Here is a 136540-nt window from a genome sequence, read left to right on the forward strand (position 1 = left end):
CTGGATGTCTCAATCCATCCTCCTTACTACCATTGCTTTCAGTGGAAGTAAAATCCGGATGTCTCAATCCATCCTCCTTACTACCATTGCTTTCAATGGAAGTAAAACCCGGATGTCTAAATCCATCCTCCTTACTACCATTGCTTTCAGTGGAAGTAAAACCCGGATGTCTCAGTCCATCCTCCTTACTACCATTGTTTTCAGTGGAAGTAAAATCCGGATGTCTCAATCCATCCTCCTTACTACCATTGCTTTCAGTGGAAGTAAAACCCGGATGTCTCAGTCCATCCTCCTTACTACCATTGCTTTCAGTGGAAGTAAAACCCGGATGTCTCAATCCATCCTCCTTTTTCTGAAGTCATATGGTAACCCTAGACTTTCAGAGCTCTAGTGAACAAACCCTGCAAAAAAATAAATATATTACAGACCTATATAGAAAACCTGACACAGTAATAGAAACTGAAATGCAAAATATCAAGAGATTTTATTTAGAGGAGTGTGTGACTAACTCTGAGGCTGTGGGTTCAAATCCCTCGCTGCTCCTTGTGACTCTGGGCAAGTCACTTAATCCCCTCATTGCCTCAGGTAAACTAGATACAGTTTGAGCCCACTGAGGCAGATAGGGAAATATGATAAAGTACCTGAATGTAAACCACTTAGGATATAAGTGGTATATAAATAATAAATAAATAATAATAACAAATACATTTACCCACTTTCTAGTTAAAAAAAAAAGGGCATATGAGTCAACCAATGGATTGTGTAGAAGGTATCATCTACATTTTTCAGCTCCTCCTTATCTGCCATTGATCTTTACTCCCCAATTCATCCTTCTACACGCAAATTGAAGGTGTCATTTTTTCTCTGCCCTGTTCTCGGTGTGTGTGTGTGGGGGGGGGGGTTACCACTTTAGAGGCTTTCTGGTGCCTAGGAGCAGCTTAGGATTCCTGGAACAGCTCTACCTTGATGGAGACCCAGACATTATCGGTTATTATCTGTAGTTGGGAGGCGGAGGGCACCCTTTTTCAGGGACATACTTAGAGTTACCAGATTTTCCAAATGGCGGGTCACAATAGAGTTCATACACAAACAGAATCACATACAGTACAACAAATCGAACATGAATAAAACATAATAGTGATAACGTAAAGCCTCCTAAAATTACAAAGAGGCTACCAGCACCTTGCATCAAAAAAACTATAAATCAATTCCCATATTTCATCTTACAGAAGAGGTATTTCTTCAACATTTTCTTAAAACTATTCAAACTTGTTTGCTGTCGTAGCTATTCTGGAAGCTTATTCCACTCCCGAGGACCCACACATGAAAACAAGCTAGCTCTAGACCAGTGGTCTCAAACTCGCGGCCTCCCAGGTACTATTTTGAGGCACTCGGTATGTTTATCATAATCACAAAAGTAAAATAAGTTTCTTGATCATATGTCTCTTTAGCTATAAATTACAATATTATTATTAAGACTTAGCCAAAAGGAAAGATTTATAAACTATAAAAAGTTTTACCTCATGCAAAATTGTCATTTCTTTAATAAGACGTTAACTAGTTTGCTTTTCTGAGGCCCTCCAAGTACCTACAAATCCAAAATGTGGTCCTGCAAAAGGTTTGAGTTTGAGACCACTGATCTAGACACAGCTAGCCGCAGCTGTTTCACTGTTGGAATGTGTAGGTCATTGTGAGTCACTGAGCAGCCAGATAATACAAACAGTGGCATAGCAAGGGTAGGAGGCACCCCTCCGTGGCTTCTTCCCTGCACCCATACCTCTGTCTCTTCGCTGGCGCAAATAGTTTCTCCAAACTGCTGCCCACGCCTGCCTTGGCTCTCCCTCTGATGTCACTTCCTGGTCCCGTAGACCTGGAAGTGACTTCAGAGAGCCAAGGCTGGTGCGAGCAGTAGATTGGAGATGCTGCTCATGCTGGTGAAGAGACAAAGAGGTGTGGGGGTGGAGAGGAGAAGAGGTGCCGGCGTCCCCCCCCCCCCCTCCCCTTACTATGCCACTGGATACAAGCAGTTATTTTTTGAATATTTTTTATTCTTGTCTGAGGCAATAAGTCTTCACCACTTTCCAGCTTGCCTGAGGGAGCCATAGCACCAGCTGCACTGTGAATATTGAGCTTTTGTTCTCTACGGGGCACATCGGGAGAATCTCTAATTTCCGGTTTGGGGGGTTTATGGAGCATTTGGGTTTGGCCATTTTTCCCTTGCTGCCTTGTGCCATTTTTTGGCAGCCATCTTGGATTTTCAGTCCCGATTTTAAAAGCCTCTATTTGCCTTAAAAGCTCAATCTTGTTCCAAATCATTAACTATGGACTCCTAGAGCATTTGGCATCTGGATTGTGCCAGATTTGCACTGGCTGGTCTCCTGAGGAGCATCCATGTTCCACATGCAGGGGGGGGGGCACACAAGGGAGGTGGGCTTGGTGCAGCTAGCCCCCTCTGGCCATTCTAGGGCCTCTGACTTGCAAAATTACCCTTCTCTTGAGCCATTGGATAGTGACTCACCTTCTTTGGCAAAGTACAGGACCTTTAGGGGTCACATAGAGGCAGGGAGAGCTAGGGGAGGGGTTAATGCTACCTCTGCTATTGTTTGGCTAATGTATATGGGCTATCAGGGTCTATTTGGCTCCACTTCTGTATCTCAAGGGGTTTTAGTTCCTTCTCAGGAAGTTCATCCAGGAGCGGTGGTAGCAGCATCAGACCTTCCTCTCTGCTAGGTCCTGCCTTCGCAGAGTAGACAGGGTCAGCAGAGAGGAAGGCCTGATGCCGGGAGTACCATTCCTCCCCCCCCCCAGCACTTCCAATCCTTGAATACATTGGTGACTCTGTCATTCAGGCACCCCCTGCATGCCAGCTCTTCAAGTCTCTCTGCCTCATCCCATAGTCTCCCTGACTTTCACTCACCTACTGCGCGGGCTGCCAGCAGCTTTCCTCTCCCGCTTCCCTCGGTCCAATGGTGCTATTGAAAACAATGGTAGTAAGCATGACAGATTGAGACGTATGGGTTTTACTTCCCTTGAAAGTGATGGAAGTAAAACCCGGATGTCTCAATCCGTCCTCCCTTTCTGGAGCCATGTGGTAAACCTAATTGGTGACAAAACTCTCTTCAAGCTGGAAAGGGCAAGTTACTTCATTGGCATAAAAACCTCCTAAGCAGGCACAAAAATAACCTTTATTCTAGTTTTGCACAAGACTTTAAATTTGAAACTTTTAGACTTATCTTTCAGCGTGTGTGGCAGGGGTGTCAAAGCCCCTCCTCGAGGGCCGCAATCCAGTCGGGTTTTCAGGATTTCCTCCATTAATATGCATGAGATCTATTTGCATGTCCTGCTTTCATGGTATGCTAATAGATCTCATGCATATTCATGGGGGAAATCCTGAAAACCCGACTGCATTGAGGCCCTCGAGGAGGGACTTTGACACCCCTGGTGTATGGCTCATCAAGCTCTCGGTCCAGCTGTGGGAGATTTTGTTTTACCTAACTCTAAACCCAGAAGTGAAGAAAACCCTATTTTAAAGACCCCCCACCCCTAACCCACATTTGGTTTGCCAGGTTGTCAGCCTGTTTTATTGTGCTATGCTGTGTGCTGGGAGCTGCCAAGTGTGGAAGCTGCAGACAGATTACAGGGAGAACCTCTGCCTCAACAAGCCTGGAATCCGGACTGCTGGTGTCTTCTTACTGCCTCCTGGGCCCGACGTACCTGCCGAAGAGCTTAACCCCCACCAAAACCTGCACACGCAAAACGGAGGGGAGGAAAGCAGCTGGCCCCAATCCTAGATTTAAAAAATCACCACGCAGCCTGTGCTCAAGCCTACTGTGGATGAGCCTGGGGCGAGCAGTGCTCCCTCTTGATGTGATGGAAAGCAAGAGGTCTTGTGCTCATAAGCGAGCACTGTGTGGCAGAGGACAGAGAAGTCTCTAGCTTCAGTTCCTGGAGGGATTCCATGATTGTCCCTATAAGCACTGAAGGTTTAAACAGCCTACGCACAGTTGGGTCCTTGCCAAGATCAGGGGCCTCCACCAGAATCAGATCCAGCTTCCCTCCCACCCCCCTAGAGATAAAGTCACATGTAGGAAGACAACTGAGGAGTTGAAGGACAGCCCAGAGGTAAGGAAGGAGGAGCAATAAGAATGCAAATGAAGCTCCCTACAAGAGTGAGCGAACTGCTGGGCGTGATGGACCTATGGTCTGACCCAGCAGAGGCACTGCTTATGTTCTTATGTAGTTCTCGCAAGAAAAGGTTGACTAGAATTAATATTTCCAAATTAAATGAAGTGTCTTTGCTTATTTGTAAATGGGTCTCTACCACAGCCTCTAATTCAGTAGCATAATTAAATGAAATAACTACTTCTGAAGTTTATGGGAGTGGATTAGATTCCAGCAGAGATGCACGGAGATGGGTTTGATTTCTGTCCCTGTGCAACTCTCTACTCTGATTATATGTCAATATAGTTTAGCAATGGTCACACGGGGGCGTGCTCCTTTCAGGATGTGTTTTACCAAATCAATCTTCTGCACACTATTTGTGCCAAAATAAACATGATCACAAGCAACATCAGTGCAGGAGCTGGCAGGAACTAATATTACTTAGAATATCAGATAAAATTACACCTAATCAGCTCCCAAAATTGTCAGTGAAAAAGAGGCTTTCAGTTTTAATTCCATCCAAAGAAGGCCACCTTAACAAATCTGTGAAGGAAAATGTCATCCTAACATCTGAGCAGGTCTTCTCTAGTTGCAGTTTTTCCTGATGACATTCAACCAGTACAAGTCGAAAAAAACAATAGAATTACACTAGGTGGCTTACAGCAGCCAACAATACAAGCAGGTTGTGTAGATAGGGACAAAGAGTCATCAAACATTGTTAATAACATAACACCCCCTCCGTCCATTCTCCCCCCCTGTAACAAAGAAAGAGGGAGAATATTCCAATAAAGCCTTAAAAGGTCAAGCATTTTTTTAATCTTTATTGATTTTCCACATATTAACAGTGCAAAATACAAATATAACAACATAATATATCAAGAAAAGCACATTCATCTTACAAATATACATAAAACAACCAATTTCCTCCACCCTCTCAGTGATTCAAATATGTAATAATAATTTAATCCCACCCACCCTAGATATATATATATTCCCAAAGGATCCAACTAAGATAGAAGTATTCCCCTCCCCCCTGGATATGTGTGGAAACTAACAAAAAACAAAGATAACTACAGTGAAGTAACAAAAGACGTCAACGGACCCCAAACCAGTTTAAACAAACTACTATGCCCCAATATGTCAGCATTCATTTTTTCATATCTATAGCTGGAGCATAGATTGGCCCACAAAAAAGGAAATTTTAAACGCTCATGATTTTTCCAGTTTTCCTTTTTTTTTTTTTGTTTAAATCTTTTTTTATTGAGAAAATTAGAAGCATAACAAGAATAACAGAATAAATAAAGCAACAGAATAAGCGAGTCAGTGAAATCATTTGGCACAGGAATCCTAAGCCAGGGGTAGGGAACTCCGGTCCTCGAGAGCCGTATTCCAGTCGGGTTTTCAGGATTTCCCCAATGAATATGCATAAGATCTATTTGCATGCACTGCTTTCAATGCATATTCATTGAGGAAATCCTGAAAACCCGACTGGAATATGGCTCTCGAGGACCGGAGTTCCCTACCCCTGATCTAAGCCTTGCACATATGACCCCAGGTCTTTATTGTCAAAAATCCAGCCCATCCTCTCAGCGGCAACCACAGCTGATCACAAAAGTTCTATAAGTTTCAAAATCATTTGCAAAAAAACCCTAGAAATGATGATTGGTGCGACTCACGTACATCTCTGGCTTAAGTCTGAAAACTATTTTGGGTGAATCTCTTCATGAAAAACTGGTTAATAAATACTAATAAATAAATATCCCAAGAAAAATAAACATCCGGCTTTTCTGGTTAAGCCTTAAGGTGCATCTTCCAATTTAAGTTTCTGTTACACCGAGTCTTATTCCAGTGAGAACTTTCTAGTCTCTTATATGCCTTATCCTCAATGAAGACTATGGGGTCCTGTACGCAACCCTACCCTTATTCTTCTCTTCCTATATTTAAGTTCTTGTAAACCGTGCCGAGCTCCACAACCATGGAGATGATGCGGTATATAAACTTAAGGTTTAGATTAGATTAGATTAAGGCGTGCTAACCAATTTAGCGTGCGTTAAATGCTAAGTAGAGAATGACATGGGGGGGGGGGGAATTTATCACTGTTCCAGCCCCGTCCCCACGAGCTCAGTCCCCTTCTCCGCCCCGCAAACTGTCAGATCTCACCCGCAGAAATCACGAATAGTTATGATTTTATACTGAACTTATTTTATTAAAGTATAAAAAGAGACTATTCTGTACAACTGTCATTTTATAAACACAAATAATACAAAACCCCTGTCTCCCCTCCCTTTCACAAATATCCCCTCCACTATTGTGAAAACTGAACAAACCAAATTACGACAGAATGCTACATAGAAAAATCAAGCTAACAGAATTACTTCAGTCACACATGGCAGGAATAGTGTTAGGGGAGTGCAACTAGGGCAGGGGTAGGCAATTCCGGTCCTCGAGAGCCGGAGCCAGGTCAGGTTTTCAGGATATCCACCATGAATATATATGAGATGGATTTGCATGCACTGCCTCCTTGAGATACAAATCTATCTCATGCATATTTATTGTGGATATCCTGAAAACCTGACCTGGCTCCAGCTCTCGAGGACCGGAATTGCCTACCCCCGAACTAGGGCAACTGCCCCCTGGTCAAAGAGAGAGCCCTAAGCTACCTGGAAGCTAAAGAAGCACAGCCTGGGCTTTGCGGTCCCCAGTTATGTCTAATACCTGTTTTAGCAGGACACATATTTCACATCTGAAATATTGTAATCACAAAATATAAAATAAACTTTTTTTTCTACCTTTTGTTGTCTGGTAATTTTATTCTTCAAATCACATTGGTCTCAGGCTTTGGTTTTGGGTTCCTTCTATCTTCATCGTGGCATGGCTGGCTCCTGAAGGTAAAATAGGCCCAAGAGGAACTGGGGAGGAGATGCCAAGTCTGACACGGGCGCAATTTTTTTACCACATGAGCAAGACTTTTCACCGCTTCCAAAGTCTTGTCTCCATTCCCACGGGGCAGTGAAAGGTCTTGTCCCCCATTCCTATCGGGCGGTGAAAGGTCTTGTCCCCATTCCTGCGGTAAACCAGTTGCAAATGTCCCCATTACGGTTTACCGCGGTAAATGGTCCCCTTGTCATTCTCTACCGCTAAGACATCCATTATATTCTATGGATGCCTTAGCATTTAGCACACACTAAATCAGCACGCCTTATTAATAGGACCCCTACATCACACTTAATACATCAAATGCGCCCCGAAGGAATCTAGTGTTAGGGTAAGGTTTACATATGATTATGGGAACCTTTTACATAAGTGGATATCTGGAAGGCCCTGATTTGCTCAGGGACAAGGGACAAGAGTCTGAGTAAAGGGCTTTCTAGATATCCACTTATGGCAGATTCAGTCACAGGGCGCCATTGTCTTGCGTGCAATTGTCATTCCCCCCTCTCTTTAAAAATATTACCCCACCCTTTACCAAACCACAGCATGGTTTTAGTGCTGGCCGGGCAAAAGCAGCTCCAAAGTTCATAGAATTCCTATGAGTGTCGGAACTGTTACTGCTACAGCTGACGCTAAAAACCACGCTACGGTTTTGTAAAATGCGGGGGATGGGGGTGGGTAATATTTTTAAAGAGAATAAGGAGGGGGGAATGTGATGAGTTGTCTATTAATAAATCTATGGATTTAACATTTCTGGAGACAACACACGAAGACACACCAATGTGTTGCTTTCTCCTGTGAACATGACAAGCTCACTATTTTAGGAACAAATTTCAAGAAAAAACATAAGAACATAAGCGTCACCTCTGCTGAGTCAGACCATGGGTCCATCTCGCCCAGCAGTCCGCACCCGCAGACCTGTATCCTAAAACATTTTATTCCCTAATTATTTAATATCCTGTATAGAAACCATTTAACTATAAAAGATTATTTTATGGGAAATGGAGTTACAATATTTCCAGATTTGGCTAAAGCCACAAAACTACAAAGAAAATTATTTCTTCAATTAACCTAGGGCTTTTGCTAGGGGAGCTAATTTCCTTTTGAAATTCCCCTGCAAGTGCTTGATTACATTTCCAGTTATTAACTATGTTATTAAGTTTGTCCCGCACGCAAATGTCAGCGCGCCACTGTCCTCCATGCTTTTGACGGTGTACCGCTCATTATAGAGCATGGAGCATAGGGAACCTGCTGGGAGACGAAAATTAGCTCCCACAAAGAATCAGTAACAACATCTAATGGAGCTGAAGGTCTGAACAGTCAGTTGATCTTGGGGGCTGTCTGGTACACAGGCACCTGAGCTCGCTCTGTGACCGTAAAGCACAGTCAAAGACATTTCATCCTTTGAGTCTCCCTCAGAAAGGCAGACGCGCCCTGGGAGTCCCAACCCCCCCTCGCGTGCCTTCTGGTGTGCTGTCAGACTCTCCCTGTGGAAATCAGCTATCCTGAAAGGCTCTCTACACCAGATTAAAAATTCCAGAGAAAAATCTCATATTAGGCAGTTCGCTACATACCTAATTCAAGAAAACAAATAAAATCGAACAAACATTAACATATAATCATCAGAAAATCACATGAAGTGCCCATCAAAAGAACAACCGCAAAGATCAGTTCCTAGAAAAATGCGTTAACAAATAACTGTGTTTTTAATAGTTTTCTGAAATTACCCTTGTCATGATATTTTCGTAATTGACCGACAAGGGAATTCCACAATTTGACCCCCACACACAGCAAAAGGCTATTTTTACTGGTCTCAGCATATTTTAGATTAACATTTGTTTTTAATAACGCTGACTTCCCAGAACACAGTGACCTAGATGGTAAATAATTTGACATCTTACTTTTAAACAATTCAGGTATGGTGCAATTGTTGGAGATAGGGCAAGATGTGATCGGATTTAGATACTGTGGGAATGTGTGGCACAGTGGTGAAAGCTACAGCCTCAGCACCCTGAGGGTGTGGGTTCAAATCCCTCGCTGCTCCTTGTGACCCTGGGCAAGTCACTTAATCCCCTCATTGCCCCAGGTACACTAGATAGAGTTTGAGTCCGTCGGGACAGATGGGGAAATATGATAAAGTACCTGAATGTAAAACCACTTAGGATATAAGTGGTATATAAATAATAAAAATCTTGCTGCTGAGTTCTGTACAACTTGCAATGCCCTGTGTAGAGAGATAGAGAAGATTCTTAGGTACCAGCTGATGGAGATCCTGGTGACAGTGGCATAGTAAAGGGGGGGGGGGGGAGGGAGGGTGGTCCCAGGTGCCGTCTTAGTGGAAGCACTGGCACCTGTCCTTCTGTCTCCCTCCCCTTTCCCCATAACTCTATAACGTTCCCCGTGTGAGCAGCAACCCCAACCTGCTGCCCGCGCTAGCGTCGGCTCTTCCTCCGACTTCACTTCCTGGACCCACGCCTAGGAAGTGATGTCAGAGGAAGAGCCGACACTGGCGCGAACAGCAGGTTGGGGTTGCTGCTCGTGCCAGGAATGTTAACGAGGCATGGGGGAAGGGGGGCATGCATGCGGCAGGAGGGGGCGGGGAAGGAGCGGATGGGGGAGGGCCGCCACCAACACCCCGGCCACCTCTCACCCTTGCTACGCCACTGCCTGGGGATCTGGGTTCAATTCCTACTGCAGCCCCTGGTGACCCTGGGCAAGTCACTTAACCATCCACTGCCCTATGTACAAATAAAACATGGTGAGCCTACTAAACACAGAAACAGTACCTGCATATAATGTGTACAGCGCTACTAGGTCTACTAAGGCTATACAAAATGATTAACCCACGCCCTCTAGTGACTCGCCAATTTCATCTCAAGGGCTTGTATACATTTTGGGTACTGCCACGACTCCCTTCCACCACAGTGCAAGGAAGTGTCCCAGATGATGATCAGAAGGTCAAAAGGAAAAAAAAGTATATGAGAGCCGCTGCTGGATTAGTAAGTGCAAAATTAAAGAGCTGCAAAGCCCGCAAGCCACGCGCTCTCTAGTCTTCACTTCTCACAGGACTCTAAGCAGAACCCACGTCTAAAGCGCCGCCCACTGTGACGTTGAATTCATTAGGCTAACAAAGTCCGGCATCCTTTGCTGTTTTGTTCCCCCCGAACAGAATGATTTTGAGAATACATCGTTCTTTACCAAAAAGCCCTTTATTTTTAGAATGAGTGTAGTAGATCGATGTTTTTCAGTGGGAAAGGTCAGTAATTGGGTGGCGGATGAAAGCCAAGGAAACAGCTGACCCTAACTAAAAAAGATGTCTACTGGTAAGGGATGGCAGCGGCGAGGAACGATCGGTAGCTTTGCGCAGTGGCAGTATCGTAGCCAATGAGGTTAAACCGAGGCGCGATTATTGCTTATTGAAAACTTTTCCCAATACCCCGCCGTGACGACTTGAAATATAGTCGACACTGGCAATTTTTGACGGTCTCTACGGAGACTGACACATTTAAGTATAACAAAAGATAAAATAGTTATGCAAGAAGTTTGAGCTCTATCAAAGTGAGTTTTAAATTTTAATAGTAACTTTATTTTTTTATACCGCCATAGTCAAACACGTATTCCTGCTGTCAATTGAAGTGAGTTTTGAATTTTATACACGTATTCCTGCTGTCTACCTGGTTTTTCTGATTTACACTTTCAGTGATTAAGCTTGTGTCTGTAACATCATCAGTCTAGTTTTCCCTTTTGGCTGTCACCCCCACCCCTCCTGAGTACTTTAAGGAATCAGATGGGATGCAGCTGGATATAGAGCAGGGGTGTCAAACTCAACCACATAAGGGGCTGAAATCTAAAACATAAGCTAAGTCAGGAGCTAAATTTTTTATTAAGATATTTAGGGGTCTTTTTATTAAGGTACGTTAACCGATTTAGCATGCACTAAATGTGCTCCTTAATAAAAGGACCCCTTAGTCTTAGTAGAAGAATAGGGTTACCACCTCTCCAACCCCATGCCAGCTCTGTGATGTAAACAAAATAAATTAAAAAAATAAAAACAAACCAAAAAACTTTTCCTCTCTCTTTTAGGTCCTAGTTCGGGCTTGCTGACTAACACCAGGAGGGTTATAAATATATATTTTTTTCCTTTTGGTTTGTAGTGAGGATATATTCAAGCAAGTTTCCTAGCTATTAATAATAATAATTATTCAAATTCCACATGCTTTCCATTTCCTTCAAGTTTCACACTCTGCAAACTTCAGCAATCTGCTGCCTAGGTCCGAACACCGCCCACAGGAGCCTCTTTATAAGTGCCGTCAGAGCACAGGAACTGCATCCTGAGGTTTGCACACCCTGGTCTCCTGAAACGTACCTGCCAGCTGCATGCCAAGGTGTTCTCTGCTCCTCCTTTTCCAGTACCTTCCGATCAGAAAGGATTGCAAGCGAGCCCCTTCTTGGGGCACTTAACATTTTCCTGTATGGTGGGGCGCAGGGGGGTGGGGATCCCTCGGCGTGAGATGATCACAGCGCTGGGGGAGAGAATGCCCAGCAAAGGTTGTACAGTCGATTCCCACAACAGGTTCCCTCTGCCACGGTCCCGCTCCTCCTCTGACGTATGGGACCGTGGCAGATTGAACATGCTGCTGAGGCTACAGCAGCCTGCAAGGATCACTGTGGCTGACAAGCGATCCTTTGCAGGCTGCTGATGCAGCGCTTATACCGACGGGCCAGCTTAAGTTGGCATTTCTGATGCGGTGCTTGTGCCAGTGGACCAGCTTAAGTGGAAAGTTGAAAATGTCTGGTGGCCCAAATTTTACTACACCGCGGGCCAGATTTGGCCCATGGGCCAGAGTTTGACATGTCTGATACAGAGGGAGGGAGACAGGCTGGCTAAGGAGTCTCAGAGTTATTAAGAAATTAGAAGCACCCTCGTCATGATGTATTTGATCATTGTCATTAAAGATTCTCAGCCTAATGGCATTTCTAACAATCTACAGTACTTTCATCTCAGTTGTGTTGCTGCTAAACTATTGCAAAATCACTTTTCTTGGTTTTGTTTCTTATCTGATCAGTGACTTCCCTTCAGGCAAAAGCAAAATAAAATGCAGCAAGAGTGCGAGATCTTTAGAATTAGAAGCAGAACATGATGGCAGAAAAGACTTATAGACCCATGTAGTCTGCCTAATTTCAATCTATCCTATCCTGGGCTTTCTTGAACTCAATCGAGCCAGCATCCACCCACTCCACGAGCCTGTTCCATGCACTCAACTTTTTCTCTGCAGACTTTTCATTGCAGCTTCGTATTGTATTTTATGTATATACTAGCTGATGGCCCTGCGTTGCACGGGTATTTAATTATAGCAATAACATTGTAAATGGATTCAAATAAAGATACTTTATAGTGGTGAATGAAATTATACAGCTTTATAAAAAGTACAATATTCAAATTATAATGTGAAATATTTGACAAAATGAATACAATACAAATAACACAAAACTTGATTATAAACAACATTTTTAGTTTCACCTCCAGGAGCAAGAACATATAAATTCTTGGATGAAGAGACCCCCAGAACATATCACCCCAGTTAGTGAGGGATCTGCATACCAAGTTTCGTTCAAATCGGTCCCACAGCTTTTTATATTTTTCCCATTGACTTGAATGGGTGAAATCTGATTTTCTGTTTGTAGCTCCGCCCACGTGTGCAGGTGGGCCGCGAGACCCCTAGAACATATCACCCCAGGTAGTGAGGGATCTGCATACCAAGTTTCGTTCAAATCGGTCAAGCCGTTTGTGAATTACTGTGAGAATGGCAGCTTTTTACATTTTTTCCATTGACATGAATGGGTGAAATCTTATTTTCTGTTTGTAGCTCCGCCCACGTGTGCAGGGGGGTCGCGAGACCCCCAGAACATATCACCCCAGGTAGTGAGGGATCTGCATACCAAGTTTCGTTCAAATCGGTCAAGCCGTTTGTGAATTACTGTGAGAATGGCAGCTTTTTACATTTTTTCCATTGACATGAATGGGTGAAATGTGATTTTCTGTTTGTAGCTCCGCCCACGTGTGCAGGAGGGCCGCGAGACCCCCAGAACATATCACCCCAGGTAGTGAGGGATCTGTATACCAAGTTTCGTTCAAATGGGTCAAGCCGTTTGTGAATTACTGTGAGAATGGCAGCTTTTTACATTTTTTCCATTGACATGAATGGGTGAAATCTGATTTTCTGTTTGTAGCTCCGCCCATGTGTGCAGGTGGGCCGCGAGACCCCCAGAACATATCACCCCAGGTCGTAAGGGATCAGCATACCAAGTTTAGTTCAAATCGGTCCCACAGCTTTTTACATTTTTCCCATTGACTTGAATGGGTGAAATCTGAAGTTATGTTTGTAGCTCCGCCCACGTGTTCAGTTGGGCCGCGAGACCCCCAGAACATATCATCCCGGGTAGTGAGGGATCCGCATACCAAGTTTCGTTCAAATCGGGCAAGCCGGTTTTGCAGAGGCAGTTTTTACATTTTTTCCATTGACATGAATGGGTGAAATCTGATTTTATGTTTGTAGCTCCGCCCACATGTGCAGGTGGGCCGTGAGACCCCCATAACATATCACCCCAGGTAGTGAGGGATCTGTATACCAAGTTTCGTTCAAATCGGGCAAGCCGGTTTTGCGTTGGCAGCTCTTTACATTTTTTCCATTGACATGAATGGGTGAAATACGATTATCTGTTTGTAGCTCCGCCCACGTGTGCAGGTGGGCTGCGAGACCCCCAGAACATATCATCCCGGGTAGTGAGGGATCTGCATACCAAGTTTCGTTCAAATCGGTCAAGCCGTTTTTGCGTGATCGCGGCACATACATACATACATCCGATTTTATATATAGATTTTTGTAATCCGCTTAGGCTTTAGTTGGGATATGTTAGGTGCCACCGCCCCGTGTTCGAGTCCTAGCGACTTGATGAACATCATCAAATTTTTGTGGCAGAATACAGAAGTAGATATTTCTGCGCAATATAAATTTGATGTTGTCACATCGAATGCAATCCTTTGCCTCCAATACTGCCCATCTGCTGCTGCCCAGGTGGGTGGTACATCATTAGTCTACTCTAACATCTCCACTGAAGCCTATCCGCCTTGGGAGGCCCTGCTGGCAATGAAGGACTACAGAGGATATTGGGGAAGGGGGGAGATAGCAATGCTGGTCATAGGAAGGGGGTGGAGGATAACAGTACCGACATTGAGGGCAGGGAGGTAACAGCATTGGTCATCGGGTGGGGTGGGGAGGAGAGGAAAAAAGCACCATCATTGGAAGGTGACTCGAATATAAACCGAGATCCTGGACCTTTTTTTGCCTCAAAATCTGTTTATATTTGAATTTATACAGTAAGAGCTTTCCTCAGAGAAGGCAGAGAGATGAAGATTTTTTTGTGTGTGAGGGGAAGGGTGTACTCCCAGACGAGGGATTTTTTTTGTTGCAGTGCTTTTCTTGTAATTGTGAATATGTGGGAGGAGGGGCGGGCGAATTGGAGAAAGGAAGGAGAAGATTGGGGGGAGTCATCTTTTAAATTTGTATAGGAATAGATGCATTGAAGAATCCCTGTGTACCTATCTGTGATTTCAGTTTTGTATACTGAGAGATTGGATGGTTTTTATTGCATGTCACTCCATAATAAAATAATTATTAACCTTTTAACGACCTATAGACAAAGAAGCACAGTTAGACCAGCCACAAATTTATACTTCATGCGGTCAGAGAAGTATCAGATATACAAATGCATACATACAGTGACAGATAGCAATGGCTGCATTATTTATGTAGAGACGTATAAATGATGGAGGGGCATAGATCCCAATTCCAATTGTTTCCCTCTTTGGTTCTTTAGTGTTAGCTGCTTCTACACTAGAGACACCAAAGAGCAAACCTAGCCAGAGTTCGGAACAAAACTGTAGCGCCTTCTATTAAAAAAACCCCAAAAACCCTAAAATTCGGATTGGAATTTTATTGGCACAAATGTTTTATAAATCCTATTACTACCATAGTCTATCTAATACGCTAGTTACTGATCTTTTCACTTTAAAAGAACTTAATGTTTAAACCAAAATAAATCTAAGATCCTTTTAATTTATACTTAAAGCTTTTCTTAAACAAAAAAAAAAAATCAGTCTCCGTAGAGACTGTCAAAAATTGCCAGCGTCGACTATATTTCAAGTCGTCACGGCGGGGTATTGGGAAAAGTTTTCAATTAGCAATAATCGCGCCTCGGATTAACCTCATTGGCTACGATACTGCCACTGCGCAAAGCTACCGATTAATCCTCGCCGCTGCCATCCCTTACCAGTAGAAACCTTTTTTAGGTAGGGTCAGCTGTTTCCTTAGACTTTACCTACCACCGATTTACTGATCTCCCACACAAGAAAATACCAATCTAGCACGGTATCGCTTTAAAAATCAAGGATTTTCGTAGAGGATGCTGAATTTTCTCATCACTCTGCACAGAAAAGTCAGCAAAGGATGCTGGGCTTCATTATGCTAATATATTCGCCGTCCCCTAAACGAAACAATGCCGTGGGCGGAGCAGCGGACTTGCTGTGTAGGTGGAGATTCCCACGTAGAACATGAAACGCGCAGGCGTTCCAGAAGAAGCAGGGTCGCTCTATTATACAGTGTTTAGGTTTGCCAGTCTTGTAACTTTTCATAAGCGATCCATCACTGCAAGCAGCTGATTGCCACCGTTTTTTCTATTTCCTTTTCTTTATGCCCTTTGCCTTAGGTTTCATTTTTTTTTTTTTGTAGTGACAGAAGGAAGACGCACAGCACCTAAAATGTGCAGAAGCCCCTGAGATGAAATTGATCGAACCACCAGAGGGCGAGGGTTAGATTACCAGGTTAGGAATTTCACCATTCATTTAATAATAATAATAATAATAATTTTATTTCTTATATACCGCTATACCTTAAGTTCAAAGCGGTTTACAATGAGAGTCGTGCCGAGAGAGAGTGCAGTGTTTACAGCAGGATCATATGTTTACAACAAGATACATAGGAAGAAAAAATTAAAAATTTAAATTGAATCAGGTTGGGCAGACTGGATGGACCATTTGGGTCTTTATCTGCCGCCATCTACTATGTTACTATGTATATGTTTAGAACAAGATATAAGATACAAGCTTTGGAACCAGGAATCTGAGATACATAAGCTTTGGAACAAAATATCTAAGACAGTGTTTTTCAACCGCTGTTCCGCGGCACACTAGTGTGCTGCGAGATGTTGCCTGGTGTGCCGTACGGTCAGGGCCGCCATCAGGGCAGTACCACCAGTCCTGCATTCAGGGGCCCGGAACTGACAGGGGGCCCGGGCTCCCCCAGGGTCCTAGGCCACAGTCTAGGGAGAGGGGCGGTCCGCCCCACGTGGACAGGAGAGAGCTGGACGGGGGACCCGCGGAGTTCAATACATCTCGAGCCGCGAGGCTCGTCTTCTGTTCCTGCCTGCCCTGCAGCTAACATATAGCCGATCGCAAGCGTTCCCCGATGTCAGCGCTGACGTTGGAGGGAGGGCTTAAGCAAAGCCTGCCCTCCGACGTCAGCGCTGACGTCGGAGAATACTTCCGTTCGGCTATTTGTGCGCGGCAGGGCAGGCAGGAAGCAGAAGACAAGCCTCGCGGCTTGAGCTTCGTTTTGCTGAGAAAGTTGCAAAGATGGGCTGGGAGGCAAACACGGAACACAAAAGGGGGAGGGAGTGCGTTTTGGACACAAGGCATGAACTTGGGAGAGAGGAAGGGAGGGAAAGAGATGCTGAGGTGGGGGAGGGAATGGGTTTTTGGACACAGAAGGCATGGACTTGGGAGAGAGGAAGGGAGGGAAAGAGATGCTGAGGTGGGGGAGGGAATGCGTTTTTGGACACAGAAGAAATGGACTTGGGAGAGAGGAAGGGAGGGAAAGAGATGCTGAGGTGGGGGAGGGAATGAGTGTTTGGACACAGAAGGCATGGACTTTGGAGAGAGGAAGGGAGGGAAAGAGATGGTTGTGTACACGGGGAATAGAAGAAAGGAGAATTTTTGGTCATAGGGAGGGAGTGAGGTACAGATAGTGGCATACCAGGGTGGGAGGGGGTCTGCTCCACTCCGGGTTTACGTCCCAAGGGGGTGCACAGCTGGCCACCCTCCAGTGTTGTCCCTAGGCTGGCAAACTGCGGCTCTTTAGCCACTTGAGTGCCACCGCCGCCATCGGGAACAGGCCGGCGCCAAGTTCTCCCTGCTTTTCCCTGTGGGGCCGGCCAACTCTCGCCACTCGCGTCAATTCTGACGTCGGAGAGGACGTTCTGGGCCAGCCAATCGCTGCCTGGCTGGCCTAGAACGTCCTCTCCGACGTTAGAATTGACGACGGGTGGCGAGAGTTGGTCGGCCCCGCGGGGAAGAGAAGCAGGGAGAACTTGGCGCCGGCCTGTTCCCGATGGCGGCGGTGGCACTCAAGTGAATTACTTTATATATAGTCAATATAGGCACAGAGTTAAATTTTTTAACATTTTCTAATGGTGGTGTGCCTCGTGATTTTTTTCATGAAACAAGTGTGCCTTTGCCCAAAAAAGGTTGAAAAACACTGATCTAAGATACATTGGATTGGAACAGGGAACATCTGAATGGGGCAGCTTGCAAGAAGATACAGTCAATGAGAATACAGGAGTTAGCAATATGAGGCGAGATGTTTTGAGATCCAATGAACAGAATTTACTAACAATTCCGTCTCTCAAGGTTATTAATACAAGACGGCAATTTATTTTCTCTGTTACCGCACCTCAAACTTGGAACGCCCTTCCCATTTACTTAAGGGAAGAGCGCAATCTGGAGAAATTCAAAAGTAATTTAAAAACATTTCTCTTTAGAGATGCCTTTGATAATTAACTAAACAGTTCGTAGGTCAAATCATTTTTATTGTATCATATTATGGCTTTTATTTGCTTCCCTTTTGTACTTTTCCCTTATTGTTCTATTTTTCTATAATGATTTTGTATTTCAACTCCCTTCTTTCCTTGTGTTTATGAGTTTGTTTAATTACTCTATTAACCTCCTATGTCGTCATATTTAGTTTTGTATTGTATTGTTTCCCAAATATTGTAATTTTAAATTGTTCATCGCTTAGAAACACGATTAAGCGATTAATCAAAAAATTATTAAACTTGAAACTTGAAGTTACAGAACGAAGGGTTCAGAACAAGGTACAAGAGATCAAAGCTGTTTACAGGAAGATAATTACAATGTGAATAAGATACAGGATATTACAATGTGAGTACGATAATGGAAGATATTTACAATAAGATACAGGATATTACAATGTGAACAAGATACAAGAGATCAGCGCTGTTTACAGGAAGATATTTACAATGAGAATAAGAGAGGATTATAGCAATATACGTCAAAAGGGGAAGGGAAAATGTAGAGGATGGGCTTTCGGGGGGTTACAATTGGTAGAGGGGGAAAAACTTAGGTGGCGTTGAAGAGACGGGTCTTCAGTGCTGTGACGTGATGACATCATGTGCATGTGTGGCATCACCACTATCGCATCCGCACATGCATAGATACACTTGATTTGGCCCTGATTTCAACAGCTTTTCAAGACCCGGACAAAGGGCTAGATTCACTAAGCAAACCGATCGTGTACCGATTGGTTTGCGACCCCTTTTGTGACCCGATTTTACTCCGGCCTGATTCACTTAACTCTCCTCCGATTTCGATCCGTGCATGCAAATGAGAATGCTATGCAAAGTAGGCAGGGACACGATTCACTACAGAAATCTAGCAAATCGACTGAGCTAGCCGATCAACCCAAGAAGCGACTGCTGATGACCAGTCACTGAGGTCTGTTCCTACTGCCCTGCCTTCTGCCGCCCCGCTCTCTGCCCTGCTTCTCTGCTCCAATCTGCTGCTCTGTCCTAGCCCCGATCTCCTGCTGTCTCCTGCCTGCCCCGAACTCGTGCTCTGCCCCGAATCTCTCCTGCCTGCCGCCCCAATTCACTGCCCTGCTCTTGTCGCGAATCTCTCCTGCCGCCCCTGACTCTCCTGCCCTTCCCCGCACTGCGAGCCTGTGGTTTTAACCCGGGGGTTAAAATCATGGGCTATAAGTAAAATTTAAAAACATTAGGGAGGGAATAGTATAAGCCTGGAGGATAACTATTTTACAATTAAAGATTAAAAGCATCTTTAAAAAGAAAACTTTTTAAATTATCATTTTCATCTCTTAAATATTGAGGCACCTCTTATTTTTGGCCAATCAAGGACTTCCCTAGACTCCTCCCTAAGGAAGTCCCTGATTGGCTGAGGTGCCCCGGCCCCTCCAAAGGGAGGAGCCTGTGGCGCCTCAGCCAATCAGTGCCTTAGGCCTCTCCCCGTGCATCAGATGATGCGCCGGGGCAGGGCCTAAGGCCGCTATTGGGGCGGCAACTGGTCAGAGACCAGGAGGAGGAGGACTTTCCTCCCCCTAAAAATTTTAATCGGTGTAGGAGCAGGAGGAGGTTCCGGGTACCCCTCCTGCTCCAGAAGATGGGAGCCTGCCTCGAAGGAGCAGGAGGAACCAGGCACCCCTCCTGCTCCCAACAATTGTAAAGGTGCCGGTGTAGGTGGGCTGGGCCTGACCGCCTGGGCCAACCAGGGGTGGGCTGGGAGGGTGGGAGGCCTAAGAGCAGGAGGGACCGGGCACCCCTCCTGCTCCCCTTTGGTGTCGGGGGGTGGGCCATGCTGGATCCGGCCCGGCCAGGGGGGTTAGTCGGCCTGTGGAGCAGGAGGGACCGGGCACCCATCCTGCTCCCAACATTTTTAAAGGTACGGGGATAGAGGGGGGTGACTCTGGCCGGCCCGGCCCGACCATGGGTCAGGTGCGGTGGCCCATTCGTGCGGGCTGGCTCCCCTGCTCCCCCCTTCCAGGTAATCTTGCTCTCTGCTGCCTTCCCTGTAGTGCAGCCCCGCTTTAAACCTGCGGGCTCACACTGCAGGGAAGGCGGCAGAGATTAGGAGCTCAGGGCAGAAAGCAGGGCTGGAAGATTGGGGCAAGCAGGCAGGAGACACATGGCAGAGCAGGGCTTCTATGGAGCTGGAGAGTCAAAAAGACATTTTCAACTGGTCTCCAGCAGTCGCTTCTTGGGTTAAGCGGCCAGCCCAGTCGGATTCAAAATTTTGGGTAGTGAATTGGGTCGCTGTCCAATTTGCATGCATTTCACCTCATTTGCATGCACAGATTCGAAGTGGATCGCAGGAGAGGTAAGTGAATCAGGCCGAATGGAAATTTGATAGTAAAGGGGTCACAAACCGATTGGTACATGATCGGTTTGCTTTGTGAATCTAGCCCTCAATGCATCCAATAAGAGGTTTAACAAACAACATTTTCATTTTCTCCCCCTCCCAACCCACCCCCTCCCTTCCATATCCCTCCCTTTATTTCAAAAAGTTTTTATTGAGGACAACACACAAAAACAACAGTAAATAACAAAATACAAACAGTGCTTGTCATCCGTTTCAATTTTTGCGTCTCAAAACCCCTTCACCTCCCCCAACAGGAAACAATGACAGACCCCCCCAAAGAGGGGGGGGGGGGAAATGAGAAAAAGAGACCAGCAAGAAAACAAACCCCAATCAACCCCAGAACAGCAAAGTGCAGGTATAAACAGCTCCAGGCAGCCCCCCTCCCTATTCCCCCTTCTCCTGTTGTGTATCTACTTCTTAAATCTAAAAATCTACACACTTCTTATGCTTAATTTTTTTTTTTTTTTTTTTGGGGGGGGGGTTGTTTTTGCCTGAAGGAAACTTAGGATTCATATCCCTGATGACTCTTCTGATCATGGGCAAGTCACTTAACCCTCCGCTGCCTTGGGTACAAATTTAGGGCTCCTTTTACAAAGCAGCGGTAGAAGTTTCTACCGTGGGCTGGTGAGGTAAATACTCCGACACTCATACGATTCCTATGAGTGTCAGAGCATTTATCTCACTGGTCCGTGGTAAAATCCTTTATTGCGGCTTTGTAAAAGGCGGTGTTAGACTGTAAACCTTCCAGGGACAGGGAACAACTACTGGAAAATTTGGCATTTATGCATATATTTCTACATATAAGTGTGTATTTCTGAAATAATACTTGGTGTTTGTTCATTTTATTAGGTATATTTTTTGGCCTCTGTCTTTGACAAAAGCGGATTATAAAGAACTGGTGTTTAAGCCCTTTACATTAACATGCGCTAGTAAAATCTCCTTCCCTCACATGTCCCCTATTTTCAGCCCCAGCTCCAAACCCATTTTTCCCCAGCCCCCTTCTCCCATCTTCTCATCAGGGTTGGAGTAAAGGGCCATTACTCAGACTGGCATGGGGTCACGAGCGGAGTTCCGCAGGGGTCGGTGCTGGGACCGCTCCTGTTCAATATATTTATTAATGACCTGGAGGCGGGAACAAATTGCGAAGTTATTAAATTTGCGGATGACACCAAACTCTACCGCAGGGTTGAAAACATGGAAGACTGCGAAGATCTCCAAAGGGACCTAACGACGCTAGAAGAATGGGCCAAAAAATGGCAAATGAACTTTAACGTAGGGAAATGCAAGGTCATGCATGTAGGGAAAAAGAACCCGATGTTCAGCTACAAAATGGGAGGATCACTGCTAGGGGTAAGTAACCTTGAAAGAGACCTGGGAGTGATGGTAGACACAACCTTGAAGGCGTCGGCGCAGTGCGCCACAGCCTCAAGAAAAGCAAACAAAATGTTGGGTATCATTAAGAAGGGTATCACGACCAGGACGAAGGAAGTCATCCTGCCACTGTATTGTGCAATGGTGTGCCCGCATCTGGAATACTGTGTCCAGTCCTGGTCACCGTACCTCAAGAAGGACATGGCGGTACTTGAGGGAGTCCAGAGAAGAGCAACTAAGCTGATAAAGGGTATGGAAAACCTCTCATATACTGACAGACTGAAAAAGCTGGGGCTGTTCTCCCTGGAAAAGCGGAGACTTAGAGGAGACATGATAGAAACCTTCAAGATCCTGAAGGGTATAGAAAGGGTAGACAGGGACAGATTTTTCAGATTATGGGGAACCACAAGTACAAGGGGGCACTCGGAGAAATTAAAAGGGGACAGGTTTAAAACAAGTGCCAGAAAGTTCTTTTTCACCCAGAGGGTGGTGGACACATGGAATGCGCTTCCGGAGGCTGTGATAGGCCGGAGCACGTTACAAGGCTTCAAAGAAGGTTTGGATAGGTTCCTAGAGGACAAAGGAATTGAGGGGTACAGATAGGAGTAGCGGTAGGTTATAGGGATAGTCTGGGACCATTGCTCAGGCAATGGGCCGCCGTGGGAGCAGACCGCTGGGCGAGATGGACCTCTGGTCTGCCTCAGCGGAGGCAACTTCTTATGTTTTTATGTTCTTATATCTATAATCAGGAGCTATCATTGATCATAAAAACCTCCAAAGTCAGTACATAATTAACCATCCAACAAATAATTCTGAACAATTGTAGATAATTGTAAATAGTTTAAACTGGGCATCTCTCCTGCTGATCTTCAATTTGGTTTGGTGGGTTGCTTGTTTTTCATAATATGCGGGTGTATTTTGCGCATGTGCTGATTTCTACCACCAGCAACTCGTCTCAAGTAAATTTAGCAAGCCTATGTGAACATCTGCGAACCTCATTTGCATGCGGGGTCTTTTGAGACTGACTTGCCTTTTTAAAATTGTTACAATAACGACTTCGGTAGCAGCCCATCGTATTTTATGGTGAAGCTTTGAGAATCTTGCTCTTAGAATTGACAGAGTAATTTCTACTGCTGAATGAAGACCTATTTTGCATACTAACTTGCATATTTTTTTATGGAGAGAATTGCTATTTGAAAGGTGTTTTGGGCCTTTTTAGACTTTAGAGAGTTGGAGGACATACAAGTTTGACACTCGCCCTGGGAATGGGGTAAAGAGGGCTGAAAGACTGTACCCTAAGTTTTGGGAATTTTTTTCACTCTAATTGTAGAAGGAGCATTGAGGAGGGACCTTTGGCTGGTCTTTGAGTACTTTCTTAGATTTTTTTTTGTATTTGATTTTTAAATAGAGAAATAGGTGTTTCTGTTCTAATTTTTAATAAATCTAAAATAGTGATTGCAGAGTTGAAAACAGAATGGGTTCTAGTAATGTGGCTTAATAATAGGGCTATATTCACTAAGCTTTGTGAGCCTTCTCTGACTCAATTGGCAACCAATCCGATCTGCACATGCGAATGAGGGGAAATGGCATGCAAAGTAGGAAGGCGATTCACTATACCAGGGGTAGGGAACTCCGGTCCTCGAGAGCTGTATGCCAGTCTGGTTTTCAGGATTTCCCCAATGAATATGCATGAGATCTATTTGCTTGCACTGCTTTCAATGCTTATTCATTGGGGAAATCCTGAAAACCTGACTTGAATATGGTTCTCGAGGACCAGAGTTCCCTACCCCTGCACTATACCAACAAAGAACCACAGATTGAGCTGGCTGATCCAAAAAGAAGCGACTGCCGAGGACCAGTCACTCATGTCCTTGCCGACTGTCCTGCTCTCTGCCGCCCTGAAATTCCAGCCCTGCAGCCCTGAAACCATCAAAATAAAAAAAATCTCCCTTGTGCAAAAAGCGCCCTGCTCTCTGCCATCCTGTCTCTCTGCAAGCCTGTATTTTTAACCTGCGGGTTTAAAGCGTTGCTGCACTACGGCATGTTCTGCTCAGTTGTTCCAGTCTGGCTGCAAAGCATGTTCTGTTCCCTTGAAATGATTCTCAGGGGCCAGTGAGTGCAGCCACCCCACCTTCTGTTTTGACCTCAAGCTTGTACAGAGAGCAAGCGCATGCGCAGATCACATCTCCAGGCAGAAGGGATGGTCTGCGCATGCGTCTGAATCGCAATGCATTGATCCATGGGATCACTTGTGGGCATGTGTCCGATCAGATCATATGCATGGGGACTCTTTAGTGAATCGGTTGCCCAGCAAGACTCAACCACGGATCGGATTAGTGAGTTTAGTGAATCTATAAGGTAGAATTGTTGCCCTTGTAGGTATTTGTGTATTGTTCTATTTCTTCACCGTTAATTGTCACCCTATTGGGTAGTTTATTGACTCTTATTAACTATTGCAGAACAGATTGAACTTATTTGGATTGGGGAGTTCCTAAAGCCACCCCCTGTTTTATTTCCTCTCCTAGGTGTTTGATTTGCTTTGGTACGGACTGAGGAGGGCGCTGCCTGGAGAGAAAGAAAATGATTGATGTCTTCTGCAAACAACTCACGAGCTGGGGTGCTTAACCCATCTGTAAGGAATTGTATGTTGTTTTACAGGAAAGAGGATTATTGAGCTAAGAACCTAATCTTTCCTTATTCAGGATCTCTGTCCTGGAAAGATAAAAGGAGACACAAGAATACTCATGTTCCAAAACTGGCCAAGGTTAAAATGCTGCTTTGGAGCTACACTTCTCCCTCTGTATTCGCGGTGGATGTATTCCAGCTATAGCTGCAAATATGGAAAAACCGTGAATAACTATTGTATATGTTATTCGTGTTTCTTTTTTGTAAAAGATAGCGATTCAGAATGCTTTTTTGCAGGCAAGCAGCGATTCAGAAAGCTTTAAGCAGGCAAGCGATTGTCTCCATGCATGCTGGGAAGCAGCATTTCACTCTATGGATGCTGGGAAGCAGCGTTTTTCACTGTGCACGATGTGAACCAGCGATTTTCAGGGTGAAAGTTTTGAAACTTCGATTTTGTAGGAGAAAGCCTGGAAGCAGAGTGAATATTGGTAAAAGTTAAACTTTTTTTACATTACAGCAAAAGGAAAGGAACTTTAATCATGACGTGCATGCTGTGAACCAGTGATTTTCAGGGTGAAAGTTTTGAAACTTCGATTTTGTAGGAAAAAGCATGGAAGCAGAGTGAATGTTGGTAAACACTAAACTTTTTTTACAGTACAGCAAAAGTAAAGGAACTGTAATCCTGATGTAATTTTGGGGGGCGGAGTCACCTGACAAAAAATCGCGAATATGTGAAACCACAAGAGCCGAAACCGCAAATACGGAGGGAGAAGTGTAATTTAATGTTCAAACAAATATCATCAATATTACAATTCATATTGCAATCTGTTGCAATTCATAATCTTATGAGCCAATAAAAACAAGTGGGGAAAGTATATGGAGAATGGCTGCTGGATTATGTGCAAAACCTCTGTATGTGCATACATATGTACTTGTATTTACTATATATTACCCCTGTATGCACATACATTTCTTTCTGCATTGCTTGTGTGTATGTTGTCTCTGTAGGTGCCTCTAATATGGAGAAGAGAGAAAGGGGCAAATAGAATGGAGCAGTACCCAAATGTTCAGTTGGTCTGGAAATAATAATAAAATCAAACAAAGTGTAATGGCATATCAAACCATTAGTTATCACTATCAGCAGATTTCAAAGGGTGCATTTTACAGTTTAAACACAATTTAACCACAAGGTGTCACTGTCCCACTGGTTGGAACTTGAATAGCCACCAGTCCCACATTACTCAATTGTGTCACTACGATTTCACTGTACATTGCAACCATGAAGAAAGCTTTTTGAATATGTCATTAGGTTTTATGTTTAAACTCTTTATTATGCAAAGAACTTGTCAAAAATACAAAACTGTTATGCATATTTGACAATGCCCACACAAACGTTCTCAGCCCAACCAACAAAGCTGGGGCAGTTTCCATCGAGGGCTATACCCTTAGGGATGTAGTGGCCTCAGTGTTAGCGATTTTTATTTTAAGAGCAATCGCTAAGCACAGCTCCTCCCTACTGTCAAAGTGCTCTCCCTGCCCTGATCAACTGAGCCACAGGTCCCTCCAGTCCTACCAGCTCAGCTGATTGATTGGGAGAACAGCAGAGGGAAATATTCCCCTTCCCGCCGACACCCCCTCATCTGTCATTGCCTGCCTTCCCCCCCCCCCCAACACCCTGTACAAGATCAGCAGGAAGAATTTCCATTCCCCTCCTGCTGCTGGGGTCCCCTGACAACCTCGACAATCCCACACTCTCTCTGGCTACCGGGGTCCCCACGCACCCAACAACCTCCCATCTCCCTGCACCTTTATGACAAAGGCTAGCTGAAGGGTTGCCTACTCCCTCTGGCCAGCAGCCCCACCTCTTCAAAATGAAAGGCCTTTCCCTTCCCGGTGCATCCTGTGATGCATCAGGGAGGGGCCTACGGATATGATTAGCCCAGGTGCCTAAGGGCCCTCCTATGGCCAGTCTTTGTTGTAAAATCCAGAGTGGGGGGGATGAGGGGGTTGGCAGGGTGGCAAGTGACCCTGCCAGCGGCAGGAGGGAGTTGGCATCTCTCCTGCCATCCTTGAATTTAAAATGTGTGTGTGTGTTGGGGGTGGGAGACCCTGGCAGCAGGAGTGGGCATCCCTCCTGCCATCCTTGAATTTAAAATGTGTGTGTGGGGGGGGGGAGGTTGTTGGGGGTGGGAGACCCTGGCGGCAGGAGTGGGCGTCCCTCCTGCCATCCTTGAATTTAAAATGTGTGTGTGTGTTGGGGGTGGGAGACCCTGGCGGCAGGAGTGGGCATCTCTCCTGCCATCCTTGAATTTAAAATGTGTGTGTGGGGGGGGGAGGTTGTAGGGGGTGGGAGACCCTGGCAGCAGGAGTGGGCGTCCCTCCTGCCATCCTTGAATTTAAAATGTGTGTGTGGGGGGGGGGAGGTTGTTGGGGGTGGGAGACCCTGGCGGCAGGAGTGGGCGTCCCTCCTGCCATCCTTGAATTTAAAATGTGTGTGTGTGTTGGGGGTGGGAGACCCTGGCGGCAGGAGTGGGCGTCCCTCCTGCCATCCTTGAATTTAAAATGTGCGGGAGGGTGTCAGGGGTTTGTTGCATGGCAAAGTCGGCGACTGCTAGGACACTTGTAGAAGACCAGGGTGAGCCGTTGTGATAATCAGCTGGCAAAATACCGGCATGCTAAACTGGCTAGTGAGCATTGTTAGGGGCACAGTAAGTTTTCAGAATCTGGCCCTTAGTCCAGCGATTTTCCCGCCTTTTTTGTCCCATATTTTTCTGACGGAACACATAAAAGTGGGAGATCACTGGACCAAGTGTACAGCCCTCAATGGAGACTGCCCCACCTTTGCTGGTTGAGCTGAGAACTTTTCAGCGGCCTCTCGTTCCAAGACTTGCCAAGAGATCACAACTTACCAACACAGTTTTCATTTTTTCTCAACCCCCCCCCCCCCTCCCTCAGTCCCACTTCTTTCAGCGCAACAATTAGAACTCCATACGGCAACAACTAGTGAAGTACTAAGTGCGACACTACACAAGTACCGCATTTTTGGCTCCATAAGAAGCACTTTTTCCCCCCCAAAAAAGTGGGTGGAAATGTAGGTGCGTCGGTATCTTTTTTTAATTCTGTTGGTCCAGGGGCTTTCCGCACTCCTGCCCCTCCCTCGCTGGATGGCTGCCTTCATCTCTCGCGGCAAAGCGGCGCGCAAGGCAGGCGTGAGCTTTTCGTGCTCCTGCCTGGTCCCGCACTGCTCTGCCACAAGAGATGGAGGCAGCCGTCCAGCGAGGGAGGGGCAGGAGTGCGGAAAGCCCCTGGACCAACAGAATTAAAAGAAGGTACCGGAAAGGAGAGGCTGCCTACCACTAGACCTGCCCTTTGCCCTGTACCCTGTCCCGGCCTATCACTAGACCACCAGAGGGGGGACAGGGTATACTAGGGGTGCCCAAGGTTTTTTGGCTTGCGAGCTACTTTTAAAATGACCAAGTCAAAATGATCTACCAACAATAAAAATACTAAATATATACCCTCTCTTTTACCACGGTGCGCTAGCCGATTTAGCATGTGCTAACTGCTAATGCACCCATTATATTCGTTAGCATTTAGCGTCAGGGCAAGATTAACCAATAGGCCAAATAGGCACATGCCTAGGGCCCGAAATGGTCAGGGGGGCCCAATGAAGGAGGGCATCAACATTGTTTTTTCCAAACAGCGATGGGCCCCTCCAGCATCGATTGGCAACGTGGACCCCCCCCCCCCATCGGCAAAGCGGGCCCCTCCCCAATCGGCAAAGCTGCCCCCCCCCATCGACGGAAAGTAAGACAAGCAATGCGGGTAAGAAAGGTAACAGGAACTGTAATTTTGCAAGCGGTGCTGCTTGTCCAAAGCTTCCCTCTGATGCAGCTTCCTGTTTCCGCCTGGGTGCATAGTGGGGTGGGGCAGGGCAGGGGGCCTCGACGAATTAATCCTGCCCTGTTTAGCGTGCACTAAATCAGCTGGTGCGCCTTAGTAAAAGACCCCCCCATATACCGAGTGCATCTCTTCTGTCCTCCAGACCTCGTTCCATTCCCCAACCAACATCTCTCTCTGTACCTCCAGGAGTCCAGCTTTTCTTCCTCTCTCCTCCACCCCTATTGGCAACATGTCTCCCTCCTCTGTTCTGATCTCCTCTGTTCTTCCTCAGTGTCTCTCCCCCTCTAGTCTCTTCTGAAACAGCCATGTCTTTAGTCTTTTCAAGAAAGAAAGAAGATCCTTTTGGAAACACAAATCCCTTAGCAACTTAAGGAGGCTCATATAAATATTTTGTCCCTCCTCTCTGGCTCCTTGAAGTCTGAGACTAAACCATGGATGCTCTATGCAGATCTCCTTAGCCCTCTTGAAAGCCAGCAGATTGTACATGATTACAACATTGTTTGTACAATTTTTTTTTTCTTCTTTTCTGGTCAGAGGCCTTAAGGAGTATTCTTTTCTTTTGTCCTGCAAAATCTATTGGTTCTTTTTCTATAATCAGAATTTAGATGTATTGACAATGTACATGTATACAAGTGTTCCAGTATGGAATAAGTAATCATAAATTAAAAATAGAAATATGTAGACAAAAGTTAAACTGAACTGCCAAGAAGCCAGACTTTGTATACAATGCAACACCACAGAAAGTGACACATGTCCCCTAGTACTGTGCAAAATAGAAGATGTAAATTTGAAAGAAACCTGACAAATAACAATCACCACTTTACAAATAAAAAATTTGTTAAAATTAGTCCAATAAATCAATTACCTTATTTCCATTTTCTGTTTATAAACATTTATCAATATAGCCACTTTATTCCAAAGCAACAATTTTTTTTTTTTAATATCTTTTGTCCTTTCTTCTTTAATCTTCTTCTCTTCACTCTCTTCTTTCCATCCAGCTTCTCTCCTCTCTTTCCCTTCCATGCAGCATCTGCCCCTTAAATTCAGCTTCAGCCCTCTTTCTCTGCCTCTTCCATCCACCATCCGCTCTTTCTCTCTCTACCCCTTCCATCCACTGTCTGCTCTCTCCCTTCCATCCGATGTCTGCCCTCTTTCTTTTCCATGTAGCATCTTCCTTCTTTCTATGTCCCTTCCATAAACTGTCTAGCTTGTACCCCTTCTCTCCTTTGCACATGATTCATTTCAGCTTCACCCCCCTCTCCATTTTTCTCTCTGTTTCCACTCCCTTCCCTATGCTCTGGCATCTCTCTCTTCTCCTTTCTTTCCTTTCTTCCTCCCCCCAATGATCTGACATCTCAGTCTCCTTCCCTTACCTCCTCCACATTCCCTAGCATCTTTCTCCTCTCCTTCCCTTCCATCTCTCCTTATCCCTCCCCCTCCATATTCAGGCATCTCCTCTCCTTCCTTTCCCTCCCTCCCCCATGACCTGGCATCTCATCCTATCCCTCCTCCTTCATGGGCTGGCATATCCTTTCCTTCTCTACTTCCCTTCCTCATAGTATATCATCTCTCTTTCCTCTCCTCTCCCTGGTCTTTCTTGTCCCTCCATCTGGGTACAGAATTTCTCTGGCGTCAGGCCTTCCTCTCTGCTGGGTCTTGCTGGCATCAGGCCTTCCTCTCTGCTGGGTCTTGCCTTCCTGTTTATGCAAAGACAGAGACCTGGCCAAGAGGAAGGCCTGATGCCAACAGAGCAGCAAGTTCTGAAGCTGCCGCTGCTGGAAGGCTGCCGCTGCTGGAAGATGCCAGCCCTTGGAGCACCCCCTTATGGGCTGCACCCAGGGCTAACCGCCCCCCATTGGCATAAGAATAGACATACTCTGTGGCGTACCAAAGTATTATTTCATGTTTAGCCAATGAATGCTGGGTATAATCTTTGTATCTGAAATTTACAAATGTAATTTAATTTAAAATGAGCATTTACAATGCACTTTCAAGGCAGATATTATCAGTAATCTTACTGTATTATATTACAAAATCTATTCATCCATCTCTTTTAATCCCAATATAGAGACCAACTGAATTTTTGTTTTCGGCACTGGAAGCAGCAGAAACAAAAGCAAAAGCATTCTCCAATTGCTCCTGTTTATGCTGTTTCCAATCCCAAAATGTCTGCTGGGAACTCCTGTGGCATTTTCACAAGGCTCCTGCAGGAAGCTGTGGCAACCATTTTGGTGGAGGAACCTGTGGGAGCAAGATTATTGGCAATTGCTGTTGTCCAGAAGAAACCACTAGACCACCAGGCTGTCTAAAGCAAAGGTAGGCCAAGGGAGGGCCTTTGGGTGGGTGGGAAGGTGGAGGGGCTGGGATCAGGTGGCCAGCTGGCCTTCTGAAGCGGAGGGGTGTGGGTGGTGGACCCATAAAGGTTGTTTTTGTTTTCATCTTCAGCTGAAACAGTGGTGAATTTCGGCTGAGGATTTGGTTTTGGCCAGAACCAAAACCACTGGTTTCAGTCGGCCTCTATTCTAATACAAATATCTTTAGAATAACCAATTATTCAGACAGTGCTGAAAATCCCTGTAAAGAGAGAATAGACCTTAACATCTGTGGTAAGGCATTCCAGGCTTCTGGACACATCCCAAATGATGATTCTGTTGTATGTCATTGCTAAGATACATAATCTGGTGGTCAGGTCAAAAGCGTGCCGGGACAAAGGCACGCCCAGACAATTGAGCGCAGCGCGGAGGCACGCGCCGCTCAAAATTACTGTTTTTAGGGCTCTGACGGGGAGGCGTGGGGGGGAACCCCCCCACTTTACTTAATAGACATCGCGCCGCGTTGTGGGGGGTTGTAACCCCCCACATTTTACTGAAAACTTCACTTTTTCCCTGTTTTTAGGGAAAAAGTTAAGTTTATAGTAAAATGTGGAGGATTACTACCCACTCAAACCCCCCATAATGCCGGTGTGATGTCTATTAAGTAAAGTGGGGGGGTTCCCCAACAAAACACCCCATCGGAGCCCCTAAAAACTGTAATTTTCTTCGGCGTGCGCCTCCATCTTGCGCTCAGTTGTCAGCGCGCGCCTTTGTCTTTCGCGCCATTGTCTATGAACCCATAATCTAGTTCAGGGTCTCTTAAACTGTGCCACAGCACAGTGGTGTGCTCTGAAGAGATTCCAGGTGTGCCACGAGAGATTTCAGAATTTTCCTTTATTTAAAAAAATTCCTTTCGTAGGTATATATTAGATGGCATGTACGTCATGTACACAAGAATCTGTCAATGTTATGAGCGAAAAGATACAACCGCCCAGACAAGCATCATTCTTTAACATGATTGGTTCTTGAAAACTTAACGGCAAGTAATTTTAGTTTTATCCTTTATACAGTAGTTATCTTAACTTGAGCAACAAAGCAATCAAAGCTTGGCTACTGTTTGGATCTTCTTATCTTTGTGAACTTGGACTTTCAGCTCTGACAGAAGTTAAATAGAAAAAAAAGAGAACGACTGCAGATGGTGGATGATGAAATGCGTGTTTGCTTGTCAACTATCGAGCCGCATTTTGAGTTAATTTGCACTAAAAAACAGGCACACCCATCACTTTGATTAACAATTCTATTCTCTCCACTTTAGTTTCACTGTTGTTTCAATTACTCAAACATGGCTTCAAGACCTTTAAACAAATAACTCAAATGTATTTTGGTTGGTTTTGCAATTTTCTTGTGTACCATTTTCCCTTTTGCATTTGTATTTTGTAAAACTTTCAATAAATTTTCAAGGAAAAAAAACAAAAAACATTTGCTCCGTTTAGTGTGCCAGAGCTAAGAAAATTTGAGAGACACCGATCTAGTTGTTAGCAATTCAAGCTGGATCTCTTGACTCAAGCATTGTTCCAATGATGAGATATATACAGTATAGATAAGAAATGCTTGAGATATTCTGGGTCAAGATCATACAAAAAAAAAAATATAAAAACAAGTAATATAAGCTCAATCTTTCCTGTTCTCAGGGGCCAGTAGTGCTGAATCAGATACAGAATTGCATGATCAGTTGATCTTTCTCCCATGATCAATTCTACAGCTATGTCTGCTCTTTCTAATATCTGTATTGCCACCAAAGAGAGCTTTCTTCTAGAACCCAAAGATGATAATATATGTAGGGAACATATTAAGTGTGGACAACCTGGTGCTTTCTGAGGCTTTTCTTATGCCTGAAGCTCTTACCACACTTACTGCAGACAAATGGTTTTCCATGAGTATGTATTTTTTGGTGTTCAGTAAGAATTACCTTAATTCGGAAAGTTTTATCACAGTAAATGCATGAAAAGGGTCTCTCCCCCGTGTGGACTGTCTGATGGGCTACGAGATTTTTATTAAGCCTGAAGCTTTTACCACACTGAGTGCATGCAAATGGCTTCTCACTATTGTGAAGTACGTGGTGACGTCTGACGCTGGACTTAAACCTGAACGTTTTTCCACACTCTGTACATGAAAACGGTTTCTCCCCAGTGTGTATTTTCTGATGCTCGGTAAGGTTCATCTTAATTCTGAAGTTTTTACCACATTCAGCACATGAAAAAGGTCTCTCACCCGTATGGATTGTCTGGTGGTTTGTAAGATTTCTCTTAAACTTAAAGCTTTTACCACATTCATTGCATGAAAAGGGTCTTTCGTCATCAAAGCTTTCCTGGTGATATAAGAGAACTGACTGGCTGAAGCTTTCACCATACAACTTATGTGGAAAAGGCCTCACAGGCAGGATAGTATCTCCAAATGGGTTTGTTTTGTTCATACTAGTGTGTATTTGGTGGTGGTTTGTAAGACTTGTTATCTCATGGGTATTTTTGTTATACTGAGCATGCAGAAATGGTCTATCACCAATACTGAATTTTTTGTAATCTGTAATATGCATCATCTGATTGAATAAATATGACTGCTCTCCTGTGTGACTTTTGTGGAAGTTTGTGAGATTTACTTTATCAATAAAGCTTGTCTCATGTTTTGTACTTGTAAGCAATCCCCCTCCTATGTTTGTTTTCTGAAGCTGTGTTACATCACCCTTTTTACTGAAAACCCTTTCACATTCAGAACATGTCAAAAGTCTCACTTCTGTGCTTGTTTTGTGTTGACCCGAGGGCTTGTCCTTCTGAACGAAGGGTTTCCCACACTCTGTACATGTGGCTGGTCTCTCTTCAGTATGCAATCTCTGATGTGATCTCAGAGTTACGGAATCACGGAGGAATACGCCACAGATATCACATAAACAACTGAGATCGGTTATCTGGTTTCTCTCTTCTTTCCCTGTGCACGGGAGGTAATGGCCACTTTGCTCACACACGGTAGAGATTACTGCTGAATTTCCTGTTGCGTGTCCTTTCTCCTTTTCCAAGAGGCTATGATTTTCACAATTCCTTCCCCAGTTAGAAAATAAAATATCCTCTCTGTCCTTTTCTGATAATGGTTGGTTTTCTTCTGGTTGCTCACTTAGCTCTAAACTGTTTCTGGACGCATTGATTTCTAGGTTTAAAAAGAGTAAACGCTAAGCATTAAAAAAAAAAAAAAAAAGCTGTTCAAAAGGCATATGATAAAAGATAATAAGAACATAAGCGATGCCTCCGCTGGGTCAGACCTGAGGTCCATCGTGCCCAGCAGTCCGCTCTTGCGGCGGCCCAACAGGTCCAGGACCTGTGCAGTAATCCTCTATCTATACCCCTCTATACCCTTTTCCAGTAGGTAATTGTCCAATCCTTTCTTGAACCCCAGTACCGTACTCTGCCCTATTACGTCCTCTGGAAGCGCATTCCAGGTGTCCACCACACGTTGTTGTAACTGAGCAGGACATCTAGGAAGTCAGTTTTGAAAATAGAGATTTGGATGTCTTGGCGAGTAATGCGTCCAAATGCCTCATCTAGTTTTTTCTCATTGCTATCCTTTCAATAAACTAAATAGGGTTAAACAGATGACTTCTCTTCTGGGTTCAGTATCCACAAATGAAATTTATTCCAAAATCTCATAAAAGACCCAACATATTTTAGCGGCAGCCTGCACAATAACGGATTCGTCACCCAACTAACATATCTCTGATAAAACAGAATCATAGCATTGGTCAGAACGAGATGATAAACATTTCTTGCACATGAGTCGAGTCTCTCATTTGAAATGAAGCTCTGGAATGAGATAGCATAGCATGGTGATAGGCTCCGGAGTTATCTGAGGAAATACTTTTTTTACAGAAAGGGTGGTAGAAGCGTGAAACAGTCTCCTGGAGGAGGTGGTGGAGACGGAGACTGTGTCTGAATTCAAGAAGGTGTGGGATCTCTTAGAGAGAGGATGAGATGATGGTTACTGCAAATGAGCAGACTAGATGGGCCATTTGGCCTTTATTTGCCATCATATTTCTATACGGCGTCCTTGCTTTCTTTTTGAGGACGCCATATGAAGTGTTTATCATCTCTACTGGTTTGACCAATGCCATGATTCTATTAGAGATATATTGTTTGAATGAAGTATCCATTAGTGTGTTTTTGTAATCCCTGTAGAACAGTGGTCTCAAACCCTTTGCAGGGCCACATTTTGGATTTGTAGGTCCTTGGAGGGCCGCAGAAAAAATAGTTAATGTCTTATTAAAGAAATGACAATTTTGCATGAGGTAAAACTCCTTATAGTTTATAAATCTTCCCCCCCCTCCCCTGAAGGCCTTCATGTTCCCCACTTCTTTGCAGCGTCCTCCAGCTTCCCCCCCTGGTCTCCCAGTCTTAGTTTCAGCTAATTACTGCAACCTGCAGAGGATCGCCGGTGCCATCAACCTCCGCAACACGCTCCCTCCCGAGGACCACGGCAGCCTGCAAGGATCGCTGCAGCATCGGCAATCCTCTCTGCAGGCCGCGGTAATTATCTGAAGGTAAGAGTGGGAGGCCAGGGGGAAGCCAGAGGACACTGCAAAGACCGAGCAGCACTAGTAGAGGCCGCGAGCCGCAAAATAGTACCTGGCGGGCCGCATGTGGTCCCCGGGCCGCGAGTTTGAGACCACTGCTGTAGAAGGTAGGTTGCCGCTGAACCATGATACTATGTTGGGGTTTTTCATGAAATTTATTCCAAAATCTCATTTGTGGAGACTGAACCCGGTAGAGAAGTCATCTGTACAACCCTACTTTAGGGTCAGCTTTGTCTCATCGTGTAATATGAAGAAGATGCAGCTTTGAAATATAATCATTTCTCTTCCACATTGAAAAATTGGGCACCATGAGACAATTAGGGCTCCTTTTACGAAGAGGAGGCGGTAGCGGCTAGCGTGCACGGCATTTTAGCACGTGCTATTCCGCGCCTTCGTAAAAGGGCCTAACGCGCCTTCGTAAAAGGAGCCCTTAGTTGTAGACAAAATTAAGTGTGTGTGGTATAGTGCTAGAAACATTTGTCCTCTGTTATTTCTTTTTCTAAATGTTTACAGTGAATTTTCTAAGTTCTTTTTATATTTTATACTTTTTAAGTTTTTAGCATTAATGCTAATGCCTTGTTATGTATTTAAAAATTTTGATAAAAATATATATTTTTTTAAACCCAAAACTAAACACGAGGCAATAATGCTGGGTTTTACTAAACGGTGATAAAAGGGGTTTTTTTGTGCGAGCCGGCAAGGTAAATGCTCTGTCGCTCATAGGAATGAGCATGGGAGCATTTACCTCGCTGGCCTGTGGTAGAAACCTTTAGCGCCGTTTAGCAAAATGAGCCCTAAAAATGTTGTTCAAGAGGCAAAGGGCTCCTTTTACCAAGGTGTGCTGGCGTTTTTAGCTCACGCACAAGATTAGCGCGTGCTATAGCATGTGCTAGCCGAAAAAGTACCGCCTGCTTAAAAGGAGGCGGTAGTGGCTAGCGCGTGCGGCATTTTAGCGAGCGCTAAAACCGCTAGCACACCTTTTTGAAAAGGAGCCCAAAATGAAAGACTCTAGAAAATGATGTCACTAGCGGACTGACACACAAATATTCAAGTGATGATGGAGAGAATTCCTCACTGGGGGACTCCAGGCTCAAGCATGGAACAGGAGCTAGGACAGTAATCAAAAAAAATCCACTTCCTCTTCCCTTATGGCAGGGGTGTCAAAGTCCCTCCCCGAGGGCCACAATCCAGTCGGGTTTTCAGGATTTCCCCCACGAATGCGCATGAGATCTATTAGCATACAATGAAAGCAGTGCATGCAAATAGATCTCAGGATTTCCCCAATGAATATGCATGAGATCTATTAGCATACAATGAAAGCAGTGCATGCAAATAGATCTCAGGATTTCCCCAATGAATATGCATGAGATCTATTAGCATACAATGAAAGCAGTGCATGCAAATAGATCTCAGGATTTCCCCAATGAATATGCATGAGATCTATTAGCATACAATGAAAGCAGTGCATGCAAATAGATCTCAGGATTTCCCCAATGAATATGCATGAGATCTATTAGCATACAATGAAAGCAGTGCATGCAAATAGATCTCAGGATTTCCCCAATGAATATGCATGAGATCTATTAGCATACAATGAAAGCAGTGCATGCAAATAGATCTCAGGATTTCCCCAATGAATATGCATGAGATCTATTAGCATACAATGAAAGCAGTGCATGCAAATAGATCTCAGGATTTCCCCAATGAATATGCATGAGATCTATTAGCATACAATGAAAGCAGTGCATGCAAATAGATCTCAGGATTTCCCCAATGAATATGCATGAGATCTATTAGCATACAATGAAAGCAGTGCATGCAAATAGATCTCAGGATTTCCCCAATGAATATGCATGAGATCTATTAGCATACAATGAAAGCAGTGCATGCAAATAGATCTCAGGATTTCCCCAATGAATATGCATGAGATCTATTAGCATACAATGAAAGCAGTGCATGCAAATAGATCTCAGGATTTCCCCAATGAATATGCATGAGATCTATTAGCATACAATGAAAGCAGTGCATGCAAATAGATCTCAGGATTTCCCCAATGAATATGCATGAGATCTATTAGCATACAATGAAAGCAGTGCATGCAAATAGATCTCAGGATTTCCCCAATGAATATGCATGAGATCTATTAGCATACAATGAAAGCAGTGCACGCAAATAGATCTCAGGATTTCCCCAATGAATATGCATGAGATCTATTAGCATACAATGAAAGCAGTGCACGCAAATAGATCTCAGGATTTCCCCAATGAATATGCATGAGATCTATTAGCATACAATGAAAGCAGTGCATGCAAATAGATCTCAGGATTTCCCCAATGAATATGCATGAGATCTATTAGCATACAATGAAAGCAGTGCATGCAAATAGATCTCAGGATTTCCCCAATGAATATGCATGAGATCTTTTAGCATACAATGAAAGCAGTGCATGCAAATAGATCTCAGGATTTCCCCAATGAATATGCATGAGATCTATTAGCATACAATGAAAGCAGTGCATACAAATAGATCTCAGGATTTCCCCAATGAATATGCATGAGATCTTTTAGCATTCAATGAAAGCAGTGCATGCAAATAGATCTCAGGATTTCCCCAATGAATATGCATGAGATCTATTAGCATACAATGAAAGCAGTGCATACAAATAGATCTCAGGATTTCCCCAATGAATATGCATGAGATCTATTAGCATACAATGAAAGCAGTGCATGCAAATAGATCTCAGGATTTCCCCAATGAATATGCATGAGATCTATTAGCATACAATGAAAGCAGTGCATGCAAATAGATCTCAGGATTTCCCCAATGAATATGCATGAGATCTATTAGCATACAATGAAAGCAGTGCATGCAAATAGATCTCAGGATTTCCCCAATGAATATGCATGAGATCTATTAGCATACAATGAAAGCAGTGCATGCAAATAGATCTTAGGATTTCCCCAATGAATATGCATGAGATCTATTAGCATACAATGAAAGCAGTGCATGCAAATAGATCTCATGCACATTCATGGGGGAAATCTTGAAAACCTGACTGGATTTCGGCCCTCAAGGATGTCTTATGGTATCAATTAAGATATGGAACAGTCGGTCTAGGGTACGGCTGCCCATGTCCGGTCCTCCAGATCTACTGGCAGGCCAGGTTTTCTGGATATCCACAATTGCACTGCCTTTTTGGTATGCAAATCTCTCTCATGCATGTTCATTGTGGATATCCATAAAACCTGGCCTGCCAGTAGATCTCAAGGACCGGACTTGGACAGCCCTGGTCTAGGAACTAGATGCACTAAAGTCTCCGTTCGTCTTAACCATCGTCACTAAACCGGTTTGACTGGTATAGCAACTGATCGTATTTGCTGACCCGATGCACAAAACGGCTCACTGCTTGTTTTTTCATGCGATTGCTCATTTACCGATCTGGTCATGCAAACGAGGTCGTTAATATTAAAACAAAGGAAAAAATGGTGAGGAAACTATTCTCAATTGGTGTAAGGCTGAGAGGTCAAAAGGAATGACAAGAGGAAAACTGAAGCCAAGACTTCTCAAAATGTGCATCAAAATATAACTTTTAAATGTAAATATTAATGTGGTCTAAATAGTCTTCACATACACTCAAAAGTTGTGTAATCCGACCAAGAGCCGAAGCTCCTACAGTCGAACCCACCGTCCTATCACTGTGTATGACTTTTGTGCAAATAATTAAACTGAAAGCAAAGTGCTCGTTGTAAATTATCTTGTTCTCAATGGCAATAAAGAAAGATACTCCACTTAGCTTTAGAATATGTTAACAGGTCCCGACATGGGCCATGTTTCGAGGGTCTGTTTCAAGGAACCCAAAGGAGAGGTGAACAACTTCAAATGCCAGAGAAAAGGACTGAGTGATGCAGACGAAAACACTTAAGAACATAAGAAGTTGCCTGCACTGGGTCAGACCGAGGTCCATCTCGCCCAGCGGTCCGCTCCCGCGGCGGCCCATCAGGTCCGCGACCTGTGAAGTGGTTTCTGACCACTTCTATAACCTACCTCAAGTTCTTGTATTCATTAATTAGGACGAAAGAGACTCTTCAAAATGTTCTTCGTCCTAATTAATGAATACAAGTGTTTTCGTCTGCATCACTCAGTCCTTTTCTCTGGCATTTGAAGTTGTTCACCTCTCCTCTGGGTTCCTTGAAACAGACCCTCGAAACATGGCCCATGTCGGGACCTGTTAACATATTCTAAAGCTAAGTGGAGTATCTTTCTTTATTGCCATTGAGAACAAGATAATTTACAACGAGCACTTTGCTTTCAGTTTAATTATTTGCACAAAAGTCATACACAGTGATAGGACGGTGGGTTCGACTGTAGGAGCTTCGGCTCTTGGTCGGATTACACAACTTTTGAGTGTATGTGAAGACTATATAGACCACATTAATATTTACATTTAAAAGTTATATTTTGATGCACATTTTGAGAAGTCTTGGCTTCAGTTTTCCTCCCGTTAATATTAAAACGCCATGCAAAGTAGCTGACCGATCGATGCTCTAACATTGGTTCACCATGCACAAAAACTAGCGATCACCTGTAACGATCCGAAAAAAGCGACAGGTCACGAGCAGTCGCTTATGTGTCTTACCAACTGTTCAGCCCTGAAAATAAGAGGATTTATAACATCTATGCCATAAATACAATCTTTACAATGCAGTAGGGACATATACGTGCGTTATATGAGCGTTGTGAGCACATGTGTTGAAGGCGTGTGTTATGCGAGCCCATTAACAGCGTAAAATATAAGAGGGGGCTGCGAAAATATGGGTGCCAGCGAGCGAAGGCAAAAATTTTCATCCCTCATGATTGAAATATGTAGGAGCTGGGCCAGAACTTTATGGTGGCAAGTCAAATGCGTGCAAGACAAAGGCGCGTGGACAACTGCGCGCAGACAAGGGAGCGCAAGACAATTCAGCGCAAGACAATTCAACGGAAGACACGTGAGCGCAACACTTGTCTTGCGCTCAGACGTCTTGCATTTGGCCGCGTGCATTTGTCTTGTGCGCATTTGACTATGAACCGAACTTTATACAGTACCGCCCTCATTTATGCCCCGCATTTGCGTAGTCTGCTGCTACTTCTCCGCCCCTCTTTATGACCTCAAGGGGATAGCCCTCGCCGCACTATTTGAAATCACGTGAAATACCAGCGTTTGTTAACTGCGTGTGCTTTGTGTTCCAACGGTCAACATTATGGACGGTGGTTGCAGGCTCTGCTTTATGCGGGCTGCCCTTCCCTGGGAGGAAGAGGAAACAACCTAGGGCGCCTATGACCCACGTAGTAAATCTGGCGCACACGTACATTGTCGCAGTATCAACTGGACTATTCTGCACATGTGTAAGAGTCACTCTCACAGTGATCAATCGGACGGGAATTACGGTGAACCTCCGCACAATTCATTTGCTTGCAAACTTGTTTAAGCATTGATCACTGTTTTGAAATCGGCCCCAAAATTGGCCCACAGAAACCCACGTGACCGTGTTTAGTGCATCTAGCCCTAGGTTGTTTTCACCCTATATCTACCTTCTAACAGATTACATTATGGCCCTCAGATGGTCTTAGGTTTTTGGATTTGGCAAGGAGCATCTTATATGACTCCTACCTCTAACAGAAACCCTGTGAATAATTACAGAGATCTCCAGAAGAGCTCGTGAGTGGGGTCTCGGCCTGTGAATGATTACAGAGATCTCCAGAAGAGCTCGTGAATGGGGTCTGGGCCTGTGAATGATTACAGAGATCTCCAGAAGAGCTCGTGAGTGGGGTCTCGGCCTGTGAATGATTACAGAGATCTCCAGAAGAGCTCGTGAATGGGGTCTGGCCCTGTGAATGATTACAGAAATCTCCAGAACAACTTGTGAAGAGGTCTCTGCAGTTTCCAGCTACACATTTCACTCTTCAGCGCAGCAGTTTCACCTCAGTCACAAGCTCACCTGGGCCACTACTTTTCCCAGTTTCTCTTGCTTTGAATCCTGGCTCATCCCTGGTGAATGGTTCTTCCCCTTGTTCAATGTGGCATATGATATCAGGGATGACAGTCAGAAAGCCTGTTCCAGGATTAAAAACACTGCATTAGGTTCAGCATATTCAGGGATGGATTAATCTTTTGGGGAGTTCTCCCTAAGCAAACAAATACATTGGGCCTCCCAACAGTCCCGTTCTCTCCTCTGCCCCTTTTAATTATTATTTTATTTTTTAATTTTTATTCATCTGTACCCCACCTACAGCTAAGTGTCTTACAATCATATACACACACAATACTGTAAAACAAATATTCCTAGTAATGAAACATCCACATAGTACACCATAGCAAATCATTCACTGAGATAAAGGTTCTTATAGGCTTCTGTGGTTGGCGTCATGATTGTTGCTGTTGTCTGGGTCTTGCCGCATCTGGGTAGGTAGAACTGACGTTTCAGACCTTCTGTTGATCAATTGGTTATAAATGCTTTCATAAATAAGTGAGTTTTCAAATGTTTTTTTAAATTGCTGCATTGTTGTATACAATTACAATGTACTGGGCAGGGCATTCCACAATAGTGATGCCTGGTTCGCTGATTCGAATCAATTCACCGATTCACTTTGGCAAATCGATTCAAGTCGATTCATTGTCCTAGAAAATCGGACTCACCGATTCAGCAACCCCCACCCTGGTGAGACCTGACATACCCTCCTCCGAGGCCTCGTAAAACAGCAGCAGCAGGGGCATTCTGAACGGGCTGCTTTATGGCCTTCCCTGTCGGGGCCTTCCCTCTGCCGCATCACTGATGATGTAATCGGTGATGCAGCAGGGGAAAGCCCTAGCGGGGAAGGTTGCGAAGGAGCCCATTCAGAACGCCAATGCTGCTGCTGAGGTCTTGGAGGTATGTCATGTTTCACGGTAGGAGGATCAGTGAGGTGCTGCTGCTCAGGGAGGTGGGAGGGGAGGAAAGATGCTGCACATGGGGGAGAAAGGAGAGAGGAAGAATTGGGGTGGAGGAAAGGGAGAGATGAAACAGGTAGAAAGGGCTGAGAGGGAGAAATCTTGCATATGGTAGAGGGGAGGGAGACATGCATGGAGAAGAAAGAGGGAGAAATGTTGAACATAGGGTGCAGGGCAGGGAGAGAGGGTGCATAGGGAGAGAGAAAGAAATGTTGCACATGATAATGGAGGGGAAGAAAGGAGAGATGCTGCATGGAGGGGAATAGAGAGATTTGACCCAGGGCACAAGGCAGAGAGAGAGATGATAGATAGTGGGAAAGAAACAAATGTTGGATATGACAGTGGAAGGTAGAAAAAATAATAATTGTATTTTCTATTTTGTGATTGCAATATGTCAGATTTGAAATGTGGATCCTGCCAGAGCTGGTGTTAGATACCTAACAGAGAGAAGAAAAGTCTTTTTTGTTTTGTTTATACCACAGTGCCGGCATGGGGTTGGAGAGGATGAAAGAGGGTAGGGTGAGTGGAAAGACTACAAAATAAACCTGACAGGACATTTGAAAAAAAAACAAACACAAAACCCCAAAACAACCACCTGATAGAGCAGGAAAAGTGAAGAAAAGTGAACTTGAATCAAAAAAATTTTTCCTGAATCAGGCAGCACTATGATCCAACAACTGAAAATGAACTTTTTCTTTATTTATTCAATTTTCTATACTGTTCTCCCAGGGGAGCTCAGAACTGTTGACATGAATTTATTCAGGCACTGAAGCATTTTTCCCTGTCTGTCCTGGTGGGCTCACAATCTATCTAATGTACCTGGGGCAATGGGGGGATTAAGTGACTTGCCCAAGGTCACAAGGAGCAGCATGGGTTTGAACCCACAACCTCAGGGTGCTGAGGCTGTAGCTTTAAACTTTCAATTGCTATCACAAGTCCGGGTCTACTATCCGCTTTTCATTATTGACCCTCAAAGCTCTCTGGGAAATATTAAATTGAACAGCTTGTTTAAAATATTTCAGAATATCACAGTGTAAACGCCGGAAGACCACGCATAATACTTTGTACTGTGTTCTGTAACTTACTGGTGACCGGTGCAATCGCTTTAGAACTGGTGTAACATGTTGGAATTCATTTAAAACACCAATTATTCGCACCGACGCATTTTGGACTATTTGTAAGGCACGCAATCTTGGCTGTAAAATTCCTACATATAAGGAATTACAAAAAACATCAAACATTGTACAACAGCTCTGAAGTCAGCATTTGTTTACGCTTGATTTAATTCCCTCACCAATCGTAGATGATAAAAACATGATTGAGTCACCTTATCAGTCTGTGTTCGGAAAGACAGTCCAGTGCCAATCACGATTCCTAAATTTCTAATTGCAGTCTTAGCTGTTACAAATTTGGACAATATTCCTAATGTTAATTTCATTGGTATTTCAGCATTTCTATTTATCAAACCAGAAGACATAATTTGAGGTTGAGGGGTGGTAGAGTCAAAGGCAATGTTAGGAAATTCTACTTTACGGAGAGGGTGGTGGATGCCTGGAATGCGTTCCCGAGAGAGGTGGTGGAGAGTAAAACTGTGACTGAGTTCAAAGAAGCGTGGGATGAACACAGAGGATCTAGAATCAGAAAATAAGGCCAGTACTGGGCAGACTTGCACGGTCTGTGTCTGTGTATGGCCGTTTGGTGGGGGATGGGCTGGGGAGGGCTTCAGTGGCTGGTAGGGTGTAGATGGGCTGGAGTAGGTTTTAACGGAGATTTCGGCAGTAGGAACCCAAGCACAGTACCGGGTAGAGCTTTGGATTCTTGCCCAGAAATAGCTAAGAAGAAAAAATTTAAAAAATTTAAATTGAATCAGGTTGGGCAAATTGGATGGACCATTCGGGTCTTTATCTGCTGTCATCTACTATGTATGTTACCTCAGATTTTTCTACATATAGCAGCAAAATGTTATTAGTCACATTCATTCACACTGTCAATATATTTACTCACTTGTTTTAACACTGGTTGTCAAGTCTCCACCATGCCAACTATATGGAAACATCGAAAAATGAAGGCAGATAAAGATCATATGGCCTATGTAGACTGCCAAATCATGCCATCCGCTATCTCTTCTTCTCAGCCAATTACGAAGGAGATGATATGCAAGGCTGAAACGTGAGTTTTTGAGTTATTGTGACATATTCATCAATAAAGTGACTTTTTGAACTATACACCCTTGGCGGGATTCCTGACGTCTTGTCCTCACGACTGACTCAGAGAGAGGGGAGACATGATCAAGACGTTCAAATATGTCAGAGGCTGTATCGAGGTGGAAGAGGATCTCTTTTTCCTTAAAGGACCCACGGCAACAAGAGGGCATCCGTTGAAAATCAGGGGTGGGAAATTTCATGGCGACACCAGAAAATATTTCTTCACCGAAAGGGTGGTTGATCGCTGGAATAATTTTCCACAACAGGTAATTGAGGCCGGCAGCGTGCCAGATTTTAAGAAAAGATGGGATTGGCATGTGGAATCTCTTCATGGAGGTACTTAGGGGGTGGGCCATTAGTGTGGGCAGACTAGATAGGCCGTGGCCCTTTTCTGCCGTCATGTTCTATGTTTCTATGACTCCCTGTTGTGTGTAGATGATATGTGGTCATAAGAACATCAATCCCACTTCAAGACACACTAATATTTATAAGCCAACCAATATTCAAACACTCCAACAATAATTTTATGGGAGTTCAGAATCCACCAATTCTTATGAAGTTGGCAGTAGTGGTACTCTTCATTAATCTCCTCATAACTGTTGTAGCATCTTATTTATATTTTTTATTTTTTTTTAACTTTTTTACTTGGCTTTACTTGTTATAAATAACTTTTAAGAATCAAAGGGACTTATCTTATATTCATTATCGATTCCCCTTCCCAACGCGTGGGTGGGAGGGAGGTAACATAGAACGCACGCTTAACCTACGGGAGCTCAGGTGGATGTTCGATTTACAAACAATGGCTCCATCCAGTCTGAATGAAGTCTCGGACTGGATGGCCCAGGTGGATTCCTGATAATGTGTGGGGGGGGTCTCTTGACTGGTCGCTAGGAGGCTAACTGTGACGTCATGGGAGGGGCTTATTTAACGCTCTGGATAGACGCCGCGGCCATCTTTGGATCGCCAGCAGCTGACAGAAATGGGAAGAGTTACTCCTTAATTTAGGTATGTTAAGAAGGGTTTTATATAGATATAAAATATGGGATTGTAGATTGGATACTAATGAAGTGTTCATTGACTTTGTTTTGTAGTTCCCCCGACCTTGAAAAAGATGAACGAAACGTGTCGGGAAGGGGAACCGATAATGAATATAAGATAAGTCCCTTTGATTCTTAAAAGTTATTTATAACAAGTAAAGCCAAAGTAAAAAAGTTTAAAAAAAATAAAAAATATAAATAAGATGCTACAACAGTTATGAGGAGATTAATGAAGAGTACCACTACTGCCAACTTCGTAAGAATTGGTGGATTCTGAACTCCCATAAAATTATTGTTGGAGTGTTTGAATATGGATCATAAGAACATAACAGCCTTACTCGGTCAGACCAACAGTCCTCATGGTGGCCAATCCAGTTCATTAATACCTGGCAAAAATATACCTAATAGCAATATATCAAGTTGGAACATAAGAATAGCCTTACTGGGTCCATCAAGCCCGGTAGCCCATTTTCACAGTGGTCAATCCAGGTCACAAGTACCTGGCCAAAACCCAAATAGTAGCAACATTCTATGCTACCGATCCAGGGCAAGCAGTGGCTTCCCCCATATCTTTCTCAATAATAGACTATGGACTTTTCCTCCATGAAATTGTCCAAACCTTTCTTACAACAACCTCTGGCAACGTGTTCCAGAGTTTAACTATTCTCTGAGTGAAAAAAAAATTTCCTCCTATTGGTTTTAAAAGTATTTCCCTGTACCTTCATCGAGTGTCCACTAGCCTTTGTAATTTCTGACGGAGTGAAAAATCGATCCACTTGTACCCGTTCTACACTACTCAGGATTTTGAAGACTTCAATCGAGTATTGCTGACGGTATTCAACTGATCAGTCAAGATGTCTTCCCACCCTCACTCGCAGCCTGTGCCTTTTACCATTTGTGGGACACAGACCACAGAAGTCTGGCAATCACACATTCTTTGATGGCCACAGAAACATCAGATTTAGTAAACTATGGCTTCGTAAACAGGCTCCAGAATGGATTAGAGTCAAGATCTTCAGTCAATCTTTGGTCTTTAAACTCTCTCAACTCTAGAATGATCTCCCCTTTTTTTTAAGGAATTCCAGTTCATTTCAATGTTTCCGTAAATCTTTTAAAAAGCTACTCTATTTGCCAAACATTTTGAAAATTAATTCTTTTGACATTTTGCTGTTATCTTCTATTTATCATTTGTAAATCATTCCCTGTTTATTTAATTGCTGTCAACCGAGTCGAGCCTTCTCAGAATGATGACTCGGTATACAAAGTTAAGCTTTAGTTTAGTTTAAATGCAAGCACTTCCTTGATTTCTCACTCTTCTTCATACCCAAATCATTCTAGGAAAAGCTGAGAGCTGCTAATAAAAAGATAAAATTCTCCCTTACCCAGTGAGATCAGGATCTCATAATTCTCCTTCATCACATCCTTGTAAAGCTCCTTCTGCCATTCTTCTAAATCTTCCCACTCCTTCTGGGAGAAATAGACAGCGATGTCTTCAAAGGTTACTGGAACCTGAAACACAAATCCTTCCACATTTAGCACCTTCTGTATTACATCTACCAGGAGATCTCCCAGCACTGGGCTGGGTGCAGTTCTTTTTATATACTGCAATTCACAGTTACAGAGCGTGGGCAAATTTCAGATGATCTGAGAAGTGCTGGGATTCAGCAAGGGAAGAATATTCTTTAGGCACATTATTTCACAGTCAAAAAATGCAGTCTTAGAGCAAGATTATAGCAGCCAAACACAGAACCTGGGACAGCAAATATCATTTTGTGGGCTCCTGATCCCTCCCCTTAAATTTAGGAGAGTCTTAATTGCCTTTTCTCAACCTCAAGGGTGCTCTGAATCCTATTAGGCAGGGCCGACTGTGCAGTGAGAAAGCTGCAGCATATAAGAGGGCAGAAAGGTTGGAGGGTGATCTCCTACCTGAGCAGAAGTTCCAGCAGGCATTTCGTCTTTGCTTTTGCAAGATTAGACATGAATCAGAGGCTTTCTCTGGCTGCTGGAGAACAGCTGAATCTCTGTATCCTACAGTACTGTAGAGGGGAAGGTGTAGAAGAGTGTCACAAAAGGCAGGAGTGGGGGGGGGGAGAGAAGGGCAAAAGCTGAGATCTGGAGTTGGCTGTTTCTGATCCCTAATTATTTAATCCACAAAGCCAAAGAATTATTCGTGCCTTTCTGTCTGTCTTCTACAGGCTGCAGCCCCTCTTTGTTGGACACAGACTGAAGACGTCATGTGGAAGGGGCGGAGCTTACAACAGAGCTCAGACTGGGATTCTATGGGGTGGGCGGGACCTAATGCTTTTCTGACCTGCTTGTCAATCTTGACTGATAAATAGTGTTTTGTTTTGCTAAATATACCAAAGGGGAAAAGAGATGGGGGGGGGGGTGAAGGTTCCCTCTGAGATTCAGGAGTACAGTAGACTCTCTGTTAACCAGACCTCAATTAACCGGACCTCTCAAGCAACCAGAAAAAAAAAAATCTAAGAAACACTGTAATACTTTAAATAAAAATGAAAATAAAATCAATTTCTGGTAGAAATTTAAGCCACACCTGAGTACACCCACTCTTTGCCTACCACGTGGCCGGTAGTTTGTCTGGAACAGTTTATGGTATGGCAGGGGTATCAAACTCAATCACATAAGGGTCGAAATCTGAAAATAAGGCTAAGTTGCGGGCCAAATTATTTTTAAAAAAAATAGATACTTAGGGTTCCTTTTATTAAGGTATGCTAACTGATTTAGCGTGCACTAAATGTGCACCTTAATAAAAAGACCCTTAGTCATAGCAGAAGTATAGGGTTAAAACCTCTCCAACCCCACCCCGGCTCTGTGATGTAAACAAAATAAATAAAAAAAGACTTTTCCTCTCTCTTTTAGGTCCTAGACAGGCATGGGGGGGTCAAATTTTGGATTAGGCAGTCTGATTTTGTGTGTATGTGTGTGCTCTTGTTGAGGTGGGGGTGAATGAGAGGGTATTGTGCATTTCAATGTAAGTTGTCCAAAAAAAATAAAAAATAAATAAAAATTTATATAGTAGCTTATGTATATCTTTCCTTTTGCCAATTTGCACCATGTAATCACTGACCGCCCTGTGATCTCTTCTTTAATTTGTACACTGTAATTCGCTGTAATCTCTTCTTTATCTGTACACTGTAATTCGCTGACTATACAGCCAATCTTCTCTGTAAACCGCCTAGAAGTCACAAGATTATGGCGGTATAGAAAAATAAAGTTATTATTATTATATTATTATTCATTAATATAACTGCAGGGGCCTGGTAGCAAGGGAGTAGGGGTGGGGATGGGGGCAGAGAAGGTTGAGAAGCATGCAGGCAGGTGGGGGTTGAAATAATAAAAACTGTTCCCTGGAATGCATGAGGCCTCCTGGACACCATTGTAATAAATGAATAGAAAATTTAATGTGTGCTTCCTTGATCTCTCTCCCCTTTAGGAAACCCCCAAAATATCTTTCCTCAGCTGCAGGTCCGCTTGGGACCTGACTCTGCAGGTTCACGCGGCATCATCTGTGGTTTCACGCAGCCTGCAGAGGATCATTGGTTGACAGTAGCGATCCTAACTGGGATTGTTCACCCTCGAGAAGAGAAGGCTGCGAGGAGATATGACAGAGACTTTCAAAATACTAAAAGGATTTGACAAAATAGAGCAAGAAACATCGTTATTCACATTGTCAAATGTGACTTGGACAAGGGGTCATGGACTGAAACTGAGGGGCACCAGGCCCAGGACAAATATCAGGAAATTCTGTTTCTCACAGCGAGTGGTGGACGCTTGGAATGCTCTCCCGGAGGGGGTTGTGTCGGAGACCACCATTTCAGGATTCAAGGGCAAGTTGGATGCACACCTTCTTGCAAACCACATTGAGGGATACGGGCAAACAAGGTCTCAGCATGGAATCCCCAGTTTGGCCTCCGCGTGTGTAGGTCGCCGGACATGATGGACCTAGGGTCTGATCCGACGAAGGCATTTCTTATGTTTTTATGCTGGAGCCTCAGCTGCACGTTCCCTCTGGCGTGGTCCCACCCGCGGTCCCGTACATCAGAGGAGGGGCAGGACCACGCCAGAGGGAACGTGCAGTTGAAGCTACAGCGGCCTGCAAGGATCGCTACTGCCGACCAGTGATCCTCTGCAGGCCATGTGAACCTACAAATGATGCGACGCTTGCACCGGCGGGCCAGCTTGGGGAAGATTTGAAATTGGCTGGCGGGCCAAATTTCAGTACCCCGTGGGCCAGAGTTTGCCATGTCTGTGGTATGGCCTAGTATGGGATATAGTATTAGGCCTATTTTTAATATCAACTCTCAAGCAAACAGAAACTACATTTATCTGGCATCTATCAATCCCCATGGGTGCCAGTTAACTGAGAGTTTACTGTAATGAAGCTCATTTTCAAAGCACTTTGGCTTACAAAGTTCCGTAGGTTCCTATGGAACTGTGTACGTCTAAATGCTTTGAAAAGACACCTCAATGCCTCTGTATTGCTCCATGGTGCGACCTCACCGTGAGTATTGCGATCAGTTCTAGTCCCCGTGTCTCAAAAAAAATATGTAGTGAGTGACTTTACTAGTCCTACAGAAATAAGTATATTTCTAAGGTTCAATTTTTTTCCAGTTTTCAAGTTTAGGAAGGTTGGGACATTCACCAGTTTCCAATTCTATAAAAGTTTCTGCCAGTGGCATATCTAGGATGGGATGGGCCCCTATAATACCATTTCTCCCAGGGTGGTGGGGTACCGAGGGGGGGAGGTTTGGAGAAGATACCCCTTTACAGCTCCAGTAAACAAACCCTAAAAAAAACCTATCACAGTACTGGAAATTAAAATGCAATTTCCCAAAGCTAGCATATTACTAGGGTTACCATATTTGTGAACCAAAAAATAAAGAGGACACGTGACCCTGCCCCTACGCTATACACAGCCCCGCTCATACATCCTTCCTCTGGAGTTTTTTAGTACTTCTTTCTCTCCCTTCCTCCAAACCTCCTCCCCCATGGGTGCTTCTCTCTCTCTTTCCAAACCCCCTCTCCTGTGGGTGCTTCTTTCTTTCTCTCCTTCCAACCTCCCCCTCCCACCCATGGGTGCCCCTCTCTCCTTCCAAACCCCAACCCCCCCATGGGTGCCCCTCTCTCCTTCCAACCTCAGCTCCTGCTATTTCTGTCTCTCCCCTCCCATCCAACAATACCCTACTCTATGCTCTTTTCTCCATCACGCTCTCCTTTCCATGTTTCTCCAGCCTTCCCCCCCTCTCCTCCCTCTGCCAATGCTGCTTCCTCTCTCAACCTCTCTAGCTTCCAACTCCCCCACCTATCTCTTCCCCAGGCCCAGCCACTGTAATTTAATCTTCAGGCAGCAGCAATGAGGTAAACCTGTTGCTACCAGCCTGCAGGGGCTGGCTTTACGTGGCAGCATGCAGTGACTCCGGGAGAGATCTCTCAGTCTGGAGGGCGACAACCCCGATCTGCTGCCTGCAGGGGCTGGCTTTATGCAGCAGCATGCAGGGACTCCGGGAGAGATTTCTCTGCCGGGCCGGGTGCAGGCGGGGGGATTAGCTGAGCCAGGGCATCCTGGAGGCTCCTTACCGCTGTAGTTTGTGGATCCCCCGCTGCTGCATTCCGATGAGGATGGCTCCTGGAGGAAGATTCTCGGGCCTCACTTCTTTTCATGAAGTCTCTCAGTGCCCTCTTCCTTAGCTTGCGTGCACATGGAGATAGGCGGACACAATGCAAGCACCAGGCAGCGGACGCACAATTCATGAGGATCCAATGTACTCATCTTTTTTCTGCATCCCGGACATTTCTTCGATGTTTCTGGCATCTTCAAGATGGTAAGTAGAAAAAGTCTTGATGGTAGAAAAGTTGTAATGGAGAGCTATAGAAAATCCGACCGATGGGAACGGGCGGAGACTAAAGACTGGGGATTAGGGGGAAGCAGGGGGAAATGGGTAGGGCTAGGGTCAGTGAAGCATTGCGGTTTATCTTAAACCTTAACAACCATGGTAGGTCCTTTTATGCTTGCTTCACTGACCCAAATGCTTCACTTTTCGCATGTAGCACTTTATGGACACTCGTTTAGATATTAGCACTTTCATAGTCTTACATATCATCCTCCTTTTTCTCCCTTCCTATCGCCCTATCCTCTCATTTTGTACTTTCAGATCACTCAAATTCACTTCTGATTTTTTTAATCTATATATCATATTTACCTGTATTCTGTGAGTTTTTTTTAGATCACTTGCACTTATTTAAACATCACATTGCTTGCACACCATTTTGCACTTATGATGTACTATTTGGACTCAAAATTTTCATTCATATTTATTAGGATCCCTGAAGTAGATGTGTTCTCCGAAACACGGACCGTGTTGGGTCCCTTGGTTTGCAGTAAGGTGATATCAGTAACTGCATTAATATTTGGTACAAATAAACATCTTGTACATTTTGATCTGCAGTTTTTTCTTGTTTTTTTTTTTGCTCTTTCCCTCTACACTGCAGACTTTGTTGGATCCGTTTGTGTGTTGGCCATAAGGAGGGCGCCTGATCAACACCTAAGTGTTTGAATCGGCCATTTAATGGTGCAGCAATTGCCCGTATCATTAAAAACCAATTAAAATTTCATTAAGAAAAATAGATGCCGCTAGGCACCTACAAAAAAAGGCACCTGAATCGCATCTGCGCTTACCATCGCTGAACATCAAAAGTGGCGCGGTTATGGGCGGGGTTTACATTCTGCGCCGCTAAGCATGATTCTACACCGAAGACAGGCACCAGAGATGTGGGCCTGTAAGACCCTGGCCTACATTTCCAGCACCTATCTTCGACACAGACCGTGATTCTCAAAACGGTGCTGCAGTCTGAGTGATATGTGACCGGCGCCAGATAATTTCAAGGCCCTTTTTGAGAATCTAGGTTTCTGAGTCTCAAATTTATAACAATATAGAAAGCTGCATAGTCTAAATATAGTCCTGTTTCAGATTCCTTCTACTTCTTTTTCTTGAATGTTTTTTTTTTTTAAACAGCTTACTCTATAATAGACCTTATCAGCTGATCCAGTCCTGATTTTTCTCCCTTGTATTCATGGATTTGTAGTTCTGAGGGGTGAGTTTTTTTAAAAAATATGTTGAAACATAACAAATGACAATAGACAAAAAGATCAAGGGTCCGATATATAAAAAAAAAAAGCAGAGCTCCTAAATGCATGCTCCTGAATTAGGCTCTCAAATGTGTGCCCTATTTTCAGCTAAACTTAGGAGCTATAAGCCTTCAGCTGAAAATTCATCTTAATTTAGGATCTTAAAAAGTTCATGCTTATAAATTTAGGCCTCCTCCAATACCAAGTAAAAAACATTTTCTTAAGTCAATTTAGATCAGTAAGTCCTTATTTGTTCTTCCTGGGTTTTTACCTCACACCGGACCTCTGAAACACAACTCGCCGCTCAAGTAAATATCACTGCGGTTAGCTTGACGTGTTGCTTCCTCACTGGTCCTTATTATATTGATTTACTTTTTTAAGCTTAAAGTGCAGTTTTACTTCAAGTGCCATTAAATAAAGTGCTTCAGAGTGCTTTAGATATCAAATTCATTTAAACTTTCATAAATTTAGTTTACTTATCTTAGGTATAATGATTGGGGAAAGTTCTGAGCCGACATGTTTTGCGTGTATACGCTTTATCGAGGATCATTTCCCTAGAACAAGATCAAAAAACACATATATCAAAACTATATCAAACTCAACGTCAAGTGCATTTAGTAAACTAAATTTCTTTACAAAAGCGCTCACCGCAATCATTCTGTCGCCACCCAACCAGTTGTTTAAGGTATGTCAAGATGGCGGCGGATTTTTTCTGTATCCATTTAACTTCTCTCTAAGCAGCTGACTTGAGCGGCGAGTTGTGTTTCTGAGGTCCGGTGTGAGGTAAAAACCCAGGAAGAACAAGGACTAACTGATCTAAATTGATCTGAACTGATTTAAGAAATTTTTTTTTTACTTGGGATTGGAGGAGTAGTTATTACAAGTGAACCCAAGTTTGACTGTTAAAGCAAAGATAACATCTGACTGGGACTCGATAAATGTAGACCTGCCATTCATTTGTCTAGTTTTATGAGCCTAGAGCCGAAAATCAGTGCTACGCTCCTTTTTTTCCCCCCCATCTCCTTTTTATGCTTCTAAATTGAGTTTAGTGAAATTTGGGGTATAAAGTTATACATTTCAAAGAAGCCAATTTACGAACACAACTCTGAGTTAAGAGTATATTATGAATGGATATTATGAATGGTGTTGTGACTGATGTTGTATGCCTGGGGATTTCCTTTGTATTTGAAATAGGTGGTTGATACATTTACAGTTATCTGACATGACTTTACGGAGAGGGTAGTGGATGCCTGGAATGCGTTCCCGAGAGAGGTGATGGAGAGTAAAACTGTGACTGAGTTCAAAGAAGCGTGGGATTAACACAGAAGATTTAGAATCTAATATAATAAAATGGTAGGCCGCGCATGTGCACTAAAAAAAACGTGTTCCCTGATCCGTCGCGAAAACACGATTGCGCATGCGCGGGTTTTACGTCACCACTTGCTTGCGGCGGCTTTCAAATAAAAATAAAAAATTACACAGCTGCAGCGGCCTTCCTCACCCTCGCCTCTCACTGTCAATGGTACCGGCTCCTCTCTCGAACTGCACCAGGATCGAGAGAGGAGCTGCAGCGCAGGCTTTCAACTTAAAACAAAAAAAATAAAAAAAACCCAACTGGAGATCGCCGCTCTCACCCGGCTCCCACTGTGCAAACCCCCCCCCAACTGGAGATCGCCGCTCTCAACCCCTCCCCCCCAACTGGAGATCGCCGCTCTCACCCGCTCCCACTGTGCAAACCCCCCCCCCCAACTGGAGATCGCCGCTCTTCTCCCCTTTCCCCCCCAACTGGAGATCGCCGCTCACACCCGTTGCCACTGTGCAACCCCCCCAACTGGAGATCGTCGCTCTCACCCCCCTCCCCCCCAACTGGAGATCGCCGCTCTCACCGCTCACACTGTGCAAACCCCCCCCCATGGGAGGATGCGCCGCAGCAAAGTGCTGCACAGGTACTGGAGGGGGAGAGACATATCGCTTCTGCACCGGTACAAACATCCCTCCAGCGTTGGCACTCGCTGCACGTTAAACAGGCTGCTTCGGCCTTTCTCCTGCAGTTGAGTCCCTTTGCCGCTTCACTGATTACGTCATCAATGATGCAACAAAGAGCCTCAACGGCAGAAGAAAGCAGAAGCAGCCTGTTTAACGTGCAGCGACTGCCAACGCTGGAGGGAGGTTTGATATTAAAGTCATCTTGCTGGGAGGGTCGCACAGTCAGCGGGGGTTGGGCTGGGAGGGGAGAGAAGGGTCTGCCTCGGGTGCTTCAGGCAGCAGCAGCGTTTACAATTCGCTGTTGTTGCTGGCTTCAGGCCTTCCTCTCTGGCCGGTCCTGCCTACTTCCTGTTTTCATGAAGACAGGACCGGCCAGAGAGAAAGACCTGAAGCCAGCAACAGCAATGAATTGTGAATGCTGCTGCTGACCAATGAAGTAGTTAAATGAGGAAAGGGAGCAGAGGGGGAGAGAATGGCTTGGAGGGAAGGAGGAAGGTATGCCAGACCAAGGCAAAAGGAAGGAGGAGATGGAGAGAGGCCATATGGGAGAGAAAGAGAGAGATAGAAAGAGAAGAGAGGGCAGTGAATGGAAGGGGCAACATAGAGGGTGAACAGTATTCTAGCACCCGTTAATGTAACGGGCTTAAAGACTAGTCAGAAAATAATATTAAATATTGAACTAGGCCAGTTACTGGGCAGACTTGCATGGTCTGTGTCTGGCCGTTTGGTGGAGGATGGGCAGGGGAGGGCTTCAATGGCTGGGAGGGTGTAGATGGGCTGGAGTAAGTCTTAACAGAGATTTCGGCAGTTGGATCCCAAGCACAGTACCGGGTAAAGTTTTGGATTCTTGCCCAGAAATAGCTAAGAAGAAAAAATTTAAATATAAAAAAAAAAAAATTAAATTGAATCAGGTTGGGCAGACTGGATGGACCATTTGGGTCTTTATCTGCCGTCATCTACTATGTTACTATGTTACTATGATGTACGGTTTTCTAATGTGTATTGTTTCTGTACTGCTTTTTGTTCATGGTGCTTTTTCATTGATGGATGTATCACACCTCAATAAAAACGATTACCGTATATACTCGAATATAAACTGGGATTTTGGGGCCAAAAAATTGGCCCAAAAATGGGGGCCCTGGTTTATATTTGAGCCAGCACCCCCCTCCCAGAATTATTGCAGGCCGCCACCGCCAGGCTCTGCACCCTGCCCCCCTCCCTGCCCGTCGTACCTTCTCCGCTGATCCCTGGTGTTCCAGAGGTGCAGCGGGCAGGAGCGAGCCTTCTGCTCTCCTGCCCCGCTGCTAACCGGCTGCCGCGAGATCGGTTTCTTCAGCCGCTGAGCAGCACCGAGCAGGAGCGCGCTTTGATGCTGAGCGGCTTTCTTACTGGCTCCCATGAATTCTCCTGTGAATTCTCACCAAAGCACGCTCCTGCTAGGTGCCACTCAGTGGCTGAAGAAAATTGATCTTGCGGCAGCCGGTTAGCAGTGGGGCAGGAGCCCAGAAAGCTCGCTCCTGCCCGTTGTACCTCTGGACCACCAGGGATTGGCAGAGGAGCTATGAGGATAGGGCAGGGAGGGGGGACAGGGTGCAGAGCCTGACAGGGGAGGGAGGGAGGAAAGAGGGCTGGGTGCAGAGCCTGACAGGGCAGGGCAATTGATTATTAAGCCGCCCGACTTATATTAGAGTCTACCTTTTTTTTTTTTTTCTCCTTTTGGGGGGAAATGGGGGTCTCAACTTATATTCAAGTATATATGGTATACAAAAAAAAGAGTATATTATACATTCACTGAATATTGGGCCACAGTTGTTTTTGCCTATACCAGAAGGGTATATCTCAACTGCACATACACTATTTTCACAATGGTGTTTTTCTCTTACTTTAAGCTTTTTTTTTAAAAAAAATTTTTTAATTATTTTACCACTATAGGTTTTTGGGTAATGAAGTTTTTAAATGTTCATTTCACACCTTGAGATTCACACTGCTCTTGTTAATTCACTCACAACTATTAGGCAATTATTTTTCAATGCATGCTTCAGTCACATTTTCTTTGATCTGCACATATTCTTTAGATAAAATACTGGTATCTTTTTATCGATTTTTGGTAACTTCTTATTGTTGCTGTTTTGCTTTGTCAAAGACTCCTGAGGAAGGCTTTCTTTGCAGAAACACGTACCATGTTGGGTCCTAGGATTTTCTACTGTACATCGTGACTTATTTTTTTATTAGTAACATTAGTAAATGAGAGCAGATAAAGACCTAAATGGTCTTTTTTCTTTGTCATTTCTGGGCCATAGACCTTAGAAGTCCACCCAGTACTGGCCTTGGGTTCTAACTACTGGAATTACTGTTTAAGCTCACTCCAGCTTATCTAAACCATCTCGTTTGCGGGATTCAGACCATGAAAGTCTGCCTATTCATATTCTAATTAGAGATTCTCCGTGTTCATCACAGCATCCAAGGACTTAGCTACCCCTCAGGGTCTCTTGGGAACATTCTAGTGATCTATCGTTTTTCATTTTTCCTGTCTCATCCTTACCCACGTTTTTGCTATGGGCTTGGGGTTTTTTTTGTGGTTATTATTTACCCCTCTTTTTTTTGTTTGCTTTGTATCCCAACTGCAGCCATAGAGGGCTGACCACTTATCCAAGTCAGTTTCTTCTCTACTCATGCTGTCAAGCAATGCAGAAATCTAAGAATGCTATCTAAAAATTTACTAATTTTCATGCTTTACTTGCCAGTTAACATATGTTAATTGGCAATAAGGTGTTATTATGTGCCAATAATGCAACTTAAACTAGGGTGTTTTATCACACTGTGTGTTAAAATATAATGAGCTGTAAACCACGCAAAGCATTTCATTATGCATGTTGCATTAAACTTTTAAGTTCCTCTCCCCTTACCTCAGATCACTGGTTTACTAACATGCTCCTGTCCAAAATGTGTACCAATAAAAAAAAATTGTCCACCCCCATCCACTCATTTCCATATTTGGCAGCCTTCTAGCAGCAGTACTGCAAGACTACCTCTAGGGGCCTGAAGGACACCATTTTGAATAAGGGAGCAGCCAGGGCAGGTGAGAGCAGTGATTGCTCCTTTCCCCCACTAGACCCCAGGAATGGCCTAGTAAGTGCCATCCCTAGATAAAGGTATCAGGGTAAAGATACAAGGGAGGCAGTGACGGGTTGTTGTTGTTTTTTTAAAAGGGATTTGAGAGGTGGCTCAGGCCAATTGTTGTTTTTTTTTACCACACAACTTGGCCTCTTAAAAGATATTTACAAAGCATTTACAAGGTTAATAAGGATAACACAAGAAATTTCCAAGATCCAAAATCTCCTGGCAAATGGGAACAATATCTCTTCCTATTCTGAGCTGACTAACAGACAACTGGAAGAGCTCATACCTACATTTTTCTTCCCTCCTGTCTTAATTATGGTTTCTTTGAGTTAGGGATTGAAAATATATTCGTCTCATTTTGCAGTAGTTCTATCTACTGTTTCTCTAGACTAGGGGTAGGCAATTCCTGTCCTTGAGAGCCACAGGCAGGTCAGGGTTTTCAGGATATCCACAATGTATATAAGCCATGTAAACCGTTTAGTTTTAGACTGTATATAAATTTTTTAAACTAATAAATGAATGAATATGCATGAGATAGATTTGCATCTCAAGGAGGCAGTGCATGCAGATCCATCTCATACATATTCATTGTGGATATCCTGAAAACCTGACCCGCCTGTGGCTCTCGAGAACAGGAATTGCCTACCCCTGATCTAGACTTTTACTTTATTAACATTCGCCTCCTTGTGTTTAAAACTTTGAAAGATATCAAACTAATGAAACATTTGACCTCCCCCTCCACTAAAATAAAAAAATCATCTTTATGTTAAAAGAAAGGTCTAGGAATCTGGCTGTGGTCTTGTTCTGGCATACAGGGAACCAAGAGTTACTGAAAGATTTCTCCATCCAAAAACTTCCACACACAGAGCAAGTTTAAGACAATATCATTTCAGATCTCCTGCACTTGCCAGGTCTTCTAGTCTACCCTCCGTCTCTAAGATGATAATAAACCTTAGGGGTAGGCATTTCCAAAACTTTTGAATATCTCTAGCGTCTCCTCTTTCCCTCTCTCTTGCTACAGCCTCACACCAAACTAAACTCATGGCTCGCCCAAATTATACTTGACGCCTCTTCATACCTCCACTTTAGAAAAAAGCTCAAAACTCTACTTTTCAATGGACCAAATCCTTAATGCTCTCCTCTTCCGCCTTAACGCTCCCCCTCTCCACATTAGAAAACAGATCGAACACTCTTCTTTGCATCAGACCAAATCCTTAACTCTCCCCTCCCCCCTCAACACGGCCCACCTTTCTTTACTTTTTCCCCCTCTTCCCCCCTCCCAAGATCCCTACCCCCTCCCTCTCATACAATATGCTCTGTTCCCCCCTCTCATAAATTCAATTGTACTCTCTTACAGTACATACCGTATGTGCTCTGTATTAGCCCTTCCTTCACTTAAATTGTCAATGTAAACTAGTTTGACCCTTCGATTGACTTGTTATGTTCTTCTTTCTTCAACTGCACTGTATGTAACTCATCTATTTGTTGTGAACCGCCTAGAACTCCCTGGGTATGGCGGTATACAAAAATAAATTATTATTATTATTAAAACAGTAGATAAGATTGTGAGCCCACAGGGACAGATAGGGAAAAGCTGGTATACAAAGTCCCGATTCCTTTCCCTTCCCTCCCTTTTACAAACTTCTTTACATTTGTTTGTCCAGTCAAAGATCCGAAATTAGCATCAGATTACTTTTCCGCAGATTTTCCCCTTATACCAATGTTCTCTTTCACAAATCTTGGATTCGCACTTCTTATTTGCTTTTTTTTTTTTTCCCTGTCATAAAGCAGCACATAAATGTAGAAAGAGTCCACCCAGTTATTTCTGCTTGTACTCCCAGGTTATATCGATGACATGGGGAAATAGCTGTCTAATGGTTAGGGCAGTGGACGAATGCCAGTGATGTTCCTTGTGATTATGGGAAGGTCACGTCACCTTCCACTGACTCAAGTAAAAACGTAGCTTGCGAGTTCGCTGGGGAAAGGTAAATTCTTACTCCACCTGAATGTAACGCACCTTCAGCTATCAAGAAAAAGGCATGAGGTAAATGTAAATAAAGCAAGTATCCATGGATGTATGACCTCTTGTAGATTATTACTTCTTATCCAAATCCGTTTTTGTTTTATTGATTGGTTCTCTACCAGGAGGGACAGATGACCACATAAGTTCCTATACTTAAGATCTGTGTATATTCTCTTTAAATAGCAGACTTATTGCATAGTACCCAAGTGTAGTTTTTGGTGTTTTTTGAGGGGCGACTTCTGAGTAAAGCTTTTGCCACACTCAGTACATACAAAAGGTTTGTCACCTGTGTGGATTTTCTGGTGGCTTGCGAGATTTGTTTCCCACTTGAACCTTTTATCACACACAGTGCAAGTGAAAGGTTTCTCGCCTGAGTGGATTTTGTGATGTTTTCTGAGGTGTATCTTCTGACTGAAACTTTTACCACACTCGATACACGTGAATGGTTTCTCACCTCTGTGGATTTTTTGGTGTTTTGTGAGGTTTGTCTTCTGACTGAAGCTTTTGCCACACTCAGTACATGTGAATGGCTTCTCACCTCGATGAACTTTTTGGTGTTTCGTGAGATTAGTTTTCAGACCAAAATTTTTACCACACTCAGCACATACGTATGGTTTCAATCCTGAGTGGATTTTCTGGTGGCTTGAGAGGTTTGCCTTATCCCTGAATGTTTTACCACAGTCGCTACATGAAAATAGTTTTAGTTCAGTGTGAATTCTTTGGTGTTGTGTGAGGATTTTCTTTCTAACAAAGCATTTCTCACATTTATTACATGAGAATGGTCTCTCACCAGTGTGGATTTTCTGGTGTGCTACAAGCGTTCCTTTTCTCACATTCAGAGCAAGAATAGGGTCTCTCACTAGTGTGGATTTTCTGATGGTCACTGAAGTATCTCTTCCAAATGAAACGTTTACCACATTCTGTACACATAAACGGTTTTACTCCAGAGTGTATTTTCTGATGGCTTATGAGGTTTGTTTTCCGATTGAAGCTTTTACCACATTCTTTACACGTAAAATGTTTTTCACCTGTATGGATTCTCTCATGGTTTGTGAGACTCGTCCTCTGACTAAAACTATTTCCACACACAGTACACGTAAATGGTCTTTCGCCTGTGTGAATTCTCTGGTGGACTGTGAGAATTGTCTTCCAACCAAAGCTTTTCCCACACTCAGAACACATAAATGGTCTTTCACCTGTGTGGGTTCGTTGGTGGCTTGTGAGGCTTGCCTTCCAAGTGAAGCTTTTATCACACTCTGTACATGTATATGGTCTCTCACCAGTATGTATTCTCTGATGGGTTGCAAGATTTATTTTCCGGTTAAAACTTTCACCACACTCCATACATGTAAATGGTTTTTCACCTGTGTGAATTATCTTGTGCTGTGCAAAGCCTGCTTTCCTAATGAAGCATTTTCCACACTGAGTACATGGGAAGGGCCTCTCACTAGTATGGACATTTTTATACCTCAAGGAGGAACTCTTCTGAAATAAGAGTTTATTACTTTCACTACAAGAAAATAAATTCTTCCTCAGATGGATTTTTTGGTCTCTTGAGCGGTTTGTCTCAGGATTAAATCTTTTGCCACAACTAGTGAATGAACACATTTTCTCATCAATATGTATTTCCTGGTATTTTGGGAGATCCATTTTATTAACATTTATTTTTTGTGGTGGCACTTGTTCTTTCTTACCACTGATATTTTTCTCACATTCAGAACATTTAATGGATCTCTCCTCTGTACATGGTTTCTGTTGTCCCTGCACTTTTGCCTTCTGGCTGAAGGTTTTCCCACAGTCTACGCAGGTAGATAGTTTGTCTTCCGTGCCAGAGCTTTGCTGAGATTTCAGCGTTACAGGTTTCCTGAGGAATATCTCACACATATCACATAAACAGCTTTGTTCTCTCGTCTGTATTTTCTGCTCCTTCCCTGTAAGTGTGACGTTACTGGCACCTCGCTCACACACAACTGAGTCTCCTGGTGAATTTCTTTGCTCCTCTTCTAAGATAAATTGTTTCTTCCGCTCTTTACCCCAGTCAGAACATGAAGACATGTCCTTTCTTTCTCTTTTTAATAACATCTTATTCTCACTGATATCCCAGTGATGTGTCTCCGCTGTACAGTTCACGGGATCATTACTTTCTAGATAAAAAAAGTAAACAAATGTCATTAATATAAATTATATTTAATATAAACAGCAAATTCTACCCTTGCAAAGAGTGAAAGACTCTGATGTAAGTGGGAGTCGGAGCCAGCAAAGAATAATGGATTTTCAGGCAACATTAGATAGATTTGGTAGTGCAAAAAGGATTTGTAACGCTATGAAAGTTAAGGTCTGTTCATTCTTATTTTGAACCTTATCCATTTTGACTACTGGTGCAATCTCTTTTATTAAGTATCCTAGATCAGAAGTTCCCAACCCTATCCTGGAGGGCCACCAGTGGTATCCTCCCTCCCTTTATCCCTCTTTCTTGGAATTCCTCAAACCCTAATACCACCAGATCCTCCCACAAATTAAAACTATCCTTCCCCTCGCTAAAAGGCATTTCCCACACAGGAAAGCTAGGGACCTCCCTCCACTTCAAAATCACTGAGCTCTGGAACAACCTTACCTCCCCTCTTCGGAACTTGAGCTCTCTCCAAGTTTTCCGCAAACATCTGAAAACCTGGCTTTTCTCAAAAAAATGTAAGTCTCCCTCCAACTTAGGAATCAAGGAAACTCTTATATCTTGGCATCCCAAGTCCTCTAAATTTTCTTCACACTTCTACCTCTAACCCTCTGTTGTAGTTCCTTCCTATTTCTCCTACTGTAAATCGCGTCGAGCTCTATGAACGTGGAGATGATGCGGTATACAAACCTAAGGATTAGATTAGATTAGCCCTAATAAATACACATGAGAGAGAGTTGCATATAATGGAGGTGACAGGCATGCAAATCTGCCTCATGCATAGTTATTAAGCTATCCTGAAAACCCTGGTGGTCCTCCAGGACCGGGTTGGGGACCACTGTCCTAGATTACTGCAATATAATATACTTAGCAGGTTCCTATAAAAATTTCTAAAAGTTACAAATTGTCCAAAATGCCGCAGTGGCGTCTGATATTTAATACGGAAGAAATTTGATCATCTTTCCCTTTTTTTTTTCTTTTAAACCATAAATTAAATTGGCTCCCAATACAGGCCAGGGTATTATTCAGATTGGGATGGGTTTGTTATTACATTACATTAGTGATTTCTATTCCGCCATTACCTTGCGGTTCAAGGCGGATTACATCCAAACTAAAACAAGAATTACATTTCAACTTGAAGTAATAGATTAAACGATGAGATAAAATTTTAAGGGAGAATGATGGGTTTTAGATAATGTTTGGTAACTAGAAAAATTAGAGAGTCCTAAGGGTTTATAGAGTGTTGGATGTTGGGTTAGGATTTTTGTGCTGGATAGGTTTAACGTGTTTTTTTGAAGAGTATGGTTTTAAGTATGTTATAAGATCCTGTTTGGTTTAGTTCCTTCTTTTTTTTTTTTTTTTTTTAAGTTCAATCAGTTTTATTAGAATTTTAATGAATACATTACAATAATAAGGTAACAATGACCAGTAATCAAAATCAGCAACATAGCTTGGTACATATTGTCATCATTATCACACAAGGATGAGTAGTAGGAAACGTCCTACCAAAACAGGAATCAATGAATAAAAGAAAAATAGAACAGGTCAGACGTGTATATTATCCATATTAAGTCATAATATTTGTGATACAAGGATGAAATATTACTTATTTCACTTTTCTGTCAGTAAAGGAATCTATATATATAAAATTGGATGTATCTGTGCGAGTGTGTGTATGTATGTATGTTCTAGCATAACTCTGAAACGCATGGAGAGATTTCAACCAAACTTGGTATACATATTCCTTACTATCTGGGAAAAAAATACTGTGGGGGTGGGAAGGGGTAACATGTAAAAATGATTGAAAATGACAGATATTAGTGTCTAATCTATAAATGCTTGGAGAGATTTCAACCAAACTTGGTATACAAATGACTTACTATCTGGGAAAAAAATACTGTGGGGGTGGGAAGGGGGTAACATGTAAAAATTATCAAAAGCGACAGTTGATTGGGATAAATAAATATCCGGGCAACGCCGGCTGATCAGCTAGTCCAAGTATAAAAGATATGTAACCAATCTACTTTCCTACCAAGTGGTCAAATGGGAGTCTAAAAGCCGACCATTAATTTCACTATCATTCTCTTACTTGCATTTTAGAAGATTAATGAAAAAATTTATTTAGGGCCCCTTTTATCAAGCTTCGCTAGAGGTTTTTAGTACAAGCTGGCGCAGTAAATGCTCCAATGCTCATAAAATTCCTACGAGCAGTTACCTCGCTGGCCGGCACTAAATAATTTAATTTAATTCTTATATACCGCTAATAACCGTGAAGTTTCTAAGCGGTTTACAAAAATGATGCATTAAAGATACAATAAATAAAAATAAATAAGATAGGTACTTGGAAATTCCCTAACTGTCCCAAAGGCTCACAATCTAACTAAAGTACCTGAAGAAACAGTATGAAAAATAAAATAAAAAGACAGAGGTAGAGATAGAGGTAGAAATGAAATATTCCAACAAGTAATGAATAAATAATTTAAAGATAGAATTAAAATAATAATTAAAGTAAACAAAATAGAGATAAAAATAAGCATAGAGAGAAACAGAAACACACTCCAAAAAAGCATCAAGATCTTTGACTTGTAATTATTATGATCGTTTAACACCAGATCTTAAATGCCTATCCGGGATACGTCATATCCCTATCCCTCTCCATACCCACCTCCATCTCCACCCCAATTCACTTCAACCACCATTCCCATTCTATTCTTTAACTGCCGTCAACCCCAGTTCCGATGGCTATCATCTGGGTCCCGAGTTTCCTCCAAGAACAGGCGACATCTCTGGCAAGGGAATCTCCACCGCTGCCGCACATGATGCGAGATCCTCAGAGGTAGACCCTTCGGAATGGGGGAGGAGTGAAGATGGTGTCGGGTACCCTGTTGGAACCGACCTCTGCACACATTGATAATAGGTGGGGGTGGGGGTTATCAAATTTGGAAAATGATCATTGTATAGTTTTAATTGATTGTAAATTCAGCAGTTAATGTGCTGGTTTTATCTTTAGTAAAATCGCATAAGCCCTTAAGGTATCTGCGATTCATAAAGTTTTAATGTTCTGTTAACTCCTCAGTGGAGGAGTCCAGCCTCCAGTATGAACCCCTCTGACTGGGATAATAATCAGGAGAGGCTGCTAAGATTACTTCTAAATATTCAGCTGGTGGCTGTCAGCCATTCTTTAGTGGCACCTGGGCTTCTTCAGATAGCAGTTAGGACTCCTGTTTAAATGGTCCTGCTTAAAGTATTAAAATGCCGCATTCCCTGTTTCATAAAACAGAGGCCTAAGGGACACAAGGCATATATTAGCGGAGACTACGGGAACTCTCCACAGCCATTTCCAATTGGCGATCTGCACCGGGCAGGAACGTAGGAAGATCGCTCTTGCCCCGAAAACCCGCTAAACCACCAGGTAAGGCCGGGATGCCGGGGCAAGGCGGGAGGGAGGCGGGGGTGGGTCAGAGCCGGATATTCGCGGCTTTTCGCCATTCGCGGTCCGGCTCTGCCCCTATCCCCCGCGAATAACGAGGGAGAAGTGTATTAACTTAAATATTTTTATTGTCTTTTTAGTTAATATGCTGTTTTCTTACCATTAATATTTTGTATTTCGCTGATTGTCCAGTTTTCTGTTTTGTGTAAACCGCCTAGAATTCTTTTGATTGAGGCGGTATAGAAAAAAATAAAGTTATGTTATGTTATGTATATCATTTCTTAATCATTGATTGAAGGACGATACCTCATTGTTCTGATATTGGTGAAATAAATTCCAAACTTTAAGGATTTGGGAATCCCAGAGGGCTAAATAAACATTAAAGAGACAAAGAGTATTTCTTTTGGTATGGTACCTCTCCTATTCCCTAGGGCGCATAATTTGGTTTAAAATAGTTTTCAGGATAGAGATTAGGGACTTTCACAAGATTAGGACATTCAAAGCCAGCTGGTACAGGTCGAGATGGGGGGAGGTTGAGAGGATATCCTTTCACGAGGCTACGGCAGGAACTTGCGGCAGCCATTTTTGCTGACGGCTCTGCACGGGGCAGGAAGATCGCTCCTGCCCCGCTTCACCGCTAGGCCACCAGGCACAGTGTGGAGAAGTCCGGGAGGTGGGGGGTGGGTCAGGGTTTAGAAACTCGTGAATAACCGAAGTCGCAAGTCCTAAACCCATGAATTTGGAGGGAAAAGTGTACTTACATTTTTGTCTTGCTGTCGCTGGCAGCATTCAAATCCAAGCGAAAAGCTCACCTTTTTTTGAGGGCCAGTCTTAGGCCACTCCCGGTGCATCCCAGCTCAACAGTTTTACACCAATCCCTCTTACGTTCAAACAGTTTTTATTGAAAATACAAAACATCAAATAGAATAGCTCAACAAGAAATACATCAAGCTCTGCCATACTACAAGAGATAAACAAACAGAGAGTAATACTAGTGTTTCAGCCCGTTACATTAACGGGTGCTAGAATAGATTAGTCTGATCCACTATGGTTATTCTTCTTATGTCTTACCCCCATATTCAGGCTCCCATTTCCCCTTCCCTATTTCCACCAGCTTAAAAATCTGTCCCCTTTCTCTGTCCTTCACCTCCATAGAACTCCCTCTCCATTCACTTATTCTTCCAGCTCCTATCTTCAGGCCCTTTATCTCACATGCCCCCTTTTTAGCCCCCAGCCCTTTTCTCTCACGTTCCCTTTTGTAGCCCCTCTTCTCCCACCTCCCCCTTTTTTCACCCCCAGCTCCCTTCTCTCACACATTCCCTTTTTATACCAACCTTAACCCCCTTCTTACAATTGCTCTTCCAGCCCCCATCTCCTTATCACACCTGTCTTCCTTTTCAGCCCCCAAATCCAGACCCAGACCCCTTCTCTCTCTTTGCAGTCCCAAGCTCCAGCCCTCTTCTCCGAACTGTATTCTTTTAACAGCCTCCTAACACCAGGTCTCTTTTCCCAAGAAACCCCTCCCCCCACACACTTTAAATCCTCCTTCCCTCACATGTTCCCTTTTTCCAGCCCCAAACCCCTTTTTAGTCCCCCCCATCTTTTCCCTTTCAGCCTGCAGCCCCCTTTTCTCACATGTCCCTTTTGCAGCCTCCTTCTCACACATATCCCCTTTTCTGCCCCAGTCCCCTTCTCTTACACAGCCCCATTGTCAGCTCCCAGCTCCTTTCTCTAACATGTTCCCTTTTTACAATACCGACCCCCAGCTCCAGCCCCCTTCTCCCACCTACCCCTTTTTTTCAGCCCCAAGTTCTCTTCTCCTATTTGACCCTTTTTGCCTCTGAAGTTCCCATTCACTCTGGAATACAGACAGCATATCGTGCGCTGAAACGCTTCCCTGCTCGGCGGTTCTATTGAACTACGCATGCGTTTTAATGCGGCACAGAGTTTCAATCAGACCACAATAATACAGGAACAGCCAAGCAAACCATGCAGAGGGAAACCCCAACAGGGATTAGAAATCACAGGGCTTTGTTTCTTATGACCCCGGGCCACCTAAACATCTCTAGCCATCCCTCCAAGGATAAGAGGTCCCCCTCCACCCTCCTCTGGCATAAAAGTTACAGTTTCTGCTCTAATCTCTTGTATATTTCATTAACATTTTGTTAACTGAGTCGAGCCCTCTTGTAGGAATGAATACATATATAAAATCAAAGATTAGATTAGATACACCAATCCCTCTTATTGCTGGACTCACTTGAGCAGGTGCTTTTCCCAGTTTCTCTTTCTTCTGATCCTGAGTCATCCCTGATGTACGGCTCTTCCCCTCGTTCAATGTGGGATATAATATCAGGGATGACATTGGAAAAGGCTTTTTCTGGGGAAAGAACAACATGTTAGGTTTTCCCATAATTACGAATTTCATTCCTCAACATACATGAGTAATTTCTAATGCATTAGATGCATGTTTTATCTGTACAAATAAATCAATGGCAACTTCAGTGAATAAACAATTCTAATCCCTCAGTCACAAGAGGAACAGTTTTGGGGCCTAAAGGTCTCAAATCAATTCAACCTTCTTTCCTCATCTTTTCAGTCTGGTTCTTACTTTAATTAGTACAATATAATATTAGACCTTTTTTTTTTTTTTTCAATTACCCCAGAACAAGTGTACCTAGCATAGTGTACCAATTTCAGAAATCCATAAATTTGCATCTTCCACGAATAAGTGATGCTGACTATATAATCCATATTCCAGGCAATTACACTTATAAGCCCAAAGCAGCAAATTAAGCAGCAAATCCCCAGAGAGCAAATTAAGGCTAGACCAAGAACCAGGGGGAGGGCACTAAATCCAAGTGCCACCTTAGTCGCTTGTTTCAAAGCCCTCGTTGAAATGAGCAGTTTGCAAAAACTTACAGATGCCTTGGAAGAGGTAGAAAATGTGACAGAAAATATTGATGTAGTCCCATGAGAAGTCGCGGCAGCCACAAAGGACAGGTGCAAGTGGGCTTCGTTCCTGCCCTGATCACCAGGGATTGCAGGTAGGTGACCCGGGGGAAGGGGGGTGTCTATCCTGCACAGAGGAAGGGTGGAAGGATTAGTTTGGTCAGGGGGAGAGGGGTAGGAGGGAGGGTTTGGTATTACTGGTGGGGGGGATCAGCACCAAAGAGGAGGGGGGATTGGAGTAGCTCTGCACCTTTTAATTATGTGGTTTCTGGTCGATATTTGCTGGCACCTGCACAGGTAAGTGCCTTTGAGCTGTTCTAAATTCACTCAATTAGCTATGCGACTGCCAGCATCTGCATAACTGCCGGCTCCTCCCCACTACTTCCTCCTGAACTGTCCCCGACATGTCCTTTTTATATGGCCTGTCAGAGCCAATATTCACCAGCACTGCCCAGTAAAGTGCTATTGAATAGTGGTGGTTGGGCAGCCAGAAGTGATCTAAGTGAGCTGGAGTCTTTCCTGCCCGCTTAAATCACTTTGAATAATCAGGTCCTTTGAATCTGGGCACCTTGGAACATCTACACACGCAAACTATGGCATTATGAAATCACCATGTATAACTAAATGCAATCTGTCTATTCCATCTTTTACAAAGCTGCGCTAGCAGCTGCCGCGTGGCAAAAGCGAAGTTATCGCAGTGGCCGCCGCTAGCATAGCTTTGTAAACGGGAGGGGGGTACATTTATTATGAAAGCATGATACGCTGGGGCCTGTTCTGCTTAATACATTTGTGAGCGATATTTCTGAAGGTTTACAAGGACAAGTGCGTCTTTTTTCAGATGACATCAAGATTAGCAACGCCAGAGGGAATGGAAAACATGAGAAGGGATCTGCGAATGTTAGAAGAATGATCGGATGTTTGGCAGTTAAAATTTAATGCGAAGAAGTGCAGAGTGATGTATTTTGGGGAGTAAAAATCCAAAGGAGCTATATTTGATAGGGGGTGAGAAGCTGATAAGCATGGACCGGAGAGGGACCTCAAGGCTATGAAACAATGTGACAAAGCAGTGGCCATAGCCAGAAGGATGCTGGGCTGCATAGAGAGAGGAATTGTCAGCAGAGAAAGAGAAGTGTTCATGCCCTTGTACAAGTCGTTGGCGAGGCCCCACCTAGAATAATGTGTTTAGCTCTGGAAGTCACAGAAAGGAAGGCGACAAAAATGATATCTGGATTGTGCCGAAAGACTTATGAGAAGAGGGTTGAATAGTTGAATACGTACACCCTAAGGAAAAAAGGGATAGAGGAGATATGATTTAGGCATTTAAATACTTAAAGGGTATTAATCTACAAGCAAATCTCTTCCAGAATGGAGAAATGATAACGCTAGAGGACATAAGATGAGATTGCGAGGTGATAGATTCAGGAGGGTTGTCAGGAAATACTTTATCACGAAGCAGGTACTGGATGCCTGAAATGCCCTCCCTGGAGAGGTGGTAGAGGCAAAAGCGGTGACGGCATTCAAAAACATGTAGGATAGACGCTAAGGATCCCAGAATAAAACGAGGATCGTATTGACACAAAACTGTACAGATCAAGAGCTATAACTTCATTCATGATAAACAAAAGTGTGCAGGAGTGGAGCTTAAATGGCAGCCCCAGAAGGAAAGCCGATGCAGGATGGACTTCTATGGCCTGTGTCCCGTGTGTGGCAATATGGATCAGGAGCAAGAAAGCACATTTTTACAGTTATAGAAACATAAAAACCTGATGGCAGATAAAGGCCAAATGGTCCATCTAGTCTGCCCATCTGCAGCATCCACTATCTACTCCTCTCCCTATTGGCTAAGGCTCTTAACATTTGCATCTCCTGTTCCAATAGGCTAAGGCTCTTTACACCTGCATTGTGAGGTCATAGAGCTTTATGGTTATAGAAACATGATGACAGATAAAGGCCAAATGGTCGATCTAGTCTGCCCATCTGCAGCATCCACTATCTCCTTCTCTCCCTATTGGCTAAGACTCTTAACATTTGCTCTCCTGTTCCTATAGGCTAAAGCTCTTTATACCTGCATTATGAGGTCATAGAGCTTTATGGTTATAGAAACATGATGACAGATAAAGGCCAAATGGTCCATCCACAGCATCCACTATCTCCTCCTCTCCCTATTGGCTAAGGCTCTTAACATTTGCATCTCCTGTTCCTATAGGCTAAGGCTCTTAGAAACATAGAAACAGACGGCAGATAAGGGCCCACGGCCCATCCAGTCTGCCCAAATTAATGTCCCTCCCCTACCTTTGCCCTGTGAATAGATCCCATGTGCCGATCCCATTTGGCCTTAAAATCAGGCACGCTGCTGGCCTCAATCACCTGTAGTGGAAGACTATTCCAGCGATCAACCACTCTTTCAGTGAAAAAGAATTTTCTGGTGTCACCTCGTAGTTTCCCGCCCCTGATTTTCAACGGATGCCCTCTTGTTGTCGTGGGACCCTTGAAAAAGAAGATATCTTCCTCCGCCTCGATGCGGCCCGTAAGATACTTGAACGTCTCGATCATGTCTCCCCTCTCTCTGCGCTCCTCGAGCGAGTATAGCTGTAATTTGTCAAGCCGTTTTTCGTATGGTAGATCCTTGAGTCCCGAGACCATCCGGGTGGCCATTCTTTGCACTGACTCCAGTCTCAGCACATCCTTGCGATAATGCGGCCTCCAGAATTGCACACAGTATTCCAGGTGGGGCCTCACCATGGATCTATACAATGGCATAATGACTTCCGCCTTACGACTGACAAAACCCCTTCGTATGCAGCCCATGATTTGTCTTGCCTTGGACGAAGCCTGCTCCACTTGATTGGCAGACTTCATGTCCTCACTGACGATTACCCCCAAGTCTCGTTCTGCTACCGTTTTTGCTAGGATCTCGCCATTAAGGGTATAAGACTTGCATGGATTCTGGCTGCCCAGGTGCATAACTTTGCATTTTTTGGCATTGAAGTTGAGCTGCCATGTCCTAGACCATCGCTCCAGTAGGAGTAGGTCGTGCATCATGTTGTCGGGCATTGAATCTTCGTCTGTTGTGCATTTGCCCACTACATTACTCAGTTTGGTGTCATCAGCGAATAATGTTATTTTACCTCGAAGCCCTTCTGCCAAGTCTCTTATAAAGATGTTGAATAGGATTGGGCCCAAGACTGAGCCCTGTGGTACTCCACTAATAACCTCCGTCATTTCGGAGGGGGTGCCGTTCACCACCACCCTTTGGAGCCTACCTCCAAGCCAGCTCCCAACCCATTTCGTCAATGTGTTACCTAATCCTATAGAACTCATCTTGCTCAGTAACCTGTGGTGTGGTACGCTATCGAATGCTTTGCTAAAGTCCAGGTACACGATGTCCAGGGACTCCCCAATATCCAGCTTCCCTGTCACCCAGTCAAAGAAGCTGATCAGGTTGGATTGGCAGGATCTCCCCTTAGTAAATCCATGTTGTCGGGGATCCCGTAGATTCTCCTCATCCAGGATCTTATCTAATTGGTGTTTGATTAGAGTTTCCATTAGTTTGCTCACTATCGATGTTAGACTCACTGGTCTGTAGTTTGCTGTCTCCATTTTTGAGCCTTTCTTGTGGAGTGGAATAACGTTAGCCGTCCTCCAGTCCAACGGGACGCTGCCTGTACTAAGGGAGAGGTTGAAGAGCGCGGACAGTGGTTCCGCCAAGACATCACTCAGCTCCCTAAGCACCCTGGGGTGCAGGTTGTCCGGCCCCATTGCTTTGTTAACCTTGAGCTTTGACAGCTCACCGTAGACACTGCTGGGCGTAAACTCAAAGTTACTAAACGGGTCAACTGAGCCAACCCTTGTCTGTAGCTGAGGGCCGAGCCCTGGCGCTTCTCGGGTGAAGACTGAGCAGAAGTATTCATTTAATAGTTGGGCTTTTTCCGAATCCTTTTCCACATAGTCTCCGTCTGGTTTCCTAAGACGTACAATCCCGCCTGAGTTTTTTCTTCTATCACTTATATACCTGAAGAAGGATTTATCTCCCTTCTGGATGTTCTTTGCTAGAGACTCCTCCATGAGGAATTTAGCCTCCCTGACTGCTGTTTTGACGGCTTTTGATTTGGTCAGGTAGTCTGCTCTAGAGTCCTGCTTCCCTAATTGTTTGTAAGAGATGAATGCTTTTTTCTTCTCCTTGATCAGGTCTGAGATCTCCGCAGTAAACCACTGTGGCTTATTGTTCCTTCGCCGTTTACTTACTGATTTTACATAGCGGTTTGTTGCTTCTTGTATGGTTGCTTTCAAAGTCGACCACATGTCTTCCACGTTATCGGTTTCTTCTTGGTTTTGTAGCACCTGGTGAACGAAGTCTCCCATTTCTTTGAAATTTGTGTCCTTGAATTTGAGGACTTTGGTTAGTGTAGTAGATTTAGTGAAACCTTTCCTGATATTGAACCATACCATGTTGTGGTCACTGGAGGCCAATGTGTCGCCCACCGAGACCTCTGTGACACTTTCTCCATTGGTAAGTATCAGGTCCAGTATTGCCTGATCCCTTGTCGGTTCCAACACCAGTTGCCTGAGGCTTGCTCCTTTCATAGAGTTTAGTAGCCTCCTGCTGCTGCCGGAAGCAGAGGTAAGTGTAACCCAATCCACATCAGGCATGTTGAAGTCACCTAGCAATACTGTGTCCCCACGCAAGGTAATATTTTCTATATCTTCGATTATTTCCATATCCAGGTCATCCTGTTGTCTTGGGGGTCTGTAAATCACGCCAAGATACAAGCATTTGTCCTTCCCTCTGGCCAAATTAACCCAAAGGGATTCCCCAGTATACTGGACATCTGAGATTCTCGTGACCTTAATGTCATCTTTAGTATATAATGCTACACCCCCTCCCATCCTACCCTTTACACCTGCATTATGAGGTCATAGAGCTTTATGGTTATTGATGTCTGCTCCCTTTATACAAACATCCCCCAGGAAGAAGCCCTTCATGTCCTTGAAATCCTTTGGAATTCCCAGTCTGTTTTGGACAATACTTCAACACATATTTTAGTAGAATTGAGCTCTATTGCCTTAAAAAACAACTACTTCATCTTCAATGGAGATTATTTTAAACAACTTTCAGGTATTGTGATGGGTGCCTCGTTTGCACCCACAATAGCCAATCTATATATATCTTGGTTTGAAGAAACTTTTATTTATATATTACCAAAATTTCAACATGTACTAAAATGGTGGCGATTCATAGATGACATATTTTTGATATGGACCGGCACGATGCAACAACTCCATGAATTTGGTAAATTAATAAATCAATGTCATCGTTCCATCAAGTTTACTATGTCCTATAGTACCATTGAAATAAGTTTTTTGGATGTTTTAGTTCAATGGAGAGGAAATAAACTTGATACTACTATATACCGGAAGAGTACGGACAGAAACACATTATTGAGATTTGATAGTATGCATCCAGCTCACCTAAAAACTAGTATTCCTTTTGCTCAATTTTTGAGATATCGATGCATATGTAATTCTAAAGAGAGTTTTGTTCAAGAAGCGAAGATTTTAGAACAAAGACTGTTATCTAGAAATTATCCGCATTCGATAGTTAAAAAAGCAAAAAAAAACGAGCATTAAATAACCCGACAATCCCTTTTAAGTTTCAAGTTTAATGATTTTTTGATTAATCGCTTAATCATAATTCAAAGCGATGTACAATTTAAAATACATTCAGAGGGAAACAATACAAAACAAACCTTAAAAAAGATTAAACATATAATACAAATCAAACTTAAATAATAACATAATGTTAGAAATAGTTCAACATATTCGTAACAAAAGGTAAGAAGGGGAAGTGAAATACAATTCTTGATAGAAAAGTAGAACAAACAAAGGAAAAAAAACATTGGGAGGGTATGTAACAGTAAAATTTAAGATTTAAAACAACAGTTTAAAAATTAATAAATCAAATGCCAAATGCATCTTTAAAAAGAAATGTTTTTAAATTACTTTTAAATTTTCCCAGATCATGCTCATTTCGTAGATAGATTGGGAGGACGTTCCAAATCTGTGGCGCAGTTACTGAAAAAATGAATTGCCGTCTTGTATTAATGATCTTGAGTGAAGGAATGGTTAGTAAATTTTGCTCATTGGACCTTAATGTTCTAGTCGGATTGTATGGGATTAATAATTTATAGATAAAAGCTGGAGTTTTATTAAGTAAAGCCTTGAAGGTGAGTAGACAGAGTTTATAAGTTATTCGATGAGTAACTGGGAGCCAATGTGCTTTTATTAAAAGAGGAGTAACATGATCAAACTTTCTAGAGTTAGTTATAAGTTTAATAGAGACGTTTTGAATAATTTGGAGACGTTTGATCTCATTTAATGCTATCCCTTTAAAGAGTGAATTGCAGTAGTCCAATTTCGCGATTACCAACGAGTGAATAAGAATATTTAAAGATTTGGGGCATAGAAATTTTGAAATTGCTCGAATCTTACGTAGTCTGTAAAAGGTAGTTTTAATAATAGTATTGATGTGATCATGAAAATTAAGTTTGGTGTCAAAAGTAACCCCTAAAATTTTTATATTGTTTACTAATTGCAATGGGATATTTTTTATAGTAATAGGAGCAATGAGAGTGGAACTTTCTTTCCATGGGAATAACATAATATTGGACTTTTTGATATTGAGAGCCAATAGACTATAGGAGACCTCAAGAAGAAACGGAATTAATCCCATGCTTAGTGAAGCAAACTCAAATGTCTCAACAGGTTATTAAAAAGTATAAAAAAAATCTTCCATTACTTAAAACCCTTCCATGTTTTACAAATAAAAAATTTATCGTCTCCCACTCAAGGAATAAAAATTTGAGTGACCGGTTATGTTACACTTCTAAAGAAAAATTTTATAAGGGAAACAAGATTGGGGCATAGTCCATGTGGACATTGCTCTAACTGTAAAGTGATGGCCACAATTTCTAATTTTATTAACCCTAGTGATGGAAAGAATTATTCATCACGACATACCTCTAATTGTCAGTCTTCCAATATTGTGTATGCAATTCAATGCCCATGTGACCTGTTATACATAGGTCAAACATCTCGGACTTTCACTGTGAGATTAACTGAGCATAAAAGTTGTTTTAAATACATGTAAAATGACAGCTCCGATGATAGCTCACTGCATTCAATTTCAGCATAAGTTTGACAATCTGAAATGCTGGGTGATTGACAAATTAAGAAGAGGAGACATTGGAAGACTTTTGTGGCAAAAAGAGCAGCAGTGGATTAACCGTTTACAAGCAATAGATCCTCTGGGGTTGAATACAACTTATGAATGGCAACCTTTCTTTTAAAATTTAATATAAGATCTGTTTAGGTTGCAAATTGATGAGCTGTTTTTTTCTGTCAGAATTTAAATGCAATATTAGAGATGTTTTACTGTCGCGATGATTTAAAGATTGCACTCCCGGCATGATCTGGTGCTTAGCGAATTACGCATCACGTTATTGATGACCTGGCTCCTTCGCCTTTTTGAACGAGCTGGGCGCGTCTCTCAGTCCCGGAGCCATCTTGAGAGGAGTTAGTTCCACTTCTATGTTACATGAGAGCGTGGAGATGATCAAATACTAAAAACGGATCCCCTGAAGTAGTCTGTTGAGGCAAAACAGAAAGACTTTTCTGTCAGGAAGAGAAGTCAGATAATGGACGAGAAGATGTTTGCTAATGCACTTTGAGATAAGTCCTTTTTTCTATATCTGACATTTTCTGGTTTTGTTCCACGTTACTAAGAACTCTTTTGAGACTGAGCTGTTGCCTTTACAATTGTTTTAGATAGATTGGACTTCCATTCACACTTTATGATATACGAGACTTTAAAATGAAAAATTCTTTTGATATGAATGAAACGAAATGAAAGCATATTTATATATTTGTACGGAGTATTTTTCCAAACCAGTGATGATACAGGCAGCTTAGGGTACTTGTGTAGTCCCGGCTGCCTGTGTATGAGGTTTGTTTTTCTCCATTTTTGTATTTATTATTATATTTTTTGTGTGTCTGTGATCTTTTTGATTGTATCCCTTTCTATATATATATAGAAACAAAGAAACATGAGGGCAGATAAAGGCCAAATGACCCATCTAGTCTGTCCATCCACTATCTCTTTCTCTCTCCGAGATCCCATGTGCCTATCCCAGTCGAAGTCTGGCCTATCTCACGCATATAGTCAGAGTACAGGTCTTGCCTATCTCAGGGGAGAGGGGTAAAACATCTTATAGTGGAACTTAGCAAGTAAAATGAATAATTATTGGATTGTTGACTAATCTAATCTAATCCTTAGGTTTGTATACCGCATCATCTCCACGTTCGTAGAGCTCGACGCGGTTTACAGTAGGAGAAATAGGAAGGAACTACAACAGAGGGTTAGAGGTAGAAGTGTGAAGAAAATTTAGAGGACTTGGGATGCCAAGATATAAGAGTTTCCTTGATTCCTAAGTTGGAGGGAGACTTACATTTTTTGAGAAAAGCCAGGTTTTCAGATGTTTGCGGAAAACTTGGAGAGAGCTCAAGTTCCGAAGAGGGGAGGTAAGGTTGTTCCAGAGCTCAGTGATTTTGAAGTGGAGGGAGGTCCCTAGCTTTCCTGTGTGGGAAATGCCTTTTAGCGAGGGGAAGGATAGTTTTAATTTGTGGGAGGATATGGTGGTATTAGGGTTTGAGGAATTCCAAGAAAGAGGGATAAATGGAGGGAGGAAACCATATAGGATTTTGACTAGTTTAACATTGCCTCAAAAATGAATGTGACTGTTGGGCAATGAATAGAGATTGCCCAAAGATCAACTCCAAGAAGCACATTTTTAAGGATACTTTAAATTTAGAAAAGGACAGGAAATAAATTGTTTCATAAATTAGGAGCAAGAAGGGAAATTGCTGTAAACCTAGTTGAATCAAGACGTGCATATCGTGGATTGGGCAATACCAAGAGATGGGTATCTAATGAACAGAGGGAATGAGTAAGGGTGTAGGGGATGGTACAAGAAGATACATGCGCAGATACCAAGCTACATCAACTGCTTCATCTTTATCCACATGTTTACAGCGATTGATGGGCCAAGATTTCCTTGGGTAAATTGATGTTAGTTGTGTCCATTTAAATCCTGAGTATCTATGTGTTCAGTAATTTTGCTCTTTATAATAGTTTGACATTAGTGCAGTGCAAAATAGTAGAGAAATTAATGGTCTGTAGTTTCCCAGATTGCCCTGAAACCCTTTTTAAAAACTGTTGTTACATCACCCACCCTCCACTCTTCAGGTATCATAGATTATTTTAAGGATATGTGTTAGAAGAACAGAGTAGGGGGTCCCATAGTAAAGCAAAACGCTACTATTTCTCATTTCTATAGTGCTGAAAGGTATGCACAGCACTGTACATATAAAAGATGGTCCCTGCTCGGAAGAGCTTACAATCTAATTTGGACAGACAGAAAGGACATATAGGGGTTGAAGAGTCACTTGCAGAGAGAGCGATAGAATGGTTAAGGTAATTTTAGGGTGAGTAGACGTTAGGAGTTAAAAGCAGCCTCGTAAAGGTTGGCTTTTACTTTGGATTTGAATACTGATAGAGACGGAGCCTGACATACTGACTTAGGCAGTCTGTTCCAGGCATACGGTGCAGAAAGATAGAAAGGTTGGAGTCTAGAAATGTCAGTGGAGGAGAAGGGTCGGGCTAGGAGGAACTTGCCTGGTGAACAGAGTTCACGGGAGGGGGGGGAGCTCAGGGGGAGATAAATGTGAAGAGATATTGCAGGGCTGCAGAGTGAATACACTCTGAAATTATGCCCACTTCCTCTTTTGGCTTGCTCTCATCTCCCTTATCTAATATAATAAAATGCTAGGCCGCGCATGTGCACTAAAAAAAAACGTGTTCCCTGATCCGTCCCGAAAACACGAGTGCGCATGCGCACGTTTTACGTCATCACCTACTCTCCACCTCGCGCCACCTATCACTGTCATCACCTGCTCTCCACCGATCACTGTTCCTCCTGCACCATGCCACGCCAGGCATGTCTGCAGCCGGCCTCGAGCTCCTGGGGGCCGGCGGCGCTGTGCTGAGGTCCCGCCTCCCGCTTCCGCACTACATGGCGCCGCCAGACCCGGCTCTACAATGAGATCCGCGATCGGGTTGCCATGGAAACCCCGCCGCAGCCTCGCAGCTAGGTAGGGGGACAACAATCGTGCTTATGTTCAAGCCACCGCCACGACTCCCCTCTCGAACCGCACCAGGATCGAGAGAGGAGTTGCGGCGGGGGCTTGAGCATAAGCGCCATTGTTGTCCCCCTACCTAGCCGCGAGGCTGCGGCGGCCTTCCTCACCCGGCTCACATTGAATCCAAGTAAACAACCGGGGCTGCCTAAAGAAACAAAGTTTCACGGTGCTTGGCCCGCAAAACAATTCCTGCCGTTGCCGAAATTTGGCCCACCGTTCCTTCCCTTCCTCCATCAGGTACAGTTCAGCTCCGCCTATGTTAAAAGGAGCTGCTTTGAAATTGGAGCCCTGCCGCCACCGTAACACGTTCCCTCTGCCGCGGTCCCATATGTCAGAGAAGGGGCGGGACCAAGGCAGAGGGGAACGTGCTACAGCAGTGGCAGGCCTCCGATTTCGACGCGGCTCCTTTTAACATTGGTGGATTCACTGCACCTGATGGAGGGAGGGAAGGAAAGGTGGTTGGGCGCTGTTGAGCCCCTCTTTGCCCTCAGACCCTGTCCTAACTGCTCCCTCCTGTCTCAGACCACTGGGGGGAGGTGCCTGTCTTCAGCTGCAGGGATGGAGGGAGGGAAGAAGAAAGAAGGGGCCCTGGCAAGCAATGTTCCCTCTAAGGTTTGATGAGGTGTGTGCAAAAAAAAATATGCATGAGCGACAAGTTACATACTCCACAAATTTATGAGCAGGTGCGGAGGATGCATTTTTAAACAAATGTAGTTTATCCTTGTACTACTTATGTAATTTTAATCATCTATGGATATGTTTGTATGTTTATTGTTCAAATGGTTTTATTTATTTCCCCAAATTTATTTTTGTTATACGCATTGAAAATATTTGATATTGCGTTTAAATCAAAATCTCAATAAACTTGAAACGAGTGCCCGTGAGATTGTGGGAGGGTTAAATACTCAAAACTTAGAAGTTTTTGCTACGCCAGCTTTCTGGTATCTTTACATACAGTGGCGTACCTAGCATATGTAACATCCGGGGCCCATCATTTTTTGGCACCCCCCCCCCATCTGTAAGAAAAACATGATTTTTAGTAACAAACCACACGTCACACATGAGTACCTAGGAAAAGGCAGCATCTTACATATTGCAGTGAGCAGTACATCAATACACCCATTGTAAAACTAAACAAGCCAGACCAGCACAGATCAATCCTACATTGTCAATCCTAACAGAAAACCATGTCTTTTTTTTTTTTAGTTCAATAATTTTATTGAATATTATGAGAAATATACAGAAAGCAGTTCAAACACATAGAATCAGAGTAAAAACATTTGGTGTAGAAAAAATCCATATCTACAATCATTTGTATACAACCAAAATAGTGAAAGGATCCAGAGTATTGGAACTGCTAATGAAAACCATGTCTTTCAAACACACAGAACACAGAAAACACCTTCGCCTAGTATGGAATATATCATCACAAACTAACCCCTCCCCCTTTTACAAAACTGTACTGTGGATTTTAGCCACGGTGATAACAGCCCTGACGCTCATAGAATTCTGAGCATCAGAGCTGCTACCACCACGGCTGGCGCTAAAAAACGCTCCACAGTTTTGTAAAAGGGGGGATAAAATAGAAATACACAGTTTCAACGCTCTAGCTCAGAGATGCCCAAACTTTTTGGGCTTGCGAGCTACTTTAAAATGACCAAGTCAAAATGATCTACCAAAAATAAAATTAAAAAACACAAAGCACACTATATGCTGAGAAAATGTTAATTATCATTCCTATTCTGGGTTTTTTTCAAAGAAGTCAAGGCAGATGACTCTATGCATTGTCACCTCAGTAACAACCATTCAAAAATAGACAAATATACCCCCCATCCTTTTTATTAAACCACAATAGCAGTTTTTAGCGCAGGGAACTGTGCTAAATGCCCAGCGCTGCTCTCGACGCTCATAGGCTCCCTGCGCTAAAAAACACTATTGCAATTTAGTAAAAGGGGGCCATAGTGCAAAATATAGACAGCATATATAAATTCAGACACATTTTGATCACTAAATTAAAAATAAAATCATTTTCCTACCTTTGTTTGGTAATTTCATCTGGTTGCACTTTATTCTTCTGACTGTGCATCCAATATTTCTTCCCTTCTTTCAGCCTCCTGTATGCTTCCTCTCCTCCAGACCTCATTCCCTCCCCCAACTTTTTCTTTCTTTCTCTGTCTGTCTTTCTCTGATTCTATGCCCCATTTTTTTGCTTTGTTTCTGGTTCCCTGTCCCCCCCCCCTTCTTTCTTTCTTCCTTCCTTCCTCCGTGCCCCATTTTTTGCTTTTTTTCTGGCTCCCTGTCCCCCCCACCCCACCTTCTTTCTTTCTTTCTTCCTTCCTACCTCCCCCATGCCACCACCGCCGCGGAATAGGCTGCTGCTGCCGCAATCGGGAACAGGCCGAAATCTCCCTGCTTCTCTTCTGCACAGGGCCTATCAACTCTCGCCGCCCGACGTCAATTCTAACGTCGGAAAGGACGTTCCGGGCAGCCAGGCAGCGATTGGCTAGCCAGAACGTCCTCTTGACGTCAGAATTGACGTCGGGCCGCCACGAGAGTTGGTCAGCCCAGCAGGGAAGAGAAGCAGGGAGATCAAAGACACGGTGTCGGCCTGATCCCCGATGGCAGCAGTGAGAAGGGAAGGGAAGCAGGTTGGGCACCACTGCTCTAGACGAGCCGCACTCTAGGGAGAACAGAGGACTGTGAACCCTCGCACCCCCACCCCGACGTCCGATTCCTCCCCCAGCCTCCCCTTACCTTTGCGACGCGTGTGTGCGCTGTGACGAGAAACTTGTGCGCTGCGATGTAATATTTTGTGCGCCAGCGCACGCCAGCGCAGCTTAGCGGGAACACTGCTGGCAAGCGAGTTATGAAAAGCCAACCATAGCCTGGGACCCCTACATGATATGAATAATGACCAGACAACAAAAGGTAAGAAAAATAATTTTATTTTCTGTTTTGTGATTACAATATGTCAGATTTGAAATGTGTCTTGAGGGAGGCTTCCGCCGCGGCTTTGGACAGAGGGGTACCATTTTCGTGGGAGCCGGCCTTCGGAGAGGCTTGGGACGCGGGGACGGATGCGGGAGGGGCTGCCGCTGCGAAGGGCTTTGGTGGGGGAGCCAGCCAGACCACAAGTGTGGGGACGTTGTAAGCGCGGATTGGTCAAGGAGCCGCCGCTGCTGAAGCTTTGAAATTGCTCTCCCACCGTCACTCCCTCCCGCCCCGGCTCTGCCTCTGCCCCTGCCCAGGTTCAAAAGCAGGAGACATCTAGCACCCGTTAATCTAACGGGCTTAAACACTAGTTCACTATATTTTGCACAAGACAATCTCAGCAGCGTTTGTATATTGCCACTATCTCCTTGGCATTCTTCCTGTTTTGCTGTATACATGTTAATCTAGTTGGAATACATATAAGGGGAATAGGAAAAAGCCAGATGCTGCAGAGGTTAAAGCTACAGCCTCAGCACCCTGAGGTTGTGGGTTCAAACCCACACTGTTCCTTGTGACCCTGGGCAAGTCACATTGCCCCAGGTATATTAGATAGATTGTGAACCCACTAGGACAGACAGGGAAAAATACTTGAGTACCTGAATAAATTCATGTAAATGTTTCTCCTGGGAGAACAATATAGAAAATTGAATAAATAAATAAAAGAGGAAGAAAGAGGCACTTTTGAGCAGCTGGTTATTTTAAAGATTTCCCTTATTCTGTCTGTGTACATTCGTGCCACTAGGTGGCACTATTGTCAACAATATCCAGTGCACCTGCAATAGGCACTTGACAGCAAAGTCTCAAAGTGGTGTCATTTCTCTGCTATGGTATTAAGATTGGCTTCTGTCATACCTCTAGAATATCTGTTAAGATGCAATGCAGTGGCAACGTGACATAGGTTAAGTGTGCATAAAGTAGAAAATTCTGCTCTGTTCTGTTCAGTTTCAGCCATGAGCCCACTAAAGATCTCCCAAGTCTAGACAAGGAACGAGATCTCAACACCTTAATAGGACACTCGAGCTCAATGAATGGAGCCACCTTAAAAATAAAGGAAGGACTACAGCCTCCATAAGGCTGTGGGGAGGAAAGCAAGAAGAGGGGCTAAACTTACTGAGGGATGTACTAAAGTCAGCGATCGTCGCTAAACCTGTTTTCACAGCTTTAGCGATGATCGCTGATAATTGACCCAATGCACAAAACGGCCCACTGTGTGTTTTTCCCCTCGATCACCCATTTTCCAATCCGGCCATGCAAATTAGCTAAACCCCATGCAAAATAGCCAAGCGATTGATGCACTAACCTCTCTTGGCCATTTTGGATTGGGTTTAAGCAATCATATAAACAGATTTCTCTCGACAGGTCTTTCTGGGGGGGGTTTCATTTTTTTTTTCAATAGCACAGATATTTTGTGTGTATTACACATGCAAAATATCTGGCTCATAAGAAAAAAAAATGAAAAATAACCCCCACTGCCACTGCAGCCCTCCCCAACAACCCCCTTCCCCAAACCCAAAACAAATGGCAGAAGGGATGCCCACCAGACGCCCCCCCAAACTGAAAAAAACGGCAGGAGCGATCCGCTCCCTCCCACAAAACTGAAAAAATTGTAGGAGGTATGCCCATGTGCTCTTCTGCCACTGAACGCTCACCCCCTCCCCTCCCCGAACTGAAAAAAATGGCAGGAGGGATGCCCACTCCCTCCTGCCACCAGAGGCTCTCTCCATCAACACCCACTCCCGTACTTTTTAAGTTGGGAGTAGGAGGGGTGCTCAGTACCTCCTGCTCCTTGGCCGCCATCTACAATGCTGGGTCTTAGGCCCTTCCCCAGTGCATCATGTGATGCACGGGGAGGGGCCTAAAATCCTGATTGGCTCAAACACCTCAGGCCACTCCCTTTGGGAGAGGTCTTAGGAGTCTGAGCCAATCAGGGACTTCCTTAGGCTCCCTCTGTATTCCTTAGGCGCCTTCTTAACTGAGCCAATCGGAGCCTTAGGATCCTCCTCTTGTATCCGGGATACAGAGGGAGCCTAAGGAAGTCCCTGATTGGCTCAGGTGCCTGACCCCCCCCCTCAAGGGGAGGGGCCTGAGGCATCTGAGACAATCAAGGCCTTAAGCCCCTCCCCGTGCATCCCAACTTAAAAGGGGGAGGAAGTGTTGGGGTGAGCCTTCGGTGGCAGGAGGGAGTGGGCATCCCACCTGCCATTTTTTTAGTTCGGTGGGGGGGAGCGTCCGTGGCAGGAGGGAGTGGGCATCCTTACTGCCATTTTTGGGGGGTTTGGAAGGGTGGCTCAAGGGTGCCGGCATGGGGGGGAGGGAAATGGCACAGAGGGCTTTTTTATTTTTTTAATAGGACCAATTGCGCATGTTTAACACAGGCACAACATCTGGGTTTATTTTTTTAATGGCACAGAAGCCCTAACAGGAGGCTGCTTCCCCTGTCACTGCTGTTAGGGCTCTACGTATGTGTCAGTCGCTCAATGAGCGATTGATCGGTCGTGTCTGCGTGCAAATCATTTGCATGCAAACTTAATAGCGCATCAATCGCTGCTGGAAAATCGGCCACAGAATCGACCAACAGCGATCGAGTCGCTATCTTTAGTGCATCTAGCTCTTATCTCAGGTCAATCCTTTACCCCCCCCTTGCTTTTACTAAGCCGCAATAGAGGTTTCTACCACAGCTTGGAGTGCTAAATGCTCCGACACAGAATTCCTATGAGTGTCAGAACATTTAGCACCCCAGGACGCAGTAGAAGCCTCTACCCCGGCTTAGTAAAAGAGGGCCTTAGTAAAAAAGATTACTACAGCGGAAAGGAGCTTTTTCTAACTCTGTGTTAATCTGGATTTGAGTCTATTTGAAGTTAACACAGAAACATTCAGCTTCTGATGATCAGTGTCGCCGGCTAAATTAGTTCTGGATATTCAGTGCTGAGCCATTTACAGGCACCAGCAGAATATCCAGGGCTTATTTGGATCCCAGCCGATATTCAGCCAGGGCCCATATGAGACAGTTATGTGGGTCCGGCTAAATAATCGGTCGGGACCACAAAAGGATCATTCTATGTCAAGTGGTCCAGAACTCCCCACCTGACCTTCTCGGAAACGGATTAAATTTTTTCAGCAGATATATTGAAATCTATAATGAAGATATCCAAAGTTTTGGGGCATGATCTCAACTAGGCCCAGAGTTAGGAGCCCCTTTATTTGGGCCACTTTTTTGTATCCATGGAAGATACTAAAAAAAAAAAATGTCAACTTTGGATTCAGGTTATGGAAAGAACAGTTGGTCAACCAGGGTGGATGTCACATTTTAGGACAACCTTTTAGGCTGAATCCAAACATACTGTTCAGAACAGAGACAGATGCTTTGCTGGATCACTAGGCGGCCACAAAGCTGGTAAAAATCATTTGTTGCAGAATGCGCAAGTGCATGTTTGACTAGTCATGACTCCTAATCTATACAGCCATGGATGCCTCACAGATTTTTAAGCCCACTGTGCTTTTGATTAATGAGATAAAGCTTCATCAAAATTCTGAAAAAAATGTATGCAAATTTTTAGCTATGTTTGAAGCCATATATATCCAACTGTACATTCTCTAATCTCTCAACCCCTCCACCCTCTCTCAATCCCGTCCCACTCACCCAGTCTCTCTCTCAATTCCCCCATCTTCACCCAGGGTCTCTTTCAACCCCCTCCCACTCAACCAGTCTCTCTCTCAATCCACCCCCCTTTCACCCAGTCTCTCTATCACAATTCTGTAAGCAGCGCCTGTCCTTGGCTTACACATGGCACGTGCCAGTTTTCCAGGCAGCTGCTGCAGCGGGTGTTGTTTATAGAATCAGGTCCTAAATGCTTGTATCACAGGAGGATGCATTCATGAATACACATTCAATTCACTATCCTGGAATTCTTCAAGACCTGACACTACAAGATCCGCCCACATACTCAAACTATCTTTCCTCTCGTTAAAAGGCGTCATGTATGCAGGTAAATTAGGGAAATCCTTTTTCTTCAAATTCACTGAGCTTTGGAACAACCTCCCTGCCCCGCTGCGGAACCTAGGCTCATTCCAATTATTCCAAAAGCATCTGAAAACCTGGCTTTTTCTCCATATTTAAAATGCAAAGCTGGCTATCCTCTTCATAACCTCTAATTTCTTATTATGTCCTTCCCTCATTTATTGAATTACCTGTAAACCGTGCTGAGCTCTATCTTTATGGAGATGATGCGGTATACAAACTTAAGGTTTAGTTTAGTTTCATTTGGTTGCCTATTTAAGTGCATGCAAATCATTTTACCAAAACAGTCAACCACAGCAGCAGCCAACATTAGTTGTATGAAAGGGAGAAAATATAATGCTGAAAATGCCAAGAACCTCAACAACATAAGAACATAAGAATAGCCTTACTGGGTCAGACCAATGGTCCATCAAGACCAGTAGCCTGTTCTCACAGTGGCCAATCCAGGTCCCTAGTACCTGGCCAAAACCCAAAGAGTAGAAACATTCCAGCATCTCAAGGAATAGCAAGATTCCGGAACCCCAATGAGAGCAACATTCCAGAGCTGAGATTGTGATGTCATAATGCCTCATTCCACAGTGCCTTAGAGCCAACCTCATCAATGATGTTACAATGGCTTAGATTATCCTATACTTGGCTCACGTAAGAGCATAAGAACAGCCATACTGGGTAGACTAATGGTCCAGCAAGCCCAGTAGCCTGTTCTTACAATGGCCAATCCAGGTCACTAGTACCTGGCCAAAACCCAAGGAGTAGCAACATTCCATGCTACCGCTCCAGGGCAAGCAATGGCTTGCCCCATGTCTTTCTCAATAACAAACTATGGACTTTTCTTCCAGGAAATTATCCAAACCTTTCTTAAAACCAGCTACTCTATCCGCTCTTACCACAACCTCTGACAATGCGTTCCAGAGCTTAACTATTCTCTGATTAAAATATTTCCTCCTTTAGGTTTTAAAAGTATTTTCCTGTAACTTCATCGAGTGCCCCCTAGTCTTTGTAATTTTTGAAAGAGTGAAAAATCAATCCACTTGTACCAGTTCAACTCCACTCAGGATTTTGTAGACTTTAATCAAATCTCCCCTCAGCCATCTTTTCCAAGCTGAAGAGCCCTAACATTTTTAGTCTTTCCTCATACGAGAGGAGTTCCATACTCTTTATCATCTTGATTGCTCTTCTTTGAACCTTTTCTAGTGCCGCTATATCTTTCTTGAGATAAGGAGACCAGAATTGAACGCAATACTCATTATAAAACATCCAGGCTTTGACACTTTGATTTTATGAGATGAAATCTCCAATCTGACATCCTTTAGAGCCGACAGTAAGAAATGTGATCACTGCAGCACTCATTTTCATAGTAAATAATACCAAGAAACCCCTTCATCTAGAACAGCGGTCTCAAACACGCGGCCCGCGGGCCTCATGTGGCTCTCCAAGTTTTTTTTGCGGCCCGCGGTCTGGACTGGATAATTCCTTCCTTTTGGAGCAGCAGCGGGTCTGGCCGGTTCGTTCCGTTCAAAGCCGCAGGTTGGCGGCTCCTTGCGCTATTCGCTCCTGCATCGGAAGCCTCTCTGACATCACAACATCAGAGAGGCTTCAGACGCAGGCGCGGATCTCGCAAGGAGCCGCCACCCGCGGCTTTGAATGGAATGAGCCGGCCAGACACGCTGCTGCTCCAGTGGCGTACCAAGGGGGGGGCGGTCCGCACAACTGGTCACCCTCCACTGTTCTTCATAGAGTGCGGCTGGCGGCTCGTCTAGAGCAGGGGTGCCCAACTGCTTCCCTTCCCTTCTCACCGCCGGCACCATGCTCTTTCATCTCCCTGCTTCTCTCGCCGCCCGACCTCAATTCTGACGTCGAGAGGACGTTCTGGCTAGCCAATCGCTGCCTGGCTGCCCGGAACGTCCTTTCCGACGTTAGAATTGACGTCAGGCAGCGAGAGTTGGTCGGCCCTGTGGAGATCTCGGCCTTTTCCCGACGGTGCCAGCAGCAGCAGCCTATTCCCCGGCGGCGGTGGCATGGGGGAGGGCAGGAAGGAAGGAAGAAAGAAAGAAGGGGGGGGGCAGGGAGCCAGAAGGAAAAAAGAAAGAAGGGGGGGACAAGGAGCCAGAAACAAAGCAAAAAATGGGACAAGGAATCAGAGAAAGACAGACATAGAAAAAGAAAGAAAAAGTTGGGGGAGGGGATGAGGTCTGGAGGAGAGGAAGCATACAGGAGGCTGAAAGAAGAGAAGAAATATTGGATGCACAGTCAGAAGAATAAAGTGCAACCAGAGACTGATGAAATTACCAAACAAAGGTAGGAAAATGATTTTATTTTCAATTTAGTAATAGAAATGTGTCAGTTTTGAGAAAGAAAAGATATTAAACTTTAAATGTGAGTGCTGCAGAAAAAAATAGAGTACTTGGAGGGCCGCAGAAAAAATAGTTAATGTCTTATTAAAGAAATGACAATTTTGCATAAGGTAAAACTGTTAAAGGAAAGTTTTATAAACTATAAAGAGTTTAACCTCATGCAAAATTGTCATTTCTTTAATAAGACATTAACTATTTTTTTTCTGCGGCCCTCCAAGTACCTACAAATCCAAAATGTGGCCCCGCAAAGGATTTGAGTTTGAGACCACTGATCTAGAATTATCTTACTCCTGATGATCTATGACAGCTAATAAAAAATTTGTAATTATCTCTTACCAAGTGACATCAAGGTCTGATAATTCTCCTTCATCACATCCTTGTAAAGTTCCTTCTGCCAAGCATCCAAATCCTCCCATTCTTTCTGGAAGAAATAGATGGCGATGTCCTCAAAGGTTACTGGGATCTGAATCTTCTGCATCAGTAAACCTCTTAGCACTGGGGTTCAGAAGTTCACAGTCATGTAACAGATAGTCCCAGAGCAGGATTATCACAAAAATAAACTATTTACACACAGAACTTGGGACATAAAAGATCACTTTGTGAGACTCCTCCTGATTTCCCTCCTTATAATCAGAGAGGGTCCCAAAGTGTGCGAGAGAAAGGGGTGGGGTGGGGTGCTCTGGGAACTAGGCAGGGCTGATTCTGCAGTGTCCCAGATTAAGAAAAGAGGACAGAAGGTTAGGACAATTTCATACCTGAGCAGAAACTCCTGCAGACATTTTCCTCTCTGCTTGTGCAGGTTAGACATTAATTGAAAGCTCTTCCTTTAGCTGCTGGGGAATTGCTGAGAGTGTAGGAGTGGGAAGGGGCTGGGAGAGCTTTTACAAAATGAGTAGACGAATAGAAGCTGAAACCTCAGGCCGGAGTTTTTTGGTTGCTGTTAATCTACAAATTAAACGGAGACAGGGAAATTAATAAGACTCTGGTTTTGTCTCCTGTACACAGCATCTCTTCTTCCTGCCGGTCACAGTGTGATGACATCACATGAGAGGGCGGAGCTTTGCCTCGACCTACACAAGTACACAGCATCTCTTCTTCCTGTCGGTCACAGTGTGATGACATCACACGAGAGGGCGGAGCTTTGCCTCGACTGCTGTGTTTGCTTTGTTCTCTTTGTGCGGCAGCCCTACCAAGGAGCAATTCGGAAGAGGGAGGAAGTGTTTCAGAGCTGTGCAGTTATCCAGTTCCAGGAGGGAGAGATTTGGGCTAGTCCTGGTTTGGGGAATGTACGTCCTAAAGCAGTGTGGGATTTGTAGTCTCTGATCCTTGCCATTGCAGGTCCCGTAGAGTTCCCAGAAATCCAGGGCTAGCTTGAACTCTGTCTTCTGGAACTGGGTAACTTGGTTGCGCTATGAATTTCTTGAGGCACATAGTCCATTTATAAACTCCCCTTCTCCAGTCAATAAATGCAGGAGGGAGAGGTGTTTGGAGTTTTTAGCTAGCAGAGCCTGGGGATCCCATCCAGCTAGATCAGAGATGTTCTGCTGCTGGGTGGGCCTGGGCCAACCCATGGCTATGCCACTAGGTCTATGTCTTTTCCTGCCCTGAGGGAACTGCTCTTGTTTCCCTGCCCTCCTTTGCTCCTGTTTCTCTTTCTGCCCTCCCTTATTCCTGTCTATCTAGTTTCCCTTCCCCAAACCCCCAACCAGCATGCAGCTGTTCTTTGTCCTTTCCTCATCCTATTGCCAGCTCTGCTAGCCAGTGTTAATTATAAGCAAAGCTGTGCAGGATTGCAGCTCTCTGCCTGCTGGCTGTTTCTTCTGCTGTGGCCGCTCTGTCCTCTGCCATGGCTGCTGCTCTGTCCTCTGCCATGGCTGTTTTCTATGCCTCCCACCTCCTCTGCACACAGAACCACAGTTGCTTGCAACAGGCTGACCCTGTCTCATTAAAAATCAATAAAATGAAATGGAAACCAAAAAAAAGGAAAGCCTCCCCCTTCCAAATCACATTAGTAAACTAAAGCTTCAAGGCACATGGACAGTGGCCCATTTACAGGAGCGTACAGTGCCACGCAGGGCTCCGCGAGACGCTTTGTAGGCTCGTGACATCTTTTCCTGGATTCACGCAAGGCTAACGGCAAAGTTGGGACTGGGCTAGAGAGGATTCACCAGGGAGCCCCAAACACAGAGACGCGAACGAGACACAAGCTGTGGCGAGCGACAGCCATCAGGCATGGCCCCCGCCAGTTCGGCCTCTCAGAAACTTAATCCGCTTCCTTCTCCTGCACTTTGCTTTGTCTTTGAAGTCATCCACACCCACCGTGGCAAAAGAAGTTGAGGCGATGGGGGTCAGGTAGCTAGCTCCCAGTTGGAGGCAACATGTTACTTCCGTCTTCGAAGACAAGCTTTGGGCTGAGCGCCGATGCCAGGGAGGGGGGCCCGAGGGGGAGCACCGATGTTGGGGGGGGGGGGGCGCCTGCGTTGCTGTCAATGTTAGGGGGAGTCCGTTGCCATTGAGTCATCTGCCCCATTCTCTCCACCACGCTTCATACCACCCTGACCCCTTTTCTCACCCTTCACCGTGCTTCCATACCACCCTGACCCTCTTTCTCTCCCTTCACCACCCTGACCTCCTTTTTCTTCTTCCACCCCACTGCTAAGCTCCTTTCTCTCTCCATCCAAATCAGCAAGGTCCCGCGATGACTATTTCTGCTGCCTTTGCTCCGGAACAGGTAAGTGACGTTGGAGGGGGGTGGGCCGGCAGACGCAGGGAGTTGCGGCAAGGTCCTGCGATGACTGTGGCTGCTGGTCCACCCCCCTCCGAAGTCACTTACCTCTTCTGGAGCAGAGACGGTAGACGCAGTCATCGCAGGACCTTCCTGCACTTCAGCGCGGCTGCCGACTCTGCTCTGGAATAAGTATGGCAGCTGCGCTGAGGTGCCGTTTAGAGCAGCGAGGGAGGTTCTGGACCCAGCCGGCTGTGCACCTCCTTGGAGCATGCACCCGGGGCGAACTGCCCCCCTTGGTACGCCAATGAGTGTATTCCATGTACAGTATACTATTTATTATTTCTATAGCGCTACCAGATACACGCAGCCCTGTACATTAAACACACAAAAGACGGTCCTTGCTTGAAAGAGCTTACAATCTAATTATCACAGACACACAGGAGAAAGGGTGAATCAATATATGTTCCATGTGTAAATGTTGCTATTTTAACTGTATAATTCCTACACAAGGCTTCTAAAATGGTCTCCCAGAGCTCTCCAGCTTGGAGGCCATATGTGGGAGAAGAGTTATTTTGCATTTTTCCCTTTATACCATTTTGGGCTGCTTTTCTTGGAGTTGGGAAGTGGTATATAAATATTAACAAATGGATACAGTTTGATAAAAGTTGATACAGTCAAAGCACAATTAGTGAGGAAACAGTTCATAGAAAGAGATTATTTATCCCTTATAATAATTTTCAGGGGTGTCAAAGTCCCTCCTCGAGGGCCGCAATCCTGTCGGGTTTTCAGGATTTCCCCAATGAATATGCATGAGATTTATTTGCATGTACTGCTTTCATTGTATGCTAATAGATTTCATGCATATTCATTGGGGAAATCCTGAAAACCCGACTGGATTGCGGCCCTCCAGGAGAGACTTTGAAACCCCTCCATAAAACTAATTGGTAACACTAGATGTACAATTTCATAGTAATAGAAAGCAGGTAAATACCAGCTTGGTCCGTCTAGTCTGCCACTCTGCAGGTTACCTCGTGTATGTCTTTCTTTAAAATTAAGCTATGAATGTATTTCTGGAAGGACAAAGGAGCTTGCAGGGACTGGATGGGCTGTGCTATATTCTCATGCTGCCCTAATTTTTCCCCTTGTCCATACTGCAGAGAGCAGGTATCAAATTCTACTTTACGGAGAGGGTGGTGGATGCCTGGAATGCGCTCCCGAGAGAGGTGGTGGAGAGTAAAACTGTGACTGAGTTCAAAGAAGCGTGGGATGAACACAGAAGATTTAGAATCAGAAAATAATATTAAAGATTGAACTAGGCCAGTTACTGGGCAGACTTGTACGGTCTGTGTCTGTGTATGGCCGTTTGGTGGAGGATGGGCAGGGGAGGGGCCGGGCTTCAATGGCTGGGAGGGTGTAGATGGGCTGGAGTAAGTCTTAACAGAGATTTCGGCAGTTGGAACCCAAGCACAGTACCGGATAAAGCTTTGGCTTCTCGCCCAGAAATAGCTAAGAAGAAAAAAAAAAAAAAAAATTAAATTGAATCAGGTTGGGCAGACTGGATGGACCATTCGGGTCTTTATCTGCCGTCATCTACTATGTTACTATGTTACAAGGAGCGCTGCTGGTTCTGACTCTGACATTTTTGCTGGGAGAGTCAGCTTTTCGAAGAGGTTGGCTGTTGCCACCCCTTGCACCTTTGTTGCAATGCTAGTGGTGAGTCAGAGTTGGGGGAGGGGACGATGGAGCTGGGTCAGAATCCCTGTAAAGCTGAGCTTCACTTTGCCCTGAATGTGCGCTTGGTTGAAAGTCACCTTATCTGGCTGGGTGGAAGCAACACCGGGACCAGAGCCCCGAGATTGTGCGGTCGCCTCCACCCCTCTCTTCTTGAGCCCGCAGCAGCAGCTTCAGAAACAGTCTCCCTCCTCCTGACAAGGTTCAGGTATGGAGCAGAGAGATGACTTTAATGATTAAGCAGCTCCCATTACCGGAAGGATGAGGTACTGGCTGCTGATCTTTAAATGTTGAAATCCAGCTTCTCTGGTTGCATAACCATGCCACGGCGTCCCTGCCGTGATTAGAACCGGCGATCGCTTGCACCCTGCCGGAGAAGGTGAATGTGTTGACTGATTTTCTGTCATTCTGCAGGAAGTCCCCTCCCCTTTTGCTGACATCATTGTCTTCTGCCAAGCCCACCCACAGAAAAATAGAACTGCATCATAGGGGGCGGGACTTTACAGAGAAATTCCCCACTGAAAGACAGCCTGTTGCTGTCATTAAAAAATGAGCATTCCATTCTTAAGGTGGTATGCCCTACATCCTGGAGATCCTGAGAATCCTGCAAATTCTGGTTTTACCATGTTCTGACTTTCAGCCAAGCGCACAATTGGGGCAAAGTGAAACTCAGCTTTACAGGGATTCTGACGCAGCGATCCCATGGAACTCTGCTGCACGACCTTAAAAATCTGCTTACCTCGGGGGTGAAGGGGGGGAGAGAACCGCGAGGTCTGCATTTTACCCCTTCCCGCCAGGAGCTGGGAACATTACGGCCGGATCTAGCTTCAGGTATCATTGCGCTGTCCCATCCGAGATTGGCACCGGCGATCTCACTCTTCAGAGGTTCAGCTCCAAATAAGCGTTTACGGTAGAAGTGAAGTAGAAGCTCCCAGTCAGAGTGACACAAAGAGTTCGGTACCGGTACCGAAAATGAGTTTGAAACCCTGCCATCATTCCAAGTTTTTTTTTATATATATCTTTTATTAATTTTTCAATCTTTTACAAGCATCCACTTGAAACAGTAAATCAGGGTTTAATAAATCTTCAAAGCATTTAAACATCAATTACATGCATTTGAATACAAACTTAAAAACTAAATCTTGTAAAGTTCAAATATTGCAATACTCTTTCTTAGACCTCAATAATACCTAGATGAGGAACAAGAAAGTAAGATAGGGAGATCCAATTTCAAAATAAATACTAAATATTAGGAAAAGGCTTAACGTTACAAAGGTGACTTAAGACCATAGAAAACTATTCTTAGCAATGCGGGAAGAAGCAGAAAAATTGGGGCAAATTTCCTGTTAAATTACCCCTGTAAGTGTCAAATAAAATATGCTGGGATTAAATATGTATTTTTGGATACAAAAAGAGTAATGAATGTATGAACCATGGCTTTAAAGAAAATAGGCTGGATTTATTCACGTTCCAAGTCTTCAATCTTTTTCTAGTGTAGCCAGGGCTGTCTGGAGCTCTTTTATTCATGCACACATGGCAAGCCTAAGGAAGCTCATCACGACTGCTAACGCTCGTGAATGTGTGTCACTTTTCTCAAGAAACCAGGGACAATAGTAAACGCTGAGGTTTCATGAAATCAATTAATCGGTCGTGGGGTTTTCAGGTTGCAGCACTAGGAGACTGCTGTTCGCCCCCCCCCCCCCCCCCCCCCCACACACACACACACCAGAGCCAGGGTTGGAAGATGATGCCACGGCCTTGAAAACATCAACATAATAAGAAAGGATCAATTTTTAAAAAATATTTGAAATTATTGAACAGAAAACCAAAGCACAACATTCAGAAAGAGAGCCCAAGTGGAACTAGGAAAGGCTCCTTTAAGAAACTTTCAGCAGCCCGTGTGTGGTTTGGCAGCTGGAGCCTGTCGTGATCTCACGGCCGTGTCAGTTCGGAGGTTGCAGCACTTTCCAAGTGGCCGAGGTGACTTTATGCAGCCTGCAAAATGAGAGGAGCAAAAAGCCCGGTGTGCTTTAAAGAATTGTGTTTTGCTCTTATTTGCTAGTCCTACTGCGGCATTCCAGCAATCCCACTGCCCTGCATTCCTTTGGAAACGAGTGCTGGGATTTTCCCTGATCTTCCGGTAATGCAGAGAGCAAACCTTTAGCTGTATCCTGAAAATAGTCAGGGCCAGTAGCAGAGAGAGACAAGGAAGAAGAAAGTGTAAAGAGAGAGGCAACCAGGAGAAGAAATAGGGCAGCTCAGCCTACCTAGTTTGTAACTAGCTGATCAGGTTATGCTTGAAAAACAGCTTCAGGTCTGGCAGATCCCCAGCTCAGAATTAGAGCATAATATAAGCTCTCCAAATGCCTTCATTTTGCACTTGCATTGCTTCACTGGGTCCCAGCTTTGGAGCCACCGGAGCCCAGAAAAGCATCCAGATGATAGTTTGGGGCCAGTGGAGGCTAAGACTGAGACTTAGCAGGCGGGGCACGTGGGCTAGCTGAATGGCAGGCAAGGAGAGGCTCCCTTGTTTTCAATCTAGCAGCCTTGGTGTTTCTTTTCTATGGGGAAATTGCTATGAAGCTGTTGCTGGGTCTTTGGTGCCCGAGTTATAGCATTATTTCTCCACGGGTTAAAACCTCTTATCATTTGCTTCTCTGGTTGCGATATTGTCACTCTAAGGCTTAATGGCCGAGACAGGGTGACACTGCGGCTCTTATGGCTGAAGAGCCCCCAAACATCACCACCTGGGACCCGGGTCCCCTCCTCAACATACCTGAAAAAGGGGGCCCCACTGTGCCACTTTGATAAGTGTTTGGGGGCTCCTGACCCTTTTTATTTCAGAGCCCAGGACACTGTCCTCCTCCTCCAACAGAGAAATAAAAACCAAACTAAAGACTGGATGAAACAAGGAAAAGTTTAAGAAACAAATGAGTGCAGTTTTCCAGAATCCATAGTTACAGGTTGAAATAGGTCATCCTTGGCTGCGGATCTTGAAATATTAGATCCAGCTTCTCTGGTTGCAGAACCAGGGTGTAATAAAGTCAAATGTCCATATGATGAGGAAAAGTGAATTCCGAATTGGGATCCGTCAGCGCTAAAATGTCAGAGCCAGACAACCTATCCCTAGCTAAGAGCACAGGCGGGAAACCACGTGACACGATGCAGCCTATCGGCGCGCGTGGAAGCAGGGAATTTCCAAGCTCTTTGTAGAAGACCAATCGCGGGCGGAGGGGGCGGTCTGTAGCTTTAGTTCAATGGCGGAGGCGCAACGAGGAAAGGAAGGAGGGATGTGTGACGTCACAGGCGATGCGTTTAGAACGGCGAGACAAACACATCTGGACGGCGATCTCGCAGCGCTGTCGGGACAAAAAAAGGCCCAAACGACGATCGTGTAGCTACACTTTTGGTCCTTCCTTTAATATTGAAGGTGGTTTTCATAAAAGTGGCCGCTACACGATCGTGGGTGTGTGTGTGTGGGGGGGCTTCTGACAGTGCTGCGGGATCGCCGGAAAACAAACAAAGTGGGTCGATCCTGTAGCACCGACGCAAAAAATAAGAGCGTATTTGGGACAAAAGCCAATCCTATATCACCAAAACGTCGCATTGGAGACACAGGCTGATCCTGTAGCATCAACACACACACACAAGAAAAAAGTCGCGTTTGAGACAGATGCCGGGCTTTGTAAATCCAATGCCAAAAAGTCACTTTGAGATTTACGCCGGGCTTTGTAAATCCAATGCCAAAAAGTCGTATTTGAGATTTACGTCGTGCTCGTATTTGAGATTTACGTCGTGCTCTGTAGCACCAATGCCAAAAAGTCGCATTTCAGACACTCCGATCCTGTAGCACTGTCAGTAAAGACTAGCCACACCCTCTTCTGCTCTCTTGACTAATCGTCAAGTGCCTGTCAGTAGGAAGGGGCTAATACTAAGTCCCGGTCCTCAGTCTGGACTGTATTGGCAGGGGCGTGGCATATCTTTGAGGGTGTGGCTTCACCTCTGTGGCACTATAAAGTCAGGAGAAAAGCACAAGAGAAGTCAGATTAAACAGCAACGATTAACGACGACGAGGAGACCCCAGCGGGCAAAAGCAGGCACGGCAACGCAGGAGCGGCCAAGAAAAACGGGTACAACCGATCCTGTAACACCAACGCATAGGCGCCTGTGGGACGACGACGAATCTTGTAGGACCGACGCCAAACATATATATAATAATAATCGGGCAGGTTTGGGCTGACGACTGACGCCAAACATATATATATATAATAATAATCGGGCAGGTTTGGGCTGACGACTGACGCCAAAAAAAAATATATATAATAATAATCTTGCAGGTTTGGGCCGACGACCGACGCCAAAAAAATATATATTTAATAATAATCGGGCAGGTTTGGGCCGACGCCCGACGCCAAACATATATATATAATAATAATCTTGCAGGTTTGGGCCGACGACCGACGCCAAAAAAATATATATTTAATAATAATCGGGCAGGTTTGGGCCGACGACCGACGCCAAACATATATATATATATATATATATATATATATATATATATATATATAATAATATTCGGGCAGGTTTGCGTCGACGACCGACGCCAAAAAAAAAAAAAATATATATATATATAATAATAATCTTGCAGGTTTGGGCCGACGACCGACGCCAAAAAATATATATATTTAATAATCGGGCAGGTTTGGGCCGACGACCGACGCCAAACATATATATATATATATATATAATAATATTCGGGCAGGTTTGGGCCGACGACCGACGCCAAAAAAAAAAAAATATATATATAATAATAATCGGGCAGGTTTTGGCCGACGACCGACGCCAAAAAAATATATATTTAATAATAATCGGGCAGGTTTGGGCCAACGACCGACGCCAAAAAAATATATATTTAATAATAATCGGGCAGGTTTGGGCCGACGACCGACGCCAAAAAAAATATATATTTAATAATAATCGGGCAGGTTTGGGCCAACGACCGACGCCAAAAAAATATATATTTAATAATAATCGGGCAGGTTTGGGCCGACGACCGACGCCAAAAAAATATATATTTAATAATAATCGGGCAGGTTTGGGCCGACGACCGACGCCAAAAAAATATATATTTAATAATAATCGGGCAGGTTTTGGCCGACGACCGACGCCAAAAAAATATATATTTAATAATAATCGGGCAGGTTTGGGCCAACGACCGACGCCAAAAAAATATATATTTAATAATAATCGGGCAGGTTTGGGCCGACGACCGACGCCAAAAAAAATATATTTAATAATAATCGGGCAGGTTTGGGCCAACGACCGACGCCAAAAAAATATATATTTAATAATAATCGGGCAGGTTTGGGCCGACGACCGACGCCAAAAAAATATATATTTAATAATAATCGGGCAGGTTTTGGCCGACGACCGACGCCAAAAAAATATATATTTAATAATAATCGGGCAGGTTTGGGCCAACGACCGACGCCAAAAAAATATATATTTAATAATAATCGGGCAGGTTTGGGCCGACGACCGACGCCAAAAAAAATATATTTAATAATAATCGGGCAGGTTTGGGCCGACGACCGACGCCAAAAAAAATATATTTAATAATAATCGGGCAGGTTTGGGCCGACGACCGACGCCAAAAAAATATATATTTAATAATAATCGGGCAGGTTTGGGCCGACGACCGACGCCAAAAAAATATATATTTAATAATAATCGGGCAGGTTTGGGCCAACGACCGATGAAGTAGCACCTGGGTGTATTTGGGGCAACGACTAATCCGGCCGGTTTCTTCTCAGTTCCCTGCACTAGGTGACCCTTTGCATCGCTGCTGCCATGTGGTTCACGGGGAGATGCAGCTCCAGCCCAGGGGGCTTTCCCCTGATTTCTGGCGCTCTCATCGTCCTTGTCTACACCTCTTACTGCTCTTCCGCTGGTAAGTGTGTGTGTGTGTGTGTAGGGGATACCGATTGCAGTGGTCCCGGGAGATCTGGCGCCCAGACTGTAGCGATCCCAGTGCATTCCTTTTTGCTCTGCAAATAGGCTCCGCCTCTGTAGGTTGGCCACGCCTCCTTTTGCTCTCTTGACAGCTAGAGCAAGCCCTGTCAATGGAAAATGTTCTTACTTCAGAGACGCTAAATATAATTTAAAGTTAAACATGCAGGCAGATAATATCTCCTCTGTCCTAACTGCTATTTTTTTTAAATATAAATCTACTCTTTCTCCTTTCCACCTTCATGCATGCACCAGAAACAGATTTCGCAAGATATGTTTCTATCCAAACTAGACTAAACCTCTACTTTTACATGAGTGGCCAAGCTGCCTCCTTTCAGTTTTCTCCAATGAAATTATTTCAGCCCTACCTCCAATAGCTGAAAGAGCCCTAAGCTTCTCAATGCCAGGCTCAGATCTCTTGATAACAGCTGAATGATTTCACTTATTTGATTGTAAGCTATTGCAACCTTCCAACTAGATGTGAAACTAGCTTATCGCTAGAATTGCTAATGTGAGTTATAATTCCCTGTTCTGTATAGTGTTGTTACTTACTTGTAACATAGGTTCTCCGTGGACAGCAGGATAGTCAGCCACATATGTGGCTGACTCATCCTGCTTGTCCTAGAACTCCAATTTAGGATAAACGACTGTTAGACCCTCTCCACTATAGCTGGTTTTGCCTAATTGCCTGTATCTTGTTTGTCTAATTACTGTGAATGTTGCCTTGTAACCCATTCTGAGCTCTCTGGGGAGAACAGGATATCGAGTTAAATATGTTCATACAATGATTTTGTAGGAGAACAAACAAATTTCAATAGAAAAGCTTAGACAATGTATAGAAATACATAATATACACTTATCTCTAACTAAAACCAGGTGTAGGTTGAACAGGACGGAGTCTGGTTGGCTTGGGAATTCTTATTAATACCACTCTGATTCTCTTCCTCCAAACACTCCCATCGGATACATCAGTCCTTCTGATGTATCAGAGCTACGTAATCGACTTATTTTATTAAAGTTTGATATCTCGGGTGCCTTTGACGCTGTATACCAGCGTCTCTCAAGCTTTTTTTTACCTCCGGTACACAGATGTTTCTTACGGCATGTTATAATTGAAATGATAAAATTGCAAAAACAAAATTAAATCAGTTCTTTATTTAAAAATAACTCAGGGCATTCGTGGCACAGAGGTTAGAGCTACAGCCTCAGCACCCTCAGGCTGTGGGTTCAAATCCTATGCTATTCCTTGTGACCCTGCACAAGTCACTTAATAATAATAATAATAACTTTATTCTTGTATACCGCATTACCATGGAAGTTCTATGTGGTTAACAGATGAAGAGACTGTACATTTACAGCGAAGTTACAATTTTGTTAATGTTACATTTACATTTTAGACGTTAACTTTACGGTGAAGTTAATCCCCCATTGCCCCCCAGTACATTAGATTGTGATCCCACCAGGATAGATAGGGAAAAATACTTGAGTACCTGAATAAATTCATGTAAACTGTTCTGAGAAAATTGAATAAATAAAGAATCGCCACTCACTTGTAAAGCACCCACGCCTGAGAAACTCTCTAACCCCTACTTGTCCTGTTTGTCTGTTTAATTAAATTGTAAGCTCTATTGAGCAGGGACTGTCTCTTGAATAGTTTAATCTACAGCGCTGGTACATATAACAATGCTATAGAAATAAGACAATAGAGGAACAACTATGTCAATGGGATAACCTATGCAATACAGTATTAAACAAATTGGCCCCTATAATAACAAAAACATGATTTTTTTCTGTTTCGGCCCCCCAAATCTGGAACTTACTTCCAATTAACATAAGAGAGGAAAAACTTTTGAATAAATTTAAAAGTCTTCTAAAGAGCTGGCTTTTTAAAGATGCTTTTCAATAAACCGGCATTATTATATTTTGGGGACAGGATGTGGAGGCTCATTATCATATGTAGAACTAGTTCGTTGAAATATATGGGTTCTTGTGTGTACTAACCTAGTCCTGATTTTATTTGCAGTTTTATTTTTTAATATTGTATTTTATACTAGTAGTATTTTATGTGATGGATGTAGATTTTATTATTTTTATTTGACTTGTTATTTATTGTAAATCGCATTGAAATATGATTTTGCGATCAAATCAAAGAATTTATTAAACTTGAAACTTGGAAAAAGTGCTAGTATTATCAAGGCCAGAGCTTAGACGTCTACCCAGCACTGCACTTATTTCCCAGTTACACCACTAAGTTTTCCCAATTACACCACTAAGCTTTTAATCCTCTTTCTGTATGGGAACAAGCTTCTCTTTGGCATGAATATTGGGAACCTTCAAAATCTGGCGTGCTAGGGAAGTGTCTGTTGCCAGTTTCTAAATCTGGGTCTGGCAGGACCTAGGTGAAGAATAAGGTGCGAATGGGGAAATCCCAAATCCCTCCAGTGAAGAGACCTGGACTGAGATAGGTGTGATGTAAAAGTAGACTGACTGGCACTGCCCTGAATTCAAATAGCAAGGCTGGGACCTGTTCTGGTTGAAGATGCCCCCAACACACACTAAAGTGGGAGCAATACTGACACAGAAGTCACTGCTTGCCCTGGGCTCAGTAGCATGGAATGTTGCTACTCTTTGGGTTTTTGCCAGGTACTTGTGACCTGGATTGGCAACTGTGGAAACAGGATACTGGGAGAGATGGACCACTAGTCTGACCTAGTATGACTATTCTTATACAATATGCTTAAAAATAAGGACAAACTAGCCACTGTTATCCAGCGGGAGGTGCTGTTACACTATCCCATTTGCAATAGTGAGGGGAAGACAAACGCTGTAGGATTTCAAAAGAATGTATCTGTCCCTGGCAATTGAAACACAGTGCTGAAGCATCAGCCCCCTCTCCCCAGTTGGAGGACTTCTGCTCAGGGGGTGTTTGTGGGAAGACTGGAGGGGGGTTGGCTGGGGGGTGGTAGGCTGGTTCACTTTTATCACGGTTTGTCAAACACCACACCACACTCACCACACCACACCACACCACACCACCAACACACACACCACACCACACCACACCACTAACACACACACCACACCACACCACACCACCCTACCGAGGTACCACCCTGCAATAACTCACCAACTCAGAGTACATTTCTCCTTTTCTTTCTCAGATGCAGCGAACCATACATACCGTAATTTTGAACAGTTTGAGGGTGGACATGTGCAGTGTCAGATCCCAGATCTCCGCTTCCCTCTGTCTGTCTGGTTTAAAGGCAGAAAGTCCACAGACTTTATTGAGATTGCAAATTTTCAGAAGAAAAACCTGTCTCGTAAGAATATCAACTTTGATAATAATGAGACCATGTATATCAACAACCTGCATCTCGCTGATGGGGGCAATTACAGGGTCCTTGTTCATGACCCAGAGAAGATTCTGGTTGAGCTGGATGTGGACGTCAAAGCAAGTGAGACATACAGATTGTTTAGACAATGGTATAAGTAACTTGATATAAATCTAAGAAGTGTTGGCTTCCATTAGTGAATGCTTAAAATGTTAAAGACATCAATGTTGACTTTGTGAATCTTTCAGAAGGGGAAAGCCTCGTTATTTGGGAGATGGATTATGATGGTATTCTTAAAAATCTTAAGATCAAATCGGAGCAATCTGGTAGCCATCCCGTCTACTCAGGATACTCATTGGACTAAGTGAGAGTCAGATCTTTCAGTAGTGCCCACCCCCACCTTCACCCCCATGTTATGGAACAGAGTCCCCTGGAGATCCTAAAGTATAGGAAGCAGATTTGGGACCTTCCTGTTTCCAAAAAGGGCTGCAGAATTCTCTGAAATGGTGGGATGGTTTGCTTATGGACAGATTGTTGTAAACTGCTTTGAACAACTGTCCTGACGCAGCCAGTATAAAACATAGTGTTACTTCCTGCTCCAGTTTAAGCTTCAATGGTGTTAAGTCCCATTTCTGGTCTACACAGTCATTTTCAGTTTGGGGGTCTGTTAACCAAGACTTAATATTGGTGAACGGTCTGTCTGATCTCTCAAGAGTTTTTGTCTGCCAAATCTAACTCAGTTAAAAAATTTTTCAGGGCCTTCCTTGGAGAAATCCACCAGCAGCTACCCTTGGACAAGCACTGATCCTTCTTCAGCTTTCAGTAAGTAGCCTTTGGACAGGAGTTGCCTCTGGGGAAATCGGAGGAATATGGGACCCTACACAGAGACTCACTGCAGACTCCCCCAGTTGTCTATACATGTTATACCATTGTCCCAAAAATTGACTGGTCACTCTTGGCCACTCTAATCTTAGAACTTTTCCCTATTGAGTCCAGCATCGCCTCCTTACTTCCCTCCACTCCCTTCCCCCACTGCAGACACTACAAATTTAGCATGATGTTTTGGTTGCCAGCAGTGCCATCAAGCACTGCCAAGTTTATCTGGCAAGCCCTGCGGTCCTTCCTACTTCCTTCTGTTATATAGACAAGATGCAGCAGTGGGGTGGGGCTAGAGGGAATAACTTGGAGCAGTTGAAAGGAACCTGATGTATGGCATACCAGCAAACACTGCAAGCTTGTAGGGTGTGTGTGTGTGTGTGGTGGTGGTGGAGGTCAGAGAGAGACCATGTCAAACAAGTTCCTGGAGGAAAAGTCAATAGTCTGTATTGAGAAAGACCCAGGGGAAGCCAATGCTTACCCTGAATCAGTAGCATGAAATATTGTTACTCCTTGGGTCTTGGCCAGGTACTAGGGACCAATATTGGCCATCGTAAGAATGGGCTTCTGGGCTTGATGGGCCTTTGGTCTGACCTACTTAGGTTATTCTAATGTTCTTATGGTATGAGAGAGGAAGGAGAGAGGTCTCTGAAGGGGATGAGCGAGGATGGAATGGAGTATTTATGATCAACATGAGGCAACAGAAAATGGCGTAAAAGATAAGAGACAAAATGACCTGGATATGGTAATGCTGGGGATGATGAGGGAATGAGAAGCAGTGGAGAATAGATAAGGGCTGAGAGTGAGTACAGAAGATGGAAATGGGACTATGGAGTGAGTGAAAGGTAGAGCAAACGGAGAGGAGAAGACAGAAAGGGCAATGATTGCTGGAAAGGGAATAAAAGGGAGATGAGAGAAGGGTAGAAGTATAAGGCCTTGACTTCCATTTGTGAATGCAATGCATAAAATGTAAAATATCAATGATTTTATGAATCTTGGCAGAAGGGAAAGCCTCGTTATTTGGGAGGTGAATTAGGATGGTATTGTCTGTTAAGAATTTCAGATCAAGTCAGAGCACCTTGATATCGATCCCCTCTAGTCAGGATATTCATTGGACTAACTGAGAGTCAGAACTTGCAGTAACCCTCCCCCCCCTCATGAGAGAGGTTTGCATATAATAGAAGTGATAGGCATGCAAATCTGCTCCATGCATATTCATTAGGACTATCTTGAAAACCCGATTGGCCTGGTGGTCCTCCAGAACAGGGTTGGGAACCACTCTTCATTTAAACTTCATTTTCACCTGTGGACATTTTTTTCTATCAGTTCCTTCTACTCTGCTGTTCCTGTAGTGTGTGTCTGTTTCCTCGGAGTGTTTTGTTCTTCTGTTTTTCTTCTGGTAAGGGGGATAGCTCCGTTCTTGGGGGAATACGGAATTTATGATGTAGAACTGGAGTGGAGGGAAATGCAGAGAGCAAGGATAAGGAGAGTAGCTGGAGGGAGGTTCTCTGGAACCAGTGCATAAAATTGGTTTTGGGTCTGGGCCTAACTTTATTCGATTTATCTTTTCAGCTTCCACCGATTTTGATGGACATCATGGAGAAGTCAATGGTCACCACCATTTTGGGTTGATCGCCATTGCTGTGCTCTTTGTATCATTTCTTGTTGCTGCTTTGAGTTTCTGTATCAGAAGAAAATGCAAGAGTAGGCCTCCCCAGAATGAAGGGACCCCACAACCCTTGCTTCAGAACAGAGATGGTAGTAGAGGGGTTCCCCTACCAGAGTCTCAGGCAGAAAGTGAAAGGACATCTCTAGTGACCAAAACCCTATCTGAAGTAATCACTTGCTGATGACAATGAGATGGATAACCTGGACATATAGATGGATACACTGGACATACTGGCCTCACTTGTGTATGCTGGACACTACAGATATTTTTAACATATTTTCCCATAGTTGTACCTTCCTGTCTGTGAACACATGTATCCTTTGAAATGCTAACCCAGCTGGCCTTTGCTGCAAAATTCCTGTCTCCATTCCCTGCTGGGAGGATATTTCTCCAAGGTTCTGCTGAGCTGTTATCAGTGCTGTATGACTTCACATATGCCAGGCACCCTGAAAAGCCATAAAACGTTTATAACAAGCAACAATCCCTGCAGGATGACGGGGGCATAGAAAGATGAGTGAGCTTGGTACCAAGAACCAGATTGGACATTTGCTGCCTGTCTCTGAAGCAAGTTATGGGAACCAAGAACAGCTGGGGTGTTGAAAGGTCACCCTTGCCAACTTTCTGCATACAAGGGCGCCATCCTGAAGATGTACAGCGGTGTAAAACCACAAATTAGCATCTGCAAGGTGATAAGGATCTCAGAGCTGGAGGAAGAAAGTTCACGAAGAATTCTCTGTTTCTGCTCAGGCCCCCTCCTGGGGGGGGGAAGTGAGCGAGGCGTAAACTGGGTGGATTAATAGTTAGGTGTACATTTTTGTACCAATAGGGAAGTACATGACCAGAGTTCGGGGATGTGCTTTTTTGGAACGAAGGAAGAATTTCTCTGTATAAAAAAAAAACGTGCATCACAGGTAGAACCAGAGAGATTCACTTGCTTATGCTGCGGGGAAGTGCTAGCCCCCTGCTAAGCATATGAGTGTAAATTCTACTCTCCATTGCATATTCTGAACTGACAATATATTTCTTTCTGCTATGCCTTTGCTGCTGCAATTTTGTAAGTCTTTATACTAACAATAAAAATATTGTCTGTTTTGGAAAATACAATGCCGTCTTGTAGTCATTCCAATGAGGTAAAATAAGTGGCTTTACTTCAACATGAAGAGAAAAGTCTCCCTCCCCTTTGTTGATTTCATCTAGGGGTCTCAGGGCACTGGTCTTTGACCTAAGGACCGCTGCGGGAGCGGACTGCTGGGCATGATGGACCATTGGTGTGACCCAGCAGCAGCAATTCTTATGTTCTTATAAGGTTATCATATGGCTCCAGAAAAAGGAGGATGGATTAAGACAACCAAGTTTTACCTCCACTGAACGCAAATGAAGTAAGAGGGTTACCAAATTTTGTGTTGCAAACCCCCAGGCACGTAGGCCAGCCCCGCCCCCCACAAAGCTTCCTCTCTTTTTACCTGACGAGCTCTGCTGCATCTGGAGGGCCTCAAGCATGCACTGATGTGTTTGACATCATCCACGCATACTCAGAGGCTCTTCAGATGTGACCGGAGCTCGGGGATTTCCGAAATCCGGCCTTGGAAAGTCCATCCAGGCACCTGGACTGTCCTCTAAAAAGAGGAAATGTCCAGGTTTTCCCGGATGTCTGGTAACCTAAGAAGGACAGATAGTGACAACTGGGCTTGACCTCCACTGAAAGCAATGGAAGTAAAACCCAGTTATCTTGATCCATCCTTCTTTTTCTGGAGCCTTATGGTAACCCTTCTCCTTTGTCAAATCTCCCACAGCTGTCTCCTCTTCAAGCTGAAGAGCCCAGCCACTCTGCTCTTTCTGCACATGGGAGTCATGGAGTGATACAGAAGCATTATCTGTTTTTATTCTCTAGCTGTTCCTCATAATTCTTAAAAAAAAAAAAATTTGTACCATGGTTTTAACTTACTTGTTTGTGTACTGGCACCTTTTATTTAATAATCGTTAAGTGTAAAGCACTTTTTTGCATTGGCCCCACTGCCAGGGCGGTGTAATGTGGGAATTCTGCCTTTCCCTCCCCCTACAAAATCACTCAGGACCTATAAAGCAATTCTACCAGGGGATCAAACATGGAACTTCCTATTGAAAAGCTGTTCATGCCTTTTTCAGTTCACAGTTCAGGAAGATTCTTAGGCATTTGGGATTCTGTCCTTCAGCCAGAAGTTGTACTGTATAATTCGGTGTCTTGCCAACTTTGCAAGTCAGCAACACACTACATTGGGGTCCACGGCTCAAGGGCACCAGGAAGTGCATGGACATTGCCATGATGACATCACGCGCATGCCTCTAGACGGGGCCCTGAGATGCCATTGGGGGGTGCTGAAAAAAAAAAAAAAAAAAATCACGGAGAGGAGAGACGCTGGCGGCAGCTGGTTGCCTACAGGATGTGCCTCTCACCGCGAGAAGCACATCCTGTAGGCAGTCAGCTTCTCCTCCCCGGCATCTGATGACCCACCTGGAATCTCGTGTGGCACACAGTTTGCGATGCACTGGTATAATTCATACCCTTGGGGGACCTTCTCAACAGCTTTGAGTATTCTGGGTTCATTTATATGTGCTAATTTTTGGAAATGGGGGGGAGGCGCAATTTTTGTTCCCTTTCAGCTAATACAGGTACTTTGTGTTAGGATTATAAGAGTACAAATTATCTCTGAATTCTTGGTATTATCTATGTCTGATTTTAGGGTGGGGGTTGGGTTTATATTTATATTGTATAACTGGTTTTTATCATGGGTCATTCTGAGTTTTGTGTTTCATTTATTGGTTGTTACTGCAATTTGTTCAATACAATATTATCCATTCCTTTCTTAAAATGTTTAGTACTGTTTTAACTCACTTTTGCACTGAAACCTTATATTAAATAGGTACCAAACTTATTGCACTTTATTGAATCAGTCCCTGCCTTATAACTTCTGTCAGGCAGGGATGCAGCTTCCTCTGAGCTTCAGCTCTATGAACTAAGATTTTTATGTTTATATAACAATTTCTTTAATGTACTTTAAATCTAGGAGGTTTTTAACCTTTCTGTATATGTTATAGACTAGCTGATGCCCCGGCGTTGCACGGGTATTTAATTATAGCAATAACATAGATCTTAATAAAATATTTTGTGTTTAACATTTTTAAAGATAAACAGCTGTTTTATTTTGATAGTCTAATGTAATAAGTAACCCAGAAGGGCAAAAACCTCCCCAAAAAACCCAAATTGGTGTTACAAAAGTTGCCATAATCCACAGGAAATCTATTTAAAATGAACAGTTCAGCTTTTTGCAGCCTAAGTCATACATCGATATTCTGAGGATTTTTATTCTGGTAGTTTTCAGCTCGTGACTACCAGCTCAATCAGAAAAGGGGCTGCAATCCAGCGATTAAAATGGTAAAGGGGCTGGAGGAGTTGCTGTACAGTGAGAGATTAAAGAAACTGGGACTCTTCTCCCTTGAAAAGGAGATTGAGAGGGAACATGATTGAAACATTCAAGATAATGAAGGGAATAGACTTAGTAGAGAAAGAGAGATTGTTCTCCCTCTCCAAGGTAGAGAGAACGAGAGGGTACTCTGAAGTTAAAAGGGGATAGATTCTGTACAAACGTAAGGAAGTTCTTCTTCACTCACAGAGTGGTGGAGAGCTGGAACGCTCTGCTGGAAGCTGTTATAGGGGAAAACACCCTCCAGGGTTTCAAGATAAAGTTAGACAAGTTCCTGATGAACCAGAACATACGCAGGTAGGGCTGGTCTCAGTTAGGGTGCTGGTCTTTGACCTAAGGGCCGCAACAGGAGTGGACTGCTGGGCATGATGGACCACTGGTCTGACCCAGCAGAAGCAATTCTTATGTTACCTTGGGTTTTCATTCACCAGGCCACTGGGACTTTATCCCTCTTTGCCATCATAAGAATTGTCTTTCACCTTGTTCCTCAGAGCTCAGGCCCCCTCCCCTCCATATCCTGCTTCCGGCCATTAGGTGGCACTGTTCTGCAACAGCTGAGATGCTCCCTCCCAGGGTGTGGGTTTTCTCTCTCTAGTGTCCCCATCCAGCCCAGGGAGCAGAGGAACTGAACCTGGGGTTGTTGTGAATTTAAATACCTGTACATGGCAGTGCACAGCCCTTGCCACCATCCTGCCAACTGTTCTGATTTCAAAAGGAGAAAAAAAAGTTGGTGTAGTACCTCCAAGAAGTTTACACTGAAGTTATTTCAAGATTTGTGCTTTATGATGAAATGGAAAATCTCTTCATCAGTGCGACGGTTTTTTTCAGGGTTTTTGTTCTATAGAATATTACATTAATATTTTGGTATCAAACTAGTAATTTATTGTCTAATCTACTCATGTGGTGTTTCTATGAACCCAGTAGGAATGAGATGATGCTGTGATTTGATGAATATAGGAGCCCAACAGTAATTTTATAGATATATCCCATCCTTTTAATCCTGTAGGACCAATAAAAGGGGTTTATCATTCTCCCCTGCACAGACCAGGAGCAGCCTGGATCACAGCCATGTGTGCTGTTTCCCAAATTAATCCCCAGTATTGGGTCTCTCATCCCCTCTTCCTCTCTCTTTGGTCTCTTCTTTCAGCTGCCACAGGTACGAGAGATTGAAGAGTTGACATCTACAGCTCTACCACTGTCTGTGCTTATATCCTGTGTTTGAAGGTCATATGGGCTCAATGTCCTGTGGATGGATGTCAATAAGAACATACCTCTTCACCTAAACCCCTACCCTTGACCTTGACCAATAAGACTACAAAGAGATGTACAGTAAAACATTGAATTGCAAGTAACTTAGTTTGCAAGTGTTTTGCAAGACAAGCAAAGCATTTTATTAAATTTTAACTCAATATACAAGCAATGTCTTGCAATACAAGTACATACAGTATACACACATCACAACTGACGCTTCAGGGTGTAGTGACTGACTGTTCTAAATAAGCGAAGTCTTGCAATACGAGTACATACAGTATACACGCGTCACATCATCACAACTGAGCCGATGGTTCTTCTCTCTGACGCTCTGGGAGTGTAGTGACTGTTCTAAACGAGCGAGGCCTTGCAATACAAATATGTACAGATTTTTGGGTTGTGGAACGAATCGTATGAGTTTCCATTATTTCCCATGGGGAAATTCGCTTTGATATATGAGTGCTTTAGATTACAAGCATGCTTCTGGAACGAATTATACTTGCAAACTAAGGTTTTACTGTATATTCGGATCAGAACCAGTATGTGTCACATAAGGATAACTTGTGTCATGCACTGCATCTTTCTGTGTGTCAAATTAGGTATAACTTGTACTGAAAACCTTGTATCATAAGGATAACCATAGCAGATTGTAACCAGTAACCTGTATATTACCATTAGCCCCTAGCACAGGGGTAGGGAACTCCGGTCCTCGAGGGCCGTAATCCAGTCGGGTTTTCAGGATTTCCCCAATGAATATGCATGAGATCTATTTGCATGCACTGCTTTCAATGCATATTCATTGGGGAAATCCTGAAAACCCCAAAATTCCAACTGGATTACGGCCCTCGAGGACCGGAGTTCCCTACCCCTGCCCTAGCATGTATCAAGTTAGGATAAAAACCTGTATCGTAAACTTATACAGAAACGATGTATGTTAAACCTGTAACCTGTTCTGAGTTCTTTGGGGACCACGGGCTGGAAAACGAATGAACTAAATCAATGAATCTCAAGGGGGAAGGGCTGAGAAGTCTTGGTTTAACCCCATTCAATGGCGTGTAATCAAAGTCTATTAGGGCAATGCTTGGTCTTGGTGCGTTAGTGAGAATACAAATTTGCCATACAATTTAATATCTGAAAATCCACAAAACAACTATTACCACAAAACGTGTGAACGTATGGGCAAAGAGCCAGGATTTCACTGTTTTCTGAAAATACAATTATTCCTGTTCCATTCCTATAGGCCAGGGGTAGGGAACTCCGGTCCTCGAGAGCCCTATTCCAGTCGGGTTTTCAGGATTTCCCCAAAGAATATGCATGAGATCTATTTGCATGCCCTGCTTTCAATGCATATTCATTGGGGGGAAATCCTAAAAACCCGACTGGAATACGGCTCTCGAGGACCCTACCCCTACCCCTGCTATAGCCGAAGGTAAAGCACTCCATAATTCAGGAGAGTAACTAGGGCTTCTTTATGAGGAGGTACTCGGGGGGGGGGGGGGGTCCTGAGTGCTGGCACCTTTTCCATTGCTTGATTTTAAAAAATGGCCCCAAGTACTGTATTAATAAAGGAGCTCAGTGTTGTGATTGCAGGGGGGGGCTGGCTACAGTGGGATGGGTTCCTCAGTGATCATCCCACTTGGGAAGAATGGTCTGGTATTTGAGTACTGGCATGTTTTTTTTGGGAGGGGTTGTTTTTACTGGATAAAAATTACACCAATACTAAAATGGATACCTTAGAACTTGATAACCTCTATTACATTTCAAGAGCTTCTAAAGAAATAGCAGAGGAAGTCGAAATAGACAAACTTGTTTCACCTGATAGTTTGAATGTATCGCAGTTTCTCGAATTTTCTAAAGACATAATTAATAAACGAGCAACTCTTTTAGTGGCCTTCAAAACAGAGTTAGAAAAACAAGCTATATTGAAACTATATTTTTTTAAAAAACAAGACCTATTTTGTGGCCAACGAGTGATAATTTTTCCAGATGTCTCTAGACAAACCCAGTTTAAAAGGAAACAATTCCTTCAGCTAAAGCCTAAGATTTTGGCAGTTGGGGCTACATTCTTTTTAAAATTTCCATGCAAGTGCCTGATTTCGTACAGAAGTGACAAATATATATTTTTTTTGATCCAGTCCAGTTAGAAGATTTTATTAAAGATAAACCTTTGTTGAAAGTTTAATTACTATTAATGATATTTTCATCTTAGGAGGATGTTGGATGATATAAAGATTAGCCATTTTTGTCTGTCCACGTAGTAGATGAAAGATAGATTTAATTTCTAATTTAAATGCTGGCGACCATTATAATGTGGACTATATCCTGGTTGAATAAATGTCTTATGTGTGTTACAATGTATTTTATATACAGAATTTTGTGATATTCATGAATATTTGTTATTAATGTAATAAATAATCAAATAATTCTCTTTGGAGATGCCGAATGATTTCCCTTCTGATGTGGGAGCGGAGGGATGTACCAGATCTTTCTACTCGCCAGGGCCGTATATTTCAGAGTCCTTGGGAGCCTTTTTGGACTACCTTGACTCCTCTGGCTCGCAGCCGGGTGCTTAACTGTTGATTCTTGTTTTGTACTTTCCTTTGGTTTTGCTTGCTGCGTTCCCTTTGTTTTGTACTTTTTCACTGCTTTGTATTTGGAAGGAGGACCCGGGGGTGGGAGGGTGGGTGGGGGGGGGGGTTGGGATGGGATGGAGGGGGGTGGGATTTTGAGGGGTTATTTTGAAAACTGTTGAGCTGGCTTTGTGTTTTATTGCATTGTTCTGTTGCTTTCTTGTTTGCTCAATAAAATATATTTGACTATAAATAATCAAATAAAGAATTTTTTTAAAAAGAAATTACACCAAGTATAAAAGAATGCTACATTTCATATAGATGTCGGTGTAGTCTAAAACAAGCTGCTGATAGCTGGATTGGAAGAGTAGCCTAAAGGTTATCACAGTGAACATAAGAACATAAGAAATGCCCCTGTCGGGTCAGACCGGAGGTCCATCGTGCCCGGCAGTCCGCTCACGCGTCGGCTCCTCAGGTCCAGGACCTGATAGTGCTCATACCCTAAAACTGTCATACGCTTTTCGCTTATGTCCTGTAGAGTGACCTTCTATCTATACCCTGCAATCCCCTTCGCTTCCAGGAAGTCATCTAGTCCCATTTTGAAACCCAGTATTGTACTCTGTTCTATTACCTCATTTGGAAGCGTGTTCCAGGTGTCCACCACCCTCTGAGTGAAGAAAAACTTCCTTGCATTCGTTTTGAATCTGTCCCCTCTCAGTTTTTCTGAATGACCTCTTGTTTTTGTTGTCCCCGCTAGTCTGAAGAATCTGTCCCTCTCCACCTTCTCTATGCCTTTCATGATTTTATACGTCTGTATCATGTCTCCTCTCAGTCTCTGCTTTTTCAGGGTAAAGAGTCCCAGTTTGTCTAACCTTTTGGAATATGAAAGGTTCTCCATTCCCCTTATCATCCTGGTTGCTCTCCTCTGGACCCTCTCAAGCATCGCCATGTCTTTCTTTAGGTACGGTGACCAGTATTGGACACAATATTCCAGATGTGGTCGCACCATTGCTCGATACAATGGCAGGATAACTTCCTTCGTTCTTGTAGTGATACCTTTTTTGATAATGCCCAGCATTCTGTTTGCTTTCTTTGAGGCCGCTGCACATTGCGCCGCTGGCTTCATTGTTGTATCCACCAATACCCCCAGGTCTTTTTCTAGGGTGCCTTTCCCCAGCACCCGGGAGGAACCCGATGAACTGAGTTTGTGGGAATGCATATACACTTCCCCCTCTGTATTCGCGGGTGGTTAGGGGCAGAGCCAGCCCGCAAATATAAAAAAAAACCGCAAAAAATATTTGGGCCAGTTCTGTCCCTAACGCCCATTTACCCTGGCTATTTTAAGCCCTGAAAGCCCCCCCCCCTTAAGCCTTACCTGGTGATTTAGCAGGTTTTCAGGCAGGAGCGATCTTCCTACACTTCTGCCCCGTGCAGTTCGCTCACAGGAAATGTCTGCCTTGAGCTCCCATCGTCTCTTGAGCCATTTCCTGTGAGCGATCTGCACGGGGCAGGAGCGTGGGAAGATCGCTCCTGCCTGAAAACCCGCTAGACCACCAGGAAAGGCTTAAGGGTCGGGCTTATACCAGAAGACTGGAGGATAGCAAATGTCATCCCAATTTTCAAAAAAGGATCAAGAGGTGATCCAGGAAACTACCGACCTGTGAGCCTCACATCGGTTCCAGGGAAGATTATTGAAACACTGATAAAAGATAACATTGTACAACATTTGGAGGATCACAATCTAATAAGGGCTAGTCAACACGGCTTCAGAAAAGGGAAGTCATGTTTGACAAATTTACTACAATTCTTTGAGAAAGTGAACAAACAAATGGACAGTGGAGATCCAGTGGATATAATTTACTTGGACTTCCAGAAAGCGTTTGACAAGGTCCCACATGCAAGGCTTATGAAGAAACTACTAAGCCATGGAATAGGAGGAGAAGTGCACAGATGGATCTGCAAATGGCTAGAAAACAGAAGGCAGAGGGTTAGCATAAATGGGAAATTCTCGGATTGGGAGAAAGTGACTAGCGGCGTGCCCCAGGGCTTGGTTCTTGGGCCTATCTTGTTCAATATTTTTATAAACTACCTAGAAGAGGAAACAACATGCAATATAATAGTTTGCAGATGATACAAAACTATGTCGGGCGGTTGGTTCTCAAAGGGACTGCGAGGACCTCCAGAAAGATCTGAACCAGCTGGAAACGTGGGCGACAAAGTGGCAGATGAACTTTAACATAAACAAATGCAAGGTGATGCATCTAGGAAGGAAAAACAAAGAACACGAGAATAAGATGTTGGGGGTGACATTAGCAAAATGCGAACAAGAAAGGGATTTGGGGGAACTGATTGACAGTACCCTAAAGCCATCGGTACAATGTGCAGCGGCGGCGAAGAAAGCAAACAGGATGTTAGGCATAATTAAGAAGGGGATCACGAGTAGATCGGAAGATGTCATAATGCCACTTTATAGAACAATGGTCAGACCGCACTTAGAATATTGTGTCCAACACTGGTCTCCATACCTCAAGAGGGATATAACTCTGTTGGAGAAAGTGCAGAGGCGAGCCACGAAACTTGTCAAAGGAATGGAGCATTTGAGCTACAAAGAACGACTCAGGAAACTGGGATTGTTCACCCTCAAGAAGAGAAGACTTGAGAGGGGATTTGATAGAGACTTTTAAAATATTAAAAGGATTTGATAAAATAGACCAAGAAGCAGCATTACTAACATTTTCAAATGTGACACGGACAAGAGGTCATAGCCTGAAACTGAGCGGCAGCAGGTTCAGGACAAATGTCAGGAAGTTCTGTTTCACACAGCGAGTGGTGGATGCTTGGAATGCTCTCCCGGAGGAGGTTGTGGAGGAGACTACTGTACTGGGATTCAAGCGCAGGTTGGATGCACACCTTCTTGCAAATCATATTGAGGGATACGGTAAAGTCGGGTCTCCAAAAAGGAGTACCTAAACGGGCCGTCGCGTGTGCGGAGCACCGGACTAGATGGACCTCGGTCTGATCCGGTGAAGGCATTTCTTATGTTCTTACAGGGCTTAAAATAGCCTGAAAAAAATGAAAAAGTATTTTTTGATTTAAAACCGTGAATAAGCGAATCCATAGATACGGAATTCACAAATACAGAGGGGGAAGTGTACATTAGACTGTGCTTTATTTCCACAGATTCATTTTCTACTGCATCCTGATGGTTAATGCAGTGGGCTGGGGGAACTGGAGTGAATTCCCACTGCAGCTCCTTGTGTGACCCTGGATAAGTCACTTAACCCTCTCTTGCCCCGAGTACATAACTTAGATGGTGAGCCCACTAGGGACCGAAAGGTAAACACTTTGATTGTACCCAGGGCTGCCGAGAGAAAATCCGGGTCCCGGTACACAGATTTTTGAGATGACATGTTTAATGCTGGTACCTGAAATGAAATATAGAACATAGAAATTTGCAGTATTGCTATCGAGAATTTTGTTAGTGGTTCTAAAGTTAGGACAATATTTCTATTGTCTTTCCGTGAACCGTCAAGCCTTTTATAGTCTTGAATCTCTCGATAACGTAGACACAAAGGCACGCGATGTCAGTGGGTATTTTATGCTACAATTGCAGCGTTTACAGGGAACTGTACCTGTGGAATTATTTCTTCCTTCGCTGTCCTGTAAAGTCTTCTTTGCAGCCCACGATGAATCAGCGAGGGCTGGTGTCCCGTTTTCTTCTTCCTCCCGGGATTCGGCGGGAAAGCAAGGAGGAGAAATCCGAGCAATACGTTTGAAGCTAGGAAGGAACACGTGAGAACACTCGTCGATAGTCACTGTCACAAGTTTTTGTTTGTTGAATCTTCAACGCACCGTACTATGTCACTCAAACGTATTTTTTAATCATTGCCACGGCCTTCTGTTGCTTCGCGCTCACTCAGCGCTTCGCGATCGTGTACGTGAAAGTTCTCGCGCCATTCTTTGTCTTAGTTAGTCCTTTCTGCTCTTCTAGGACTCTTAGATTGGCTGATCAGAATCTACTGACCATACCTTCCATCAAATAATTCTATTACACTAGGAAAACTAATTTCTCCGTTGTACCTCTTACTTTATGGAACTCCATGCTACTTCAACTCTGTCTTGAAAATTCTCTAGACAAATTCAGGATTAAACTAAAAACGTTTTTATTCAAAGATGCATACCATAGCATTTAAATATTTCTTCTCCAACAGCCAGCAAATTAAATACGAACCGCTTATATGAAGCAATCCCCTTCCCTGATGTTATACCCTCCCCTCATCTTCCCTCCCTCTTAAATTGTTTTCCTTTTACCGATGTATTTATCAACTTTCCTTTTCCCCTTGTGACAAACCTGTAGCCAGCTTTGTCCCTGTAAGGGATAAAAGCAGAGCACAGTCTCTGGTCAGAAGAGCTGACCAGGTTAAAAGTAAAGTTTTGGAATTGGCTGACTACCCCTCAGACATTGAGGTAGGTCAGGAGAGGTATGAGCATAGGAGGATCCAGCAGAGAGCGCCATTTCAGTGCAGGCACACCAGAAAGCCTGAGAGGACTTTTGTTGAGAAGTGGAGTCCTAGTTCTGCAAGGTATGCTCATTACCAGCCTAGGAGAAACTTGAATTATTTCCCTAGGGATTTCCTGCCCAACCCAGCTGCTCCTAGGAGAGAGGGGTGGGGCTTTAACACACATAAAAGCAGAGCATGGAATCACAGTGAGGAGAGCAGGGACGGAGCTGGAGCTGACGAGCTCAGGCAGAGGCAGGAGAAACAGCAGAGCCATGAGGCAGATGAGGGGAGGAGTCTCTCACCTCAACCCCACAGCAGTGAGGTTGTGGAAATGGCAGAGGACTGCCCCAGCTGCTGCTGAGATGGTAGAGGCAATGGATGACTCTGAACCATTGCTGGAAGCTAGCTATAACCCTACTGACTTAGAGGTTAGTTCCTGAGGGGAGTGAAGCAAGGCTGGCCTTGATTAGAGAGTGAAGGAAAACCTCTCCGTTTCACTGTGGGACTGCCCGGAGGTCAGTGTTTGTTCACAGAACTTCATCTATGCTAGTGTGAAAGCCTCAGTAAAGTTCACAGCTTATCTAATGCCCTGCTGTGCTAGGAAGCTCAGCTGATGTTAATGAGCTTGGAAGCCTGCTCTGCAAATCATGCCCCTGACTCAGTTAGGTGAGCTGAGAAGTTTGAGAAATCAATTGCCAAGTTTGTAACTGCAATTGCTCTGCCTTGTTTCACAATTTATTCGCGTTGTTTGAAAGTTTATTTTCATGGCATTTTATTTACTTTAACCCCTGGTGAAGAGGACTACATTAAACTGGAGAAAGTCCAGGGAATTGAGGCTGTATGCCATATCTGTGTTTCAAGCCATTTTGTGTTATGCTTAAGTGTTTCATTCCATGTGGGTGGCTGATGGTATTCAGACCCCGGGTTTAATAAAGTCTAGGAACATTCTTTTGAACAGACTTAAATTGTGTGGTCTCCTTTGTGACAAGCTACTCTGGCTGGGGCCTAGGTCTGTTGTACCCTGAAAAGCCTTCCTCCTTTCTGAGGAGGCCACGCCTGACAGGCCAGAATTCAACACACCTAATCCCTCTGCCAGTCAGAGCAAGGGATAAGTGTATCACACCCTTCATCCTCAAGCTCACGTTTGTACTTGTAATTTGTCCAATTAATATTTACACTTCTCTCCCCCTTTATTTATTTTTAATAATAATAATTTTCTTTTAACCTTTCATTTTTAACATTGTAAACCGGCCAGGTGTCTGTCGATGGTCGGTATATTAAAATTTAATAAACTTGAACTCAAGACAACACGTTTCGGTTTTCATGATGTTTCTTGGGCTTTATTGGGCCCCCTTGAACTTCAGAGGCCCTGGAGCGATGTACCGGCTGCAACCCCCTCTCCTCGGGCCTGTACCCACAGAAAGGTGGTCTATCAAATCAAAGTTTCAAGATTTATTAAAAATTTCTTATACCACGTCCTGTTGCCACTGAGCCAGTGCTGGAGGATGGTGCAGGCACCTGATTAGTGTGCTGGCTTGTGGAGGGAGTACGTTTTCTAGCTCTGAGCTCACTGTGGAGGCCTTCCAGCTTTGCAACGATGTCAGTGTTGGCATGCAAAAGCTGCCTCAGAAGTTCATTGGTCTTCCGTTGGGCCTCCAGTGACTGCTGTTTTGCCTCCACACCCTCTCTCAGCAGAAGGACACGGTACTACTCGAAAGGATCCAGAGAAGAGCGACTAAGATGGTTAAGGGGCTGGAGGAGCTGCCGTACAGCGAAAGATTAGAGAAACTGGGCCTTTTCTCCCTTGAACAGAGGAGATTGAGAGGGGACATTATTGAAACATTCAAGGTGCTGAAGGGGATAGACTTAGTAGATAGAGACAGGTTGTTCACCCTCTCCAAGGTAGGGAGAACAAGAGGGCACTTTCTAGTGTAAAGCAATTTTTATTGAAGCGAAAAGAACACAGCAAAAAGATACAGGCGTGCAGAAATGAACAACAAGTCCCCCAATGCCCACCCCCCAAACAAAACCATCCAACCATCATAAGGAATATGCAAGACCAAGAACCAGCAGCATCCCAACCCTGTGCCACTGGGGAGGCCCAGACACCATAGTCCAGATACCATGCAAACAGAGCCCTGTACTCTGAGCCCTGCAATGCCTCCCCCCCCAACACCCCCCTACCAAGAAAGAAGAAGAAAGGGGAAAAAAATAAAATAAATAAAATAAAAGAGGAGAACCACAGCCGGGGAGAGGCAAACCCGAGCCCCCCCCTCACCACTCAGAACAGCTCAAAGCCGCAGCAGATTAAGAATTACGCTCCGACTTCTAGGAGACAGAGAATAGATATAGGGCCTCCAAACCCGCAGAAAAAATTTTTTCTGACAAAAGGAAGCACGCACCCGACTCCTCTCAAGCAACATCAAAGCATGCAGCCTATTACGCCATGTCCAATACGCAGGAGGGTCAGCCGACACCCATTCAGTCAAAATGACCTTTTTAGCAACCAAGCCCGCCTTCCGCAAGAATAGACTGCTGACACCAGGCGGCAAACGAAAAGCCTCAAATTTATCTAAGAGAAACCCCACCGGAGTAAGCGGGATTGAACAGCCCAACACAGCCTCCAAATATCGGACCACCCGCCTCCAGAAAGACTTAACTACCGGACACCCCCAAAAGGCGTGGAAGAAAGACTTCGGGGCAGCTGTACATTTCTCACAAAGATCCGATGCTGCCAAATCAGAATGGTACAGTTGAACCCTCATAGAAACATTGAAAGTGACGGCAGAAAAAGGCCGAGGCCCATCGAGTCTGCCCACACCATTGACCCACCCCCCTATTTAATCGCTCTCTGATGACCTTTCCCTCATAGAGATCCAACATGAGCATCCCATCTGTTCTTAAAATCCGGCACGTTGCTGGCCTCGATCACCTGCACTGGGAGCTTATTCCAGCTGTCAACCACTCTTTTGGTGAAGAAGTACTTCCTGGTGTCGCCATGAAACTTCCCGCCCTTTATTTTCAGCGGGTGTCCTCTTGTGGCTGAGGGTCCTTTAAGAAGGACGCCCTATGGAGCACCCGAAACTGGCACTCCCGAAGTTCAGTGGAGACAGAAAGAGTCGGGATCCGCCGAATAAGGCCTCCCACATCCAAATTGGTTGGGAGAAGACCCAAGTCCGGGGCCCAACGGGCGCACAAAAGGTCCCAAGAGCAAGGCGGGGCCATCAAGCAGAGCTCCTTATGTAACGCCGAAACAGAAAGCCCTCCATCAGCAAAACCAGCAAAAAAATGAACGAAGCCGAACGCCTAAACCGAGCCACAGGCCCTCCGCCTGCAAGGAATGAACATAATGGTCCAATTGCATATAGGCAAAAAAGTCAGTGGCCTGAACCCCGTTCCGAAGTTGAAATGCCGGCCAAGAGAGGAGAAAGAGGGCACTCTCTAAAGTTGAAAGAGGATAGATTCCGTACAAACATAAGGAAGTTCTTCTTCACCCAGAGAGTGGTGGAAAGCTGGAACACTCTTCCAGAGGCTGTTATAGGGGAAAACACCCTCCAAGGATTCAAGACAAAGTTAGACAAGTTTCTGCTGAACAAGAACGTGCACTGGTAGGGCTAGTCTTGGTTAGGGTGCTGGTATTAGACCAGAGGGCCGCCGTGTAGTGAACTGCTGGGCATGATGGAACACTGGTCTGACGCAGCAGTGGCAATTCTTATGTTCTTATGCTGCCAATATTTCTCCAGGCTCAAATTGTGCCCCAGTAGCTTCTGGGCCAGTCTAAGTAGTTGGCGACGCTGGCGACTGGGTGCCCTTTAGTGGCTAGGCTGTGCTCCTTCACTGCCCTCCTCAGTATAGAAACATAGAAAGATGACGGCAGAAAAGGGCTATAGCCCATCAAGTCTGCCCATACTATTTACCCACCCTCTTAAGTCTACTGACCCCTGAAGTATGATTGTAATTATACTGTCACTCTACTGACCCGCTCATTCAAGTCCTAGTGACCCTATCCCTTGGCATAACCTCGTAGGGATCCCACATGGGTATCCCATTTGTTCTTGAAGTCTGGGATGCTGCGTGCCTCGACCACCTGCACTGGAAGCTTGTTCCATTGCTCAATCACTCGTTCCGTGAAGAAGTACTTTCTGGCGTCTCCACGAAACTTCCCTCCCCTGAGCTTGAGCGGATGTCCTCTTGTGGTCGAGGGCCCCTTGAGAAGAAAGATATCATCTTCCACCTTGACCCGTCCCGTGATGTACTTAAATGTCTCAATCATGTCTCCCCTCTCCCTACGCTCTTCGAGAGTGTAGAGCTGCAATTTGCTCAGTCTTTCTTCGTACGGGAGACCCTTTAGCCCCGAGACCATCCTGGTGGCCATCCGCTGAACCGATTCAATTCTGAGCACATCCTTACGGTAATGTGGCCTCCAGAATTGCACACAGTATTCCAGATGAGGTCTCACCATGGCTCTGTACAATGGCATCATGACTTCAGGTTTCCTGTTGACGAAGCTTCTCTTGATACAACCTATCATCTGCCGTGCTTTAGATGAAGCCTTCTCCACTTGAGTGGCTGCTTTCATGTCAGCACTGATGATTACTCCTAAGTCTCGTTCTGCCGTAGTCCTGGTTAAAGTTTCTCCATTCAGGGTGTAAGTTCTGCAAGGATTTCCGTTACAGAGATGCATGACCTTACATTTCTTGGCGTTGAAGCCCAGCTGCCAGATCAAGGACCAACTTTCCAGAGTATGCAGGTCCTGCTCCATAGCATTCTGTAGATTATAGCCGTTTACTATATTGCATAGTTTGGCGTCATCAGCGAATAAGGTTACCTTGCCTTGAAGCCCTTGAGTCAGATCCCCAATGAATATGTTGAAGAGGAGTGGGCCCAGGACTGAACCCTGTGGCACTCCGCTAGTCACCTCCGACATTTTAGAGAGGGTACCGTTAACCACCACCCTCTGAAGTCTGCCACTAAGCCAATCTTTAACCCATGCAGTTAGAGTCTCTCCTAATCCCATCGATTTCATCTTGTTCAGCAGCCTGCCTGTCAAACGCTTTGCTGAAGTCCAGGTACACGACGTCCAAGGCTCTCCTGAGTCTAGTCTTCTTGTTACCCAGTCAAAGAAGCTGATTAGATTGGACTGGCATGACCTACCCTTGGTGAATCCATGTTGGCTGGGATCCCGGAGATCTTCCTCGTTCAAGATCGTATCTAATTTATACTTAATTAGTGTTTCCATGAGTTTACACACTATTGAGGTGAGGCTTACCAGTCTATAGTTCGCAGCCTCAGCTTTGCAACCCTTTTTATGTAAAGGAACGACGTTGGCTGTTTTCCAGTCCAACGGAACTTTCCCCGTACTTAGTGAGAGATTGAAGAGCACTGCCATCGGTTCCGCCAGAACATCTCTCAATTCTCTGAGCACTCTTGGGTGTAAATTGTCCGGTCCCATGGCCTTGTTTACCTTTAGCCTTGCCAGTTCGTTGTAGACATCCCCAGGTGTGAACTCAAAATTCTGAAACGGGTCATCCACGTCTTGTTTTATCATCAACTGTGGTCCGTGTCCCGGTGCTTCACAGGTGAAGACTGAGCAGAAATATTCATTTAGTAGTTCTGCTTTTTCTGAATCCACCACCGCGTAGTTTCCGTCCGGTTGTCTAAGGCGTACTATACCGTCTGTGTTCCTTTTCCTATCACTGATATACCTAAAGAAGGATTTGTCCCCTTTTTTAATGTTTTTTTGCCAGTTTCTTCCACTCAAAGTTTGGCCTCCCTAACTGCTGTTTTGACCGCTGCAGATCTGGTCTTATATTCTACTTTAGTTTCTCTTCTCTGCGTACGTTTGTAGGAAAGAAATGCTTTTTTCTTCTCCTTAATGAGTTGCGAGATCTCTTCAGTGAACCATTGGGGTTTGTTGTTTCTTTGCCGTTTATCTACCGATTTTATGTAGCGATTAGTTGCTTCGTGTATGGATGATTTCAGGTACGACCACATATGGATGATTTCAGGTACGACCACATTGGCAAACTGCTCAGGCGGTGGGAGAATTAGCAGGTCCTCATCCCCATTGGCAGGCTCCTGTGTTTGGGTGCCCTGGGACTCGTCAGGCTCCTGCTGGCTGAGTGTTTCAGCTGCCTGCACATCTGCCTCATCCTGCTGTCCCTGCACAGTTAGTGTGTCGATGCCACTACATCCGGGCTGATCCTCTTCAGAGCTGGCATCTACATAGGGGAAAAGCACATATGGATGTCACAGCATACCACAGGTGCGCTACCTGTGTCTACGTGAGATGAGTTGGCAGTAACATGCATCCCAAAGGTGTGTGACCACATACCCAGCTACCATAGGGCGGTGTGTTGGTGACATTATGAAGGGGATGAAAGCAGTGTATGTGCAGACACCTTGCGTGAGCACACCTTCTGATCATAGCAAATGTTCCAAATTGTCAGTATAAGGGTGTACGAATCTAATTCCATGCTCTGGCATCAGCACATGGAGCAGTACCAAACAGGTATTATGTAAAGGTTTGAAGAGCAGGTGTACTCACTGCCCCATTAGAGGAGTAGAAGGAGGATGAAAGAGACGTCTCTCAGAATATGGGACATAGCTGTGAGATTCGGGATTAAGACAAGTACAAACCAGAAGGCTGTGCAGGTGCGGCAGCTGATGTGTCCTGTGTGCCCACACCATAGGTGGAGGTTGCTGACACAAAAGTGAGCACCAGCTGCTCCATGGGGCTGAGGTCTGCCATGTCAGCATCTGGAAGCCGGTTGCCCACCTTAGCTCGGACTTCCCTTTTAATGGCTCTCCATTTTTTTCTTGCAGTCTCCACATCTCGCTTATGGCGGTGGATTGCATTTAGGCGCTGAGCTATTGCCGTCCAGACTTTGCTCTTTGAGTATGCCTCAAGTCTTTTTCCTTGGGAAGAGAAGAGCTGCTGGTGGTGTGTGTGCACCTCCTGCACCAGCATTTCTGTCTCAGCCTGGGAGAAGTTAGGCTTTTTGGACAGACTGGTTTGGGAGCCACACATTTGATAATATAAGGTTAGACGTTTTTATTGACAATTAAGCACATCCAACAAGTCGTCTACTGGACTACTTTACGTAATACGTCCATCTGGTCGATTATGGACAAATCCAAAAGACGTCTAGGCCACGTTTATTGATACGTTTAAATCCAGGGGGCCGGGATACATCTACATCAGCACTAACTTCCGTCTCCTATCTGTTCTGAGACACCTTCCTATCTACTGATGCATTCCTAACTCATTTGCTGGATGTTACAGATTACATGGTCTGCCTTTTCAAGCCTGTGGCTGTATTCAGGTAAGCAAGTATTCCTGCTTCATCTGTGATGTTTTAAATGCTTATAGAAATGTCTGGGCCTTGGGGGTCACATGATGGCTGTTTCCTGAGCGGACGTCTTTGCACGGAGCTCCGCTTTGACTTCCCTGATTTCTCCCCATTACGGATCGTCCATGCCGGGTAGACACTTCTTTTTACATCCTGAGCTTTAGTAAGTGCCGGGGCTCAGCGGTGTGTTCGGGGGAAGCGTGATTTTCATCTGAGTGCTGCGGGGCATGCCGCCAAAAGTTTCTCGGCCGGCGAAAGTCAGTGGGAGCCCAGCGTGCAAGATGGCGGAGACGCAGACTGACACTCCGGCGGCCCACTCTTCTGATGATGTGCTGCAGGTCTCCATGAGGCATCTCTCGCAGTTATTAGATGACAAATTAGCTAAACTGCATGCCTCTATGGAAGAACAAGGATTCCCTGGTGGGTCAAGCGGCACAATTGCAGCAAGTGGAGGTGAGACTGTCGGCCCAGGAAGATCATGCAGGGGTGGCAGACGGTCGGCTTGACTCCCTGGAGGCCCGCGTTTGCCAGCTGATGGAGAAAGTAGAGGACCAGGAAAACAGGGCCCGTCGGAAGAACCTTAGGATCATTGGAATCCCGGAGAGCGTTAAAGATTCTGAGCTCCTGCATATTGTTGAGCAGTGGCTGCCAAGGGAGCTGGGCCTGCCGGATCAAGAGGGTCCTGTGGTAGTGGAGCGCGTCCATCGCGTGGGGCAATGCCGGGAACCTGCTGGTAATGGCAGACCTCGAGTTGTACTGGCACGTTTCCATAACTATGCTATCAAGGCTCGCTTGCTCGACCTCTTTAAGAAGTCTCGGAATTTTGCTTATGAGGGCACTAAGATACTGATTTTTCAAGACTTTTCTACCACAGTGGCAGAACAGCGCAGAACCTTCAAGTTTCAAGTTTTATTAGGAATTTATATACCGCCTATCAAGGTTATCTAAGCGGTTTTACAATCAGGTACTCAAGAATTTTCCCTATCTGTCCCGGTGGGCTCACAATCTATCTAATGTACCTGGGGCTATGGAGGATTAAGTGACTTGCCCAGGGTCACAAGGAACAGCGAGGGGTTTGAACCCACAACCACAGAGTGCTGAGGCTGTAGCTTCAACCACTGCGCCTCACACACCTTACAGTTCTCTATTAGTCGCCCGAGGAATCCGATATGCCTTCCTATACCCGGCTAAGGTGCACTTGACCTATGAGAACCGCACCTTTACTGTCTCTAAGGTGGAAGAGCTGAAGCGTTTCGTCGAGAGCCTCCCCGCCCAGTAGGGTGTCTGAGCACCCCTTGCTGATACCTACCTGCCGGGTGCTTGATAGTGCTCTGGCCTTGGACAGAGCCCTTGGGTCTCCCTTGCTTCTTTATGTTTCCATCTTGGGAGGGGGCCCTCACTGTACGTGTAGGTGTCTCTGTTGTCATCTTGTTGGAGCCTCTTTGGACGACCTTGACTATCGTGGCTCCCGCCATGGGTGGTAGGAGCTTTTCCTGGAACACTCGGAGAGAGGATCTTTATGGCAGGGATGCCTCCCCTTCAGAGCTTCATTGGACACTTTGTGGACTCTTTCCGGCTTTGTTGGGGGGGCTAGCCGCCTTCTGTTGAGGGGGTGCGGCTCCCTCAGTTTTCAGTTTCTGGTTTCAGGCTTTCTGCCTAGAGTTCTAGTTGACTTCTTTGTTTCTATTCTTTCCAATGTTTAGTTTTCACCTCGGTCATGGACGAGATTGATATTTGTTGTTGGAATCAATTTATTTTTTTGGGGGGGTTGGGGGGCCGGTGAGGGGGGAGTGTGAGTATCTGTGTTTCTTGCAGTTGGAGTTGGTGGTATGAGGGTGTGCTGAGAGTGTGGATTGGGGATGGGGCATTATTGAGGAAGGGGGGGGTGGAGAGTGGGGGGATTGTCTGTGGGGCAGGGGGGTATGTTTGGAAGAATTGGAAGTACTGATGGGGGATGGATGGGGGGGTGGGTTGCATCCTGGGAGTCCGGTTCAGGGTGTCAGGTCAAAAGTGCGCCGGGACAAAGATGCGCGCAGACAATTGAGCACTGTGCAGAGGCGCGCACCGAAGAAAATTACTGTTTTTAGGGGCTCCGACGGGGGGGGGGCATGGGGGGAACCCCCCCACTTTACTTAATACAGATCGCGCCGCATTGTGGGGGCGTTGTGGGGTTGTAACCCCCCACATTTTACTGGAAACTTAACTTTTTTCCTAAAAACAGGGAAAAAGTGAAGTTTTCAGTAAAATGTGGGGGGGTTACAACCCCCCAAACCCCTCACAACGCCTCCATGATCTGTATTAAGTAAAGTGGGGGGGCTCCCCAACAAAACCCCCCGTCGGAGCCCCTAAAAACAGTAATTTTCTTCGGCGCGCGCTTCCGTCTTGCGCTCAGTTGTCGGCGCGCACCTTTGTCTTCCGCGATTATGTCTATGAACCCCGGTTCAGTTTGATTTCTTGTATGAGTGGGGGTTCATAGACTGAACCTCAGAAGACAAAGGCGCGCGCCGACAACTGAGCGCAAGATGGAAGCGCGCACCGAAGAAAAAGAGTGTTTTTAGGGGCTCCGACGAGGGGGTTTTGTTGGGGAACCCCCCCTCTTTACTTAATACAGATCGCGGCGGCGTTGTGGGAGGTTGGGGGGGTTGTAACCCCCCTCATTATACTGGAAACTTAACTGTTTCCCTGTTTTTTAGGGAAAAAGTGAAGTTTTCAGTAAAATGTGGGGGGTTAGAACTCCCCAAACCCCCCACAACACCCCCACAACGCCCCCACAACGCGGCGTGATCTGTAAAAGTAAAGTGGGGGGGTTCCCCCCTACACACCCCGTCGGAGCCCTTTAAAACAGTCATTTTCTTTGGCGCGCGGCTCCACGTTGCGTTCAGTTGTCTGCGCGTGCCTTTGTCCCGGCACGCTTTTGACCTGACACCATGAATGGGTGGAGCGCCGGCTCGGCTGGAAGGCCGGTGCTACTAACTCGTGTGGTCTGTGGTCTTTTCTGTACTCTTTTGGTATACCCTGTACTCATGAGCAAGGTTAAGGTTGCTAGTTTCAATGTGGATGGGTTGCATTCCCCTGTAAAGCGCAGCAAGGTGCTTCAGTACTGTAGGAAACTGCAGGTGGATGTCTTGCTTCTCCAGGAAACACACCTCAGTGCCTCTGAGCACGCCAAGCTTGGTAGGGACTGGGTGGGTGAGCTGGTATTTGCTTCTTTTAACAGCAGACAAAGAGGTGTAGCTGTGCTTTTCCATAAGAAACATACTTGTACGCTGCACAAAATTATTTCGGACCCCGAGGATCGATATGTGATCTGGGCCGGAGAGTTTTTGGAGACGAAATATGCTTTTTGCTCCATATACGCCCCCAATGTTTATTCTCATCGTTTCTTTTCTGTTCTGGTTGCTGCTCTTGCCCCCTTTTCCGAGTACCAACTAGTGCTTGGTGGGGATTTTAATATTTCTGATCATCACGTGGTATGGATGGAGAACCTTGCCGGATTTTGCTGTATGAACACTCAAGCTAAGTTTACTTCATTACACTCATTATAATAATCTAAATTGAAATTGAAAAGAAAAGGATTTTTTACACAGTTTGGTGTCACTATGGACTATATTTTAACTACCTTTCTACCTTAAGGGGTTCGTCCTCTGCTTTGAGACTTTCTGTTCCACTTCCACTGTATTTTTGTAGTTATGTATAAAACCACAAACTGGACTTTTCATGAGAGTTCTTTGATTGCTTGTTTGATTTTTGCCTAGCTGCACTGTTCATCTGTATTGCGGTTTCTTATGTGCTGTCTTCGGCTTGGCTGCTGTCTGTTTCTCTTGTGATTTGTTCATCTAATAAAAATATATTTAAAAAAAAAAAAGAAATGTCTGGGCCTCACGTTGCTGGTTACCCCTGGAAAGCCTTTTTGAAACAGCGTTTAGAAGAACAGGGGGGGGGGGAGCATTCTGTATAGGGGCCATAACAGGATAAGGGCAAAGACTGAGAGCTTCCTGAAGAAAAGTACTCTGGCCGTAGTTCACAGTAATGAGGGTAAACCACTGTGTTTCCTGTGTTTCATGGAAGGATGTGGTTTTTGCCCGATACCTACCACTTCTGTGATAATAGCATACAGGGATACTTGCCCAATAGCTGTGAACCACAGTTGTTATGGGGCTCTTGTACAGTGTAGATCCCTCTCTCACACACACACACACACACCCTGTAATATTGGAAATGCAGCTGTAAGATGTCCCCGTAACTGAAAACCTCCTTTCTCTTTTTCAGGACCTGGCTATTGCATTGCAGATACTACAGACACTTGCTACAGAGGACCACCTGCACATCATTCCTGGGGTACACACCTCTTCACTCTCCCCGTCCTCCATCCCTGCCTAGGGGGGGGCTCCTTATCCCACAATGCCACCTCCTTCCTCCAATGATTGCCTCACCTTACCCCCCCCCTCCCCTGGGATTCTTTCCATACATACCCTTGATCCGGCCACATGTGTATGTGTGGCCTTGGTGGCTCGGCTGTTACAGCTATTTTGTTCCATGGGGAGGGGGGGGGAATACCCTCTCAGTTGACACTGGTCTGCTTCCTAGTGCCTCACCTTGCACATGTGAAGCTCTTATGGCATCTAACTGATTGCATATGATCGGCAGCATTGCACAGCAGTCACCAGCTCTCCTGTACATGAGTCCTCAATCCTAATATGTCCCATCAGTCTAGGGTTAGCAGAGGCCTCTAGAAAGAGGGGGAGCTAATCAGACAGTCAGGTGTAACATCCATTGCAAATCATGGAACTCACAAGTCTACGTCTCTCCCCTTTTTCTTGAACTGTGACTAACACAACCTCTGTCTCAGGTCCTGCATGTGACATGGTCCTGGTCTCATCCAGATCTCACTTACAAGATGGCCACGTTCCCACTTTCAGAAGGCTGCTTGCCTGCCCTTTTGTTAGGTGCAGGTCAGTGACATGCCATCAAGGGATCACACATGACACCCAGTTTAGAGGTAGATATCTGCTATTTATTTTGTTCTGTTTTTTGTAGTCAAGATTCAAATATAAATGCATACACCTTTGCTGAGGTAGACATGAATGGTAGAACACCTGGTCACAAAAGACTCATAGAACAATCGCCATACAAATATGTACGCTTTATGAGAACATACAATATCATACTTATGGTAACAACATGGCACATGCCTGTCCAATTGCCCCAACATGCCTACCACTGCTCCAACCTGTGCAAAGTAAGCGAGAAGTTCTGAGCCTCACATTCCTTTTCATTTCTAAGGGTCAGCAAATTTCTGTGAGGGCTGTCCTGTGGCTTCTAATTAGAGAATGACACGGTGGTTGTTACCCGTGAGTAGCCGCGGGTAATCCGCCGAAACGGGGAAGAAAAAATAGTGGCCTCTGCAGGGACAGGGACAAGGCCATTCACCGCCCCGTGGAGCGGTGAATGGACTTGTCTCCGCAGTGAGGCAATCAAGGATCGCGTGGTCCCCACCCGCCCGATCGCAGCGTTCCGCCATCTCCCTCCCTCCACCTCACCTTAAATGTTCTTCAACCGCTGGTCCAAAGGAAATTTCTGCCAGTCCGCGCAGGGCCGGCAAGATTAAAGGACAGGTGCAAAAAAAAAAAGCCTCTCCTTTTCCCCTGCTCTCAGTTGCTAAAGCCGACAGGAAGTCTTTCCGACGTCAATTCTGAAGTCGGAGAGGACATTCTGGGCCAATCGCTGGCTGGCTTTGGGGGTGGACAAAATCTGGAAGGCAGTGGAGGGACATAAGAAGGAGACACTAAGGACACGGGAAGGAGGCACTGGGGCACCATGGACACAGGAAGGAGGCACTGGGGGGGGGGCATAAGACGCACCTGACCATAAGACGCACCCTAGATTTAGAGGAGGAAATCAAGAAAAAAACCCATTCTGAACCAAATTCTCCCTGCCAGGCTCTGTACCCTCTGTGCTTCAAGGTTCTATTCTTGGGCCTGTTCTTTTTGATGAAGGGTTGTTGTGTAAGATTTGCCTCTTTGCGGAGGATACCAAAATCTGCAATAGGCACACCGGATGGTGCGAATAACATGAAGAAAGACCTGGCAAAGCTTGAAGAATAGTCCGAAATTTGGCAGATAACATTTAATGCTAAGAAATGCAAAGTCATGTATTTGGGCTGCAAAAATCAGAGGGAACGGTACAGTTTAGGGGGTGAAGAACTTATGTGCACGACAGAAGAGCGGGACTTGGGTGTGATTGCATGTGATGATCTTAAGGTGGCCAAACAGGTTGAAAAGGTGACGGCGAAAGCTAGGTTGCTAGGTTGCATAGCTGGAGGTATGGCCAGTAGGAAAAAGCAGGTATTGAACTTATGTGCACGACAGAAGAGCGGGACTTGGGTGTGATTGCATGTGATGATCTTAAGGTGGCCAAACAGGTTGAAAAGGTAACGGCGAAAGCTAGGTTGCTAGGTTGCATAGCTGGAGGTATGGCCAGTAGGAAAAAGCAGGTATTGAACTTATGTGCACGACAGAAGAGCGGGACTTGGGTGTGATTGCATGTGATGATCTTAAGGTGGCCAAACAGGTTGAAAAGGTGACGGCGAAAGCTAGGTTGCTAGGTTGCATAGCTGGAGGTATGGCCAGTAGGAAAAAGCAGGTATTGATGCCCCTTGTAACCGGTCAGGCTCTGAGCTTGCCTTGGTCTCGGTGTTTTCATTAATGCCCACTGGGGGGAGCCAGAGAGGAGCCCAGTGGAGATCAGGTGCAGGTAGAGCAGGGCATGGCCTCTTTCCTTTAAAAGTTAGTAGTTTGCTCTTGGTAAAGGAGGTGAGAGGAAGATAAGAGGCTTTTCCCAAGTAAGGCATAGCTGGCAAGCTAGGGCAATGCTTTAGACCCGGGTGTGGAAAAAGCTGAGGTCCACACCACCTTTTACAGCAGGAGCCAGTGTGTATGTGATTATGCTGCAAGGAAAGCCATGAGGATTGGCAACTCCTGCTTCTCTGCCTGTGCTGAATCATTGCGAGTTGGGTTTTGTTTTTTTCTTATTGTTGTGGCTAGGTTCCTTTTTCTGCTCCTAGTCACTGGCAAAGACTTTTCAGGACTGTACAATTATTTTGATAAACTAAGAGTTTGAAAGCGATTTTGTGTGCTTTTGATGGCAAACTTAATAGACTCCTCTTTACCCAGCCCTGTTACAAATTTCAGGCTGGAGGCTTTATTTTTGTATGTGTTTGCCTGGAGAGTTGGAGTGAATAAGATTATCTCTGGGAACCATTGAAAACTATGAACTTACCCGAGTGCTGCTGAGGAGCAGATTTTTGAAAAAAAGAAAGTTGTAAAATAAAGCTGCTCTGTGAGAGTGCTGGACACAGAGAGAATTTGTTGGTTTTTTTTTTTAGGAATATAAATCCTGAAGGCTGTCAGAGTTTTCCTCTGATTTTATTTTGTTTCCAGTTGGGACAGTGGTTGATTACTTTGAACTGTATGCCATTCTTAAGTAAAAGTTTTCACTTTTGTCATTCTATCCACTGTGTTTGAATCATTGATTAAGATTTGAAGAAAACCTGCAGGGTGACTCTAGCCTGGGTCACACGCTGTTGTACTTTCATTGGTAACCTCGGAGGGCGCTGCTGAGCCCCGGCCTAGGGCTGGATTTAATCTGTAGAACATAAGAATTGCCGCTGCTGGGTCAGACCAGTGGTCCATCGTGCTCAGCAGTCCGCTCCCATGGCGGCTCTTAGGTCAAAGACCAGTGCACTAATTGAGTCTAGCCTTACCTGTGCACGTTCTGGTTCCACAGGAACTTGTCTAACTTTGTCTTGAATCCCTGGAGGGTGTTTTCCCCTATAACAGCCTCCAGAAGAGCGTTCCAGGTTTCTACCACTCTCTGGGTGAAGAAGAACTTCCTTACATTTGTACTGAATCTATCCCCTTTTAACTTTAGAGAGTTCCCTCTCGTTCTCTCTACCTTGGAGAGGGTGAACAACCTGTCTTTATCTACTAAGTCTATTCCCTTCATTATCCTGAATGTTTCAATCATGTCCCCTCTCAGTCTCCTCTTTTCAAAGGAGAAAAGGCCCAGTTTCTCTAATCTCTCACTGTACGGCAATTCCTCCAGCCCCTTAACCATTTTAGTCGCTCTTCTCTGGACCCTTTTGAGTAGTACTATGTACTTCTTCATGTACGGCAACCAGTGCTGGACCTCATTTAGAATATTTTGGTGAGACCTCATTTAGAATATTGTGTACAATTCTGAAATGCAAAAACAAAAAGCATAAAAATATGCATCAGATACGGGCAAATTGGAGTGGGTGCCGGTGTTCTCCGTTGCACGGAACTTTCTCACATTTTTGACCGGTATGTACTTTTATGTGCTTTCGTCCAATATGTCAGCTATAAATATGGTTTTGACCTGCACGGATATGTGGCTTTAAGAGCTTCTTTGCCCGTGTCTTGATGCATATTTTTATGCTTTTTGTTTTTGCATTTCAGGTCACTATTTTTGAATTTAATATGGTGTTACTCCTCAGCAGAACTGAATTTTCAGTTGGCGGGGTCTCCTGAAGCAGACACCAAAACGGGGCCGCGTTGGGACCCTGATGAGCTTTCCTTCAAACTAAGCTAAGTGAGATTTTTCAGTTTCCAGTGTCAACCTGAGTGCAAAAGCTTTTTGAATTTATTGTATATGGTCCATAGTAACATAGTAGATGACGGCAGATAAAGACCAGAATGGTCCATCCAGTCTGCCCAACCTGATTCAATTTAAATTTTTTTAATTTTTTCTTCTTAGCTATTTCTGGGCAAGAATCCAAAGCTCTACCCGGTACTGTACTTGGGTTCCAACTCTCCACCTCTCCACCACCTCTCTCGGAGTGCATTCCAGGCATTCACCACCCTCTCTGTAAAGTAGAATTTCCTAACATTGCTCTTGAATCTACCACCCCTCAAACTCAAATAGTTCTACCTTTATCGTTTTGCTAATAAAAGCAGTAAACTCATGGCTAAATTGGGGCAGCAACACTGCCCGCATTGCCTCTCTGACAGATGGGGGTCTGGGTCTGTGAATTCCGATACAGACATCAATACAGTATTTTGTGACTTCTTTGCAAAATTATATTCTTCCCCTACTGACCCTTGGCTGGACGGCGAGATGTACTTATCGGGTCAGGATCTTCCGACTCTTTCGGCTTCAACCAGGGAGAAATTGGAGGCGTCGTTTGCACCTAAGGAAGCTAGCGCCTTGGGAAAATCTCCTGGCCCTGATGGCATGCGTAGTGAGTTTCATAAGATCTTGCGGGTTGAGATAGCCCCACTACTGGCATCAGTGTTTAATGCAGCTGTTGATTCTGTGACACTCCCTAGGCATTTGAATATTGCACAAATTATAGTTCTGTTGAAGCCGGGCAAGGAACCAAATAAGCCTGAATCAAATAGGCCAATCTCATTGCTGAATTTTGAAGCAAAACTTTTTGCAAAGGTTCTGGCCAATCGCCTGGCCGCAAAACTCCCGGGTTTTATTTTGGATCAGCAGGTGAGATGGCGCTGTCAGGTTGGCTTTGTGAAAGGCCGAGCAGTTGCAAAGAACATGCGGCGAATTTTGGCGGCTTTGCAAAGGGTGGCCCAGGATCAACTCCCTTCTCTGGTGATCAGCTTTGACGCTGAGGCCTTTGATCAGGTGGATTGGGGTTTTCTGTTCACAGTTTTATGAGCATATGGCTTGGGACCTTGGTTCATATGAGCAGTTAGTACCCTATATATAGATCCTCTGGTGCAGTTGTGGGCAAATGATGTTCTCTCAGACCCTTTCCTGATTTGTAGAGGCACTCATCAAGGGAGTCCTCTCTCACCCCTGTTATTCATCCTGACATTAGACCCCCTCATTCACAACATTCAGGCTAACCCGGAGATACATGGGGTGGTTGTGGGGGCTCATCGTTTTAAAGTGGCGGCCTTCGCGGATTACCTCCTGGTTTATTTGACCGAACCTAAAGTCTCTTTGCCTATCCTCTTGGAGAGTTTTCTGCAGTTTGGGGACTTTTCAGGTTTTCAGCTTAATTATCAGAAGTCGGAGGCCCTTGCATTTCCAGACTCCCTGTGTGCAGAGTTGGGACCGGGATTCCCCTTGCGTTGGGCACATCTTTCTTTTCGTTATCTTGGCATTCAGTTACTAGTGGCTGTTAAGGCTTTGTATTGCTTGAATATAGATCACTTATGGACTGAGACCAAACTGCTCTTGCGTCGTTGGCTAAATCTTCCTATCTCACTGATGGGTCGTGTCCATCTTTTTTGTATGATCGTCTTTCCTAAGTGCCTATATTTGATGCAAATGCTACCACTATTTCTCCTGAAAAAAGACCTCGTGAGTCTTCATAGACTAGTTCTCTCCTGTTGGGGGGGGGGGGGGCAAGAAGGGTAAGATAAATGGTAACTTTCTACAAGGTTCGAGGTCTACGGGTGGCTTGGGTCTTCCTTCTGTTCACCTTTATAATCTGGCTTATTTGCTTGACCCATCTTCTGCATTGGGATGGGAAGCAGCAGTTGGGTCTATGGTCTTGTATACAGCCCTCTCATATATCCATCTTAATATTAAACCATACCATGCAGTGATCACTGGATGCCAAATAATCACCCACTGTAGCATGTACACTCTATCTAATGTTTAGTTTGGCCACTTTGCCGCGCTTGGAGGTGTCTCTCTGCGTTTTGGGGGTCACTCTCCTTTCAGTACGGTTCTCTTACCTCTAGTGGGTAATGTGGATTTTAGTCCCAGTCAGGATAATGTTGTCTTTAAATGTTGGGCTCGGAAGGGACTTTGTAGCTTGGGGCATTTTCTTACGGCCGAGAGCCTTTCTCCCTTTCCGGCTCTCCAGGCGTCCTGGTCCTTGAGTGCTACTGATCATTTTGCCTATCGGCAGCTCTCTCATTATATAGCTTCCCTGCCTGGGGAATCCCTGAACAAGGACTTTCTTGATACACTGCAGAATTTCTTTCTTGATGCCCACTGGGACTGGCTTTCGGTGTCTCAATATCACCATAGGCAACCTCGGAGGGACTACCAGCAGCTCTTGTCCTTATGGACTTGGGTAGACGCCCTCGGTTGGTGTCTTTGTCTCCTTTGGTACAGCTAATTCCCCAGTTGGTGCAAAGTGCTGAACTCTAGGAATGTCAATTTCGAGTTCTCCACAGAAGTTAAATTTCCCAGAAGCAGGCCTTTCATTTTGGGTGTGCCACTAAGCTTAAATGTCTAAAATGTCACTGGGTTGATAATTCTTTGGCGCATGGCTTATGGTCTTGTATACAGATTGCTGCCTTCTGGTTGGCGGTCCGGCAATACTTACAGACACTGGTGGGATACTCCCTCCTGAATCATGTTCAGGGGATTTTCTTTCTTGCAAAGGGCTATTTAGGGGGGGGGCTTTCCGCAGGGGACAATTTGCTTCTTCGCAAAGGCTACATAGTGGGGAAGAAATGTATTTTGAATCACTGGCATCAGAACTCCCCACCCACCATTTGGTACTGGCGCAATAAATTTCATCTTTTAATGGTATGGGAATCTGTCAGCCCAGTTTTCCAGACATCGAAGTAAGATTTTTCTGTCCGTTTGGTCTTCTTATTTAGACACTTTACCCCTACTATTAAGAGTTAAATACTGAACAGATTGCAGAAGCCAGCGGTACCCTTGTGGCCTGTTGTTTGAGGCCTGGTGGTGGGGTTGAGGTGGGTAGGGGGCAGGGGGAGGGGAGGGAACTTTCATTGGGGTAGTTGTTTGGCTAAGTCTGGGTTATAAGAACCCAAACCTGGACTCTAATAGTCTAATTTCTATTGCATCTGTTAGGTATTGTTGTATAATGTAATGGAAAATGCTGTATCTGCTTCTATTGTTCTGTGTGTTATTTTTCAAATAAATTGATTTGGAAAAAAAAAAAGCGTTTCCATTAATTTGCTTACCACAGAAATCAGACTTACAGGCCTGTAATTCCGTACTTCTTTATTTCCACTTTTATGGAGAGGGATCACATCCGCCCTTCTCCAGCCCTCCGGTACCACTATAGAGACTCATTGAAAAGTTCAGTCAGTGGAGCCACCAGAACTGCCCTAGGTTCCTTCAGCACCCTAGGATGTACACAATCCGGCCCCATCACTTTACCTACCTTTATTTTAGCTAGCTCCTCATGAACACAACACTCTGAAAATTGATCAGAGTCTATTACTCCTCCATCCCTATTCACGTTTGTCTTTTGCGGTCCCGCCGTGAACACAGAAAATAAATATTTGTTAAGCAATTCAGCCTTTTCTTTATCAGCTTCTATATATTTGCCCCATTCACCTTTGAGTCTCACAATGCCACTTTTGCCCTTCTTCCTATCACTAATATATAAAAAAAGTCTTGTCTCCCCTTTTTAATGTCAGCTATTTTTTCTTCCATTTGCATCTTTGCTTTCCTGACTATATGACAAGTCTCTCTTAACTTTTCCAGATATTTTTGCCTGTCTTCCTCTTTCTGCAATCTTTTGTAGTTTATGAAAGCTAACCTCTTATTCCTTACCTTCTTAGCTACTACTTTTGAGAACCAAAGCGACCTTCTTTTCCTCTTACTTTTACTTACTTGCCTCACAAAAAGGTTTGTCACCCTTACGATTGTTCCTTTCAGTTTTGTCCACCGCATTTCCACTCCTTACAAACATTTATTTATTTTTAGCATTTATGTACCACTTATAACCTATACTCATGCATTTTTCCCTATCTGTCCTGGCAGGCTCACACTATCTAATGCACCTGGGGCAACGTTCCCATCCAGACAATAATTCCTTGACGTAATCCCCCATCCAAACAAAGTTAGTTTTTTTAAAGTCTAGAACCTTTGCTTTTGAATGAGCCCTCTCTATACCCATCTTAATATTAAACCGTACCATGCAGTGATCACTGGATGACAGATCACACACTGTAACATCAGAAACACTTTCCCCGTTAGTCCAGTATGACCCCATCCCACCTGGGTTCCATTCCCAACTGGTGAAAACACACCTTTTTATATAGCTTTCAATCCATAACTCTACTCCCCACTGCCCAGCAACCCAACCAGATTAACCGTTCCCCTTAACTGTATCTATGACATCCTGTTTGTCTGTTTAGATTGTAAGCTCTTTTGAGCAGGGACTGTCATCTTTGTGACTCTGTACAGCGCTGTGTACATCTGGTACTGCTTTAGAAATTAGTAGTA

At 44.4% G+C, this 136540-nt stretch overlaps 4 protein-coding genes and 2 non-coding genes across 6 annotated transcripts in view; 2 read left to right on the forward strand and 4 right to left on the reverse strand.

Annotated features, from left to right (window-relative positions):
• The window catches only part of LOC117354494 (zinc finger protein 184-like), a 24669-nt gene extending 21734 nt beyond the window's left edge, over window positions 1–2935 (reverse strand). The window contains exon 1 of the mRNA XM_033932137.1: window positions 2918–2935. The gene's annotated coding sequence lies outside the window, so the exon portion shown is untranslated. The remainder of the gene's footprint in view (window positions 1–2917) is intronic.
• Window positions 2936–10447: 7512 nt separating this feature from the next.
• On the forward strand, window positions 10448–10588 carry LOC117356109. The gene has a single exon (XR_004538549.1). It is a non-coding gene; the product is annotated as a U4 spliceosomal RNA (small nuclear RNA).
• A 4662-nt stretch (window positions 10589–15250) lies between these two features.
• LOC117356106 lies at window positions 15251–15391 on the reverse strand. Its single transcript, XR_004538547.1, has one exon. It is a non-coding gene; the product is annotated as a U4 spliceosomal RNA (small nuclear RNA).
• A 16338-nt stretch (window positions 15392–31729) lies between these two features.
• Window positions 31730–47691, reverse strand: LOC117354488 (gastrula zinc finger protein XlCGF26.1-like). The gene is made up of 4 exons (XM_033932126.1): window positions 47338–47691; window positions 46794–46920; window positions 41182–41295; window positions 31730–33786 (listed from the first exon to the last, which is right to left on the reverse strand). Exons 1-4 carry the CDS (start codon window positions 47359–47361, stop codon window positions 32438–32440), a joined length of 1614 nt encoding a protein of 537 aa, XP_033788017.1. The 5' UTR covers window positions 47362–47691; the 3' UTR covers window positions 31730–32437.
• Window positions 47692–59220: 11529 nt separating this feature from the next.
• Window positions 59221–88889, reverse strand: LOC117354951 (oocyte zinc finger protein XlCOF6-like). The gene is made up of 5 exons (XM_033932910.1): window positions 88609–88889; window positions 88190–88348; window positions 67545–67664; window positions 60489–61831; window positions 59221–60457 (listed from the first exon to the last, which is right to left on the reverse strand). Exons 2-5 carry the CDS (start codon window positions 88329–88331, stop codon window positions 59876–59878), a joined length of 2187 nt encoding a protein of 728 aa, XP_033788801.1. The 5' UTR covers window positions 88332–88348; window positions 88609–88889; the 3' UTR covers window positions 59221–59875.
• Window positions 88890–96329: 7440 nt separating this feature from the next.
• LOC117354952 lies at window positions 96330–104379 on the forward strand. The gene is made up of 5 exons (XM_033932912.1): window positions 96330–96442; window positions 98126–98262; window positions 101483–101776; window positions 102410–102475; window positions 104102–104379. Exons 2-5 carry the CDS (start codon window positions 98163–98165, stop codon window positions 104377–104379), a joined length of 738 nt encoding a protein of 245 aa, XP_033788803.1. The 5' UTR covers window positions 96330–96442; window positions 98126–98162.
• Window positions 104380–136540: the final 32161 nt, after the last annotated feature.

This window comes from Geotrypetes seraphini, chromosome 2 (assembly GCF_902459505.1).
Source record: "Geotrypetes seraphini chromosome 2, aGeoSer1.1, whole genome shotgun sequence".
Classification (NCBI taxonomy): Eukaryota; Metazoa; Chordata; class Amphibia; order Gymnophiona; family Dermophiidae; genus Geotrypetes; species Geotrypetes seraphini.

Excerpts from the sequence above, each read along its gene's own strand:
- LOC117354488 (XM_033932126.1), bottom strand. The coding sequence starts at position 47,361 with ATGCCTGCTGGAACTTCTGCTCAG. Across the intron at positions 46,921-47,337 it reads CTGCTGGAACTTCTGCTCAG|GTTCCAGTAACCTTTGAAGA; the intron begins GTAGGAGATCAC and ends TTTGTGTTTCAG. Across the intron at positions 41,296-46,793 it reads TGAGATCCTGATCTCACTGG|GCTTTCTGACTGTCATCCCT; the intron begins GTAAGGGAGAAT and ends ATCCTGGAACAG.
- LOC117354951 (XM_033932910.1), bottom strand. The coding sequence starts at position 88,331 with ATGCAGAAGATTCAGATCCCAGTAACCTTTGAGGACATCGCCATCTAT. Across the intron at positions 67,665-88,189 it reads TCAGACCTTGATGTCACTTG|AAAAAGCCTTTTCCAATGTC; the intron begins GTAAGAGATAAT and ends TTCTTTCCCCAG. Across the intron at positions 61,832-67,544 it reads TGGGAAAAGCACCTGCTCAA|AAAGTAATGATCCCGTGAAC; the intron begins GTGAGTCCAGCA and ends TTTTTTATCTAG.
- LOC117354952 (XM_033932912.1), top strand. The coding sequence starts at position 98,163 with ATGTGGTTCACGGGGAGATGCAGCTCCAGCCCAGGGGGCTTTCCCCTG. Across the intron at positions 101,777-102,409 it reads GGATGTGGACGTCAAAGCAA|GGCCTTCCTTGGAGAAATCC; the intron begins GTGAGACATACA and ends AAAATTTTTCAG. Across the intron at positions 102,476-104,101 it reads TGATCCTTCTTCAGCTTTCA|CTTCCACCGATTTTGATGGA; the intron begins GTAAGTAGCCTT and ends TTATCTTTTCAG.